The 104772-nt window shown below is 38.9% G+C and overlaps 2 protein-coding genes across 3 annotated transcripts in view; one reads left to right on the forward strand and one right to left on the reverse strand.

The window, feature by feature from the left end:
* The first annotated feature begins 37356 nt into the window (after window positions 1–37356).
* Window positions 37357–90997, forward strand: SH3GL3 (SH3-domain GRB2-like 3). Of its 2 annotated transcripts, XM_010178925.1 has the most exons (10): window positions 70205–70214; window positions 74555–74625; window positions 75882–75954; window positions 77435–77578; window positions 79193–79326; window positions 80708–80866; window positions 83540–83643; window positions 84816–84954; window positions 85654–85681; window positions 90215–90997. In XM_010178925.1, the coding sequence occupies exons 2-10, from the start codon at window positions 74617–74619 to the stop codon at window positions 90403–90405; spliced, it is 981 nt and encodes a 326-aa protein (XP_010177227.1). In that variant the 5' UTR covers window positions 70205–70214; window positions 74555–74616; the 3' UTR covers window positions 90406–90997. The 2 variants fall into 2 exon arrangements, with proteins under 2 accessions (XP_010177226.1, XP_010177227.1); XM_010178924.1 differs by lacking the exons at window positions 70205–70214; window positions 85654–85681 and adding an exon at window positions 37357–37408 and having other exon boundaries at window positions 74557–74625; window positions 84816–84943; window positions 90200–90997.
* A 5502-nt stretch (window positions 90998–96499) lies between these two features.
* Window positions 96500–104772, reverse strand: part of LOC104536345 (lamin-L(III)-like) — a 12587-nt gene continuing 4314 nt past the window's right edge. Inside the window, exons 2-11 of the mRNA XM_010178926.1 lie at window positions 104076–104238; window positions 102910–103035; window positions 101721–101891; window positions 100316–100441; window positions 99971–100191; window positions 99023–99248; window positions 98013–98120; window positions 97074–97190; window positions 96867–96974; window positions 96500–96517 (exon numbers count right to left, since the gene is read on the reverse strand). Of these exons, the coding sequence (XP_010177228.1) occupies window positions 96500–96517; window positions 96867–96974; window positions 97074–97190; window positions 98013–98120; window positions 99023–99248; window positions 99971–100191; window positions 100316–100441; window positions 101721–101891; window positions 102910–103035; window positions 104076–104238 (1384 nt within the window). The remainder of the gene's footprint in view (window positions 96518–96866; window positions 96975–97073; window positions 97191–98012; window positions 98121–99022; window positions 99249–99970; window positions 100192–100315; window positions 100442–101720; window positions 101892–102909; window positions 103036–104075; window positions 104239–104772) is intronic.

A 104772-nucleotide genomic window follows, 5' to 3' on the forward strand; every position in this document is an offset into this window, starting at 1 on the left:
GATCATGCACAAATACTAGCATACCATGGAAAATTTTCTGCTGATGTCAGTGTAGAAGATACAAACCAGGATGCACTTAACTGCATTAAAACAACACACATGATTTTAAAAGGAAACCTGGGAAATACGTTACTCGTATGTTCAAGATCAGCATTTTTCAGTTAGTAGGAGTGTTCATGTAATATCTTATTGTGCAAGAAGCTGCTCTTTTTCCTTCCAAATGTATTTAACATAGTGACCCAAGTTAATCCACCCTGATGCAGCTTTACCAGCTGCTGTACTGATTCCCTCCTGCAGAGGTGTTCTTTAATGAACACATGTTTCTTGGTCACAGGTAGTCCACGTCATGCGTGACTGCATTTCTTTACAAACTCTAAAACGCAAAGCCTTCAGGCGCCAGTGCCATATGTATACTGGATGGAAGCTTGATCCTTCGGTGGACAGCTCAAATGATTATGAATTGCTCACTTTTGAAATCCTGAAGTGATATAACCAACAGAACTGGTGGATCATATACCCACTGATTTCTGTTTTAAAAACGGTTCAGTCAATTTAATCACACACTTTTAAAGTTAACTGAAAGATTTGTAACAAATTTCCCTGTACATCTAGAGATATAGATACATATGTAAAGGTCTAACATAAATAATTGTTACTTTTTAAATAGATGTAGAGAGGTAACCATCAAAGAAACGCTTACAAACGGCAGGCCTGAAACTTTATTTTGGTAGGATTGGCAGCTAACACTGACCATTTATTCTCAGAAAGGATCTGGATTTGTCTTTTCCTAAGACTGGCTAATCCTTGCTCCCTTCTTCAGGGACTGTACCCACATCTTTTTGCATTCACTTGAACAGGTGGCTCAGATCAGGCAAACCTTAATCCTAGCAGACCTTGAACTTACTGGAACACTATTGCTCTTCCAGTGGGCTTAGAAGTTTTCTTTCTTTTTTTCCCTGCCATTACTATGATTAATAATGATCTTGACACACAGACCACAGACACAGATGCGCTCATATACACACTAATAAACACAAATAGAAAACATAATAGGTTAAGATGTTAAAACCCGAGATCAGTCAGGAAGGCAGAAACCAACAAGATTTTTTTTTTAACAGAGTAAGGCAAAAAAATAATATTTTTACTAAACAAAGGCAGAGTTGGTGTTTTGGGTAGTCTTACAAGTCAGAAACAAATGCTCTTCATTATCCACTGATTAAAGGAAAGACATTTTCCTAATCTACATTAATTTACTGAACAGCTGGACAAATCTCCACAACTTAAAAAAAATTATTACCAAATGTTTTGAAATACACTGTGCTTTGCCTGTCCTAGGCCTGAATGCTGTACAGTCTGATTGTCTGAGATAACCAATTTGTATTCAGAGTAGCCCAGAGCCTGTGACAACACATCTCTTGTGACTCTCCGTACTTAGTAACCGTTTCTAAAATCCTAAACTGCCCGCTATGAGTTTTGAGTACTGAGACCACTTACAGACACTTTTCCAAATTATGACTCATTACATTAAGCCTTCTTTTCATGAAACTCTGCTTAACTGTGCATGTGCTGATTGTTTTCTTTGTCATCTGACTTTCAGACTGGTTACTGATCTCCTTTGATATACTGTACATGACATCCTAACAAAACCAAGTCTTTAATCAAAATGATGAGGATTCAAATGTGTGCCACTGTCAGACAGCAGGGTAAGGCTAACATGCAGCAGATGTGTACTTGCAGGTCAGATGGAATGAATGGATTTAAGACATACAGTTGGTACAATCTTTAGTTTAACCCTAGGTCTGATTTTAAAACCCAGGCAGAACATTTTCACAATGGGCTGTGTTGGTTTTAACTGTCAGCTGGCAAAAGACTGGCACAAATATTTTATACATGGGATAGACCTGACAAGCCTTGAAAGTCACAATCTAGAAAGCAACAGAAATTCATTGCAAGGAAAGAGACAAATGGTCCTGTGACTATGTTTTGTGCTTTGTGACAGAAATCACCTGCATTAGTAGTTCTGTGTAAATATATTCTCTTTCATGCTGCTAATCTACAAGATGTGGAAAAGCAAAAGGCACAGCCACCGGTGACTGCTTCTAACAGATTTCATTAATGCAAGCATAAAGCACTGAGATTGCTTAAATGAAATCTGCAGCTGCAAATCACAAATAACTCTCCCTGGTTAGTCAATTAAGGATCTGGAAGTACCAAGAGCAAATATGTCAGAGTATGATCTGCTTTAATATAGTTTAGAAAAGAGCTTGCAAATTTAAACATTTACTTGTGTAAGCTGAGTATTTCTTAAGAAAACAGTTTATAAACTGTGGGATAGACTGGCATATTTTCCTCCTACACATACACAGAAGTTTTCATCTTAAAACACAGTGTCAGTCTCACTGAGCTCAGAGGGAGTTGTGGTGCTCCGTTCCTTCTAAGAGATGTTTTGTTGCAAACCAGTTCCGAAGGGGCTGATGCCACTATTGTTTAAGTTACAGCATGGTTAATTTTCTCAAATCTGAAGACATTGAAGTTGTAGTAGTAAAGACTGTTCAGGACACTGTGATTTGTTAGGGATAAGTGTTACCAGATAGTATTTTTACTTAATTGTAGGGAAGTACAATAAGTATAACTTAATGGACAATAAAAAGAAAGAGGCAGGTTAAACTTTCTGTTCTGCTCTGGAAAAATAGAGATTTTTATGCACTGTAGTGATATTTATTTAATGCTCTTGATTATGAACTAAAGACTCCTATCCCCCCATTGCTACTGGCAGACGCTGCGAATTTCTGGATTCAAGCTGTACAGTGGTTAATTGTAAATTCACTGAAAGATCCACAAGAAATGCTGATGGCAATAATAACACTCAACTGAATAAGCAGTTAAGCATGTCTTAACAAGTTCTTATGCTGATGAACCCAGTAGAAGTACTGAGAAGGATGAATTAATCAGGGCCTAATTCCTAAGTCCCACTCAAGAGCTCTGAGCAGAATGCATTGTACTGGAGATACAGAGGAACCAGAAAGCTGCTAGGTATCTCCAGATGTTGATTCCTCTTGAATGAGAACTTTTCATATACAGCATTTCCAACAGTGTCACTAGAGTGTATGTCTGTTGATCCCAGCTGAATCATCAGTTCTTTGATGATTATGGGTAGAGAGATGTAATTCACAGCAATCCTAACAGCACTCTAACATATACCAGACAATGAAATGGCTTTTGTCAGCCACGAGTTTGGGGAAATGTTACCATTTGCAGCTTAATCTTTCACCGGGCATAGTTTTTACTCTTGGACAGAGGTGAATGAGTCCAGTGAGGTTAATGAATTCATGAATGTGAGTCAGAGATGCAGATCAAAACTCTTGCCTTTGTTCTTTTACCATATACTGAAGTATTTGTACAGTCATTGCTTTCCTTTTACTTGGAGAGGATAGCAAAATGATAGCTTTTTTTAACACATCATGAGAAATGAATCCCTATTGTTTGGTCATACAGCATAATGGGTCTACCAAAGTATATTTGTGTAAAAATGTATTTCAAGAGCACTCAGAGACTACAGGGCCCAGTTTTGTACTTGAGTGTCCCACTCAAAATCAGTAGAATTATTTTCAGACTAAAGCCCGTGTGTGGTCAGTACCATTTCCTTTCTGATGGTGATGCTCCATACATTGCAGTTCATCTGCACCCTGGGATCTGTGGGCAAGGAAAGGAATGTAGTTCTTATTTAATTGGGAAAAAATTATTGAAGTTTTGTATGAGAAAGGGTAACTGCTGAAAATGTCACTTCACCTTTGTGATCTTAGCACATTTTCTTCAGTTCTGTTCAGCACACTGAAAACTAACAACTGGAGGTCCTGATGAGAATATGCACCATTACCAGAGAGTAAAGCCTAACGTACAAATGCACAGTGCTGTAGTAGCTGAGGATGGGAAATTTATTTCTGTCTTTGTGACCACTGTAGTTAAGTTATGCAACATATACCTTAATAAGTCAACATATTCACATATTGCTGAAGAGATATTATGTTCCATAGTATTTCTATATATTATCATACAGCATTATGGCATGTCACCAGGTAGTCCCATTTTATTCTATTGATATACTCTGATACATGATGTACTGTGACTTCAAATATGTGTATAACCTAAAAGGTAACTTATGCCACCTGTGTATTTGATGTCCAACAGCAGTGAATGCCAGTGAAAAATCCCTATTTTACTATCGCAAAATATTCTTGATCCAAATCCTGCTCTTGGTGACATCTATGCAATGCTACTGTTTGTAGTAGGGTTGACATAGCATGGTTAGTGTGGGATTTGCCTTTAAAGTGCACTGTGGAAACTTTCTGGTTTAGGCTGTAAATGTTATGCCGAGAATATTAGTTTCTGTATCTGAGTATAGGCCCACTGACATCTGACTGAGCATCCAACCCAGAAATCAGATTCTCAAATGTACATTCTTTTAAAAATCAAAAAGGAAGAGTTGCGTGTTATTGATAATCACCAACTACGCACCTTCCCTGTGATGAAGAATGCTGTCATAAGTCAACACCTACACTTCTGCCTTTTAATCTTACGTCTCTGTACAGCTCCACAATAGTCATATTAGCTACTTCCTCTCACATACCTTATGATTCTTCCATCTAGGACCTCGAATCTTCCACCTGCGCTTTCTTGTCCTCTCTTGCTGTCCATGCAGAGTATCCTGAGGTCTCATTGCTATATCTAATTACTAGCTGAGCAAGAGGCAGCATGTCCTGTGGCTGGTTATGAGCTGTATGTGTGTTGATTGTCCAGCTGGTAAGCCAGACAAAACAGAACTTTTGAGTTCACTTTGCAGTTTTCCACTTAATGAGGCCAGTCATCTATCTAGTCATCAGTTTTTATGTAGCCAGGTAGAACCTAATATCTTTGAGATCGCTGCTCTTGTATCAAATTTGTTTGAGATTGGCCAATAGATTCAAAAGTTAGTGGGAAAGACAAAAAAACAGTTGCATAAGCTTGGGATGATCAGGCTAGGAACACAGGAATGCTTTCTGAATCCTAGACTAGGCTTGTGTACTCCTTAGGTGTGTACTCACTAGACTAAACTAGACAAACAGATCCAGAGATCAGATAGTTTCCTAAACACTGTAAATAATGCTATCCCAGGACTGGGTCCAAGCAAACCTGCTTATGTCAGCTTACTCACATTGCCTGTCCTTCCCCATGGAAATAACTTTGAAACTAGGACAGTCTTTAAGGATAATTATACTAACATCTAGGGGAGAGTTTTGGCATTGTGGACATGTGCAGAGGAATCCCCCTCTCCCCATTTGAGAGAGGATTTTTGAAGAAACTGTAATAAATTCAGTATTTTCATTTAATTTCTTTGTTGAAAGAGAACTATCTATTGAATGCTGTTTGTTCAGATGGTACATATTTAGTCTTCAAATAGGCAGAACGTGTAACTGAATTTTATTTGAGGTTTGAATGCTCCTACCTACTTGCTCCATAAAACATCAGCATCTTGGGATGGCCTCTGCTATGCCGCAGGGAACTGGCCAATCCATTTGAACAAGGTGTGTCATATGAATTCTTGCTATAAATCCACTGCAACCAGTGCAGTTAACTGTGGTTACAGATTTGACCCACAAAATTCTTTTTTTCCTTTTTTTTTTTTTGCCATACACATTCAGTAAACAATATTTGAAAATACTCATTAAACAACTCCTTGGTATCAACACAGTAACGTAACATCCTATACTTGAGCTTACTGTGTAAATTGATTCATAGAAAGATCCTGTCTGTGAATTTCTTTACGTACCAAGTGTCTGATGCCCTGATTCACCAATGGAGGGGTCACCAGTTGATGTCTCATTGCTGTTCAGGACTATTATTTATATTTTTCCATTTCTGCTTGTCAGGTTTAAAAATAATATGATTTCTCACTAAATTATGGTGTTGTGCTAGACATGGACATATATATGTATAGATACATACGTACGTATGTATAAATTTGTGTGTATGACATACCAGTACACGTCAGTTAAGAGCAGCATCAAATCTTTATTCAGTTTTGAGAATAGCATATCATATATCCTGGTTTTTAGGAGGTCATAGCCTGAGCTTCTTTGATATAATATTTCTAATGTTTTTGTAATGGCTGTATAGATACAGTTTTTCATTCAAAAATAACAATCTTTACTTCAAAAGAAGAGCTCTTACCAGAGAGCCTCTTATGCTGAAAATTTTGTGAAGTTGCAAATTTGTTAAAGCAAATGAATGCCTGCTTGCCTTAATGAACAGCTAATTCAGTTCCTATGAATTCAGTGTTATTGAGCTGCTTCTCTCCAGTCTTATATGATTTGAGTTATGTGATTTGAAACAGCATGAATATACAGACACGTTTACAAGACTGTTCCGATAGCAGCAGGCAACTATGATTAGTTGGAACCACTGTCTTTAATGCATTGTTTTTCTAGGTTAACTTACTTATACTCTTACCTAAAAACTCAGATAGGACTTGCTGGCAAATTCTGTTGACTACATTTGTCTTTTAAATTGAAAACTTTTTGAAATTTAGGATTTATAAGGGGGTAATAAATTTATAGCAGTGGTAGACTTCTGCTTACTTTACACAGTAATTAATTAGCCTGATTATAAATAGGAAACATTTTTTAAGTCTTCTGCTATCATAAAGCAGTTTGCAAAGTCAGTATTACACAGTATAAAAATGTCAAACAGAAATCCATCTGTGTCTGATAGTTCCCTAATCACCAGATGTGCCTGTTTCTCTTTCTTTTTTAAAGAAGGGACCTTCTTTTGTGCTAAAATATTTCATTGTTCAATTCCCATTTTTTATTTTTTGAGATAATCATAGGCAGATCACAAACTTAAAGGTGCATATATTGGACTCATAAAGCCTCTGAGTCAAAATGTGTCTGTTTCTTCAGCTTAATTTAGGCAGAGCCAAAATAAGTCAAAAATGTGAAAATTAACTTCAGAGTTCACAGATTGTCCTTTGCAGAAAAAAATCCAATGAAAGTTCTCTGAATAACCTATATAATCAAACTTATTTGGTGATGATGTCCTGAATTTAGCTGAAAAAATTAGCAGTTTGCATTGGGATCTCCTTTATATCAATGCAGATAGAAGACCACCAACCTAGAAATGTCTTCCAGGATTTATTTGGGTAACCTGTGTTATGCTGGGGACCTTTATAGTAACTGGTTTCTGAGATCAACTCCACAAATATATCTACTGCAATTCTGTGTTACAGAACTAGTCCTTTAGTGTACCAGCCCTCTTGAACAACTGAGAAAAAAACCTTCACTGAAATTGGGAAACATTTACAGACACCAGCGACACTTCTTTTGCAGCAGTTTCCAGGGGGGGCATTGAGCAATGCTTGTAAATCACCACCGTATTTTTAAGATGCAGAAGTTGTGCCTCTGTTTAGTGCAACTGAGAAGTGGAGGTGATACTGCTACTGGAGTCCAGTGCAGGACCAAATTCACTGGGCCATTAATTTTGCTTTGCATCACTTCCTCAACACAGAGCTGACTTAATGCTCCATTAACTGGCAGCGCAGTGGTTCACAGTGTGCTGGAGAATCCAGGTGGTGCAGCTCTGGTGAAATGGCTTGTATAGTCCCTTCCTCACAGCTTCAGTGTAGGTGTTGAGCAATAGAGGGTGGGCCAAAGCAGGGGCAGATGAAGATTTCGGTATCATTTTTTCTTAAACTCACAGCTTCCAAAATTCTGTGGTTAGGTAAGAGTCTCAGCTTTCATTTAAAAATTAAGTCTCAGAAGCCATAAAGTAAATAAAAACAGACAGATATTAGTCCTGTGATGTTTGATCCAATTCTGTGTTTTGGGGAACTGTCTTCTGGTTTTAGAACACCTGGATTTGGCAAGGCTGCTATCATGCCTGGAACAACATACCTAAAGAGTTTTCTTACTATCGCTGTTTGCCTCCAACTCCCTTTCAGGCAAATGAACTAATTTGGACACAATATTTCAACACATTTTTTGCCTTGAAAGTGGATAATAGCCTACTATAAGCAGAAAGTCCAAATAAATAGCTGAATAATGTGCTCTTCACAAACAAGATTATCAAAATCTATAGTAAAACAAAACATTAAAAACTAATTCCTCTACTTACCTGCCTAAGCCCAAATTTAGGATTCAATGTTTCAAGAGATACAAGGATGGCATAACTGCTGTTCTAGAGGCTATCACTGCTCGTACTTAATGAGTGCCTTGATAACATGAGGGTATTTACATTATAAATGTTTTATATGGTAGTACAGACAATGTGGGCAAGAACTTACAGTTCATGATTTTGTACTGTTTATCAGCTTAAGGAGAGTAAAAAGCTGGGTGTATACATTTATTTAAATTACTTAGTCTTTAAAGACCCTGAATTCCCAGATCCATTAGAACTAAATCCTAAAATGTGTTCTGGCAATCAGCATTTAACTGAAGTAAAGCAAACATTTACAGTTTTTGCTCATCAATATCGCATTAGAGGTATCCTGCAGATTTGAGTCCTTCATGTCTAAATATCCTGAAACTTTACAACAGTTGCTTATAATCCCAAAACAGAAAATAAAATTATCGCATAAGATCTTGAAATGGGGGAAAAGATGTTTAAATCCTAATTTTTTTGAATAATGGTATCCTATTTTGATATTTGCAAATGCACTTTATTAATGACTTATTTAAAAAAAGAAATTTGTTTAAAACTTTACAGTTTATCTTAGTATGAATTAAGGAACATTTTGAAATACCTGTTCTGTTAAAACGCACTCTACGGGCTTCTATGAATCTTATTATTTGCTGAACAGACCAGAGTGACTTGCTCAGAAAAGTTAAGGACTATCAAGTGAAAAAGTATTTAGAGATTTCTTTAAATGTCTTTTATTCAACCAACAGACTGGAACTTCTCTATCATACTCAGGGACCTCTGTCAATAGTATTCAGTGATTTCGTGTAAGTTATTTGTATGCTGAGAATGCATTATCAGATTATGAATGGAAGAATTTGATGCTCTCTGAATGGCTTTTATTGCTGTGATACACCATGCATGGCTTTACTGAAATACCTGTAATACTTTCCTGATTTTTTTTTATTTTTGTGACTTGTTCTTTTAGTTCAAGACCTAAACGCAGTGGTTGGTAGGACTAGAGAGCTCAGAATGTTCATAATGAGATATGGAGCCCTTTTCTTCTAGGTCACTGGCATGAATTTGACCCTGGTTAGTAATAACGGAGAGTCATTATCAGCTGGTGACTGTTTGGTGGCCTGCAACATACAAGCTGGTGGTTTCACTTTGTGTAATGACCCATGGCTGCATACACATACACACAGTCTTCAGTTAAAACATGTGCAAATAGCTTCGAAAATACCATATATCTCATGATTGAACTTCAAAACCCAGGCTGAAAGGTCATCTGTGGTGGCAATTAAGAGTGACAGGCTTTAAACCCTGTCAGCCACAGAGAATAAGGTGTTCACCAGCATTTACACAGGTCATTTGCTTCTGCGTGGACAGTGCTACGTACACATTTAAGGCAAAATAACACACGGCAATGGAGAAGCACTAAATTCATTCTATACAGGACAAAGTTATGAAGTGGAGTCTGTAAGGGAAAAAGAGGGAAGCAGGAAATAAAGAGGAAGAAAACCTGGGGGGAAAAAAGTAGTGGAAAAGGGAGCTTTGAAATAGTAAACTAGAGAATATAGAGAAATGTAAAACAGCAAATAGACTGCTGGCCCATGCTTCCCTAAACACCTGACCTCTCCCCCTGCCTCCTTTTCAGAATTAATCTACTTCTGTGAAAAAACAGCTTGTCATATAAGAAGAAAAATCCAGTGAAGTATTTAAGTACATTTTTCTCTTTCAGTGTATGAAACATCCTGCTTGTTTCAGCAGACTGACTGTCCTCCATTACATTAGAGATCTGCTACTCTACCAAAGTGAAGTTTCATAATGAAGCCTAAGCTAAAGGGGTTGGTTCTGATGATGGATGGTGGCTTTACTATATCATCAGCAAGCAGCATGATGACCAAGAAATGAGCAAGAAATAAGAAGATCCCCACTGATGTGATATGAACTTAGAGCAGGTTGGGAAGGCAAATGCACGCTGGGTCAGGATTTTCCACAAACTGGTTCACCCATCTCTACAGTTACTGTTAAATATCGGTGACACAAGTGAGTTGATTCAATGGTGAAAGGCTTTAAGATCAGGCTGGGCTGACGTTTTTCTGGTAAGGCTCAATATCATGAAAACTTTCGAAGTGTAAAGAGCTGTAGAACTGGCTAGTTTCACATGTCATACTGATGCTGTGTGGCTTTGTAAAAGAACTGATACACTTTGACGCTCTAGGCCTGAAGCAAATACAAAGCATAGGACTTCTGAGCATGGCAAGAGACCGTGAAGCAGCAGCATAGAGCACCAGGTAAGATCAAATTCCTGGCTGTCTTCCATTTCCCTGTCACACTGCATATGCTTAATAAACTATTTTTACAATAGTGATAGGATATGACTGCCACCTGCATGCTATGTAATAGATATACTCTACAGTAAGAATATTTAGCAGCTGCAAGATATAACTAGTTCAAGCCTAGAATGCCTGGATGTTCTTAGGTGAGCTCACTTCTTTCTAAGCTGTAAAAATGCTTAATCTCTGTGTCATTTTATATTATTTTGTAGTTAATATTGTCAGTGGGTTGACAACGGCGCATAACCAGAGGCAGAATCTGGCCTATCATATTTAGTAGGATATGATTCCTGAACTAGAGACACTACAGCCTCGCAAGGGCATGTATTCTGCTTTGTTTTCACATCTGAAATGTGAGAGAGTAGATCTTCTCTTGCACAGTGATGATTGCCAACTCTGCTACAATCATATGTGAGCTCAGTGCTGATACATGATAACCCACAGATGCTAAGACCACATTTTGGTTTAAGAACTTTAAACAAAATAACTGACTGACAGCTTAGCAGTACATTCTTGTCTGATGCTTTTGACTGGCGCTTAGATGGAAAGCGCTTCAGAGCAGGAAATAATATTTTATTTTATTTTTATATGAGGCCTTGTTCCTGACCAAAGCTCTGTGGAAAAAATGTTATTAAGTTTTTTAATGATTGCTTAAACTTAGAATATTGCAAACACCAAAAGTAGCTTATATTAACCTCTGAGACGTATTAGTATTTCTTGCATAAAAGCACCTTCTTCTTTAATTCTCTTCTGGTTTGCCATTTTGAGTCTGTAGCCACTTGTCTTTCAGCCTCAGTTGTAGTAAGTACCTCATTAGCTTTGTCGTGTTCTGCAGAAGCAGTAGATTTCACTCTGCTCAAAGGCAAATCTTTATGCTGTAGTTAGCAGGGGACTGTTTGTATGTAAGTCTTCACTTCGTGCTCACTGTGACTTGTGGTACTTCTCACAATAACCTTGGCAAAGCTAAGGCTTATTAACTGTCATCAGCTATATTTTTGTCTTTTACAGTCCTCTACTGCTAAATAAGAAAGCCAAGCTTCTTTCCCAAATAGAGGAAGCATCTCGCTGCTTTCCAATAGATAACCACAGATACTTCATATGTAACCATTGATTTTCTATCCAGGGATATGTAGGAAATCTTACAAAGAGCATGAGTAAGGACGCATCTAATAACATGTCAGACTTTTCCTGTTTCCACACTTGAATGCTCAGTCCAGAATACTGATCCCTGCACCAGAGAACAACCACAGTTTACAAAGTCAATATATACTGTATGAAGTAGCTGTATAGTTATGATAGTTACCACAGGGAATGAAACCTAAAATTTTTAGATGCAAGCAGAGGGCATAGGCAGGATCTGATTTTTCTCTGAAGTAGGCTCAGCTAGAGGAAAAATATTGATTTTCACCACAGCCATCCTTCCTTCAAAAGTTATTTCATGTTTGAAAGGAATGCATGAGGCTATAGAGAAAAAGAAAAAGGGTGATATTTTATCTTAATTTATAATTTTATTTTATTTACAGGATTCAGTTATTTTATGCCTTTTTTCTTCCTTAAAAAAATAAACTAGAAGATTTTCTTTAACCGCAGTGTTTGATGCATACTGCATTGAACGTTACTAATTAGTATCAGTGGTCAGTCATGGCAGTCGTGCTTTCTTCCAATGGGTGTTACAGACATCAAACAAAACAAGTAAAAATGAAATTAAACTTGAAAGGTTTTGTTTGTTTGCATAAAGCACCCACATGGTAACCAACTGCTAAGTCTTATACCTGCAAAATCTCAAACTGACTTTTGCAAATGCAACAATGGCCAGCTTTGGTTCATGAGGTCTTCACAGGCTGAAATCAATTCCTTGGTTTCAAAAGTCTTTAGTCAGTACTGGCTCTTATAGGAGAAAGGCTGCTGGGCTTGGTGGACCACTGGTCAGATGCAGAACAAGGTTGCTATTGGGGCTGGGATTTTTTGATAGAACACATTTATGCAGAAGTGCAAGTGCTCTCCTTTCAGATGGGGCAAATGAAAAGTGGATGAGGACACTGGGGAAGTAGATATGCAGATTACATTCTGTAAACCCCCCGGAAAATCTGGTTTTGCCTGTGTTCCTACACTCAGTGTTTTCAATGTGAGCGATTGACAGCTTGGTATTCATAAGTATTATGAAAAAATGATATAAAATCAGCTCAAAAGAGTATGCAGTAGAATTCTTACGTTGTGGCATTTACTGGAGATAATTACCTGGTTTAGAAATACAGATTGAGTCATGGTGTAATAAAAGCAAAATCAGAGACCCTACCTGTATTAAAATACACCTGCATTGTTCTACATTTTGTCCATATGAATTCTAGCATTATTCCTGTCCCTTTAGAGAAAAAAAAGTAACCTTTTTTTTTTTTAAATTGAAACAGTTCCACTTGGTTTTCTTTTTGCTCATTCTTCTGAAGAATTTCTGCCTGAAGCACAGCTACAGTACACTCATAAAACATATCAAGGTATCAGCATTCTCCAGTACTCCAAACACTCCAAACACTGCTGTGTGAACAGCTGAGAATGCATTTTTTTAATATTTGCAACTAAAAATACTTCAGCACTTAAAAGTGCCCAGTTCTGCAAGCCTTCCTCGGCCAGGACACTTCTCAAAAGTTCAATGAGAGTCTAAACCTGGTAGGACTGCAGACTCAAAATCAAAATCTTGGGGATGAACTTCAGGGGGTAAAAAAGCGAAACAGCAAATGAATTGTGGGAAAAAAATCCTTATATATTTAGAAAGAAAAAAAAACATGGTAAAAAAATACTTAAAAATACTGACTATCACAACATAGCTCTGTATTTCTTAATTTCTTATGCAGGAAATACCTGTGTAATTAACATTTACTAAAGCAAAAGCCCAAACCTTCATTCTTTGCCCATTCCAAACTTGTCCTGGCTTCATGCAAACATAAGTGCTGTAAAAATGTCCTACTTTCTTATAAAAAAATAAATGTAGAGTTTATAATAATGAACCTTATTAATACAGGGCCTATGTGAAATTACTAACAATCATGGATAGCATGAAAAATGCAACAGAAGGTCTTGGATGTTAACAGAAATTAAAAAGTGGTTTCAGTGATGAACTCTGGCAGATTCTGCTAAAGGAGGCAGGCTGCAAGCCCAGAGTCCAGGAGAGGTATCAGATGAGCTAAGTGCAAGGTTATTCATTCCTCAGTTGACTCTGAAGTAAAACAATTCTGCATGAACTGAATATACCAATGTTTTCAGCCACTGATCCTTAGAACACTTAATTCTTAATATTTAAAATATTAAATATTTGCATATTAATAAGAGGGTGAATAGTTTTCTGTTTGTTAAGCTGTTAGTAGTAATTACTGATCCTTAGAAACAAACGTGCCAAACATAACACTACAGGAATATATATGCTGAGACTGCCTCACAGAGCACTGTCATGGTGGGAGGTACACAAATACTGATTCACTTCTTCAAGAGTAATTTTAGGCATAGCAGTTTGTTAACCCTAAAATAAAGTAAAACTGAATGGAACAATAAGGAGAATATCTGGACATTTAATTATCTACAAATTTGAAATGTTTTTTGTTATTATTTCTTCAATTTATAAAAATACCATGTTTCAATTAGGTGGTTTCATATGTAGTTCATCTGTACCTACTATACGGACTTACCAACACAAGAGATTTTTAGAAGATAATGAGACAAAAGTCTTCCTCTTTGTTGTCAGCAAACTTTGTTTTGTACTCACCACTGCAGTCTCATTCAAACTGAAGGATGCATAGGTTGTAGAGTGTCAGATATTGAATGAGATTTTATATTTTCTACTTCACCCAACAGCCAATTAAAGCACTAAATCAGCTTGTGAAAGAAAAGATTTCTGTTACTCTTCTCACAGTACACAAGGTAAAAAATGGGTCCAGATGTGTTTGACACTGAATGTTTTTTCAACTCTTGAGGCCAATTAGCCTAGCCAGATGAAAAAATGGCAGGGGAACAAGCCTTCAGATTGAACTCTTAATTCTTCAGAGTGGTTCATCACTAAAGCAGTGCTGCTGCGTGGCATGATAGGGCCTTAGTGTCTATTAGTGTTTGTCTACTCAGTTGTTCATTCCTCCAACAAATCCCCCTCATGTCTCTTGCTTCAGCAGCTCCTGTATTGAAGACAAACAAAGACATGTAGATGGTCAAGGGTTTACAGTTCCTTCTTGAAACTGCCTCACAAAATACCTATGACTGCACCTCATCCATCAAATAATAATGAAAAATCATGGCATGAAATTGGACTTGGTGGAAGGAAAGAACTGAACTAGGAGAGGAAACAACAGTTTCATTATTAAAACAACTGAAGTAACTAGTCTAGTCTTAAAATACTTAATCTATTCTTAAGATACTGTTTCTATTCCAACATAAAATTTAAACCCCACACTGTTCCAGGAACAAATCTGTTCTGGATTCACATGGCAAGCAATATTGTGTTCAGTTGCAGAGTGGGTTTCTGAGCCACAGTAATTTCAATGCCACAGGGAACATGGACTATTAAGTAAGTAGTAGAACCTGGCTAATTCACATCAGTGGTTCAAAGGACCAATGTCTATTACTAAAATTTGTAAATTAGGAAGTTATCAAGCAGCATGGCCCATTTTTACAATTTTCCCATGAGCATTAATGATATTTGATGTTTTCTTAAAGTCTGCTCCTGCAGGCTAGTGAGTAGATGCAAACTTCAGCTTCCATCAAAAAAAAAAAAAAGCTCTAGCCTTTATGGTTAGAGATAAAACATGAAAGCCTGAGCCAACTGAACCCTAGAATATCAAAAAGCAGAAGGCAAATAAGCAGAGCCCCAAATTTATTTATTTTTTAAAGATCTGGCAAGCATCAAGCTAATCTTTTGATATTTGATGGACCACTTTATGCTTTTTAAACACCTGTAGTTAGCAATATTGAACTGGCACAGTATGAAACAGAAGAGCACTCCAAATATCATTGTACCAGATCCTGATTTTGCAAGTCGATAAACACCATCCAGTGGGAGCTTACGGCACTGTGCAAGTTTGAACCTTTATTTAATAGATGCAGTTTAATATTAATTATTTATTAAAATATAGTGTAAAATATTCCTTTTTTCCTGTATAAAATTAAAGTAGTCCTTGTAATATGAAACCTGAGCACAGCTCTCTAATTTAGCACAGCACACAATTGTGGAGCTAAGCACGTGTGAAAATGCTGATTCAGCTTTTTTCTTCTGTGTGTGCTGAGAAATAGGGAGAAATCTCAGTGTTACTTAAAGGTTCATTTTATTATTCATTTAAGAACAAAACATGACAAAAAATGAACAGGACAGTGGGGTCTGAAAGTGTTGGAGGCACAGATCTTCAAAGCCCATGACTCATTTGATTGCATGTGAGAGATCATCAAGCTCCTCCGCGTACATCCAGGAACAAACGTATGAAATAAGTTCTGTATGTAGATTGCAATTTGTGCAAATAATGAAGCCACATTTGTAACAGTTTTGGCTTTCTGAGTCCTGTTGACCTACTAGACTATGGCTTATTTTCCTTCGGGATCATTTCAGGAATCTCAGCTAAAACCTTACCTCTGCCAGAATACAGGATTAGACAAATTGGCAGGTGGTAATAGATTCAGAAGTTAAAAGGAAACAAACTGAGCAGCAGGATAAAATCAGGGCAAGGTAATTAACATTCTGTTTATATTTTCAAAGAAGAAACAACAGGAAAAGAACAGATGCCGGTTCAGATTTGTGGACACTCCCAGGAATTTTTTGCTTTAGGTAAAACAATAAGAACTGCCCAGAAGCTGTGGGACTCAACTGGCCACTCTGGTGAAAGAGGTCAGATTGCACCAGGAAGCAAGAAGCATAGAAGACTGTCATTTAATACACATGGTTGCTTCCTGCACAAAACTGCTTCTCGGCTCCAGATGCGCTTGTGGAAAAAAAATCACCAGGGAGCAACTAGAATTTAGAAATTATAATATAAATTAAAAGTGATATTAGAGCTATTGGGAGTTTGTTTAAGGCAGATTTTAGTCTGGCATCATACTTTAACACACCCGAAGATACACATTCAGCCCGAGAGCTACAGGGAAAAGCAGAACAATCATGCAGTAATCAGTCATTTTAAAAAATACCACGTGGGGCATATGGCAGAGAATGGGGATTATTCTGTCTGCAGTCCACACTGCAATACGGTGTTCTTTTAGGGGCTGATTCAGAAATCAGTTTGGAGCGGAGAGGTGATTGGGTTGATTTCAAACTATCTAAGGTTTTGGGGTGTTTTGGGAACCTTACCAAAGGAAAGAGAAACCAGATATAAAATGCTGGCCTCAGTGAGGGCTATTGCAAAATTCCCAACTGTCTGAGAGGGACGAGATCATTAGTGATTAAGTGTCCCCGCAGCTTTGCAGAAGTCAGAGAAGCTTCAGCTTCACCCTGTTGGCCACAGGCTTGATCTAGTGACTGCTGAAATAGTAGGGTTTTTTTCAGTTATCTCAGTGAGCTTTAAAACATACTGCCATTTGGGATCTGTAGCCTTTCACCTGTAGTGAGCACAAGAACTACCTGTGCATCTCAGTTTCTTCTACACAATTAATACTAAAATAATTTTATCCGTTTGTTTGAATTATAGGAGTCATTTTATTTGGGCCTGTAAATATAAAGCAATTGTATCTGAATAACTGAGTAGAGGTGATTTCATGCAGAGAGAAAGAGAAATTCTCATTGCTTTTCTCCTGTGTAGCAATCTACTACTACAGTAGGATTGTCTTTCTAAGTAGGGAAAAGAAAAAAAGTTTAGATGTCAGTGAAAGGAAATGTTGAGGCAATATGCCTTCCAAAATTGTCTCTGCAGACTCAAAAGGTGAGAATTTAACCTCTAATTTCACATGTGTTTAGAGGGAAGCTCTGGACAAAAGAGTAGTGTGACACAGGCTTCAGTGAGGTGTCTGCTCTGAACACCGGCTAGCAGGTAAGGCTTTTGTCTGGCTAAGGCACGACTACGGAACCTGAGGGAGATGTTGAGAACCCATTTTTGATGTCATTTTCTAGGTCAAACCCCTTAACCAGTCTGCATCTCAGACCTGTCACTGGTAAAATGTGGATCATATTCCCCATTGCATGATGAATTAAATGCCACTTTTATAAATGCTTTGTAATCTTTCGCTGTGAGATCATACAGAATGCAAAGTAAAGCATCATCCAAATACAAGGTAATAAAAGTGAAAGCCTTTTATGGAGTGCTAGGAACACCCAATACAGTTCATTAGGAATAAAATTTTCATATTCATATAGACATGCAATGCTACTGTTATGCCATCTCAAGTTTCTGATGACATTTTTAATCTACTTGCAATGGATTGTAGCATGGTGCTACGAGGTCTGTTTGTCTGAAGAGGGAACCTGTTGATTTGTATTTATGTTAATCTGGTGTTAACTAATGACAAGAGTTAATTTTGTATTAACAGGTTAGGTTGTTAAGGCAGCAGTGTTTGCTTGCTGATGTCTTTCTGTATTGTTGTCTTATGTTAGGTGGTAAAATTTGTAAAATATTTCAGGACTTTCAGCTACATATTTTAATGTTTTACTGAACATGTTTTATAGTAAGCTGATTTTTCTATGAGATGTGGTGGCTTCGTTGTTCTTTAAAAGTCATCAACTTTTCATTTTATCTTTTTGATACCTAAAATGAAGGGAGATTAAAAGCAAATTTCATTTGCACAATTGATTTTTAATTTACTGTTCCTGTATGGTGCTCTTGTGGAGAGTCCAGATATGTGCATTTTGAGTATTACGATCTTCCAGAATTACCTCTGTGTGGGAATGTAGGGAGTAGAAGTGGGCATAGAGGGCAGATTTAAATTCCCGCCCCTTTATTTTGTTAAGAATTTTATCAACTTGTTTTTAGTTGCCGTGTGCATAACTCTATGTTGTATAATGTCAGAAACATGTTGCTGAAATCAAGATTTTTTTTTGTCTAGTGTACTAAGTAAGAAAGACGGTGATCATTCTTTCAGTAACTCAGTTCTTTCTAACCCAGTGACCCAGATCCCAGTGAGTTTTCTTCAGAAAAAGTATTTCTCAGAAATGCTATTTCACAGAACAGTCTGCACATTTGTGCTAGTCCTATCTTTTAGTCATTGTTTTCCTTACGAAAGGTATTTTCATCTGTTTGGTTATTCTTTCTGTTTGTTTGCTTCTGTTTTAAAGCAAAACTAAGATCATAGTAATTCCTGGTTTATCAACTTGCCTTAGTTGACTTGGCATCTTCCTTTTACTAAACTTTTCAGAGGAATTGTAAAATAAAAATGTTATTGAAAAATGAAATTTCAGGCATCGTCGTACAGGATAAGATTTTAAGGACATTTACCCAGCTTAAACATTCAACATAACAACAGACAGAAGATACTTCAGTCTGTGAATTGGAAGGTAATCAGTGGAAGCTAATTGATTTATAAAATAAATTACTATAATTATTATAAATAAATTATGTGCAAGCATACTCGGGCTTAAAAATAAACCCCATATCCCTCTAGATAGTTCCAACAGGCAAATCTTATCAGTCAACAAGAGCAAGGATGGTGTAACATTACATGGATAGAGATCACCTGATATTCTTGGCACTTAACAAATGTTTTTTTTAATTTATGGAAACTACATTTCAGTACAGAGGGGATTGCACTTCATTTGGTGACCATTCCAAAAAAGATGCATTTTTAAACATCCAGGGAAACTGCAATTAGCCTCCATCTCGCTGGAGGTCAGGAAATCCAAAGCTCATGGTAGTACTACAAAAGCAGGTTTGTACTGAATCAACCTTTCCAGAAAAGTTGAAACGGTAGGTAGAATCAGGGAGATTCACATAGCCCCCTTTAAATCAGACTCTGCTGTATTTGTTTGCTGAACAAATTTTCACCAGTTTATCCGGAATTCTATGTATTGATTTAAGTCATGCTTCAGTAAATGTTCAAATGACTTCAATGGATGAGTGAGTTTACATTTATGGTTGCTCAGTTTAGTAGCAGGCAGTGCTTCTGATCCCTGTGGAGCTGCTATTAGCCATTGGTTGACCTGAAATTCACACGAGCTGTTGGTTTTAATTCAGAGCTTGGTCTGCTCTGCATGGTTTGCTGGTTTGGGGTGTCTTTTGTTCCAGTTTTGACCAGCAGCTTAAGCCAGTTTTTCTTCTTATTCTTGAGAATATATTTTCTAAAAAAGGAGAACTGATTACTTTAAAATGACTGAGAGCTTGTAGAAAGAGTATTAAAAGAAGCTTTTCTGAAGTAAATGGAATGAACGCTTTTGCCTTCAGACTTCCATGGTCTTACTAGAACTAACCCTCCTTCTTTCTGTAGGATTTCTGTTCTGAAAATTCTAACGATTGTGAAGATGATGAACTGAGAAAAAAGCAATGGACAAAAAAGAATGATCATATATTTGAATAAAAATAGCAGGAGCTACTCATATATCACATGGATGGAGACCATGATGTCCAACTCCAGTGCTAACTTTCTCATCTATGTTCTTTTGTCATTGGACTCCAGGAGAAGCAGCCAAAACAGCCCTTCAGAAAAACACCTTTCCACATCCCTGAGCTATATTGACTTTATCTCACCTTTGAGTTTTCTCCTCTGTGAGAACATAAACAATTTCTCTGTAAGCGATCATCCTAGCTAAAAGTTTCCTAAATGGGAATCTGAGGTAACGCAAAAGTAACAATCATTTTGAACAAAAAATGAGATTAAAAGGAAAGGAATTATTTTCTTTACTTCTTGTGAGTCCTTCTTAGCTTAATTACAGGCATATCTTACATCTTTTGAAATCCTTCTCTTTTTCTTACCCTTGTAGTCAGCCTAGCTCTATGCAGGGATATCTGGGTAGCAATCCCTTTTCTGGCCTGCAGGCGTCTCTTTACCCCTTGCAGATAGGTGGGGCCACATGTCCAGGTTCATCTCCTCCAGTGGTTTTCAGTGGCTATACCCAAATTTTCAAAGCTTTTGTAATAAAAGAATATTAGGATTTGCTATTCTATCTGCAGGATTGATCACCATCTATGGACCCTTTAGTTATGATTAATAAGAGTCTTTCAAAAAGTTTAACTATTTATTTAGTTGAGTCATTACTTGTTGCAGACCATGACTTGTCATCTTTGACTCAGGCCTCTCTAAGCCATATCTAATTACTAAACCATTTTTCCATCTCAAAAGGAAATTGAATTATGCACCAGCTCTAGAGCCTACGTTTACAATCAAATAACTAACAGGAAGTGACTGACAAATGTGCTGCTGCACTGCTAACCTTACACAAAGCCCTCGCCAACCAAATGAGAACAACAGCAGAGGTGGGAGCTCGCTGCAGTGGGATGACCTTTGAAATTGAATTGAGACCATTTGAATGAGTGATGTGGAACATGTAGCCTTGCTCACAGAGTATCTTAGTTCCTATCTACACATACACACACATCTGCAGGAGCCAAGGCAGGGCTTTCTTTGCTCTACCCTGTCTCGAACCTACCAGATGTCCCTCCCAATCTTTGCTAAGATGTCCATGTCCCCAGGGCCCAGGCTGCAGTGCTCTTTTTGGCTTGTTGCTGGCTATGAAACGTGTGATATTGGTTGCCTGTTTATAACAGTACTTTCCAGCACTCCTTGAATGATCATGCTATTTCTTGTGCTTATTGTCTTCAGTGTTTGGCCAGAGTGGTAGGGAGGGTCAGGGACAAGAGGACAGGCAGAGATGGCAGCAAGAGAGTGCTTTCTGTATGGCCTCTGACATTGACGTGTTTTGTTCCTTGCCTGTCAGTGTCCAGACGGTGTCATTAACTTCCAAGTTACCAGGGGGAACATTCCACATGTTTTTAATAATGACCCTTGGAAAATTAGTATCATTTGGGGCCTAGCAGTCTAACTTTTGATTAGACCACACAAGGGTTGCGTTTTATATTAGAGTTTAAAGCCTGAGATATTTTCTGTAATAGGGAGCATTTCTGCATGCTTTTATTGCAGATTTCTTTATATTTATCTTATTGGAAACTACTAAGTGATGGGACAAAACTGTGATTTGCAAGATCTTTTAGCTGTAGAAGATTCTAGTCTGTATTCCCCATGTGTGAAAATCTCACTAGCTGGCACTACAACAGCAGAATCTTAATGCACTTCTTTGAGTTTCTTCTGTACAGCATGGGTTTGCTGTGGCCTCTGCCTTTTTACTAGCTCATCAGGGTCCACAGGGACTGAAGATGGGTAAGTAGCTCTTCCACTTATATTATCCATGTCCATATACAAAGATACATGGTTACTTACCACGGAGATGGGCAGGAAATAACAGTGAAAGGGAAGATCTTTACCTCATTAGTAACATTACATTTCCTATAGCACATATTTTTCATATATTAAAAGTTAATAAGACAGTGTTAGCTTACAAGACTTAAGAAGAGATGTGAATCATAGTAAATGTGTTTAGAGGTTTGGAAAATATTACTCAGGTATTTTAAAGCATATCCACAACTCTTTCTTTCCTATTCTTTATATGTAAACCAGTAGTATTTTTCATTCCTTGTTTGAAGTCTTAAGGGCTACAGCTACCAAAAGAAAATTAATGTTTCGCATTATATTGGTTATTACAGTTGTACAAAGCCCCAGTCTTAACTGGGGCTTTGGGATAGAAGGTGTGGTGCAATGCACTTAGCAGGATAACTTCTGCTTAAAAGACATTGAAATGTGTCTGGACAAGACTCACAGAAGTCCTGATGCATCCTTTTTATAGATAAGGAATTGATAGATTAAATTATGCACTAAGTTAGTAACTAAAATACAATAGAAGTGAATAAAATCTTTGGGGAAGGCTCTGTTTATCATTCCTATAGGTATTGTGTATGTTTTGCAGTGGGCACGCTGTCAACCAAAGCTAAGTTTAACATGCCCATAAAAGGTACTTTGTTGGCATCTTTCCCTTGCTATTATATCAAAATTACTGTAGCTCAGCTGCCATGGCTTCAAATTGCTTCTTCAATATATGAACAAAGTGCTGCTTGTAAGAACAGATAACAACTAATAATATATTTGGCACTATATAAATAATATTTTCATCCTCTTATAAATAACTCTTTTGCATTCTTCTCTCAAGTTTACACACATACCTGGATGGGGTTCTGTTTAATATATATTTTTCCTCCATTGTTTAGAGAAAATATATAGAGAGGAGAACTTTTCAATTAACTGCACATACTGCAAGAGTTATAAAGGTCAGGAAACCTTGGAAGTCTTGTAAAATGCTTCCATGTATTCATGTACCTGAAATTATGAAGAAAAAAATAGAATACCAATGATGTTGAGGAAAATGATTCCTCAGAGAGTAAAAATATAAGGAAAAACCCAATAATGACAGTAACAGTCATTGTCTCAAGTCTGGGTCTGTGTGGCAGACTCACAGCCGTAAGTGAAACATCGGCTGTGCTGCAGTCTTCCTCTGTGCCAAAGGTAATTTTTTGGGAAGTTTTCCAGGAAAGTCCAGCAAGGTCCAATGGCCTTTGTGTTGTATTCAGAGTCCGATCAGTTGATGCTGTTTATTTTTGTTAGCTCTTAGCATTAAATGCACTTCTTGAAACTAGCTGGACTATGACGGCATCTAAGTGTCCAGTAGGCAGCTGTAATTGCTGTGAGGGTGTAGAAGATGTCAATATTCTCCTGTCTCTCTTGCATAAAACATTGATTAAGGACTTAAGTTATATTTCTGTTTATGTGGGTGATTTTAGGTAGTTGGGCATAGAGGCAACAAAGCCAATAGAGCCAATTTTGCAAAACTTCAGTAGACAGATTAAGTCCTCTGATCAGATTTCTGGTGAGTTTTAAGCTATTTATTGTAGCCTGCAGTAGTGTAGCCTTCACTGTTTTGTGATAGATCTAAAAACTTATAATTATATGGTAATGTTTTTAATGCTGATAGCACTTAACTGATTTACTGAAAAAGGTTTTCTTATGCAATACCCATCAAGTATACAAAGACTGTAATTTAACCTTTTCTTCTTAGTGTTGACATTGTATCTTGCCTTATTTTTACACAGTTCAGTGGAAGTTATGCTTGCAGCAGGACGCAGACTCTTTCTGTGTGTCAGTTTTGAAACATTTTCACTTGGCTAAGCAGTTTAAGTCCTGAGAACTGGAGATATGGGCTCACTACCAGAGTAGTTTTACACAATTACAAACACTTCATTCAGTTACTTTACTTTTTTTTTTACTTTATTTGTGATGACTGTATTTTGTCTGCATAAAAGTGCAGAAGTAGTTGGAATGGTTGTCATCACCAAGTTTGTATGATAGTATTCACTATAAACCACTTTTTTCCAGGTTTCAAGAGAGTACGATTGATTAGACGCATATTTTCTGCCTTATACAACAGATCACACCCAGCTGCACAGCTTTTCTCAGGCAAGTGAACTCTTATATATTCCCCTTATTCTTCCCTTTCCCATCTCCCTTAAATAAAAAGGAAAATCAGACATCTATCTGCATGGGGCTTGTTTTAAAGTCAGTGCATATGTCCATGGAAAATACCTATCTAGTTACTAGGATTTATCCAGTAGGGCCAGACAGCATAGATAGCTCTCATAATGATTTTGAAATAGGATTTTCTTACTACACTGAAAAAAAAAATTCCTCAGACTCAAAGATAAATCAAAGGAAAGTGGCACCCTGGTGCACCAGACAGCCCATTGGCAGCCCAGTCACATGAGAGCCTCAGAGGTCACTACCTCACGATCAGCAGAGCTGTTTGAGAGCTCACTGTGGAGTTTCACATCACAGCTAAATCAGAATACTTAATAATCTGGCACCCAAATTTCGCATGTTGCCAGCCTCAGTACTTATGTGAGCCTTCCTTTCACTGCTTTGGAAGGTACCCCTCTGAGTCGTAAAACATGGATACGCATTCCTATGTTTTGAAAACTCGAAAAAATTAATATAGAAGCAACGTTAAGAGACTGTTTTAACTGTGTTGATATACAGGTAGGTGGGTTTTATTGCAAAAAAAGCATGCTGTCCTCACAACAGATACTCTGAAATGAGGAGGAAAGATTAACTGTGGTGAAATCTTTATTAGTTATGTGCTCTTTCTTCCAGTCTATGATACAACTACGACCGATAGATACAGAATTTTCCTCAGAAGCCAGCGTTTTTAGATCATTAACTGTTTTTGAGTAAAGTGTCTGCTTTGCATGAATTTTATTTTTTTTCTATGTATTTGGATTTCTTGTGGGGGAAGAGAAATGTAGGTCAAACACTTGAACCAATTCCCACACACATTCCCTTTTCTACCAGCCATAAATTTGGATTTTGAAAAGTCACAATGGTGTTTTCTGAAATTTCTGAATTTGTGTCTCATGTCCCTGTTCTAATGTAGCAAGAGTCTCCCCAGCCACTCCATATGCCCCAAGCCAAAAAGGCTGGAGTGATGGCCTGTCCTCACTGCTAAAGGAGACGTCGTGTGTTGCAGGAGATGTAGTTCGACAGGAATGTTCAATCTATACAGGAGATCAGGAGCCAAGAAATACTTGGATACAGCTCCCACGGCTAAGCAGGGCTCTGAGTACCTCACTTAATCTACAGTGTGACCACTCCCCATCTGGAAATTGGCATATACTTCCTTGTTTCACAAAGGCTTCAAGAGGATAAAAATCTGTGAAAGTTATGAGATTCTCAGATACTGTGATAAGTCCCAGGATAAACAAATGCTGAATGCAAAACAGCAGCTTACATCGTACATATTCAAGGGCATGTGGAATGAATTAGAGAGATGAAGAGAGCGAGCAGAACAATGGGATGGGAAGATGCAGAAGGGAGGAAGGACAGACAGGAACAGTGCAAGTTGGGAAGCATGACGGGAAGCCTTGGGAGAGTTATGCAGAGTCCTAGCACACTTGGAGTTCATGTTGCAAACAGTCCTGTAAGTCTATCTAAAGCAAACTGAGCCAATGGCTCACTAAACTGAGTTTTTCACAAAACTCAAATGTTGACATTTTTGTGAAGTGGCCAAGAGTAACTCCCAAAGAAGGGACCTTACTGTGTGCATTTAGAGCATAAGTGGATACATTAAACTTCGGTTTTATTTAATATCTCACAACAGTCTTTTTTTTTTTTGGGGGGGGGGATATAGACAGGTTAAAAAAAAAAATTACTTTTCTGTACTGCGCCCTATTTTCTCTGCCAGTATTGTGAGGGAAAAGAGCAGGTCTGGATAGATACACATGCACATGTGTAAACAAACAGGGAATAAGGCTGTACATCCTTCCTTAGCTGCCCTTTCCCACCCTTTTTTGGGGGGTAAGAATGCATGTTACAAAACTGTGTGCTGCATACTGGGAGCAGATTAACGAGTTATTTTTCTGACAATGAAATACAAAAAATTAAACATTCACTCATTAAAAAACAAATCCCTTTTTAGAACAGCAGGTTAAGCAACGTGGATAGATTAGATAAAGACGCTGCTGCTGTTATTCAAAGAACGAAGAGAGTGGTCAGTAAGGAAGAGGAAAAGCTATTTGGCACTGCAAAAAATAGGTGACAAAATTCAGAGGAGAAAATGTAGGATGCACGTAGAGAAGGATCTTAAGACAGTGATGTCAGGTAGATGGTTTTATCTTCCTGCTGGAATGGGTGCCAAGCCTGCTATTGGGATGAAGAGTATATGTCTTTTTTGTTCCAGAACATACTGGATGAGATATATTCCTGTGCAAAAGGAGATAACTCCGAGCTAAACTTTCCAAAAAGGATGTAGGCAATGCACAGTAATTTACACTGGCTTTCTTCATTAGAGGTTGTCAAAATTGCCACTGATCATACCAATGAAAAGAGTCCACTCTACTTCAACAGTGACTGCAGATTAGGTGTACTCATGTTGTAAGGCATCTTTCAGCAGCAAAAAGCCGAATGGCTTGGTGTTAAATGGAAGAATTGACACACATAATTTCTGATGATTTGCTGAGGAATGGCTCAACTTGGAGTCACTGTGACGTATCTAATGCTCGTGCTATTTAAAGCACACGGGCTACCTTAGAAGCAGATGAATGATTTTGTATTTTCTGGTCTTTGCAGTGATACACTTTCTACTGAAAACAGTGGATATTAGGAAATGAACTGGCTTAGGTACTGTGTCTCACTTTGCATATATGTGCATTGTAGGCATCTTTCTCCTCACAAAACCCAAAAATCTCATTGATATTTGTAACTGTCAGAAGCAAATTTAAAAATGCTGTTTAGATGCTGTTTGAAATCCTTTTAGGCACCTCATCTGCATTTGTGTGTCTAGATATCATTTAAAATCTGACATTAGAAGCCTATATGACACTTAAAGTAGAACTTCAATAATGTTGTAGTTTTTATAGTCTGATCTCCATGAAAAGATTCTTATTTTCAAATCCTATAGGCAGAATCATTAAATAAAACCCAAACCACAGCTGAAAATAGGAGAAAACGGGAAGGTTAAACTTGGTGTTATACTTTGAAAATTATTTCTGCAAGTCACCAAGCAAGGTAGATTTTGGGAGGCAAGATTCTAAGTCCACCAAAGTTAATAGAAGTACTCTCTTTGGTTTCAGTGGGCTTCAGATCCCACCCTTCATGAAAGTATACCCTTACAGCCTTACACTGTCCGTTTACTGCTTTTTATCTGAATGAGGTTGACAATTAATGCAAGTGTCGAGAGAAAAACAGCTAAAAAAATAAAGAGGTGATACAGACCAAAAAAGATGAAGGAGGTAGCCAAGTAGCCAGAGGAGTTTGGAAGGAAAAATGCAGATATTATTTGAATAAATATGTTTAAAATAATGAAATATATCAAAGGACGTACAAGATGTCCAGAATTCCAGCATAGGGTTTTGATAAATTCCAAAACACACTATTCTGGAATTTGTCATCAAAATCCTTCAATCCAGAAATTCATGGGTTCTAAATGGCATGATATATTTTCTCATTACATGAAGGAAATACAGTAAGGGGCATACCAGCCTATATTTTTAAAGTCGGTTTTAGTTTAAAAAGAAGATTGGTATATAGAATTAAGTTAACATCACGGCTTATTTTCCCCACATCTGTTTTGCATAATGGTTTTAATTTTAGGATTTCCCCACCACCTCCACCCCTTTGCTCCTGAAGCAGGCAGTGGAAGATCACTGCCATCTACAGACTGGAGACAGTATCACTAATCTTAGAGTGAATCGTTGGAACAGTTAATCTCCTGCTGCAACAATTGTCTCCTCAACTCCTCCTGTGCCCCAAGTCACCCCACACACGCTATTGTCTCTGTGACACCCTGACCATAATCACGCTCTTTAAAGGAAAAGCATAATAGTTTAAGACTTTTAGAAGCCCTGTGATGTTTTAAGACAAAGTTGAAAGGGAAAAAAAAGGACTCGTAAATATGCTTTCCATTACCTAGTACATATTTCAAAATTTAGTGTACAAAGTATACTAATACACAAGTATATTAGTCAAACCTATAAATGGCTTCTTACAAATAACTCAGATAGCGGCTGAGAAAAATGACAAGCTCTGTGGACATTTGTACAGATGAGTGGGTACCTGCTTTCCATGTTTCAGTGCCTGGGTCGTATTTGCAAGATGACCTATCAGGAAAAACAAGCAAGTATGGCACTGTATGAAGAGCAGAGCTATAATTTAAGCTCAATTTTAATCCTCATCTTCTCCAAAAAAGGGAGTAAAAAAAAAAAATCGATAGAGCTTCATGCTATTATTTATTGCAGAAGAACCGCACATTTGGAGCATATAGAAATCCATCACACTTAAATGTAACTTTAAAGAGGAAAAATAATAAAATCCATCATTTTTCTCCTTTGTCTTCCATATTCAGATAGAAAGTTTCTAATTGTAAAGAACATTTTTATCCAAAAAGTCAGACATCAGTTATTAATATACAACAGCTGTCACTTTTAAAATCTCTTCCATTGTATGCTCTTTCACTGAATCATTGAAATTAGTGCATATCTGACAACATAAAAATATTAGAATGACAGAGTAGGCAAATTAAAAGTGGTCCAGTGGCTACATTAAGGTAAAGTGATTTGTCAGCTTGCATACAATTTCTACGATGTTATAGTTGACACAGTAAAGAAATTGATAGGCAGAACCAGAAAGAGCCTAAGAAGAGATGACTGATTTCCCACTGGGCTTAATGAAATTATTTTTAACTGCGATTTGAGAATTTAAGCCTGGAAGAGGTCACACAGCTGGAATAGCTGGGTAAAACAAAAAGTTAAATGCAGTAGAGTTAAAGCAATCTGGACCTGCAGGAGGTTTCAGCTACTGTCTTCACAAATATTCTTCTTCATGCACTGTAGAAATGCTTCCTATTTGCTTTCCCAGGTAAAAGAAATTCCCTGGCTTGTTTTCCTGCTGTCTGTATATCATCCTAGCAGCCAGAGTACAATTTTGCTTTGGGAGTCCATTACGCCATGATAATACGATTGCTTCAAGGAAGATGTTCTGGTGCATATGACATGCTTTTACCTGCACTAACAACACTAAACAACTGTGAGAATATTGCTGGAGAAGTTGATGCAATAACAGCAACAGCTAATCTGGTCTGATCATAGGGAAGGAGAGGTCTCTGACCCAAAAACCTTTACCACTGTTGTTTTGCAGGACCAGCCTCCTGTTCAAAGTCCTGTGCTCACTGAATTGCAGAAGAATATATGCCTGGCTTCCTTAAAACCTTTGGAAAATCCAAACCCCAGTTCAAAAGATTAGCTTTCAAAAAATACAGGGTGTAAGTTTGGGCCTCACTGAAGTCAGTGGCAAAAGACCTGTCAGCTTCAGTAAGGTCAGAATTTCATTCACGATATTGATTCAGCTGCTACCTTTAAAAACAAGAGTTTTCAGGTTTGTTTCTACAGAAAGTCAGTCAGGTGTGTTTATTATTTTAAACTACATCATTTCTTTAGAAAAGTAAATATCTGAGTACCTTTACATTTCAACAAGCCAGCTAGGAAGTCTATCAGGAGGCTTGTCTGTATTTCACACATTTCTAACACACATTTATTTGAAATGGCTATCTGGTACCTACGGAATGAAAGCTGTGCTTTTTTCCGTATGGCTCTGGAAGGGCTTTTCTATATATAGCCAGAAGGTGGCATTCATGGTTAACAGTTAAAGAAATTAATAGCTGCTATTTCTTCACACGAGGGAGGGAAGAAAAGGGTTCCTTAGTATAGTGGCAGTTACTCAGTTAACCATGATGCTTAAACTAGTGCAATAAATTTGATTATGTGTTCTTTGTTTTACAATGAGTGGCAGAGTTTTCCAGTAATAGACATTAATCATCGTGGTGAGACAGCAGGGACTTGGCAAGTTGAATTCATCTCCCTGAAAAGTATTTGATAGTAAAAGTCCTTGTCTTCAGTTACATTATTTTATTCCTCCAAATAAGCCAGTTTCCAATAGTTCCCACTGTTATCAGAAGAATTAGGAAATTCAAGAAAAAAAAATACTGAATTTTATCGAGTCAGTGAATCTTAATCAGATTTTTCAAAGTCTGATCATTCTCATTTGTGATCCAGTCGGTCTATGGAGTGTTGCCATATTTAACATCTGTGTCACATCATGCCTTTCCTGTTGCCTCACTGATCAACAGACAACATGTGATGACTCCCAGATGTTCAAACATGGCAGATCCCAAAAGACCTATTAAATTACAGGGAAAGCAAAACAACATCCATGCTCTAAAAGTTTTCTTAAAATCAGGTATGTCTGAATATTCACAAACTTGCTACAAGATACTTACTGATATTCAAATTGCTTTTCAACATCAGTCAAATTCTTTGAAATGACCACATTGTGTATTATATAAGGACACCGTGTCACAGAGCTGATGTGACTTTCTGCCCTGTAATATTAAGCAAGTTAAAATAGAATTAGGCATATATTTATAAATGGAGAAGATAAACCACTGTATTTTTTACTACTTGTCTCATTTTATTACATACAGTCTGTGTTCTTTCAGATTTTTACTTGAATTTCTTGTGATTATGTATTTTTTCCCTGATAAAGCTGAATAAATTATTATCAAAGCAGCTTGTGCATTGCATTCTCTAAGCAAGGCAAGGCAGCACATGCTGTTCTTCAGTGTGTCCTTTTTCCACTGAAAAGGATTATTATAAATGCCAAGACTTATTCAGATGATACTTAATGTTTTGTTCTATAACTGAAGAGCAGTTACACAAAATTCTAGATTGGATTTCAGACAGTAAAAGTGATCCAGTTTACGCTAGAGTGCTACACCATTCTGCCTCAAAACAGTCCTCACCATTTGTGATGCAGTACTTTTAACATGAATATCCTTCACACCTTCCTGAAGCTGGCATTCCTCTTCTAGCAACATTTCAGTTCCACATTTTGTGCTGGCTGTGGCATTGTCAACCATGAGAATGTCCTCATTTTCTGATGGACATGGGCAGCTGTGTGCCGAAAATTAGTAGCTCTATTTTGTCACCTGTGAAATTGCAGCACTGGACTCAGGTGCAATTTTTTTAAAAACAGAGCAACATTTCTGCACATTGACTCACTTGAAGTTACAGTTTATTTTGTCTTACACTTTAATAAGAAAGAACAGAGCAACTTTAGAAAGGCCAGAAGGAAAGAGGAAAGTTCCTTATGTGGTTATTTCTGATACACCAACATTTGTTTTTGTCTTAAACTAAATACATTTTTACAATAGGTTGATTTTTCTTCGCCAGAAAAGAGGGCAAGACTTTTTGGTTCAGAAATGGCTACATATTTCTTTTTGATATTTTCCACGAGAAATGTTGTTTTTTCCTTAGCGAAAAAAAAAATAAATAATTGTGGGTCCATTTCCCAACTCAAGCTTTTTTTCATGGGTTTCTTACCTTGCTGTGCCTCCATGAAGAAGCTCCACTTGGGAACAACCTTCTCCAGTTCCCTGTCATTGGCCAGACTCCCTCCTGGTCTGGCTACATCTCCCACAGCGCAGTACGCGACTCCCCCACCCAGACACACACAGCGAGGCCCACCTTGGTATGCACATGGCCACAGATGCATTAGGAGAGATGTAGTCCCTGGAGGGAATACAGCCCAAAAGGGGGGCTCAAGCAGGCAAACCAGGTGTATGAAGTCATGCTGCTGTACTGAAAATGACAACATTTGAAGTTGAAATGAAGCTTTTTCTGATTTGGTAGAAAACTGAACTATTTCTATTTAGGACAAATAGACCTACCCAAAGGAAAGAATCTTACAGGCTTTTTTCAATGGTTTATCAAGTTAGAAATCTCAAGCATGGAGGAAATAAAAAAGCTCTGGGTATCCAGAATTAGCACTAACTAGTACTCTGTTACTTCCAGATTTGTCTCCACTGTGGAATAACTTTGGACATTTGCATCTTTATTCTAATTCACACATGTAACTCATTTTTGTTGAACAGTCAAGACTTGTCTGTCAGCACTTGGTGCCTAGATATATGTTAATAGTAAAAATGATTCTTTTTTACTCCTACCAGGAACAACATAGATACCTAAAAGTTAAAAGACCTTTAAGTAGGAGCTGTCCAGTAGTCCATCCACATCGTATAACTTGCAAGATTAGGATTGCAACGTTATCACAAACTGCAGTGTGACAGAGCTGCATGCACAAAAAGTAGGTTGCTGAGTTTTCAAAATTAGAGTAACTACTTATAGTATACACATTTGTAACTTTTAAAGAAATCTGTATCTAAACTTTGAGTTAATCTAAAGTGTTTGTTTGTCTTTTTAAAAGAAACATGTAATTAGAACTATATTTATTAAATAATAGCCTAGGACTGAACAAGCTTTTGTTTTGTTGTTGACACAGAACAACAGCCAGAGATTTAGGAAAGTAAGTGAGGAAAGAATGTATCTGCAGGATCATGGAGAAGCATGTGGAATACAAACACAGGAAGGAGACAAGAAGAGACGCAAAGATCTGGATAATGGTAAAGCAACACACATGGAAAGTCAGCTTGAGAAGAACAATCACATACGCCAAAAATAACTCACTAGCTGCATTTAGTTAGAAGATCTGGGGAGCAAACATAAGCATCCTAAACAAATGAAGTAGGTTAGCCAGAGTGTCTGCTGGCCCCAGGGTCACATATTCCTCCTCTAACTGCCAGCAGCATCCGTGTGGAATGGGGAGCTTTCCAATTTCTGGCCAGTGCTGGCTGCGTAGAGAAGACTGTTTGCTCTTTTCTCTTTCTTATGAAATGTACACTGCAATGCAAAGTTATGTCAGCAATACCTGAGCTAGTTTATCTGCACAGAGTGTGTTACGATACGCAGAATTGCTTGTTTATATTCTAGAAGCAGAACCATAGTGTTAGCCTGCCCCTGCACATGAACGTATTTTCATATCATCAACTTTTTTTTTGTTTGAATTTAAATAATTGTTTCATTTAAGTGTACAGAAAGGGTGCTGAAACAGGCTCATTACTGTCTTGGGCATTTTTTGCAGAAGGATATTCTTCTGACTTTGTTATTGGGGTATTTTGCAGTTGGCAATGTTTTCCTAGGGTCAGCTCCCAGGTTTGTCATGCAACGTCAGACCTGGGAGCTGATACCAGGAAAATAATGAAATGGATGAATTCGGGACCAATTTGTAGTCCTTTGGATTTCACTCTGGATCACTTACATTATACATTACTTCATTTACTTGGGCCAATACTCAAGTATCAGTGTCAATTCAGCTTAGTATTCCCCCTTCTTTCCTAGAATTCTGGAGCTGGATGAACTTCCAACTTTTCAGAAGAGCATACATATCTGACCTGCTTTATTTTTAAAGCTTTCTACAAGTTTGCTCTTGTAGAGCAGGGTACTGGCCAACTGTTCTTTCAAATGCATTAATTTTCCTAGGGGATCACCTTTTCAGAATGTTTACTTCCTAAGCACTAGTTTTCAAATGTATTCTTTTCCGGTAACCACAGCTTATGACCAGAGTTTTGACAACTAACATGAAAAAAATAACCAGGTAATCTGCACTGTCACTAATACGTATAATCTTTATGGACCATTAGTGGCTATAACACATACCCGCCTGGATGTGCTCCTGTGTGACCTGGTCTGGGTGATCCTGCTCTGGCAGGGGGATTGAACTGGGTGATCTTTCGAGGTCCTTTCCAACTCCTGATATTCCATGATTCTGTGATTCTGTGATATGTGCCTGAGCATCTTGCTCACTTTTGTTTGTCTAACTCTTCACCCCTTCCCTCCTGTTCAACATAGTCCCGTGGATGTGCCATTTCTGATGTAGCTTTTCTTTCTTTTCTCCTAGCTGAAAGCCACACAAGCCTGTGGAAATGTAAGGGTTTCGATTTTTTGTTTGTTTGAGTTTTTTTGCTTTTTACTCTCCTTCCCCATTGCCACTGTTTTGAAGATGAAGTTTGGGAAATCAGACTTTTTCAACATGTAGAGAATTCATGTGTGGTTTCCATTTATTTTTCTATTATGAATCCAGCATTTAGAGTTGCTAATCTCTAATTCAACTCAGATTGAAATCTCCTTTATGGGCCTCTCATAGGATTCCTCCAGTGACCATGGTCTTGGTAAGCAGCAACTTGGCTACCCAGCAGGCTGGTTTCCCCTGCAGTTATTCGTGCCCTGAAACATGTGAGTACATCCGAAGTTTTCTTCTAATGCCATGAATATAAATTGATTGCAAGATAAGCTGCTGCACAGTAACTTCTTTTGAATATGTAAACCTTAAGGAAAAAATAAGTGCTTTACTTAGGAAGTCAGTGTGGCCCAGAATCATATCCAATAGAATTTCATCACAAACTCATCTTTCCTTCCCTTTTTGATGTTTTCTTCTGTGGCAGTAACTATCAAAGTCTCAAATCACATTTTACGGACAGATTTCTCATTATTTTCAAGAGCTGTTCGAGCAAACATGGATGAGTTAGCTTCCAATACCAAGTAATTTTAACTGCTAAGATGCCTCTGGATAACTTTTAAAATATTTCTAGTTTTCATTCTGCTGAAAACCTAATATTGGATATGTTTGTTATTGCAATTTCAGCTCTTACAGGTAAGGCAATTTGTTCATTGAAAACCAAATGCCTATAATGTTGTTTGCCATATCTTCAGATTGAGTTTCTGCTGACTATATTTTTTGCATAGCACTAGCCACACTGAAATCCAAATGAATGATAAACTTACCCATTTATCCAAGTGTCTATCTTGTTAGATTTTCACAGGACCAATTTTCAAGCCCAGTTCTCCCATGTAAGTAGCCAGTACATATTTTCTAGTTACTGCCTTGATTTAAGGCCAGTGAGGAATTCTCAGTTGTACACATTGCACTGTCCTTTTTAGCACATCTGATTCAGTAACGGTAACAGGTTGGAGCCATCATCTGTTCTCATGCATGTTGAGATTTCCTGAGTAGTGGGACTGCAATTGTAGTTTAAATACCCAGACATCTAGAACTTTTGCCCTGAAGGCCCCCTCTTTCCCAGACTCTGTGAAGCATTTATCACTATGTTGTACTATCCCCTGGCCTGTCTTCTGCTTGTAACAGTTCTTTTTAATAAAGCTTTTTTTTCCATCATGTCAGCATTCATATGAGCCACTTCCCATAGTGTCTGTACTGTTTCTGATTTCCCTCATTTTACATACTGAATTAGTAACTTTTCATAAAACTTACGGAAAATCCAGCAAGTCACAATCCCTTTTTTTCCATGAGGTATAACTATGTCTGTGATTATAAAGCTCTTATATATTGCTTAGCCAGCATATATCACTGTCTACAAACTTTAGCTTTTGCTTATATCTTAAATGAATACCAGTCTCTTTTTCAGAGTTTCTCTATCAAATAATTTACACTCGGTCCATTCAGATTGGCTCACTAATTAGGTTTTCACCTTGTCTGTATCATTGAGCAATTAGGCTATAAAGTTGAATTTCCACAGGGCATTTCCCACTTGCAAATTCTTGTATCACCTCAGCAGAGATAACATGCTGCTACTGTCGGGTTAAGCAGGATAACAAAAAATAAAATAATAAAAAAAAGGAAGTTGTAGACACACAGCCTTACTGAAGTTCTTTATCTAATCCCATTTCACAGCTAACAGCTACAGTGACTCCATAATCCATTGATTCCTCTCCACAGCATCTTATTTCAAACGCCTTCCTTCTTTCCTTCTGGTCCACCCTTTCTTAATACTGAAGATTAGCCAAAGGCACCTTCTCTCCTTATTTCCATGGTACACTAAGAGATTTCTTCAATACCTTTTACAGAACTCGAAATTTCTTAGTTGAGGCCTTATTTTCTTACCTGAGATCTCTACAAACACATCACTCATTTAAACCATACCCAGTTTGGCCTGGACAGTTAACATCTTGCTGCCTGTTTCAAGTAGGAGAAGAAATCAGTGCTGAAATCAGGTATCTGTGGTATAATCATGATTTTTTAAATCACTATAAGCATGGTGATTGCAGACCTCCTTCAAACATTGCTCAGTTCAAAAAATGGAAAGGACTTCACCTTACAGTTTGTCTTCCAGAGCAAACGCTGACTGGTGCTATCCTCTTTTCTTCCTCTTTTGTCTCTTCTGCCTCTCCTGCACAGAGCCCTTAACCAAGTAACATCCAGCAGGGAGTTCCTTAACTCATGAATATGTCAGTCTTTATACTTTGTTTCATAGTGGTACGTAACTGTTTCTAACAGGTGAGACAGTGATGCCTTTCTCCCAATTTAGAACATTGCAGTTACTCTGAAAGTTCTTGTACTTTTTGCCTTTTTCTTCTTTGCTATTATAAAGAAGAAACTGTAATACACTCTGGAAGTGCCTTTCCCTGCCAACCCAATAAAAATGCAGTAAGCATGACAGTAACACCCAGAGCCCTGCTACAGCCAGCAAAGGTTATCTCTAAACCGTTTCCCAGGTCCATGCATAAGTTTTAGCTGAATCATAACTCCCAGGTGATCTTATGGCCAGGATCCAGCAATGTAACAAGCTTATCTTCTCCAGAATCTAAGCATAGCCTGGAAGTGTTTTAACAGTGTAGGCATAACCAATCTCATATTTATATCAGCACATTGCTCATACACAGTCATATTTAAGCATACAGTGAATCTGTCCTATACCAGCCAAGCAAACAACTAAACCATTCTTTCAGTGCGGCTGGTTCCAGTGCATCTGCTTCTCCAAGAGGGAGACAGGCAGGGGGAGGCTGGGCCTTCTTGAACCTTGAGCAGCACAAATGCAACTATGGAGTCAAACTGTGCAGTGGGCTTTGTTCTGACACACAGCACAAACCAGTCATGATCTGGACCACAGCAAGAGCTCTCGTGTTAAAAGCTGCAATTAAATGATGATGTATAATAATAGATCTGAGGTGAATGAGCTCAACTAAAGATGCTGCATAGAAACACGAGAAATGAGACCTATAAAGAGAAAACTGGAGCCTTATTAGAAACGGGTCTCGTTAGGTGAAATCAGAGCGCTTACAGCCCTTTTGTCGCTTACGCAGGTATCCTGTGACCCGGCAGTCTGCCCTTGCTGTGCCAGCCAGGGATCTCCCCCTGCAGCACCTTCTTTCCCCCCCTCCTTCCCCGCTGTCTCCATGCGACATCGCAGCGTGGGCGTCTTCGAGCGCTCTCATTTGCATAGCCCCCGCAATTGGCCAATGGGCACGCGAGTACGGCTCTGTCATTTGCATGGGCCCCGGCGGCGGCCAATGGGGCGGGAGCCGCCGAGCCCGCCTGGAAGGCGATGTTTCCATCCGCGCGGGGCGGCGGGGCCGTGGGCGCGGGTGACACAGCGAGAGGCCGGGTCGGTCGTGGGGACCTGCCGGCCGCTCGGCCTGGGCAGCCGCGGGGGAAAGATGTCGGTGGCGGGGCTCAAGAAGCAGTTTCACAAAGCCAGCCAGGTACGGGGGCAGTTCCAGGGCCGGAGCGGTGGCAGAGCCCCAGAGGAGGCTTTGCTGTTGATGGGTGGTTCGCCCAGCGCCCGCCGCAGGGTGCAGCGGGTTCCTGGACCCTCTCCTTCGAAAGGGTGGCATCGCTGTCCGGCACCTCGGGGAGTGTTGCCTTCAGGTTTACCTTGGATCCTCCCTTTTATTATTGCCTCTTAGCCTCTTGTGTTGATGCTTACAAGAGAGGGTTGCCTGTTTCCTTCTTCTGCTTGGGACTTTGGGTCTTTTAGTTATTTATATTTATTTACTGCTGGGGTTATGTTTGTGCTCTGAGGCCTCAGTTAAAGATACAGGCTGTAGGGTGCTAGCTTTCCCCTGAAGAGTTTATTGTGTTCTTCTTCCACAGACTGTTGGTGTATTATCCTATCTGGCATACCATGTATCATATGTTTCTAGAGTTTTCCCTCCTTTTCTGGATACTGTACTCTTACCCCTTTCTCTCCTGTTCTTTTTCCTCTTTTATAATGTCCACCTCTTTAATACTTTTGCTGGTTCCTCTTAAGAAAGAGACCCCTTTCTGTCAGTCAGGTGGACTGATTGCACTACATAGCACAATAGTGCCTATCCAAATCCCAGCATTTGTACGATAGATTCAGGAAGGGACAGCAGTGGGATCCTTCTCACTGAAGGTGTTTGGAAGCCTCAGCTGCTTTGCTTGCTTGTTCCAAGCCTGATGCGGATCTGTATTTCTGTTGGCTCATTAATGTTAAGGGTAGTACTGAAATTAGCGTCTGTAATCTATTCAGTCACATTGGACAACTGCTTTTGTCTTGGTGACAGTGGAGAAAATAAAGGTTTGTTGAGTGCTTAGCTGTCGTCTTTCTAGGTTTTCCTTCAGATATTTGACTTATCAGCAGCTCCAATGCAGAATGTTAAATATTTGTATCTAATGTTTATTTTCAGTAGTGTTCTTTCTTTCTTGTTATGTGCTGATCTTAAAAATGTCATGTATCTGTATCTTTCAGTTAACTTGCACTGCTTCTTTGAGAAAATGTAGGACTTCCAGGGTAAACAAATCCAAGGACAATTTATAAATGCTTTTGGCTTGTTTTGCAAGTAAGTTATGCTGGTGAGCGATGTAGCTTTTGCTGTGCTGAGTGATGTAGCTTTTGCTATGGTGAGCTTGTAACTCAAGAAGCAGAAGGTATTTAACTGAGGAAGTTAGAGAGGTAACCACAACAAGTGCTGTCTCATCTAGCAACTGGTAACAGGGCAAGTTGCTTAATCCTGTCTAGATGGCAGGTAAACATTAAAAAAAAACACAAGAGGGAAGAAGATCTGATAAAGGTGGTAATAATGGCAAAAAGGATCAAAAGAATATATTGAAGTTGGCTGTACATTTATTGAAAAGTTGTGGTATGGTTTCCAGTATTAATTACAGCAAGGAATTGTGATGCATAACTCAGATAATATTCTTCTTCTCAGGGTGGATCAAAGGTAAAGTTTCCACTTATTTTGAAATGTAGGACTGAGCAAGGAATTTAAAGTAAGTTGATTGAAATAGTCTCTCTTCAGGGAAAGAAATACTTTTTAGTAGGAAATCAGCATGCAGGAAAAAGGTACTGGAGTTGGATTTTTTTTTTTTTTGGTGCTTGAGGAAACACAAGATGCTTCTTAAGAGCTCATTCTGGAAGAGTTCAGGTAAGATGTTGGGCAAAGTAGCAGTGGATAAGATAACAGAAGAGATAGCGTATGTATAGTTGATCAAAACATCCAGGTCTAAATAACGGATCTATTTGTCTCTGACACGCAGACACGCAGTCATGCCCTTATGTATAAAGGTACAAAGTAAACGGTGAAACTAACGAAAATAAAGTGGAACATGCAAAATGGAAATATTTACACTTCATCTTTTAGTTAAATTCTTTTACAAGATGCTAAGACAAGCAAATGCAGAGCATGAAAGAGCTATTTCTCAACGTTTGTTTAATCTCTAAGTACTATGGGATCACTTAAGGAGACATATACCTTTGTGTATTGAATAGATGAGAGATGCCAAGGGCAACTGTTAACAGCAGAGACTGGCATTGCTTGGGGAAAGAATGAAATTAATTCCTTTAGTGTTCCCAAAGGAGAATGGGAACAGATGACAAAAACTGGCAAATTTCCCAGAGGACACTGAGGAATACTGAAGGGAATGACACTTGTGCCAGGACATATGATTAAGGAACAGGAATAATATCTGAAGGCTGATAGAACCTAAAGACAAAAAAATCTGAAGGATGAAGCAAGTGAGTTAAGGCAGTCTGTATTTAACGGTTCATTCAGAAATGTGAATAAATATCAAAGTGACAAGATGCATATATTTTCAAAAGATACTATTTCCATGCTACAACAGGCTTCTACTCAACTGGAATAAACTATAGTTTAACCTGAAATAGAGTAATATAGATATAGAGTATACAGTTATAGAATAGCTCAATTTATTTTATTTTACTCAGTCTTTCTAACTGAACTATTTGATCGACACAGAAAAGGTTTTTTGCAAAAGAAATGCATTTCAGTTTTGCTTTTGTAAAAAGCCAGCCTTTTCTGTTTATCCTTATATACAGATTTTGTGTTAACTAGCGGTTAACCTCCACGTGTAGGCTAAAAGTCTAAGTTTAGAGAGTCCAGGAAAAAAGCAAACAAGACTTATGATTTTACACATACAGTTGAGGTTTCTGGGACGTTTGTCTAATGCATGTCAGTTTGGTTTATCTGAAGTTACTGTCAAGTAGATAAGTGTTTGCTTTATAAAAGATCAGACTTATGGTTTCTAAAGTCCCCACCAAAATAAGGAATGACATGCCATTGCAGACTTGGTTGGTGTAGTAAAAAGTCACCGTATGTCTGTTTGTAATCCATTAATTCACAGTAAGTGTTCGTGATGGTTTTCTCCTAGAGTTTTTTACCCAATTGTTGCTGTTTTTTTTTCCACTGAAAATAGCACGTGTATAGGTTTTCACTTAGGAATTTGGTAGTGAGGCTCAGAAGACAGCTCTTGACTTGTGAGCATCTGTTGGAATAACTGCAGTAAATTCTGTACCCCAGAGTGAGTGATGTTTTAACTATTTTTCTATATATTCCAACATGTAAAGCTGCAGTTCTACTCTGTTTTCTGTACCCTAATAATTGTTTCCTCTGACATCACAGAACTGATAGACCCAAAGTTTATATATAACCCAAAGGTTGTATATCTGTTATTTAATAAGTAATACCTCTCAGGTACACTAGAACTTTCCTTTACTATGCTTCTTAGTTAGGTTATAAGGTTAAATTGAAATGCTCAAGTGAACTGAAATGAGGATTGCTTCCATTCTGTGCATTTAATATCAGTGATGATGCCTTGAGTATAACTCATTTGACTAATGAAATACCAAGCAGAACCCGCGTGGCATCTGACTGCCTCTCACTGGCTGATAAGGGAGTGCAGACTGTTTCTCAGAGCTGATTAACTCATGTGCAAGTCTCATGGAAGTCGGCTTTTTTCTGTTTTTAAATGTATTTTCAAATAGATTTCTTTTTTAATTAACCTTCAGGGAGTTCTGTTCGTGATGAAAATTCGTCTCCTGTCACTTTCAGCCTTCGACATACCTTATCTGTTTTCCTGTTTTCAGTTTGAAACCTTTGATGTAGGTGGGTGTATCTCTGCCTGGTGTTTTTGCAGGCCCTGTTCTCGTGGTGGTTGTGCGTGTGGGATAGCCCAGATGGTGGGAGGACTGCATCTTCTGATGCACACTGGGAGTATTTTTAGAGTGGTGTGTCTGTTTAGAGAAGCAGTAAGCCTAGAGAGTGAATAAGAAAGCCTTAATAGGCAGCAGATGGTATTACAATTTCTGCTGTGCTCTGAAACTGCAGCCAGGCTAGTATCTTGGTGTGAAGAGATGTGATTTTTCAAAGCAGTTGGATGCTGCTGAGCTGAGAACCTCCCTCCCTTAGGCTGTTTTGAAAGCTCAGCCATGATAGTGGCACAGGAAATCTGCTGTTGACCTTGAATTCACGTTTTGTGTCTCTTTATAAGAAAAATAAATTAATTGTAGCTTAAGTCTGTGTATATCAGCAGTCTCATTAGCAGCAGCTTATTCGTGGTGTATTTCTTAGACTTAGCTTCTCTGCAATAGTAGAAATTAATACTTTTTGAGGAAACACTTCACTGCCAATTATGATGAGCAGATTTTCTAATCAAAACAACTAAAATCTGTTACAACTTTTTTGCATTCTGGAAGTGATTTAAATTAGTGTAATGAAGTATATGCTTTTGCTCTCATCTCTTGCATATCCTGGATGACTTTGTCTTTTCAAGTACTGCATCTTTTTTCAGCCATGTTTTTGAAGGCCTTTTTCTATTTATTTATTTTTTATTTAAACTTTCGGCTATCGCCAGCAGTTGCAGGGATGCTGCTGCTTCTCTCCGAGATTTCTGCTTTTACTCCATTGATTTATGTGGCATTTTGATCCAATCTGTTGGAATGAAGATGAGATCAGAATCAGGACCACCTTGTTCTCCAGATAGAATAGGTCTTGTGATTGGGTTTTGTTGTTGTTCTCCTGACTATTTTTCTGTTACGTTGTAGATGAATGATACTGGCCTAGACATAATATTTAAGCCTTTTTTAAAGTCCATGTTGACATTGAGTTAATGCACAAAAGCTTTATTTACACAAGTGCTTGCTAGCAGAGGAAGTACTTTGGTCAACTCAAACTTTATACAACGAGAACCTGAACTGGCCAGTGAGACATGAAAATAAATTATTTGTTGACTGTGTGCAGATCCATGTCTTTCCTAGGCCTATAAGCTGTTATTATTCAGTCTGTTAGATATACTGTCCTTTCACATCCAAATTTTGAATCCAAAACATTAATAGAGAGAGCATTTCTATCCTGTTGCTGGTTTTTATTAGATTGACTGGATGTACTCTTTTGCAAATGTTATAGAATTGTGGGGGTAGGACAGTGGTGAAAAGGACATTAGAGTTTAGTTAATTTTCTGAGATGTTTTGAAACGGATAATTATTCTTCTTACGTGTTTCAGAAAGAAGAGTAAACCCTGAGCTAATGGCAGGGACAAAAATAACTTTTCTCTACCTTCTAGTGTTATTATGCAGTCCAGTAATTATTAAACTATAGTGTAGATGATACACTTCATCTTAAATTCTGAAGGTGATGTGGGGAGAGGCTGAGGGCTTGTGTAAATATTTGAAGATGTGTTAGTTCGTGTAGTATTTGTTGGGATATTTTTGTTTGTTTTTTTCTTTATTTGGTGGAAAACCTAGTGCTTGCAGAAGGAGAAGTTCCCATTTTAGACTTCCTTTCAAAGCAAAATTATTAACAAAAAGATGAGAAATGTGGTCCTGTGACAAAGATGAGCATGGATTTGGTGCGGGACGGTGGGGTGCAGTAAGGGGACAGTAATCAGCACTTCATCCCTCTGTCTTTGGTGTTAGTAAGGCCACTTTTTAGTTATATGGCTGGTGTTTGCTTGCGCAGCCCACCCTGCTTACACTGAAGCTTGCTTCTTGGGACTGCTGTACTGGGCTGATAGTCAGGAAATAGGAAGACAGTTCCTTCTGGCATGAAGGTGATTTTCAATATTAAAAAGGGCATCTGATGGAGTTGGGAAGAAAGGAAAACTAGCTCTCAATATTTAGGTTTACAGTTATATTTATAATTGTTTTTATCACCTGCCACGTAGCCTACCAGTAAGGCATAACTGTAGGAAAAAGAAACTTTGAGTGCTTCAGTCAGCATACAAATGAGCAGAAGACAGCAGTCATATGCCTCTGCAACCTTTAACAATGCAGCTCTCAAAGCTTGCGACAGATGAATCATAACGCTGTAAATTGGGAATCTAGCAGAGATGCGGCTACAGTTTGGAAGGAGGTTCGTTGTATTTTACACATAAAATATTTATACATAAAAATCTGAATGGCATTGCGATAGAAAATAGGATAGCATAATGGAATGGAAGCTGAACTTTCTCCTTGAACACATCTCCTTATATAGATTCTTGGCTTTGCTGAAGAGTTCAGCACAGGCATCCTGAAAGTTCGAGTGAGAGCTGGCACTCCATCCGTAACTCATGCTGTTGCCTGAGTCACTGCGGCACATGCTGGGTAATGTATTGCAGTGCAGCCTCCTGAGAATCCTGCAGTGCTGAAAAACAAATAGACAAGTGAAGCATGGCAATGGCATTGCATGAAGATTTTCTTTAGTATCATTTGCTGAGTGCTACTTGAAGTTGCTTAAATATCTTGAACAGATACATTTCTACCAAGAAGTTGCATTCCTATGAAGAATCTGGGACAGGCTTTGTAATATACATATAGGAGGACAAGTTAGTTATACTGATAGAAAACTGAGGTGACTCAATGAGAGGTCTTTTATATAGGAATGTGCAGCATAACAGTACAATAGAACAGAATCTGGCCTATAAAACCTCAGCGCAGGTGCTTGGTTCCTATTAAGATAAGAAAGTTGTATATATTCAGTGGCACATTGTAGTTACAGTTTTGGAACAAACTATTGCTGAAGAATAGAAGCGCTTTTTTATTTAACCTTTTGTTGGATCCAAACACCAACAATTTCTGTAAGCATACGTCTAATTCAAGTTACAAAATATGTCCTATTCATACCTTCCATAAAAACCCTATAAACCCCAAACTTTGTCTTAAAATGATATTATTAAGAACAAACCGCTTCCATTAGTGTTAATGCCACTTTCACCCCAATATGTTGCTATAGTCTAATTCTGTACTGTGCAGTGCTCTCTTTGTTAGTCTTCTTTCTGGTCAGGGAAAGGAAGCCACTGCTGGAGTTTTCTGACTACCTGAGGTTTTTACAATGCATTTAACAAGTTCAGTTAGAAAAGGGCTAATCAAGTGTTGGATTACATCTTAATTCCATATTATAGAGCTCTAATATCCTATCACCTTGTACGTGTTTCTATTATTAAAGTTATTGAGAGTTATATGCGTTGATGGGAGAATATACCAGATAATTTCTTGCAACATCTCAAATATCAGCAGCTGTGTATGTGAAACACAAAAATAGCTTGGCCTTACATGCTTTCTATTCAAAGGACAATGCCAAGCCTCTGATGAGAATGAATTCTGTTTCTGTACTAGCCTAATTAAATTACATTTTTGACACTGTACCTCTGTTTAATGAATTACAACAACTACAGTGAAATTAGCCTGGTTAGGAACTGAACATGATTATGAGAATCCAGGACTCAAAGGAAATCAAAGGGTTCTAAAATTCCGTTTTCTATGGTTGGCAGTGTTTTTGTTCTTGTGCAGCCAGCTTACAGGTATAACGTGAAAAACTGGGGATTTGTTTTATTGCTTTACATTTTTTTTACTGAGCAAGAAAGAAATAAAATATTAGAACCAAGTATAAATAGTCCTACATAGTAACAGCTCCTTTCTTTCCTTGTGGGTGCTTTGCAAATGCAGGAAGGTCTTGCTGTTCTCCCCCTTTTTTTTTACATACACAAATAAATCAGGTACTTGAAGGTGAGGTGACTTCGAGGTTAAGGAGGTGGTCAATGGCAGAACCAACAGTAGATTATGTGTTTCCAGACTATGGATACAATGTCCACTCATTTGAAGTTCTGCTTTCAAACTTTGTTGGGGTTTGAAAAGGTGTGTAGAGGACCCATGTCACATTTACTCTGGTTTTTTTTTTAATTTCTTTTTTATTTTGCATAAGATGTATGGATAAATATAAAATGTAGATATGAGTTTGGATTGAAGCTTCTGAACAGATGTGGTGTAATTCCACTGACTCAAGGTTCAAAATGAACATGGTATTTTCATTTAACTATGCCATTTTTAATACCCTTTTGGAGCTGGCAAGCAATGTTTCAGAAACTGGGATTTTCAGAGAATGAGATCTCCTCAGCAGAGAGTGAGTGGGGAGGAAAAAAATTTACTTAGTGCCATAAGTAAGATGTGGGATTGGAGGTCAGAAAGTCATTATTTTGATTCAAAATTGTGACTTTCCCTTTCAGGGTCTTGTTGACAGAGCTAGAAAGTGAAATCTGGTGCCTGTGCCGCCTGCAGGGTCAGAGAATGCCACAGACTTGGGAAGGCTTTCTCTTTCCTGCAGAGAACGTGGCATCTGTCAGCCTGGCTTGTGGGTCACGATAGGTGTGGGCATGGTGCGGAGGGGAAGAAACCCATTGAAGTAAATTATTAATCAAAGACTGTAACTTGTCATCAACTCAGAGCCAGCAGTTCCAGCCTGCTGTCTAGAGATCCCTTCCAAAGAAAATAAAAGATTTTTAAAGACGTCAGGATGAATTCTGCTTTTGATGTAAACTGCTTGGATGGATGCCTGGAGGCACTGGAACATAACAACTGTTACTTGCCTTTAAGATTAGCTGTTTATTGTTTTACAGCTTTAGCATCTGAACACTCCCTATTTTTTCCCCTATAAATTGTAGTAACCACCTAAAATTACTCTGTTAGTGTTGGAGGTGGGGCTTCTTTTTTTTGGGGGGGGGGGCGTTGGCTGATTTTGCTGGGAGCTGGGGAGAGCAAGCAAAACTTCTTCATTTTGGTCTTTCCTACAGCTTTCTTCATGCTTGAAGAACACTGATATTGTTCCTCAGTGGAACTTTCCTTTCCTTGTACTGCTTAACGTAAGTTTCTGCTAATGGCTGACCCAGTGTTTCAATTTAATGGGAAGGAAAACTCCTGTGGTGAAAAGTCAGAAAGAGAGGCACAAGCACAGGTGAATGGTAGGCTTAGGCAGGAAGGTAGTTACTTGCAGAAATGCTTTCATATTTGAGGAAATACGTTGCAAAAGAGGCCACAAGTTAAATATGTCTTCAGTGGATACTTCCTCTCATCAGTAGTTATGCTTTATAGGTTTTTCTCAAACTGTATGCTTCGTTACTGCTTTAATTTATTCTGAGTGGGCCGGGTACAGGAGCACTACTTGCAAAGGGACTGAAGACACTGATAAACCCGCAAGTTTTTCAACTGCCAGACTTGTAAATGGTTGATGCCAGAGTATGGTACAGATATACATATATATATATAAAATATATGTGTGTGTCTGTGTGTGTACATGTATATATAAAATATATAATATAGAATCATAGATTAATAGAATGGTTTGGGTTGGAATGGATCTTGAAGCTCATCCAGTCCAACCCCCTTGCCATGAGCAGGGACACCTCCCACCAGACCTGGCTGCTCAAAGCCCTGTCCAACCTGGCCTTGAACACTTCTAGGGAAGAGGCATCCACAGCTTCCCTGGGCAACCTGTGCCAGTGTCTCACAACCTTCACGGTAAAGAATTTCTTTCTAATATCTAGTCTACATCTCCCCTCCTCCAGTGTAAAGCCATTACCCTCATTCTACCGCTACCTGCCCTTGTAAGAAGCCCTTCCCCAGCTTTCTTGTAGGACCCCTTCAGGAACTGGAAGACCCCTGGAGCCTGCTCTTCTCCAGGCTGAACAGCCCCAACTTTCTCAGCTGGTCTTCATAAGTGAGGTGCTCCAGCCTCTGATCATCTTCATGGCCCTCCTCTGGACCTGGCCCAGCTCCAACAGCTCCATGTCCTTCTTATGTTGGGGGCCTCAGAAGTGAATGCAGCAGGGTGCTGCATTGGATGTGACTTATTTGTGGTGGAAGAATATTTTTGTTGTTTTCAGCTTCTTTCCAAAGGTGAAAAAAAGGAGATTTTTAAAATTTATTTTAGTTTTATGCAAAATCTGTTCAACAGTTTGAAGTGTGTTGTATGTATTTTTACAGTTAATATAATATTAGTAATATCCTGAAATGCACTGAAATTTAAAAATTCCTAAAGCTCAAAGGTGTGAACTGTCTAGTGGCTTTCTGCCTCTGAAACTTCTGAGCCCCAGTTTTACTGTGGATAAATGGGAATTGATGATAGTACTTCCACTGCTGTGTATAAATATAGCCTCTATATAACCTATATTTGCCTTTGGATAGAAAAACTCCTCATAGATGGCCTGTGTCCACAATATATCTGCAGGACATTCCTAGAAGGCAAAACAATCTGCCCTTCCCTTTCCAGACTTACATGTCTGAGCAAGCATCGCTTGTAGAAAAAGTTCAAATTCACTTGCCCTGAGTAGTGCTGCTCAGGATTGCTGCCTTTGTCAAACTCGAGGCTGAATTACGTGGTTTCTTTATCAGATATATTCATCGCTTCTTATGTTACATTTTTGATGTTACCTTTGTGGAAATGCTCTTTAGAGGTTCATCATTAGTTACTGCTGTACTTTTGAGTTCCAGTCAGGTTAGTGCGGGATTGCAGAAATGCAGCCTTTCTGTGTGGGATTGCACCCTGCTGCAAAGAAAGAGCAAGTTGAGACGGGAAGTCTTGTGCTATTGATAACTTGTGTAACAGATTTGTGACTTTGCACTTAACACCTCTTTGTCTACCAGTGCAGCTGGGAAGCAGCCAGAGGCCTAATACAGCTCACTCTTATCTGATGAATAAAAAGTTTGTTTATACAAGGGGAAAAGACACACGTAAATATAGCTACTTGTGCACAAATGTAGAAATGCTTCTGGGAATTGCTTTTTTTGGATTATATCGTAATTACATTCGTTAAGAAAATGGGGAAATTATTCTGTAAAACAAAAAAGAAGTGAAACTTTATGTACTCATCTTGCCAAATGCCAATTTCTGTGAGACTTTAGTCAAAATTTTGCAAATTTGGAAAAATCAGTTTTCGAAAAGCCTGGTTTCAGGTGGAAGATGTTTGTTTATGAAGGTTATATGTATTATTTTGGAACATAACATACTTATCTCATGATCCAAAATAGTAACTGCTTGCCTTGTTAATTACTTCTAGTGTATCATCTAAGCTATTCCTTCAGCAGGTGTTCAGCTGTTGCCAATGTATGTGAGACTGAGTGAATTTTATGTTTTGTTCACCACTCAGAATATGTAAAATACACAAAATTAACTATCTTTGCCTCAGTGCTTTGGCACATATGAAGCATTGACAGTAATTCTAGTGATGCATATTATTATTCTAGCAGGTGACTGAAATAAGTAATCTGTCTGGCCAGATCGAAAGGCTGGATGTGGCGCTTAGTGCCATGGTCTGGCCAATGTGGTAGTGTTAGGTCATCGGCTGGACTTGATGATCTCAGAGGTCTTTTCCAGCCTCAATAATTCTGTGATTCTGTGAAAAGAAAACTCAGTTTTTATCAGCTTGCCAGTTATTTCTAAATTTAAGTGACTTACATGTGCAGAAATTGCAAGTGTTGGTATGCCAGTTTAATTACTACTCATCAAATACTGCTGTGCAAAAGCCTGTCTGTAATTCTTTTCCTCTTCTAGTATTTCTGGAAGCTTACATCCTTCGGTGTGTTTAATGCAGTTATAAAGATGCATTCAGTGCATTCACAAGGATTGCTCAAAATGGTATTTAAATGTTATAAAAAAAAAAATTGCTGTATTTCCATAATGCAGAAAGTAACTGTAAAATTAGTTGGCTAGTGCAGACACTGTTGGAACTTCTGCTGGTCAGGGCTTTAGCTGACACACATCATTCTACATTTCCTTTTACTTAGGTTTCTAAGTGATTTCAAATTTTGGAAAACTCTGTGGTTCTGTATAGGATGCAATTTAGAGTTGTCTCACTAATAATGAAGAACAAATTCCTGTACGTATATTCTTAAATCTTGATCAAACTTAGGTGGTAATTAGAGCCACATTTGCTGCTTTGTTTGGTAGGAAGAGTGCAAGAATTGCGGTATTTTCATGGCAAATGAGTTTGTTAGCGATTGAGATTTGCCCTTCAGTGATCTTTTCAGCTGTGGTCCAAGGTTCCTGTCTCCTGGGACTTGACATGTTTTGCTGCTGATGAGTGCGCTGCTTTTTTGTAGGAATTCCTTGCTGCAAAGCCATGTGCCAGAGCAGAAGAGGGCAGTGCCTTTTGATCTCATTTTGCTTCAGAGCTCCTTGAGGACTTCTGCAGAGCTCTTTGTTGTTCTGTGTGTACATCACACTTGGAAAAAGTTTCCAATTTTTTCTGACTTTTGTTTAAAGGTGGCGTTTGGTAAAGTCTGGTAACAATGAAATCCAGACAATTCTGGGTGAATGCTGGGGAAGTTCTTTTCTGTCCCCATGGATGAAGTCATTGGTGCATTTCTGCAGTGCTGCTGTTACCACTAGGAAGAGTTGTGCCTCATGGAGCTTTAGGACAGTGCCTGTCTTTTAGAAGAGTGGCTGGGAAGCCCTGTTACCCCCAACCGCAATTTAGTTTGTGGTATGGCACGTAACAGTGTGTTGCTGCCTAAAACCACTGCTATGTTTTGAAATGGAATTACGAAAACACGGCAAAACTGCGCAGTGACTTCCTCTCCAGCAGACTAGTCACAGTGAACACAGTGATGGAAAGCATCAAATAATTTTTATTTCATTTTATTTTTACTTTGATACTTACAGAGGTTTTCATTTTCTGTTAAGTGAATGAAAGGAGCATGGATTACGAAAATACAGATGCACAAGAGTGTTTGAGACTTGTTTGTTCCATTTAGGTTTTCCAGCTCACGATGACCACAGGTTGTGTTAGCAAAGACAGTAAAGTGTCTTAAGTCCTTTCTTTTTTTCCCCATGGGTATCGTTGCTAAGGGCCTCACAGGAAGCTGAGTGAAGTCAGTGATGCTGCAGAGCTGCTGGGAGCACATTGTTGGATTTTTCAAAATGTTTGAGTAATGAAACTGTAACACCATTAAAAACTTGGTTGCGTTTGTAGGGGACCCAGGAACAGGAAGCACATTACTTCAATTCTTCTTCAGCATTAGCTGAACGTCAACTTCAGGGAGCGCGAAAACTGTCAACTAAAATGGCTTAAAAAAAAGAATCAAACAAGAAACTCTCAAGCAGAGGAGACTAAAAAGTCTTGCTGATTTCAAGAGAAAGTGCAATGTACAGCAGGAACAGGTGGGTTGCCTTGAGTAGCAACTAACAGGGCCTGACGGTGTGGCAGAAGAATGTGGGTGTTTCACAATGTACTAAAAGCAGTGGAAACTACAGGACTGACTGAGCAAAAAAGTAGGAAAGATGCCACTTAAATCAAAATAATGTGCAGTAAAAAATAAGGGTAAGAGAAGAAGTTGTCAATCCATTTTACAGTGACTTAATAAACTCCACAAGGCTAGTGTAAGTGCTAGAAATAAGCAATAGTTCAGTAACATTGAAGGACGAATCTCTAACTTGATTATATGGGAGTAGAGTTCCATAAGAATTGCTGCCTGATGGAAATTAGTTTCTGAAAGAGCAATAAAGAGGTTATTTGTCACACTGCGTGCATACATGGCAGAGCTGCTGATAGACATTATGGTGACGTAGTGATGAGCAGTAGTATGCTAATGTGGGAAGAAGTTAATTCTAAACCAAATAAAGCAAAAGTTGATTTTGACTGTCAGTGTGTCTGGCCATATACAACGTCTGTTGACAGTCGTTTTGTTCTGCTTCCTCCGTGCAGCTCACTTGGGGTTCTGCCATGGATGACCTTGACTCCATTTTTTACTGATAATGGATTCACTAATAGTGTCACTTTAAACTGTGGCACTGTCAAGGAAGTTTTTACATTAGATAAATATGTAGTTGTATAGTAACTTTTAAAAATTAAAATGGTACTTCTAACTATTGTCAGCATATCTTTTAGTGTTAGCAGCTCTTGAGCTTAGACAAATTCAAGAATATTTAACCCAAATACATAAGAGTTGAGCTTAAAGCTGGAAATCACTATTAATATTGCCCACATCTTGTCTATGTTTTTCTCCTGTAGTTGGTCTGTATTGGCACTTAAAAGTATTTGCCTGGTAATTTCTAAGACACAAATTTACTGCTTGTGGTGTTGAATGTTTAGCAAGGTAGGCCGGTCTTCAGTGAAGATGTATGTGTATTCTGACTTTATAGAAATCAGAATTGAGTTAGCCCTCTGACTTTTCTAGCCCTTGCTTTGACAGGGCTCTCCAACATCAGTTGTAAATAAGTGATCTTTTTAGTCTTCCATATGGCCATTGAGGATGTGCTTAAGGCATAAAGTCAGGAAGAGGTGGTAGGTACTCAGTGCTCTGATAAGGAGGCCCAATGTAGTCACTCTTAATTAAAAAAAATAAAATAATAAAAATTTGAACCACAGTTTTAGACCACAGCTGACTTTTATTTACATGGATTCTCAATAAAGCCATCTAATAAGCAGGTCATGGAAAATGCAAGAGGGCAACTGGATAGTCATGAATTATGCAGTGTTATCAAGAAGAGAAAATTATTTAAATGTTTTAAGGATTTTAATTGCCTATTCTGCACATACAAGCTATGATTTTGAGTTTTTCAGTCTGGTGAAGAGAAGGCTCCTGGGAGACCTCATAGCAGCCTTACAGTACATGAAGGGGGGCTACAAGAAAGCTGGGGAGGGATTTTTTACAAGGTCATGGAGTGATAGGACAGTGGGCAATGGCTTTAAACTGGAAGAGGGTAGATTTAGATTAGGTGTAAGGAAGAAATTCTTTACTGTGAGTGTGATGAGACACACAACAACACAGGTTGCCCAGGGAAGCTGTGGATGACTCCTCCCTGGAAGTGTTCAAGGCCAGGTTGGACAGGGTTTAGGCAACCTGATCCAGTGGGAGGTGTCCCTGCCCATGGCAGGGGTTGGACTGGATGAGCTTTAAGGTCTCTTCCAACCCAAACCATTCTGTGATTTCTGGGGGGATTGGTCTCTTATTGGAAGAGCTAGGATTCAATTTTTTTGTTTCAAATTATGTATGCTAGTGTTGTTATTTCTTTTATGTTACTTTAACATAAAAATGTTGCACTTGGCTATTCTGTACCAACTCCAACCAAGTGAGACTTTACATGGGACTCAGCTACAGTGTAATATCCTGGGCTTTGGTTCCATGAAGCCTGGAATTGTTTGCACAGCGTTATCCATGGATGGCTCTGGGACTGTTCATTGCTGAAAGCTGGCTAGGGCCTGTCCTGAGTTCAGGCTTGTGCTATAATCGGTGGCATATTTAATGTTAGCTTTCTTGAGAGCCAGTGGGAGCCATCATGCCTGAATAAGCTAGGGTAGTTTAACCTGAGAGAAGAGTGAAGAATCCATTTTTGGGGTTAATTCCAGGGCATTGTGCTGGAAGCGGTCATGTTCTGGGAACATGAAGTGCAATAGATTCCTCTTAGAAGCCATGAATCACAGCCGTGCACTCTTCCAGAACTATAACTGACAATATGCCAACATTTCCTAGAATAAGGCAAAGCATAGATTTTTCTCTAGACCAAGTGACAATTGCTTGATGTCATGTGAAGAGGACAGAAATGAAGAGGCATTGAATGGACAAGGTAATGTAAAACTTACTTAGTTTAGGACAGAGAAGTCATTAAATCAGACTACCTCAGTGGATCATTAGGTTGGTTTTTGTATGCATACCTTTCCACTGCATATGCCAGTACTATCTTTAAGAAATCTGCTTTAACAGCTGGATGCCATCAGACTGAGAATGCAGTTGCATGGCAACTTGCATCAACCTAAATGTAGGCCTTCACAGCCTCACTCTACCCTCAGCGTAAGGTCCTGCCCACTTCCTTGAGTCAGCCCTGAGTGCTTGTGATCACACTCTAAGCTCGTAGAGGGATTTTATCCGTCTGAAAATTAACCCAGCTGAAATGTGTGATTAGCCTTCAGGTGGATTAACTCACTGAAGCAGCTCACAGTGTAGTTGTCCAAGAGTGCAAGGGAAGTGGTGGGAATGTCTCGACAGGGATGAAGGGATTTAGAGAAGGTTAAGTAGCTGTGGAAAAATACCTTAATGAATATTAGAATGTTTTGTTCACATTCAGAGCAGAATACTCTGTGCTTTGCAAGAGATTTGTATCTCATTGATGTTTTGGATGATTTGCCAAGGAGAGATTTCTGCTACCAGTTCCCCCTGAGTTTAATGGTGACAGTCGTGATTATGATAATAATCAAGCGAGGGCAAACAAAGAAGACAGAAAGATCTATCCATATTCCTGTAAGCCTGTAGTCCAAACAGGACAAAGGAGTGGTTTAAGTAAAATGATGGTCAACCTGGATGTAGGTAAAAGCAACATTCCTGGTGAAAGCAGCACCTCAAGCCGTGTAACCTGCAAATCCTTTGAGTGATAGGGCTCACACAGTGAGATCTGAGAGCCTTCAGTCCGACTTCAGCGGAAAACTGAGATCATTGTTGAAGAAGGGTAGAGGGGAAACATATTTTCTGAGTGGAGGAAAAAGTGCTCTTATTTAAGCTGTGAAGAGTATCAGGGGAAGGAAGTTCTGCTCAATTAGAGTAAAGGACTGGTGTGACAAACAATGTAGAACAGAGATACAAGTTAGGGTAAAGTAGTAAAAGGATGTTAGAGGTAGCAAGAGGCAAGCTAACCAGTAAAATATAAATGCAGTATAACTTTTCATGTTCTCCCAATACTCTTTGGGCAAAACAGAATGTCGTAAGGGACCACTTTGACAATTACTTGCTAGCATCTGTAAAAGCAATCTTTAAATTCAGTCATGAGAGAAGTCTAATGTAGAAACGTCTTAAATCACAGAGGAGTTGGAATAAGTAAGAAGATGATCTGAAAGGTCCTCATATTACTTGGAAAGGAAGCATGTAAAGGGGGTTATTTAAATCTGTAATTTTAAGAGTTTTGTTTTATAGCATAATCACCCTTTCTCATCTTCACAGTGGGCATATATGAGTATGTGAAAAGGAAACCACACCTTCCTTACAAGCACAGAGAACAACTTTAGAAAGAGGGATTGTTTTAAGGCCAAATCAGGATTGTATTGCTGCCAAGTGAATTTTTGCACCCGTAGCTTGTGGAGGGGGGAAGAAGTGTTAATGTGACAACAGCCACTGGAACTCGCTCTCCGTGTGACTTGTCATTCACAGCTCTAGCTCTTATCCATGCAGAGAGAGGGGACGGAATATTGCCCAGTTGCTATACCTGAAGCAAGACACCTAAACAGAGGCAGGAAATGGTGCTGGCAGGGTAGGCACCCAGCACTGAGTCTCGCTGCTTGTCCTTTGTCATGCTGCAGAAGGACTGGCTCTGTGTGATGCACCCACTGCCACCACTTGTCTGCAGTGCTCATGCAATGCACATATTGTCTGGGGGTATTCTGGCTGGATAAGCAAGTGCCAAACAGATCACAGTTTGGAGCGAAAATGCCCAGATCTTACTTTTCAAAGAAATTAAAAATCTTATCTTTAACAAAAGTTTGGAACTGAGTGAGGAGTCAGTGAAATTGGAAAAGTGAGGGATTATATTAACTAAAGATTTTTTGTTATGGCCCTTTGATGGCTTTACACTTCTGTTTTTAGGATATGCTCACTTCCACAAACAGCAAGATCTTACACAGATTAGGGACCAGTGTTTTAGATTTGCAAAATGCAATACTGATGTAAAAGTGATTCTGTCTGTGTAGAGCTGTATGGTTTCAGGTACGTCATTGTTCTTGGCGATGTGAAATCTCTCAAAAATGAATGTGGATTTTTGTCAGAGACTTCAGTGTAATCAGGTTTTCTAATTAAAGCACTTGTATCTTCTCTTCTGAAAAGTGGATGGGTTTGTGTCTCACACTTTATTACATAGTCTTTTAAGTAGCCTTGCAGAGCAAATAATGTGTCTGTCTAAAAATTTAGATAGGTTAACTTATTACATTTGAATTCTTACAAAGACATTTTCATTTTGAGATGTGTACAATAATGATTACTTTCAGTTTACTGATTTATAAATGCATGTGTAGGCATCAGTGTTGAGTTCTTTAGGAAACAGTGGAGTTTTGTCAGGAAAGTGTTCAAGATTTTGCAGTACAAAATAGTTTTTGTTGTACAATGCGTGTTCTAAAGAATAGCTTTAGCAAACAAGTTTGACTAAAATGCTCAGTAATACTGTGACGTGTCACCGCCTGGTGTGAAATGAGTCACTCTATAGAAATGCAAAATCGCATTATAGAGTCCGGAGACTTGGACTTTATTCATATATAGACAAGAATGTCCTTTGTCCATGATTCTGTTTTTCTTCAATATCTGTATGCATTTAATTTAAGCTCATAGACACTGTGCTGAGTTATTAGTGTATACCCCATCTCAGGCTAATGGTCTGCTTGATTTGTGTCATTTACCTCCATTTTCTATGGGTTCAGTATCTTATTGTCCTTTTTTCACTGCTCTTTTAGATGTGATTGAAGACAAGATACGGGTGTCAAACTGGAATGGCTGTTGTGTAATACCTAGAAACACTTGCCCTGGAGCTGTATCTATTTGCGCTTGTCCAGAACGATCACTTATGTTCTGTCTGAACAGTTGCAATGAGTAGGAAATGTCATTAAGTGCAACTTGGAAGGACCATGGCTTGAAGTCATCAAAGGGCAGTCTGAAGCCTTTCTGAGCTGAAATCTGGAGCAAGTTTGGAGAAGGCACGAGTGATAGTTGCTGGAGCTCTGTGATTTATACAATGACGTGGAGATGAAGGTTTTATGTAGGAATAGGATTTTGCTCTCTGGAAGGGGGCTGGATTTTGCCACAAGTAAGTTGGATTTATTGGCAAGGAGGAGTAGGAGACATGTAGAAATCTTGAAAAAACTATGAGTTTGCAATGGGATAGACTCAGTTTCTAGACTGTACTTCTCAGTGTGTTTGCTGCCTCCAAAGGTTTGTAGCTGCCAAGGGCACTGTGGTTTAGTGAAGCTAAACTACTTCACCTATGTGAAGCCTGCGTTGCTTGATTTTTTTTTAATTTTTTTTTTTCATCCCATTGACATGATCAAGCAGTTAAAGTGAAAATGGCAGTGTTAGTGGAGTGCACTGAGAAAGCCTATCTAGATACCTGGGAAGGATGTCGAGTCTGACATGGGGTTCAAGTTTAAAGCATTTGAGATGGTGAATCACCATGTCCAAAGGAAAGACTTCAGATCACAAAATGTCTCAGAACTGTAGCGCTAGAAGCAGTGGCTATGCCCAAGTTCAGCTGGTTTAGGAGCCTATGGGACCCAAAGGCAAAAGTCCATCTTCAGGATAATGGTATTACCACAGCAGATTTTCTGGGTAAGTTAATGACAAGCTCAATTAATCTCTGTGTGGTCCAGTTCATTTGTGGGAGACTGTGGGGGAAGAACTGCGTTTGAAATATTCTTTATTGGAGTTTAACTCCTTTGGCCAGGATGGCTCGGAGCAGCAAACACCAGGCCTCTCTCCAGCTGAGATGCTGGGGTAGTGCTCTGTTGCTGGAATCAAGGCTCTGCTTTGTGACAGCTGCTTTTTTCCTTTAAATGTGTCACAGATTTCTTTTCATGTTATTCAGTGGCTAGTGCTTAAGCTCTATGCTAGTGGTTAAAAAGAATAAAGAATGTGTGTAATTAGGAAGCTGAGAAAGCTGCTGTGTGTTATGGGAAAGAAGTAAAAGACAGTGCTTTTACAGCTACAGTTAAGGGTCTTGCCAAAATTGCCTACATATGGTTACTGATTGCTTAATATTGTCTGTCAAAGAAGTTTAATAAAGAAAATAATCTTAAACAAGTACTGTATGCATTATAAGAGAAAGGACTTAAGCTTTTAGATTTAGAAGTGGTGTAATACATTCCCTTAAACATTTCCTGCTAGAATAACATTAAACATTCTGTATGCTTCTAGTTCGTGTATTTGTATGGTAATCTTACCTCGGAGAGCTGCAGGGTCTCACCTCGAGCTTAAATCAAGAAGTGTTTTGCTGTTGGCAGATCCAAAGGCAAGAGGAGACTTGAGTCCCATTTAAAAATGGAAGAATTTAAAGGATTTAATACACACAGATGACATTTTGTCTTAAGTGACAGACTTCTAATCAGGGACCTTTACTGTTGCAGAAGATTTAGAACTCGCAGTGTATGGCATTTTCTGAGGCTGGCATTGCAGTACTTTATAAGCTGTTTGGCAAGTAGCTGTTCAGTTAATGTAACTGGTGACGCTTATCTTTTGTGTTCTGAAGTTCAAGTGTCCACGCATCTGTGGGAAAGTGCTTTTGCAATTTAAAGGCAGAAGGTCAAATGTAATGAAACAGAGACTCATAAACAGTGCACACAGAAAGCAAAGCTGATAGAAAGTAGCTTTTCAAGCAAGGGTTTATTGCAGCTCTCCTTGAAAGCAAAGGTAGTTGTATCTCTTTCTAGCTGCTTTTCCCCCTTTTCCATTATTATCTGTTTCTAAGGAAGCACATGATCTTCTCTGGGATGTTCCCTACAGTATTTCTGTCCTAAGACTTCATTCTTTCAACCTTGAGTTAGAGACTATATACATTAACAGGATAAATGCATCTTGTATTTTGCTAAAGGAACATGAGGGCTTACCAAGAAATGACTCCTGAGCAGAGTACTGAGAAGAACAAAAGCATATGCAGTCTTGTTGGGAACAGAAAACTGAGACTAGCAAGGAAAAAGAAGGCAGGTGGAGGGGGTTGGTTTGTGAAACGGAATATTTAGGATGGAAGGCACAAAATAACTTGTCATTCTAAAATGTTTCATTTCCTGCCTAAGTATAAATTCTCTGAACGATTTAACGCAGCAAAATGGAACCATTGCTGGACAGTTCTTTGGTTCTCTGAGTTGGGCTTAACATTGAGACTAACATAATGACCAGACCTTCTTCTGGCAAATTTTGTCTTTACGTAGTTTAATGATGGATTGTTTCATAGGACCAATCAATATATACTGATGACAAGGCCAGGGGGGCCACAAGTGCATCTGGAACAGCTCCATGAGGCTCCCATTCATAAAAGTTTCTAGATGAGAAACTTGGCGATGGTCCTGTCAATAGACTTCCCTCTTGCAAGCAGTCAGCTTGTCTCTAAATGGTGAAGAAACTCTGTTCCTCAATGCAAAGCACAACGGGCTCTCACTGGGTGACTGTAAATCTTAAGATATGAAACTAGTGATGTCAGTAAATGTACAGTTTACAAACTGTCAAATGAATCTCCGGAGCTAACCTGTCTGATGGACATGGCATACATCACTGGCTGCCTTTATTTCAGTTTGACAAGGCTGTATTGATCTATATCAAACTCCAAGGTGGGAGAGAGCTTAGAGATAAAAGTGAAGTTACTTTATATTGTCTGCTCTTTGAATTTGAGTTGGCTAACTCAAACAGAGTGAACTTATTAGAAATAGATTTAAATGATTTAAAGTATGCTCTAAGTGAGTTTAGTTTGTGTCAGTATACATAAATATAAAAAAGCTATTAAAAAAATCCATATATTACAGATTCCTGCACTTTCTGTACCACATTTGTTGCTGTTACTGACTGTGGCCTGTGTGCAGCCCTAGGAAATGGTATTGCTGGATTTGCAATGGTAATATTCTGTGTAGGAAGAACATACAGAAAAAAGAACTTTAAATGAAGTTTAGAAATAGTAATTGACCTGTTTTGCTGATAGTAGCTGAGCCATACTTGGTTTGCTTTCAGTTCACTGTGAATGCATGTGCATCCCAAAATGAAATGGAACCAGTTAGGAAAAATAAAAACATACCTCGCTGCACTGGCTTCGATCTCTGGTTGTTTTTGGAAGGTTAATGGAAAATATAAACCATACAAAAACATAAGCCGTATGCAGAAGCAGTGAGTAGGTGAGTAGACTTTCCTCATTTGTCTACAAGGGGGAAAACCAGCTTTGTTTATTTAGGCTTGGTTTGGAGCCTTGGTCTGAAGCTGTAATGAAGTTCTTTGCCCCACATCCAGACTTTAACACTGGAGAAAGGCTTTTAACTGACACCTGAAGCCTCAAGTCGTGCAGCAGGGTGTATTATTGGAGTGCTGTGATGGGTATTTTGGCCTTAGCTATGCTGATAGTTTTATTTTTGCACAATATAAGATGGAGATGATAAATATATGGTAATAAGACCAAATGCCTTGCTGTGATCAGAGCCAGCATTTGTATTTTACACCACTGCCTCTTTATTCCGTCCCTGTGCCACTGACTTTGGTAGAAAAAACATTTTTCTTTTGAAATTTTCATGATTCAGCATGAAGCAGTGTCAATATTTTGCGTGTGAAGGGTGCTTTAACATCAATAGAAAATGGACTCTAGATGAATTTAAATCTAAAACCACAGTATCCTGAAACCTGTTTCATGAAACCACCTATTTGAAGAGCCATTCACAGAAGAAAATTAATAGGGAAGTTTGATGAAAGAAAACTGAAGAAATTGCTCCTCTTTTCTTTCTCTCTGAGGAGCTCTAAGCTACTTGCTGGCAGCTGCTGGAGACTGCAAGCTCAAATGATGCTGCTCTTTTTTTTCTGTTTTTAGGCATGTGGGATTTGCTCAGGTTTTGAGCAGGGTCTTACATACAGCATAGATGGTGCAAAGTGTGTGTCAGAAGAAACTAAAGGAAACAAAAAACCCATGAGGCAAAGAGATAAGTGATAAAGAGGGGTTAGGCAAGAGGAAAACAAACTAAATGGAAGCAGTGGTAGTGAAAAGAGACTAAATTGAATTGGCTGAATTGAAAAGAAGTACAGAGGTACCAGTGCTTAGTGCATGAGTACAATGTGTGTCTTGGGATGCAAGGCTGGCTTGATGTTTCTGTCAGAGAGAAAAATCTACAAAGCTTAGTAGAAATACAAAGGAGGTGGGAAGAAGTGACAGCTCTGCACTTCTGTGCTGTAGTGAGAGGTAAGGATGTGACTAGGACTGCCAGGAAAACCTGACACAGGCGTTCAGTGCCTTAACAGAACCAACCAGCACGGAGCTGGGTGTGATACAGTGGTTGTCAGTGGTGAAGCAATTTTTCTTGCTCCCCTCGTCCCTGCTTCTTGTTTCAGTTCTTGAGCACTGAACCAAATTCTTATTTTTCTCAATTTCATGAAGATGATGATACTCAAAGATCAGATTTTTGTCCCTGGTGTTTGAACTTGTGGCTTTGATTTGACCTTGATGGTACAGAGAGGCATCAATGTTACTGTCTCTTTTCAAGGGAGGCAAGCCCTGTTTGTACTGAGAGCTTCAGCAAGCTTTTAATTGTCACTAGGGCTCTGGATCCCAGCTGGTAGTGGCTGCCTAGGGAAAACACTGGATTGCTGCATCCCTTCTTGCCAGGGATGTGTTTCAGCCCTGTGCCTCTTTTCCTGGATCAGAACCCTGTTGGCTGACAGAGGATGATTGGTACAGCTCTGGGCCACTTCACAACAAAGGCTCTGAAACTGAGATCCTCAGGCTGAAAGGAGAATTTGCAGCAAACCTCTACTGAAAGCAGAGCTAAATTCTCACAGATTCCCAAATGAAATACATAAATGTTAAGTGCTGGTGTTTAAAGTAGGATTTAATATACAACTATTATGAAGCATTAACTGTGCTACTCTTTCAAAAGGAAAAACTGCTGCCATGGGTTCCTTTAAAAGGTCAATTTTGCAAACTCTGGCACTAGTTACACAGGTGAGAGAAGTGGGGCAACTTGAGCTAATTTTACCAGCACAAAGGTCTGGGAGGTAATGAAAAGGGAGGGGGGGAAATGGGAGCATAGAGGACTACTGGAGGAAAACACTGAATCATTGCAGAAAAAGAATGCTATAAACAGAACAGGACTTGTGTTTATAATTTAATATTACTACATGTGCCTTTTGGGTAGGTAGGATTGCCATTGCTTTACAAATTATCATACAGTATTCCTTTGCAAAAGTGTGCCTGTTCATTCGCACTGGCAGAGTGCTTCCGAGCCAGGAGCCATTGATCTGAGCTCAGCTGTGCAAGTCCTTTCTGTAACATTCAACTTTTTGTGTAATTTTTAAACACATTTTTGTGTTTGGAAATACCTTGGAGACGTATTTGCTGACTTTCAGAATTCTTAATGTCATTTGAAATATATTAGGCAACAGTGCTACGAATCTTTCTATACACGTGGTAGTTTGCAGGTAAGTGTTGGGTCCAGACGTGTACAGGTAACTCTGTAGTCAAGCCATAGTTTAAATATTGGTAATTTCTGAAGGGTTTCCTATGGGATAACTGTAGACCATATACATACATATAGTTAAGGACATCTTCTCTATGCTTTGAGGCACACTGATGGTTCTACATTGTGGATCTTTAAGAAAATACCCACCACCTGTCCAGCCATTCTTTATGAATGTAAAGAAGAGGAGCATTTGCTATGGTGTGCTAGAAGAAACATGAGCACAAAATATTGCTTGAAAAGAAGGCATTAAGTAACAATAATGTAGTAGTAGTGACTTGAGCTGCGGTCAGCTGTTTATGGCTAGAATCTGAAATTAAACAGAACTCGTATTTTGGCAGTGTTGAGTCCTGTGTGCTTCTCTGATGAGTCTCTTGGGCTAGACTCTTAACAAGTATTTACATGCCTAGAGATTTAGATAAGCACTTGGTGGGGTTTTCAAAAGCATCTTGGTCTCTAATACCTCTTGGGTTTTTGAGGGGATGTGGGGGGTGCGTGTGTGCGTGTACGTGCATGTGCATACATACAAAAGATGCTGATTAATTCTGCTCTTTTGAAACTAAAGCATATTCATTTTAATAGGAAATAGCCTTCCATCCCAGTCTGCTCAGCCACAGAGTTATTTGACAAATACTGTTCTGCGTGCATCTTCCTTTCCTATAATTTTTTGTTTTATTCCTGTTTTCCCTCGCATGCCTGTATTTGTGAGGCAAAGGGGAAACTTGTTAATCCATGTGCCTTCTGACTTGCATGGAAGAGAGCATCCTTTGACACATCAGCAGGTTTAATGGTGTGATGTGGTTATGTGTCATATTTATTGCAAAGACATCAATTCTGCAAGTTCCAGCCTAGCATGGTAAAAGTGGCTGAACTAGGGAATCTTTTGTAAAATATCACCCTTATGGTTCTACTAATTGTCCATTCATCTCCCAGGCAGCACAAGAGAGCAAGTCTTTTATATTTACTTGCATGATCAGTATTTAACTTTTTGGTAACTGATGTATTTTGAAATGTTGCCTCACTGTAACTGTATGTGATGTGATTTATGATCCCAATGGAGATTCTCAGCTTTGTTAATAATACCCCTGTGGAAAGCTACTTCTGCTGAATTAGGGCTGTAACTGGATATTGTAGTATCCTGTCTTTTTCTTTAAGTTTACTTCTAGCAGAATTTATTCAGTTAGTTCAGGATCTATTCTTTGGGGGGGAAAAAGTGAATATTGTGGTTACAGAGTCAGTTAAACCTCCATTAGTGTAAAATGAGTGATCACATGTTCCTTGCTTTGTATAAAATTTCAGATACCTTTGGTACGATGTTTTCTGAAGTGTGGTTTGGAGACAAAGGTGTTCAGCTGGACAGCATGGAGTTTATTCAATTCGTAATTGGGGTCAGAGTGTCTCATATAATCTTGAGCAAACTGTTAAACTTCTTGCTAACCAAATAATTGCATATTTGAACCGTATGCAGATTTCTGTATGCATTTTCTCTTCGGCAAGGTTGCAGTTATGTAGGGACTAGAACAATCCATGATTGTGTAGATCAGCAGGATACTAACATAATTTTGCCGTTTTAAAAGTGTTATCACTCAAAATTTGAGAATTTGAAACATCTAGTCATATCAGATTGAACATGGAAAACAGGTTTAAACAGCATTCATTTCAGTATTCGAAGAGATAAGAATACGATAAAAATATCTTTCTTGCACAGATTGTACACTCATTTTTTAAATTTTGCTCTCTGACAAAATCTGGAATTGCATTCTTATAATAAAGTTTAATGATTGTGCAGTACTTGACACCTCACAAGTTGTGGCCTATAAGCATAACTGTCACTTGCTTTGCCTGTTGAGAAATACATACAGAATATTTAATGTAAGACAGCATTCCTCAGGGCAAAGAGTGGAGATCTGGGACTCAGAGTTACCTCTGGTTTACTGTGTGGCCAAGGACAAGTCATTTAACCCAAATTCAGTCAAATATTTAGGCTTCCAGTTCCCCCACCCCAATTACTGGCATAATGGGAGCTGGATATGTGTTCAGTCAGTACCAATTTGTTCCTCATTTTTCCTGTAGCATGAGAAGCTCTAGCAGCGGCCAATCAGCAGCTCTTGCTGAGAGCAGAAAGTCGGGAATCCAGACCAGTGAACAAGCAATAGCAGCAGCACAAGTGCCGTGGGCTTTCTTTTAATGAGAGGCTCGAGACCTTTGGAGCGTCACAGGAGTCGAACTGGCCATGACACAGTGAAGATATAATACTCTGAAATATGTTAAGAATTTTAAAAGAGCGTGCTTTCCTAGAGGAAGAGACGGCATCCTTCTCAATGTGCAGACTTTCTAAGTCTAGATTACACAGTCTATATTTACACATACTTTGGCAGGATTTTGTTAATGAGGTTAATTTAAAAGGCTGCCTGATTGTGTACTGACTGGATCAGCTGGCTTCAGGATTTTGAGTGTTGACCAAGTAACAGCAAGCGCCCGGCACTCCTGACCCTGCTTAGAGTTCACTTGCTGGCACAGACTTCTTTCAGAACAACTTTAAGGAGTATCAGAGCTATAATGTAATATCTGATATTTTGTTTACTAAATTAATAAAAAATGTAACAAAACCCTAAATTCTGACAAAAAATGATATATAAGAAATATATTGGAAAGAGCATAGGAGTTGTATGGGGTAGGTTCCGAGTATTGCTGTCACAGAAAGAAGATTTTTTTTTCACATGCATAGCAAATAAATTGAGTCGTACAAATTATTTCACAGAATATGATTTTTGACTTTCATGAACTGCAGGACCCTGACTGACACGTTGTCCTGTTTTCACAAATGACTCCTTTAATGCCAGACACTTCATCTTACCTTACCAGCTGTAGATCTTTTCTTAGTGCATAACACGTTAACACATTGTTTTCTGCTTACTTTAGAATGAGTTTCTGAAGCATACACACAGAATCTTACAGGTCTGTCAAGACCTTTGCTATACTTGTGCCTGTTTCCATTTCTTTTTCCTTGAAATAAAAAAGAAAAAAATAATTAATGCCTTCCAGAGCTACGTCAGCAGAAAGAATTACCAAGCTGCTAAGAACTTATAGAGATGGTCAAACACCCACCCACGTTGTCTACATTGTAGGGCAGATCTTTATGTAAAGCACTCATTAGTTTTGTCAAAATGCTGTGCCCTTCCCTCTTGTAAAATTTCAGATGTGATAATACTCTCAACTGGTAGACAATTTTGTTTAGACTACACAAAACCGTAATCATGCTCTTCATGGTTTTTCTCTTTCTATCTTTTTTGATTGTGTAAGTCCTTCCTGAAGGAAAGAAGGCACTCATCAACCAGTAACCTCATTTATCTTTGGGTTCTGTGCCTTTTCCTTTTTCTTTGATGTGGTTTCCCAGCAAAGGCTGTTAGATTGATTAAATAAATTTTGAAATGTACCTAGGTGTCTTTAGCAGTCCTTATTCATACAAATTAAGTTAGGAGTGATCACAATAAGTGGTACAGAAGAACTGTACGTAAAAGAGTTGAAGTCAGCAGAAATTCCTTGGTGCACAGTGATGAGTCTCTAACACCATCCGTCTGAAAGAAGCAGCTCCAGTTGATCAGCTGGGGAGATTTTTTGCTGAAAGGCAGACGTATTGGATTGCCTCTCAGATGTGTTGAGATTGCCTGCTGAAACTCTTACATCAGTGGGGAGTTCTGTCATTGCTCAAATGTTCCTGCATGTACCAGCACTTGTAAGGGCTTTCTTGATCCCAGAATATGTGGCTTGCACTATTTGAGCTTCCTTTCTAAATAAAACTTAGCTGTCACTTTTGAACCATTGCCAGAGCTGTGCCATTGCAGCTCAACAGCTGTGGCAGTTCATTGATTCAGTGGTAGCTGCAGACCTTGCGTTCTAGTATGTGAATGGGCTGGGTTTTTGTTTTCTTTATGGGCATTTGGGGAGTTTTGATGGACTGAGTCCATTTGTGTTGATACTGGCAGAATGGACTGCAGTGGTCTCAGCTGATTGCCTGCCTGGACTTCTCTACACTTTGGGTCATGCTCAGCTGTGAAAGACTTGTTCCACATTAGAAGGTAGGCTTGACAATAATGCTCTCGGTAGATCTGCATGGCACCCATTAACAGTGCCATGCTTGGAGCTCGCTTAATATCACACCAGCAGCTCATGGAACATCACCTTGCAGGACGTACGCATATGGGGACACCCTCAGATCCCTACTTCCCAGGCAAGTCACACTGCAGACGTATTTCTCTTCTATGCCTCTTTATCTGGTGTATCCTTTTATAACTCAGTTCATCTGTCTTCCTAAAAATAATCTGCTGTGATCTTGTTGCTCCTGTTTGTCTGAGAAGTTACAAGTAATGAAATAAGAGGTTCATAAATATTAGTGAGATAGGAATGTTCTTCATGAATATAAACACTCTGGCAGTACTTTAATGCATTTCTTGGACTTTGTTTGTGTGATTCGGAGAGTCTTTGCTGGAAGAAGAATGTTTTTCTTCTTGGGAAACAGGCCCTTGAGATTCCTGGTGTCCTTTAGATGGCCTGGGTTTTTTTTTTGTTATGCAAATGGAATTTCCTACCTAAATCTGTGCTCTGAAAATGAGATGGGGCTCAGTTTTTATTTTCCATGTTTATAAGTTGTCTGAAATTTTTGAAATTAGAAAATATTTTAGATATATTTTTTAAAAATAAAGCTCTTTTTGGTATTTTGATTTTGTTGGCTGCTGGGAAAAGATTTGCTATTGGGTTCATCAGAACTCCCCAAAGGAAGTTTAGATGTAGGGCATGCCCTTTCTTTGCTCAGGACAGTGTGAGCATAGTCATGAGCTGTCTTTGAAGTACAGGCCCATCCTGCAGTTCATATTTTATATTTCTACTTTAAATACCTCTGCGTAGAGATCTTGGGTGAAACATTAGGATGTGAATTCCTATAGCTATGGATGGGGTGTTCTGGAGTTCTGGCTCAGCTTTTTTTCGTGGGTAATGAATTAGAAGAGAATCATCCAATTGTATGCAACACTTCTTTGTCTCCCTGCATTTAAATAAAAATGTGCTCTGCCGTAAGTACTGCCAGAATGCGGTTTTATTTTCTTTTCTGCAATGTGATTATAATTTTTGATCAGTGTTAATGTCTCACATAGATTCCAAAACATTATATTACATTTTCTAAGTATGCATAACCCGTTTGCAGTAAAGCTTCACTTTCTTAAATGTATACATGTTATTGAAATCAGAGATATTTATATACCACTCATATAGACATGAAAGCAATAACAAGTACATGATTTTTAGGGCGCAGCTTCTTGCACTCCATAATTTTGATTAAATAGCAGGAAGACCCAATTCAGCTGCTTGATTATTATTATTATTGTTATTTATTTTTTCTTCAGAAAACCCCCGTTCTCTCTGTTGCTGTCAGCAGTCTTTTTTTGAATGTTTCCCCAAGTGCTTTGGAGAAATCTGTGCTACTGCTAACTGAATGCTTAGTAGAAAAAATAGTTATAAAATACTCCATGTAAAGGTGATGACCCTTTGAGCGTGATACTGCGAGGTGCTGAGCGCTCCGGGTTTGATCCAGCAAAGCATTTAAGCACCTTCTGAAGTATGAACTTCAGCAATTTGATGGATCTAAGCCAGAGCGTTCTGTGTTTGCAAGACTGAAACGTATGCACTTTGTAGTAGGCCCCCTTATTTGTTTTGGGGGGCAGAATAAATCTTTTCTTTCAAGTACATCAGAGCAAGCATATTTCTATTTTCTTTGAAAACTCAGCGTACTGAGGCAACCAAAGGGTTCTTGCCATCGTTTAGTGCTTAACCTCTAAAATAAGTGGTTTGGATTTTCTCCAAAGCATTAGGATAGTATGAGCTATGTCAATACAATTAAAAGAACAGCTTCAAATACTAGTACACTTCTGTAATTTGACTTTTTACCTCATTATATTTTTTCAAGGAATCTGAGAAAAATCTCTTTTTAGGTATATATTACACATTTTCATTTGCAGCTGATTCCATTTTTAGTGGCTCTGACTTTTCTCTGTGTGACTCAGGGCCCTGTCCTGGGACATTCTTGGTGCAGGAGAGACCCGAAGAGGCTGCTGTTCTCATACCTGGTTGGATTCAGCATCCTCTGCAGCTGATCCAGGGGCCAAGTGTCATCTTTCTTCAGTCTTTTGTTTAGATTTGTGTTTGAAAATGTGCATCTCAGTTTAGTTTCTCAGTCTGGGGCATTTCTTTTCTTCTGAGCACTCAGACATTCAGTAGGTTTCTAGACGTCAGTCACAGGGGTGTAGATAAGCTGCCCATTTGTTTTGGATGCTCACCCAGTCAATAAAGCAGAATATTTCACTATTTTTATAAAGAATAATTTTCTATCACAGTGGCAGTCTTGTGCAGATGGCTCTGCCAGTGTGTACTCCTTTATGTTATTAAAGATGTGCTAAGATGCAAGCCATTAAGTAAACTGTGCCGTAGGTTCAAGTTCTTGGTAGTCTGCACTACATGAACCAGTAGTAACCTTCCTTTTGAGTGTGGCAATTAGTCAAGAAAGAGAAAAAGCGGGTAATGTGCATAGTATTGTAGTAGAACATGGAAGCACAAAACAAGGACTTACAAAGACTTGATTGCAATCTTACTTTTGATCTAGAGGACAGGCTGGCATCTTGGTTCCCTACTTTGAGAGAGCATTCTGGAAAAGGGCAAAAAAGAAAATCTCCAACACCTCAGGAGGCTGAACACTGCAAAGACAGCTTGCCATTGTTTGTGGTAGGCTTTAATCAGATTCTTCAGAAAGCTTTTAGTATTGTCGCATTGAATTAAATTCTCTGTGCATAATAACTTAGCACCAAACTCCAAACTAAACAATTGTGTGGCTGCAGGGCAATAACTGGAAGTTTTAATGATTTATTAGGAGAAGTGCAACTGGTATGCATTGACCATACTGGAGTGTAGTATTTTGTACTAAGTACTGTATTTAAAGGTATATCTTAACGTATTTGTGCAGTTTGGCTCAGTTACGAGTTTCTGTGGGAAATGTAGCCATATAGTTATATTATTTCCTGGCTTTCTATGTTTTAACTTTGGGATGAATCTATTAGTTTTCCCAGTTGATTGCTTATTTCCTTTTTAGAGAGAGAGAAATAAAGTATTTTCATAGCCTTGGCTTTTTTGTTAGATTTTTTCCTAAAATCTAGGCTTTGCCTCATGGGTCTGACAGTGTGCATATTTATGACAAATGGAGGAATTTTCCATCCCATTAAAGTTTCAACAGATAATTTCAGCAGATACTCCTTCAGAACAAAATCAATGCTGTTACTTGGTGAAGAGTCATTAAAAGCTCTTCAGTCTTTAATAGAATACGATACCTTTCATTCAGTCATTAAATAGTATTTGATGGCTTTGTGGCCAGGTATGTACAGGAGCGTGTTGCTGGCCAGTTAAGGACCTCTTCAGCTCTGCTGGTTTCAACAGTAGCTGAACAACAACAAAAACCGGTGATGGTTCAATCCCAGTTAATGCCTGTTGCAAAAGCAAGGCAAAACAAGTGAAACAGAAGGTCAGAGCATGTGTGCAAGTATTGGCTGGCAAGAATCCTATTGACTTGTATTATAAAATACCCAGGGGATATATAAAAAAATAGGGTAATTGTTTTGAGAGTTTTATCAGCTCTCTGTTGATCTGGGATATTTTTGGCAGTTTCTCATGCTCAGTAACCTTCCTTAGTGAAATATGAAAAAGTACTGTGATTTAGTGGATACGATGTACAAAACATTAGTAAAACACTGTATTTCTGAAGCTCGTTTTTATAATCCATATGAGAATGGAGAAATGTACTATTCCTGTGCAATAGGAAGGATAAATCTTAACATGCTTAAAATAAAAGTACTGAAAAATTACATGAAAGCTTGAGGCTTCAGTTTAGAGTTTTGGTGAGCTGTGGATTTCAGTTTAAACTGTAGACAGTTCGTGTGCTGTGTTAATGCTTCATTACGACAGAACAAATCAAAAGAAAAGTGCATTATCTCAAAGAAATTAGAGTGACAAAGAACTAGTGTGAGAAAAAAAACCCCCAATATTTGGTTTATGGAAAAAAAAATTTCTCAGAGAATTTCTTGAAATAGAAATTCCTTAGCAGGTAAATACTTTTAGTCTTCTAAGGCTGTAAAACAAAATTGCAATTTGCATTTTGAACAGTAGCTGGGTATACAGAACTTAAATAGAAATCATAGAATCTGGAGGGGTTTCTTTCAAAACCTGTTTGTTTTGATCCAGGTTTGTCTTCCTAGAAGAATCCACATAAGCCCACCAGAGACACTTAGGTTGTCTATTTGATTTTTCAATATTAAAAAGAACAGTAGGATCCAGGAAGAAGTTACAAACAAGGAGGGTTTGTGTCCAAACTGGAGTATTTCTTCAGGCAAGAAGATCTTCTATTATACAGAGTGTGCCAGTTGTACAATTAAAGGTACTTTGCTATTGAAGATAACTACAAATGAGACGTGATAATACAATGGCTGATTTGAAAGTGTTTTCAAGATCATATTTAGGGGTTATTTTTTTTCTCCCTGCTAACTCTAATGTGTCAAGTGTGATGAGGGAGTTGCATGGATACCTGAGAGGAAGAAATATTTCTCATTTCACAACTATTCTTTGGGTGTAAATTTTGATCCAGAGGACACCTAATTAGCTTCACCAGAAATATGACTGATGAATGGCTCTAGCTTCTGACCTAGCAGTGCAATAGTAGTAGTGTATATGCTACTATAGGGTAATAGTAGTCGTGGTGGTCCTCATGGTGGGATCTGTTGGTTTTGGGGCTTTTTTTCAGAGCCTCACATTCTGGCTGTGGTCCTGTGTAGTGAAAAGATGCTGAATCTATGGCACCCAGCTTCCAAATTTGGAGATGAAGGATTCCTCCTGTGCAAGTAATTCCAAGCTCCAAGGAGTACATGCCTTAGGTGATGGTAGCAGTTTCACTTTTGATTAGCTGAGTCGTAAAATCTGATAGATACTGCCATATAATTACAGATCCCCACAGTTGGGCATGCTTCTATTTGAGTCCAAAGCCTTTTGCAGCTTAATATAATGCATGTAAATGATGCTCAGCAAATAGTCAGAGAACTAAAACTCAGCAGCTGTCTCCTTTGTGCATTCATCTTCAATAATTAATTGGGTATTCTGTGACTTTTAATTGGGAGAGTGGTGATGGTAGTTTTACAACCCCTAAACTCAGTATGATCAGAACAAAAGCTTTTGTATTCCTAAATGTGAGAATAGTTAAGTTGATCCCGATTATACCAGTATGAAATAAGCTGTAGTGGTGTAAAATTTAATAACTGTTAGAATTTTATACCAATTTTTACTGCCTGGAGTGCAGCAGATAGCTTATAGACTTTATGGAATCATTCTTTACAATATCTGTGAGTACCAGAGTGGTCTCCTTTTTCAATAGAACTTAGAGTAAATATAATTGAAGAAGTGTCTACTTGCGCTAGAAATGGCAGTATCATTCATGCTTGCGTAGAAACAGGAAAGTGTGTAAATAAACTTTTCCTTATGGCCGGTGTTTTTGCTCCTAGATGTAGGTGGGTGTTAGGTGTTTTCGGTGTCTGTATGCAACCGTGTCTGCAGATCCTGTGGCTGACTGCAGAGTTGCATTCACAAGTTGGTACAGAATTAGAATTGGAGTCAGGGAGGTCAGAAGGGCCCTCCAGAGAGCATCTACTCCAGCCTCCCACTTGAAGCAGGTCCTGTTAGAGCAGATGCTTAGGGCCTTATCCAGGCAAGGCTTGAATGTCTTCAAGTATGGGAGCTCCCCAGCTTCTCTGGACAACCTGTTCCAGTGTTTGACTAATCTCTTGGTGTTTTTTTCTTTTTCTTTCTTCTTTCCTTTGTAACAGGTCTGAATTTCTTGTTTCTTGACGTCCATCACTTCTTGTACTTGCACAAAATTCAGGCTTCATCTTTTGATATGCTCCCACTAGGTAGATACCCACTTAACCTCTTTGAAAGACTGAACGTGTGTTCCAGTCCCCTGCTCATGTCAGTACCTTTCCATCAGACTCACATCAGTGCCTTGTACTGGGGAGCCCAAACTGGGCATGTACTGCAGACCTGGTCTCACAACTGCTGAATAGAGGGAAATTATCACTTCCCTGGACCGACTGATCTTGCTAATAAAGCCCAGTATGGGGTTGGCTTTCTTCACCTCAAGGGCAAACTTCTGACTTATGTTCAACTTGTTTTCCAGCGAACCACAGGTGTTATTCTGCAGAGCTGTTCTGTAGCCAGTTGGCCTCCAGCCTCTACTGCTGCATGGGGATATTCCATTGCAGGCGCAGGACTTTGCATTTGTGTTTGAGCTTCGTGAAGCTCCTGTCAGCCTGTTTTTTCCAGCCTGCAAAGACCCTTGAGGAGCAGCCCCACCATCTGGTGTATCGACTGCTGCCCCCAAGCTGGTGTCTTCCAGAATCTCGGGGAGTGTACTTTATCCTATCATCCAAGTTGTTAATTAAATTACTCCATTATTCTCTGCAAATTGTATGTGCAGAATCTCTTTGTCTGTCTCTGAAAGCTCATGCATAGAAATCTCAGTTATTCTGTGACCTTCTGGATCTAACTTAGATGCTTTCCTTACTCCCTGCTGCTTCAGCAAGTCCAGTGATCCCCTTGCAAGGAGTGGCTCAGTGCTGCTGCAAATAGTTTATCCATCTGTGAGTGGCATCAAATTTTATCCATTCAAAACACAGTGAAGAGTTTTGCAACACTTCAGAAGAGAAACCAAAACTAAATCTGGGTGGCAGCATTTGAGCAGATGTACAAGATGTGAGCGGGCTGCAGCCCGGTGCTGAAGCGCGCGTCTGTCATCAATGGGAGCGCAGCCTCGCCAGCCAAGTGCAAATGCCTGGATCAGCAGCTGCATTCCTGGCAAAACCAGCGACAACACAGTAAGCCTGAGCTTCAGGCTGTCATCTGAGGGAGATGCAAGTGACTCTGTACGGCCGTCAGTAAGCCAGGAAGAGCCTTAGGGGTGCCAGTGGATAAATTGTGTATACCCTAAGACATTTACTGAAAATGTATCAACTTCCAGTGTATCTGATGAGAAACTGCATTTTTCAGACTCTGTCAGCCTTCCAATGGGGTAGTGCAGTTTGGGGTTGCTTTTTTTTTTCTCTCTGGCATTATTGCTAGTGTGCAAATTTTCTACTCATCCAATTGTGCTTCTTGTTGTAACATTCAGATCTATTCTCTCTAAGTGTGGGGCATTTTGTTGTTTTCAGTCATTTGGTGCAGTAATTTATTATTAATTATGCTTTCACAGTCAAGCAATCATGTTAGTTCATTCCATTTATTCTTTGCCAACACATAAATGGATTATTTGTAATGAGACAGCAATGGGTAGCTACTGAATGTGGATTTTACAACTTCAGCCTGAGAAGGATAATTCCCCCACTGCACTCAGCCTTTGAAAAGGTTTGAGAGGCTTCAGGGAACCACATGTCTCTTCATTCCCTGCTGGAGAAAGAAAACATGCGTGAGGCCGTGGAAAATGGCATTGATTATTTTAGGAATTAACATTGCACAGAAAGGAGACAGGAATTGCCAGTGTAAAGAAGCTTCAGAATTTCTGATAAGCTGCTTTTCATGCAGCCTTTTCACGCTCCTTTCTCCATCTGTGCTGAAGGACTCCTCAGAGGTACCTGCACAGACCCGGGCAGTGTCCTCTCCGTGTGTGGCCTCAGGTTCCTTCTCTGCTGTGATGCCTTACAGCAGCAAGATGATGACCCACAGGAGCTCACTGGTACTTGGGCTTCTCTGGCTTTGCTTTATCTGCTTTTGTGCTTGTTCTGTCAGTGCTCTGAAAGAGAAAAAACCTTGACAAGTCTGTGGGCTGCTCGGCATATTAAGCACAAAGATTGTGAGTCTTATTGCAAAGTCAACAGAAATAATTAGCAGTACAGCTCTCTGAACTCACTTTTTCCCTTAAGCAGGTCTGTTCTTTTGGCTGTGTGTTAGCAGTGATATTGATACAAGGTCACCTGCCACTGGGTTCCCAGCTCTGCTTTATCAGCTCATTGTTGTTTTTTGGCAAGGCAGTGTTCTCCTTCCGCACCTGTGCGGTGCAGGCTGTGACCGAGAAGAGGGAACCACTGCACTACAGAGAGCCGTGACCCATTTTCAGATTATGCAAGTCTCCAGGGCCCTTTCAATTCAGTGACGTGAGTTCCCTTTTAGAAAGTACTGAGGATGAACAAGACAGTTTATTGGGGGCAGGTTTGGGGAACGCCAGCAGTCAGTGAGCTAGGCCTGGATTTTACATTATGCCGTTACATATTCACTTATAAAAGTCAATTAAAATGGAGAGAAGCATAGTATTTTTGCAGGAGTTATCCTAGGAATTTATGTTTAAAATTTGTTTCATATGTGTTCAACCACTTCTCTCATACTGGAGCGATGCTTTCAAAGGCTTGCTCTCCATGCTGTTGCAGTGCAGGTATCATACCCTGCAACAAGCAGACAGCTGAGTTCTGCTCAAGTGCTTATTCCTTGTCATGACTTACTCAGTGAGGACCAAACTCAGGTCTGACAGCCTGGAGTTTTTACACGAAAGTTGGATAATATTTCAGCCATCTTAAGAAGATGTAGCTTTTTTGCTACATGCAAATGTATGGCATTTTTGTTTTCAGTATCATAAAGATGCTCAGTCACACAGGTGGGTCACAGTGCAGCATTTTTCAGGAGTCTGTTCCTTCCACAGAACTGCACACAAGTCCCAGCAGCAGGAGTGGGAGTTGTGGCCCTGAGCCTAATGGCATCCAGGACCTCAGGAGTACAGAGCTGGAGAGACATCCTTGAAAGGGTATTCTGGATTTACCTGCTGTCCAACGCTGGTCCCTGTGCCTGGAGTCTGCACTGTAGGTCTTGCCTTCAGGGTACAAACTGTTTAAGCACAATAAATTGATTTTTGTTTGCCAGTTGTAAATTCATATCAGGTATCTTTGTCTCTCCTGAAATGACTGCTTCACTTGCAAGGCTAAGGTTACTCTTCTCTTGCACAGTTGCCTCAAGTGGTTGCTGCATATTTAATCCGGAGTGAGTTCCTGTGACTCTAACAGATGTTTACTCTGCAATCAAATAATAATAATGTAATTTCTTTGTTAAATTTGTCTTGTTACAGTTGTTCAGTGAAAAAATAAGTGGAGCAGAAGGAACAAAGTTAGATGAAGAATTTCAAGAGATGGAAAGGGTAAGGAAAGCAACATTATGTTTTTCAATATTAAGGTACTGCAGAATCAGAAACGTTTCGTGTTTCAAGTGATAGGATGGTATTGTAGATTTACACCCACGTGCTTCCAATCAGAATTGTGTAAGGATAAGTGCAAATTTATGCTTAAGCCCTGTCAGCTCAAGCAAGGGAGAAGAGCCAACCACAAAGGCTGTCTGAACAGAGGAAGCAGGATCCACTGACACCTCTCAACAGTGAAGAGAAACTCCTCCTGGAATGATGCAGAGCATCAGAAGGGGCCTCTGTGTAGGAGATGAGAGACAGAGAAGTCTTCAGGATTTAGTGAGCCTTTGTAAATATCACGAAACCTTCCCATCTGATGTTACTCAAAAAATCTAACTACTAGGGTGAAAAATTCTCTTGATACAGAATTGTATTTCTTAGTTTAGATCCATATTCAGAAATTCACACAAATTATTACAAAAGTGGAGATGTTTACTATCCACTTACTAACTGTTGTGTTGCAGATTAAAAGACATTACTGCCAGTTTCTGCTTTTTCAGCCTTCATGTGCTTTTTTAACTTCCCTTGTCTTTCTGTGTATTTTTTAATGTTCATAGTAGACCTCGGTCACAGCTTTGATTGTTGGCAGATTGAGGAAAAAAAGCCTTGTGTGAGTTGTTTTTGCCAACATGCATTTTTTAATTTATGATCTAAATGGGTTTCTAGGTTTCAGTTTCTCTGGCTATAGAATAATTATTTCCTTTCTCAGCATTATAGGAGGAAAAGTAACGTGCAGGCCCAAAGGGAGGAAAAGGGAAACAAACCAGAAATGTGATTTTTATGGCATTTTAGAAACTATTAAATGGGAAGATAGTGCAAAGTACTGCTTTAAATGGACCTGACCTCAAGATTGTGAGGGATATGTTCAGTCTTTTTCACCTGTGGAGAAAAGTATTCCTAGTAACAACTGTTGGGCTGGGTGGAAAATTGTAGTCTAGAATGTGTAAGCAGTAGTCAGGACTGATGGGCTGGAAAGGCAAGCCCACATTTTAATATAAACCTTCTCTCCTTCCCAGTACTACCTGCCGGTGAATTTGTTTTTTGTAAAATCCTGTCATAACTATGACATGGCTATTTATTTTAAGCCACAATATTTGTTTTATTTTAAATAAACTTTCGTAATCAGCTAGAATCGTATATTATATCTAATAAAATCATGAACATTCTAGTAATTGATTTGGTTTTTTGCTAATTGTGTTACATTTCTTTTTCAGAAAATTGATGTTACTAATAAAGCTGTAGCAGAGCTTCTATCCAAATCCACAGAGTATCTTCAGCCAAATCCAGGTAGGATAGGAACAAAAGGTGTTGGATTTTTCTGAACCTTGTCTTCTTACTTGGAAATTAATCCTAGGTACATAAAAGCTAATGAGGTAATCACTGTGAGGCTCATGGGTGCCCTGCAGGACTTTACTTGTGTGTGCAATGAACAACTGTAAAGTTGATGTGCGGTAAGTCTGAGCTGGGATGCATGTAACCTGCAGCACACCATTCATCTGGCTTACTGGGAATGTGTAGGTTGTGCATCCATGACACGTCTTGGCTGGCTTGGTCCTGCGGTACAGCATGTGCGTTCATATTTGTGCTGGATTTCCTGGAGTGGGATACAGATCCCTAAAGTGAAGAAAACGCCAACATGTTTTTTAGCAGAGATATTAAAAATCATTGAATTTAACTCAGATGCTGCTGCTGTCAGAGGTACTGGTGGTTATGTAGCCATAGGGAGGAGGGCTGTTGCTTCCTTACCTGGTATTTGAATGAGGTTTTGCATTTTCTGGACACTGCTAGGTCACAGTGGGCTTTGGATCATCAGTGAATAGAGGTTTTTCAAATGTTCTTTTAAGAAACAAGAAAGGAAACACGTTTACATTTGCAGGCAGCCACAAAGTTTATCTGTTATGACCTCAATTCACTGTCCAAACCAGCTGTTGGAAGAATCTTCTGACTGACGGAGTTCTTATTTGGTCAGTTACACCAGTGACTTCAGAGATAGCTGTCTCTTGTGGGAACCTTAAGAGATACAAGTCTCTGAGGAAGTTTAGTGGGTTATGTCTACATAAAGATGATAGGATTCAGTGCTTTATCAAGGCCCAGCTGGGATATTCAAGATGAAGGTAGTCACCATGGTCCACATTCCTCATTCCTTGCCCTTGGCCATTACTGTGTTGAAGAAGCTGTTGAGGCATAATAATAAGGAGTAGGTTGGAAAAACTCTGCAAGAATGAATGCGTAATTTTGTCACAGTACATGCAGGATAACAATAAATTAATCTGTATGTACCAGGCCGTTCTGCAGAATAAAGTTCTGCTGTCTTGATTGCCGGAACCAAAAAAAAAATGGGACGGGGGAAGTTCTGAGGAGGTCTCACAAGCAAGAGAGAAAACGAGCATGAAACTGGCTTTGGCTGTGCTTGTATCTGTTCTGTGTTTGCTTTCTGCAGTACTTCTAATCAAAGAGTTCACAAACAGGAATATTCAAAGGAGTGTGACTGTTGGTGAATATCTACAGAAGGTGACAAGCACTAGATACCTGCATAGAGAAATGATGCTCATTCGAGGATAAAAAACAGTTTCATATGATCCTTGTTGAGTGAAATCTAATTTCAGCTTTTGACTATGAAGTATTGACAACAAAAAACCCTTGAATCCACAGACCAGCATAGTGGCTTGCTTCGTGATGTTGCTTGTTAAGTGATTTATTGCTTTAAATATATTAATATTAGAAGTTTTTTATAACTTTTGGGGGTTGTTTTTTGTGTCCTTCTTAGCATACAGAGCCAAGCTGGGAATGCTGAACACTATGTCAAAGATCAGAGGACAAGTTAAAACCACAGGCTATCCCCAGACAGAGGGACTCCTAGGAGACTGCATGATACGGTATGGCAGAGAGCTTGGCGATGATTCTATGTTTGGTGAGTTTGTGTATCTCCTCTGTGAATATTTCAGCATAAATTTCTTTGCCGAATATTGCCTGGTGACATAACCTATGTAAATAGCTACTGCAGGTAAGAGGGAAAGTAAAGCACAGTGATCAGGGGGTGGGTGAGATAATTAACAAAACACGATGCTTCTGCGTATTTGTCCACCTCTACTGCAGGTGGATTTGGTAACACTGCTTCTGATGCTGTCTGATGTTTCATATTATTACCATAACTATTTTAGCTTCTAAGCTGCCAAACCTAAATAATTTAGAGTTATTCTTAGATTCACTGTATTTCTTTTAACCTTTAATAAAAATGGTAACCTTGTGTTTGAGAAGTAAAGTAAGGGAAAAAAAATCTCATGAAAAATAATGAACAGTAAGTTTGTGTGGTGTATTTTTTTTTAGTGGCCTGGTATTTCTGTGCTTTGGAGCAGTGCATCTTAAATATGCACTTAAATATCTTAAATTTAATATCTTAAATATCTTAAAATGAAGTCTAGTTCGGCTGTGCACAGTCCTTTGGTAAACCAAATCTCACCTATTGGCTCGCAAAACATGCTGGTACTTCACAGCCAAAATCTTGACAGAGACCTTGCTTGCTGAGCATGCACAGTGTGTGGGCTTGACTGCAATGTATTTGAAGCCTTGTCACAGAGCTACTCCGTGGGTGCATTTTGAGCTGGCTAGGATTAAGAGAGAACCAGGGAGAAATACCTGAGAAAAGGAGAATCCTGGTTTGGAGAAAGAGAGAGGACTAGGGCTAGGAAGGAGTGGTGTGTGCTGGGACTGCATGCCGAAGCCAATACACAACTAGCTGGCTTTGTTATGCGCTGTTGTTAATATATGCAGTATTATGCACAGTGGTGTCTTCAAATAGTAACAGCTATGTAGGCGTGGGGACCTCACGCTCAAGCCCAAATAGGTGCTGCTTAGGGAAAAATGCTCCTCATAGCCAAAGACTCATTTATTCTCCTCACGAAGAGTGAAGTGGCACAACTCATCTGTGAGCTCGATGCATTTGTGTTTTTGCAAAAGTGATGGGCATGAGACAGACTAGGAAAGGGCAGAGGGCATTTCAAACACTGTTCTGCCTATTGATGCTTATGCTCATTAAAGTATACATCTATGTTAAATAGGTGGTTTTAAAGAAGCAGCAACAGTTTTAACCAAAAGAAGTTTGGGGAAAAACCACACTGTGTGTGAGGAAACTGTGAAACATGATTTTCTGGTTGAAAAGTTGCTCACTTTTCATAATCGTAATATTATTTAATAATATCACTAAGGTTGTACAAATTAATCAGCTTGGTTTGCAGCTCTCAAAGTGGCGGAGTCTTTTGTAACCTATGCAACTACAGTAGGGAAAATAGTATTATATTTTTTTCCTAGGGTATCAGGGGAAAAAAAACCAAAATATACTTCAGAACAAAAATTTTCCAGTTCTGGTTTTCTGTAGAGGACAAGAAAATGCATAGCTTACGTGATTTTTTTACTCTTCAAGGGCCTGCAGCAGACACAAAGTTACCTATTTGAAACAACTGTTTCATAAGACAAATTTTCTGGTTTTACATATATTGAGATATAAGTAGCCTATTCTTTACCATAGGCCTTGCACTACTGGACGCTGGTGAGAGCATGAAGCAAATGGCAGAGGTGAAGGACTCACTTGATATTAATGTCAAACAAAATTTTATTGATCCTCTACAGTTATTGCAGGACAAAGATTTAAAAGAGATTGGGGTAAGTTTTCCAGAGTAAAGCTTCACTTATCAATAATCAGAATCAATGGAACTCTAGTTCCCGGAGATATTTTTCTTGAAAGCAATAAGGTAAATAAATTTCACTGCATTTAAGTTTCTCTCTCTGGCAAAATAGTGATGAAATCGGCTGAAAATCAATGCCTGGCTATTTCTCACATGTCTACCTTACTCAGTTTGTCATATTGCTTGTGCACTCAGAACAAGAAGGATAGTGAAGATAATTATACTCTTTATTTTTCTGCTGTTTTATTGTAACTGACATTTTTATTAATTCTTATGAACATGTGAGTGGGCTGTGATTTACTGCAACTGATTATCCTATCTTACTGTCTCTGTCAGCCTAAAGTATGGAGGATGAATATAACTGTTGAAAAAGGCTATTCGGGGCAATCACAGAATGATCTGAAAGGTGCCATAAAATGTTGAAGTGCTGTATGCCATTATAGGAAAAATAGAGGAAGCTGAGGAACACATTTTTAACCTTTAAAGTCAAGTTTTTCAGTGCTTTTCTTTACAATGTGACAATTCAAAGAAAGCCAGGCCGCCTCTGTCTGAGTCTGTTGATTCCAGTAGACTTGGGTAATAAGCAAGTTAAAACCCTGACGAAGTGCAGAAATGAAAGTTACTTTATTTGTTTACATGTAAGTGGATGAGGAAAGCATAACAAAAAGCTAGTAATAATGTCTCCATGTCTGTAGCTGTCTCCTATGATACATAACTGTTTTCAGTTGTGATTCTTCTGAACTGATGAAAAGTAAGTGTTTGACATCAGCTTTAGTGAGCATTTTGTACTGTCACTTTGAGTCCATTCTGTAAGTCTGTCAGTCCCATGATTTTTGGCAAGAGAAAAGCTTGTGTAGCTCTATCAGACAGAAGTGTCAAGTTGACATCTAACAAAGAAAGCAAGAATACAAAAATTTGTTGGAACGCTGCTTATGGAATGAGAGGGGAAAATAACCCTTTAACTTTTAGCTGTCATTTGGCAAATATTTCAAGAGGTAAAATTGCATTAAATGTAGAATATGGGACATATACGTATTTAGATTAGATCCTCCTTCTCATTTAGACAATCTGAAATGTTGCACATCTAGTGAAGTCCATGAGTTGAATGTCCAGTTTAGCAAATCAAGATAGCCCGTTCCCCAAGTGTTAAAAAATGGCTGTTTATTTAAACTCTAGACAGTTTAAAATTTCACAGTCCTAGACTTAACTGATGCTGCCACAAAGGGATGGACTGGATAATCTCTGAGCCTTGTATTTCTTTGATTCTGCATATCTTTATGTTTGTTTCCATAACTAAAATTTTCTTAAATCACAATGTGTTCGTTTGGACCTCCTCATAAATGCTCTATCTTATTTAGCATCATCTGAAGAAACTAGAAGGACGCCGTTTGGATTATGATTATAAAAAGAAGCGTCTTGGAAAGATACCAGATGAAGAAGTTAAACAAGCAGTAGAAAAATTTGAAGAGTCAAAGGAACTGGCTGAAAGAAGCATGTTCAATTTCTTAGAAAATGATGTAAGTCAGTGCTGCATTTTTGTTTGCTGCAGTACATCCAGGAGGGCAATGTGTGTGGGACTGGATAAAGCCTGTCCCATCCTTCACAGGAGGTAAGGTCTGAAAGCAGGAAGTGTGCCTCTTCTGTCTTTTCATCTGCTGTGAGAGAGGAACATAAAGCACAGCAGTAAATGGGAGAACTCAAGAATTCAGGAATTTCTTCTGGACATATGGTGGCTCAGACAAAATTGTCACACAGTTCTTAAATAGTTTTATAATCTGTGGGTAATGAACTCTCTGAGATAGAATGCAGTCTGATCAGCGTGAGGGAGAAGGTTGGGAGATTAACAGAGTTACAGACCAGCTGCTGGAACTATGAGCAAGGGCGTGTACCCTGTGCTTTCTGAATTGTAGCTCACTTATAGTTAAAATTTTGCTGCTGATTTGAAGTCTCTGGATGATTTTACCTCTGAAAATTATTACTATCACTATTTGGCTCTGAAAATTACTCCATAGTTTGTTCGTGGCTTGCTCCAGGTATGTGGACTTTGGCTCAGAGTCCCAAGTCCATCATGAAATTATGTCTAAATAAGGAGCAGCTGTGGTCATTCAGAATAATCCTCTTTTCTGTCCATACACAGAGGAATAGCAGGATGTGCTTTCTCCCATATAATCAAGGAACTGCAGGAAAAGAGAACTGGACCTGTTTGGGACTATTCCAAAGCTTTCTCTTCTCCTGTAGATATAGCATCACAGAAAACACATGTAGAAAGGAAGAAGTGTACAGCCTTCTGTGAGCACACTGCAACAAGGAGGAGCTGTTCAGTGGGAATATTTAACTGCAAGCAACTTCTCCCTCTATGCACACCCGTGTAATGACCCATTATAAACTCATCTGTAGCTCCTAAACTGTTTGTGAGTGTTTGATGGCACCAAGAAGTGTAACATCCTCTATCAGCAGTTTCAGCACACTGTTCCGCTGCAGGCTTTACAGTTGCCTGGTTGCAGTGTATATTAAAATGATTTAGCTGAGCCACTAGAGAACTGATGAGTTATACTTTCTAGTATAACTAATTTTGCCTTTGGGAGGGGGTGTACTGAATGTCCCTTGGAGGTTTTTTCCATATCCACTTTCTATTGTTTCAATTAAAGGATAACTTTTTTCTCCTTCCCTTCTATTTTCCATGCTGACCCAGTCTGTCTGTCCTCAAACTTCTCATTACCGCCTTGTTGTCTAACGCCAGACTGTCTTGCTGGGTTTGCAGATATCTTAACTGCAATCGCTTCCTTCCCATCCATTCCAGTTCCCAAATCTTTCCCTCTCATTGTCTTCTTGCCCTGCTGTCTCTGTTCTCCAAGCTCTGGTTCCAAGCCATCTTGCCAGGTGCCTTTCCCAGGCTCAGTCCTCATGCACATCTCTTTCCCAGGTTTTTGCACAACTACTTCCAGACCTCCCACACAGACACTGGTGTGTGCACTTCTTATCAGATCCATCTTCCTGCCTTTCCCACTCAGCCAGTCCCAGGCCCCTCTTGCTAAGTGGTTTTTAGTCCCTCAAGTTTCTCTGGCTCTTTCCCAGCCTTTCTCTCTCTTCTCCCAGTCCTCAATTCCATATTCATCCTGACTCAGTTGTCTTGTTTGGACAGTCCTTGTCTATCCATTTTCTCTGACCACCCCATCCAAACCCCAGGCACTTTGTGTGTTGTTCTCAGCTGGTTTCCATTACTCTCTTTTGACTGTGATGGAATTGTACCAGCTGTTGATTTGGTTCTGTGCATTTAATTTCTGTATGCTATGTGACAATGTTTGGCTCTCTTGGAGTCCCGGCAGAATTTCTACTAATCTTTTTAACCGAGTAAAAGCAGACAAAGTATAGTCATGGGTCCATAAAACACTCGCAGAAAGTTTACTTGGATACCTTCTTGTGATCCAATGTCTGAAGACATCATGATGGAATGGAAACATGTCAGACTTCTTGGGGTCCGTCCTCTTAATGCTGTCTTGAAGAAAGAGGACAAATAAATATCTTCATTCTCAGTACAACTTGAACTCTTCAGTTTGTGTTAGGGGACTGAGATTATTTGTTACCTCATGAACAAGAATATTTTTATTTTCCTTTCTCCTTCACATTCTCCCTTTTCTCAACATTCATATTTTTTGAGTGGCTGATACTTTTAAAACCCAAGTAGATAAATCATGTTTCATTTATTGGTTTATAAATGCTGCCATCTAGTGAGGTAAGTCCAGATCATTTCAGAACTGCAGTTTGTAAACATAGCTAATAAACACTAATGGGTCTGAGTCATAAGAGCTGTCACAGTGCAATTTCTTCCAAAGTTGCTGATCAGAAAAGCCCCACTTTCACCTGCTAAGGGGTCATGTCCTTTTTAACTGTTTCAGGCTTGGGTGTTGACAGACAGCTGGCTTGGAAGTTGAAAGCAGAAGGGATTTGCACATTGTGAAAGGAAATGACTCAAGGACCCAGCCCTGAGTTAGTGAACTAGAAGTTACACCTCAGTTTTGTTCAGTTTCCAACTGGCAATCTTTGATAGAATCACATACGCTCTTTTTCAATAGCCTCCACAAGGTATCATGGTCTTTTGAAATATCAGGTCTGTTTTGAATGATGTTTGCTTATCCTTTTGCTGAATGTAATGTAAGCTCCTTACAACTATTTTCCTCTCCATATTTCAGGTAGAACAAGTTAGCCAGCTGGCTGTGTTTGTAGAAGCAGCACTAGATTACCATAAACAATCCACAGAAATTTTGGAGGATCTGCAGAGCAAGCTGCAAAACCGGTAAGACTGAACCCATTAGAAAACTTTGAACCTCTTTTGCAGCTGAGGTTCATAAATGTTAAAAGTCACTGAAGCAACAGATCTTGTAGCACCATCTCACAGATGCATGTTTGCTGTGCTCTGTGCCTTACCGGACTTCACTGCTTTAAACCATTGCCACCTGGCAACTTCTTGCTTCACTGTGAGCCTTTCATGTAACTCAAGGTCTGCCCAGAAAGCTCTGAGTGTGTGCAGAATCTCACACTCACATCTGTGGAGGTTAACTGGGACAGCCTCCATTTGTTTGTAGGTTTATTTAAACTTGCGTGCTTTGAGTTGTGTTTTGGAGGCTTTGCTGAGAAGTTGGTCTATTTTCATTGAGATTAAGGGGTATAACAAAATTCTGTGGCAGAGTAAGGAAATAGCTGGTAATAAACTTACACAGCCCAGATACTTTGATAATAGAATTAAAAAAATGCTGCTGTTGTTCATGCTATATGTCACTCAGAGAGCCAGCAGAGAACAAAGGACCTAAATGACTTGAGTGTCACCATAGCGTAGGCCAACATTACAGTCCCAGAGTCGAGGTAACTGGGGCTTTCCTGAGATCAGGGTAGATGTGGTGGCTCTGAGTATTAGCATAGGGGTAGCTGTGTCTGTTGACAACCTGCCCCATCCCAGCTGGAGGGGTTGGTGAGACAAAGAGGTCTCAGCTGGGCCACATGCATATACAGGGAGACAGTTGTGCTGACCAAATGATTGTTTCCCATTTTCTCTAATAAAAAGGCAATATGTGAGATGCAGTCCCTGGGCCTCTGTCTTGGCTGGGTTTCTGTGTATGTCACTTGGAGTTGAGCTTTCCAGAGACCTCATTCCTGGAACTTCTGCTGAACTCAGTGGCAGCTGTGGATGCTCAGCACTTCTCAGACTCAGGGTGTTAAGCTTTATGCCTCTGTCAACAGGACCAAAACATTAAATAAAATAGGGACTTGCTAAAATTCAAATACTGCATGAGAATTGAGCAGCTTCTAGTGAATAAACCCACCCACTCCTCCTGAAAAGAGACTAAAAGCAAAACCAGCAGCAGGGGCTTTTTGCCACCTTTCAAGTACCAAAGCACTGAAACTGAGATGAAGCTCTGTAAGTATTTATTCCTTCAAGTAAATCTTTTGCCACTCTTCTCTGTGTTCCAGAATAAACGTAGCATCTAGTCGGCCTAAACGTGAATTTAAGCCAAAGCCCGTAATAACTACAACTCTGGAAGTTGGTGATAATCAGCAGCATAATGGGATTGCCTATAGTTCTTCCCTAAAATCATCAGGTAAGTCTATGGCCACAGAATTAGCATCTTGATAGATGTTTTGCCAGGTTGTTGCTTGATGTGTTCCTTGTACCGTGAGAACAGTGGATCCATGAAGCATCAGTATCCATCCATCTGACTCGGGTTTGTTTCCCAGATTTGGAAATGGAATTGTGAAGCAGGATTCTCAAATTTAGGTGTGGCATTCTGCTTGGTTTTCAGGTTCTCTGTATTGTCACTGAGGGTAGGATGAGAGAGAGGGAGAGGCATTTGCAGAAAACAGTTCATTTCTTGCAAAGACAAATGCCTAAGGTGGGTGTGTTAGATCCCTGTCTGAACTATCTCTAGATGCTAATTTCTCTCCACAGAGACCATAAGTGATCAGTAAAGGATCTTAATTATTACCAATGAAAAATTCAAAGAGGTGACTCCCACTCTTACTGATTTTATTAATATATTTTCCTTTAGTAAAGTACCCTAAGTATGCACCAAAGTGTTTGTGTTTATGAACTGAAGTACTTGGGTACCTGTTGGTGTAGGAGTAGGATCCCTTCCTTTGATTAGGCCCTGATTCCACTAAAAAAAAATCAACTGTTGAAAGCCCTTGAAAGCTGTGTGAATGATAATAACCTCATTATAATAAGGTTACATTATTCATTAAAATAGCTTTTTCTCATCTCATGAATAAAATGGTTTTGCCCTATCTCCTTAATTGCTACAGTGGTAATGAGAGAAAACCAATTAAAAAAAAACCTCCATGAAAGACATCAATATGTAAAGAAAAGAGAACAAAAAAAGCCAATTTTTCCATAAACATTATGTGTAAGGAAAATGGAGGTGAAGCAGTGAGCCAAATGTTCTTGTCTCTACTTGGCATGGTATCTAGGTTCTTTTTCTGAAGCTTTTTCCTTTTTATTTTTTTTTCCTTGCTCTCCAATTTCCTCTTCCCTCCAGTCTTGTTCCATTTTAAAGGTTGTTTGGAGAGAAATGAGAGAACTAAAGGTGAAAGAATAAAGCTTGGAGCTGTAACTTTGTGCTCCTTCTAATGTCTCTTTAATTTTCTTGCACTCTGCTACAAGATGAAGCTATTATACAATCCATACTGAAGGGGATTTGCAGCACTTTGGCAGCATAAATCCACCCGGCAAGATCTCATTCCTCAATTTGTTTCTTACGTGCTTCAAGCTACTTGAGGGTGTATTCATGAAGCCCCCCACGCTGCCTGAATGCCAAGAGCAGTTTTGTGTTTCTGTCAGAGGTGGGGTTGAGGGAGACAAGCCCCTCTTTGCACACTCCTCTCAGTCCCTGAGACACGGGATGCGAGGACACATTTCATTCAGAGCACTGGGGACGTTTGCAGCAGTCAGTAACTTGCTAGTTATTTTCACAGCCTCTCTGGATGGAAGTAACAAAAACATAGCAACCTTTATTAAGAATTCAGCATAAAATTTCTAGGCCTCTATCAATTACTTGTCAAGTTATACAGGCTTTATTTTTTCTGTTTTTAATGTGCAGTGGAGAAAGGAGATTCAGATTCAGCATTTGTGTATTAACTACTGTGTCAAACCAGAGATAAAACAGCACACATATTACAGTGGTTTATCATCGCCATGGGTAATCAGTCCTGCCTTTGGGAGACAGACAGACCAGATGACTTCTCAAGGTTTCTTTTGGCCCATCTAATTAAAGAAAAATGAGCTAAAATTCAGTGAATGAACTAGAAAAAAAAGTGACCATTGATCACTAAGATAAGAAAGGAGTGAGATGCTTCCATTCATGGACTATTGCATCAGCTGCTTGCACATCACTAAACAGTGGGTTTTCACCTACTGCTTGGCTTAGCCAGTGCTGTCAGAATGAAAAAGAAATAAAACAACCATGAAAGATGAAAAGGAGAAATGGGATATTTCTAATAATTGTTGCTATGCTTAGTGTTGCTAATATTATCAGAAAGACCATGTCTTATGTTTCTTCCTCCTGAAGAAGCTGTGGATGCTGTACTTACCCTCCCCAGCAGGTACAGTCATAGGTGACGTCTTTGTTCATTCTCTTCTTTCTCTTCCTGTTCCATACATCAAAGTTATCCATACATGTTTCTGTGGAGCTGCAGTGAGGTCAATATGCCCTGCTTGTAAGTGGGGAAACCTTCCTGTTCCTGTTTAAAATCAGAATCATGAAACAGATTAAATTTATGGTCTGTGATTTAGAAATGTGAACCAGGCAGCTTTAAGCAAAACTGCTAAATGTTTTAAGGTCCCCATGTGATAAAGGGGATAGCATCATGATCATCCTCTTTTTCATTTAGAAAACTGACCTCTTCATCCTATACAAACAAGCACTTTCATGCATAATTTCTCCTGTTTGCACATTGACCCTATCAAAATGTAGACCTTTAATTTCTCTGCTACTGTCAGTCAAGGTAAGTAGTACGTTAGTACTCGGTGAACTCATGGGAATGCACAGGGCAGTTCAAAGTAGGCTGCGGTATGTTCAGCACAACTACCACAATCCAGTTCTGAGTGTTGAGATGGCTTTTCCTGTGTCTCACCATAGCTTTTCAAGTTAAATATCAGCTTTTTGGAGCAGAAGTAGTATTTTCCTTTGTATACTCCCTAACACATGGGGATTATTTACTGCAAATGACTTGCACACATTTGCAGGGCTAGATTCACAGTAACATCTTTTTAATGTCGTGAATTATTGAGCTGCTTTGGTTAAGCACAGATAACAAGTCTGTGTTTTTGTTCTAAGTCATTGTTATCCTCATTAATCAGCTGAGGCTGTGAGCATCATCTGGCTCATTTTAGACCTCGCTTTAAATGCTGTGTTACGTCATGCCGTTCCTTCTTTTTGTTTGTCAGGTTTGACTGTGATATGAACTAAATGGATCTGGTTGCCATGTGCTGGAATTTAACATAAGCATCTGAATGTTTACTAGTTCAGCTGTGGAGGAGGCTTGGATTAATTATTTTAGCAAGCTTCCAGCTTGTGGTTATTAAAGTATAATTTTGCTACCATATGTGTACAACATGGTATAGAAGACAGAGTAGATGCAGGTACAGGCAGTAACTCTCTTTGAGGAAAACTAACAAACAAAAAATCAAACCAGCATTGAATGGCATTCTGGTTTCATCCTGTAACACTCCAGAAATCACAGGCAGGTTCTTGCTTAACCTGTTTTTGTGGTGGCTTTTTCCATTTGTGCTGTCCAGGTTTGAGCGGTCGGAGATTAATGACAAGTCATCTTTGGATGAGAGTGAAGTGTGGCAGTTTAGCTCCACACGTTTCTCACAACTGGAGAAATTAAGGAGGCGTGCATGGTGGTGCAAATGAACATAAACCCTGTTAGCAGAAAAAGAGTGTGATTGCTTTAGCTTAAATCTGCAACAGGAAAGGATGTGTGAGTGTTTAATAGACAGGAAAAGGCTGGAATCATGTCACCAGTTCTGTGATGTTAAGCAGTGCGTGTTGCAGACTGTCAGGCAGTGCTGCCCCCCATTACCTTTGTCAGGGAAGCTTTGTCTCATTGGATTATACAGTAGCAGCAGCTGCCTGACTCTAATGAAGACTTTGACTGATCCTACAGCCTGGAGTGAAACCGGTTGTGCTGGCTGTGACCATTATTTAAAAATCTTTCCAGGCTGCCAGACATTTCTTTTCAGTTCTCTGGAGCTTAAAATGAACCAAATGTGATCCATCTCATATCAGGTACCTTACTGTCAGAAATTAACTGGCTTGCAATAATAAATTAGTCCCGTCGGAGCAGCTGGCGAAAGCGAGGAACTTGGTCAGTTATTCAGAGCGCTGCCTTCTGCTGCTGACAGTTCCAGTGAGCTGGTACCACTTCTACCTTGGCAGAGACTGAAAATAACTCACTTGGTTTTGAACACAATCAGTCCATTTTTGTTAGGAAACTGTGGCTCATCTTCTTTTCTGCTTGGACTGTTTCAGCAAAAATACGTCCAGAACCAAGCTTTCAGCTGTGCCATTTTATTAGATTAGATGTAATTTATTTTGTTCTTGTAGAGCTTTGTCGCTAACCCTGCCTTCCACAGGCAGAGGACTCGTCCAGCAATGTTACAGCCATGTTCTGGGGAGGTTTGGGTTAGGGTTTCTCTGTGCTGGCAGCTCTCTTCCACTGTGATAAATAAAAGCTCTCTGCTATTGTTATAAAGGATAAACCATATCCACAAAATAGAACAGTATTTCCTACTTCCCAGTTTTAACTTCAAATATTACTCTGATTGTATTACTGTCATTTAAAAAGATGCTTTCACCTTTTCTCATTTACTGATCACCAGAATAATTACCAGCTGGTTTCCTTAAGAGACCTCTTCTAATTCTTTTTACTAGAAAATGCCTTTTCCTACACATTACCATGATCAGCAGATTAAAATATGTTTTTGCATGCATTTTTAACATCTTGGCTATTATATCTATATTGCTTTAGCAATTGTGTGTGGATTTACCTGGACAAAAAGAATTCTACAAGGTGATGACATGATTAGCATGTGTAACAGATGGGAGACTCAGGACTACAGTATTTGATAATTGTTGTCATGTTGCAAATAAGAGAACCTGAATAAGTTAGTATTTAAGAGGTTTAATGGTTTAATGTTAAGTATTTGAATGTTCTAGAGTTGTCAAGCTATAATGTGTTTTACTACTTTTTACATACAGAAGTATGAAATCTTTTCTCCTGTTCTTCCTTTATAAATATATTAAAAAGTTACCAAACTTTTTATTAAAGTTACCAAACTTTTACTTGGATATGCTGTATATGTCTTTAAAAATCTGTTATGGCTGAACTTCAGTTGACCCTCTGGCTAGTCCTTGGGCTGAGATTTACAATTTGAACATTAGATTACATTTTATAAGTTGTTATTCGTAAATATGAATGAGTGAATAGATCCATACCACAAATCCAAGCCAATTAACACCTTCATGAGAATATCTATAGAAAAGGTGACTGCATTTACAAGGTTAACTCTTGGGCTAACAATGATTCTTTTTTGTACTTTATGCTTATATTTACTTGTTTTCCTGTAATTATATGTACTTATATGTTTGCATATGGTACCATGAATATTTTAAAAGAGTAATTTGGAATTAAAATCTTTATAGCAGAGCAAACAGCGTAAGTCACAAGGCATTTCAAACAATGGAAAGCCTGTTGCAGGGAGGGAGGGAAGAGTTCAGGGATACTTTTTTTCATTGTTTTTTCATTGGGATGCTGTGAAACTCTATTAACATGGGTTTTTTCTGTCACTGGGGCAGGTTCCTCAATGCACATGGATCAGCCTTGCTGCCAAGCTCTCTATGACTTTGAGCCAGAAAATGAAGGCGAGCTTGGGTTTAAGGAAGGGGACATCATAACTTTGACCAATCAGATTGATGAGAATTGGTATGAGGGGATGTTACATGGAGAGTCTGGCTTCTTCCCCATTAATTATGTTGAAGTGATGGTTCCCTTGCCTCAGTGATTGTGTCATTCAAGCTGTGAATGTGATTTCATGACTGAAACGGATTCACAAATGTTCTGTCAGTGTGGCATTCTGTGAAAGCCTTGCTATTTGACTGACTTACTGACTTTTGTATGCGTCTTTTTAAAATGTATTTATTTTATATTTGAAAAAAATTTACCTTCCCTGATTCCATCAACCTGCAAAAAAACCCATACCCAGTTTTTTTGCTTTGTGCCTTGAAGATCACTGTATGAAGTGTTTACTGGTAGCTCACTGTTGTTCCAAAAATGCATTTCCTTGCTCTTACTGTATGTGGATTTTTTTTATCTTTGGCTGCAATGATTTTCCTATTGAGAAACATTTTTAAAAATACTGTAATTGAAGCTAACTGTAACCAGCTCCTAAGTTACCAGTGTCATTGAGCTCTTCTCACCTATCACACTGTAATTTATTGTGAGCAAGTTAATCCATGTTTCACATTGTGCGTTGACAAAAGGCAAAGTGGTTGTTGTCAATATTATGATGTTGTTGTACTAAGTACAAGTTCTCAGCATTGAAGATTCCTATGATTTACTGACCAAACTGAATAAATATTTCTGTGGGATAAGAACAGTGGTTGCTGCTTCTCTTCCTATAGTTCTGGCATTTGTTTTTTAGTTGGAGGTCACTTGTGCTAAATATATCAGCCTTTGGTGAAGAAAACAATGCTACATTAAAAACACATGAGTAAAGCCAAAGTATTAATTGTGTGACACCTCAACCATTGGAATTGTAATAATCTTGCTCTCTCCCTACTGACTGTATCGCACTTTCAGTGTCTGTTAACATTTTCTTCTAGCAGGAGAATAAGAGAAAAATTCCCTTGAACTACGTACAAACTGATCCTAGCTCCACAGGATCTGTAGAGAATTCCAATGAGAGAAATAGGCAAGTACCGCTGGTGACTACTGCAAACAAATGAAAAATGAATACACTTATGCTTTTTCTATTTATTTGAAGGGGATAGAGAAGGAGAAAGAAGACTAGGTAGAGAGTGTAAGACATGCTATAACTAAAAACATTAAAAAAACACCACCTCAAAACGAAGGACAGACTCAGACATTTTAAGTACTATCTAAACAAAGACAGAATTAATCTGGTTTTCCGTTATCTTCCTTCTGCTTTACATCATCTGCATTTATTAAGCAATGACCAAAAAAAATTCAGCAGCCAGTTCCTCTGTACAACAGAGGGATGAAAAAGGAGCTGAACTCTTTATGGGCAAACTGGCTTGAATCCAGCTTCAGAGCTTCAAGCTCTACTTGGTTCTGTAGTCCAGTAGAAACAGGATTCCCTGGAGAGGAAAGAATTCAGTGCATATCACAGTTACAGTAACTTTTCCATTTAAGAAGCATAAATAGCCCCTAACTGACTATCAAAACCAAGACTTTCAAACTTCTCTCATCTCTGGCCTTGGTTGGCATAATGGCCATAAGAGAAGCAGAGAGTTACTTGCAGCTTTGGCTACAGCTTGCTACTTAGGGTAAATAAACTCAGAATTTAGACTTGCTTATGTAAAGGAGAAAATTCTTCAGACCTCTTCTAAACTCATGGGCAAGTACCTAATAGTGATTAGAGCAGCAATGTGAAAAGGGTTTGAATGAAAGTAGCTATGATGTTGTGAATACAAAATTGTATGGGGCAACTTCCAAAGGTTTAAGAGTTTGGGGTTCACAGCTGCTTTTGCTTTTTCCCCCCTTTATCAGAGATGTTTTACTAGTTATACCTTTCCATAGCAGGCAAGAAGAGAGGCATTGAACTATCTATTCTGCCTTACCAGAAGTTCCCTAAAGGAAAGAATTACATCTGCACATTCTATAAATAGATAAAGGTTTGAACTCTCCACATACTTTGCCATTATAGTATAGGGCTCTTGGTCAGCTGCAATAGGTGTCTCATCTAACAGAAACAGTATGCAAAAGTACAGAGTGTTATACTGTTACTGATTAGTATAAAATATATAGGAAACCAACTATCTTTAGGGTCTGCTACCAGGAAGACAACAGGATTTGCACAACAGGATCCATTGCCAATCAGAAAACTGATTCTTTACTGTCTTTAAGACTATGTTACACACAAGTTTCATAAACTGTCTAATACATTGTATAGTTGGATCAATACAAGTAGGTCTTGTTTCCTAGACCACTGATGATGCTACCAAACAACATCCTGTACCACTGCTATTTCCTATCAAGGCTTGTACACTAGGTTAAATCTTTCATGGTTGATGCTTATTACCATCCTTCACTTGTTCTATGAAAAGGTTTCATTCAAAATACTGAAGATTCCTCTTAAGTTTATAGCAGGTCAACTTTATTTGAAGAACAGTGATAAACAGAGCAGCACAGTATATTTATGAAGGTTTCTTCCATTTGCATGGAATCTTCCCTAAACTCACCACTTTTATTGTTTCAATGTCTTCTGAGTCACTCTGATAAGATCAATGGACAAACAGAACTTTATTTTTAACCTGCAAATATTAAACTCCAATACTTCTTTTACATACATGAAAAAATATCTTTAATAGTTAAAAAAGTTTGAGGAATCAAGATAAACATAGCAAGGTTATAGCAGCATCTATTTCTATGTAGGCCATAATGTATAACAAGAACTCAGATCTGCTAAAATGCAAGTATTAAACCAGCATCTTGTCTTGATGTCTCAAAACCTGATTTTTTAAATAACTTAAGAGTTTAATCTAGTATAAGGAAAGCTTCACCTTAACTGCATTCTAACACAGAACAGGTCTTTAATTCAGAACTGAATACTTTGGCAAGGCAAGAGGCAGTCAAAAAACTATTCCAGCATTTGGAGAAATCTGCAGTCTCAGCTACTCCTCTCTTCAGCTGCTCCCCTTGTGCTCTTAAAGTACACTTCTGTACTCATCAAGTACAGTGTGGCTCATCAAGGCCCTTTCTTTACCATAGAGCCAGCAGGTAAGCATTATAGTAAAGAGACAAATAACTGAATGCAGTGACCCCAGAGGCTGACTGCCTGGTTTATGGGTTATAGATCCAGCTTTACAGAGACTACAGATCTATAAAGTCACAGTAAGTTACATACTGGCCAATAGGCAGTACTCCCCCAACTGCCCCATGAGACATACAGAGTAGTGTTGCAGACTGCAGAGTTTAGTACATAAGGATTCTAAGAGCAGATATTTTTGATGCACCTTTTACTACAGTTGGTGCTTTCTAGTTTTGATTTTTGTTTCAGCATGGTTTTTTTTCTTACGCCCTTAGAAAGCTGGCTTGTTGAGACCATTCAGAGTGCTGATATGGTTTAGTTACAGTACCTTCTGTTGGAATGAGAGACTTTTTCACATTTACAGGTTACATCTGTCCAAGGTAAGGCTGACAGAGCTACGCTGCAATATACTACATCTAGGAACATACAATACTGAAACTGGTGGATTTCCAGGTGCTAGAGTACAGAAACAGTACATTTAATAACAGACAAGAATATTTTTACAACTTGCTCTTAATTTCAAAGTGTTTCACTCTAGGAAGTTCTCTAGCAATTAATCTACACCAGTTTCATATATTTTACCATCAGAATCTCAGCAGGAAATATTTCAGACATAGCACAGTGTTTTACTTCAGCCAAGTTCAGACTTGTACAAAGTGCAAGCTAGGTTGTGATCTGGCCTATGTAGTTTCCCCACTCAGGCTTGAAATAAATTACTTTTGGAAAAACACCATATCAGAATACTGAGAAAGCTAAGGCAACACTCATTGTCAAGTATTTATCATCATTCTAGGGTCTATATTTAGAATTATTGTAAACTGTGTACCCTCCTCTGTTTCAGCAGGTCATAGAAACCAGATCCTTGTCTTAAAGTAAAAATAACTTCACATGGAGCTTGCATTCTACTGCTCTTTATCAGTGAATCCAAGGACAGGGTCCAGTATCAGAAGGTAGGATATGTCATCATGTTATGGACAGTATTTCTTACAAAGAGGTCAGACAGAAGATGTGAATTTGAAGTTTCAGATATTGCAGAAGATACCAAACACATGCAGTCGTATGTCACCTGGGATTGAGAAGTAGTTTCAGATGATCATCTCCTTGTCCACATTACATGACAGAACAGCTAGAATCCTTATTTTGCTGCAGAAATAAAACACCAAGACATTAGGCTAATTAGCATGTGTACAAACAGTTATTGCTGGTTACCTACTTGATCCTCATGTAGGTATGGAGGGCTTTAGTGTTTTGTAGATTTAATTACTTAAAGCAAAGCAGGTTTTCAAGAGAGGCAGTACTTCAACTATACTAGATTGTTTGGGGGGCATGGGGGAAAGAAAACAAGGCTTTAAGAATCCGAGTTCATGCAATGGATGAGCCTATGCCTTCCTTAATGAAAGGCTACAAAGCTATCAGTACCTCAGTTCTGAAGCATCAAAACTTAACTGGCATGCAGATTCATGCTACCTTAGTTAGGATGGTAAAAGCAGAGGAAAAAGCCGTGGAAACCCTGCCTGCCTTTAAAGCACAGCATGCTTTCTTTGCATCATTCTACTGCATGCAAGAATTAACTGGTTTTCACTAAGCTGCTGCCGCTGCAGTACTACCAAAGAAACAAACCAGAAGTATATAGGTACTAATGACAAGTTTGGTAGGACTTCAGACAGGAATGACATTAACATTTGAGTAGGAATATTTTAGAATTGATTCTTACCATACGTGACACAACTGGATTGTAAAGTTGCTGATAAAATAGATTAAAGGAGTAAGAAAAAGTTTACTTTTGCTTTCCATTGTTGACTGCTGAGCAAGCCATATTATTAGTTAATTCAGATTAGGAAGGTTAAAAAAAAAAGCTTGGAGAAGCCCTACTCCAAACATGAATATGATCTTGCATCCTTAAGTCTCTTTATAAGCCTAAAGCTTCCACTAGTGTTACTTCAATTATTTTTATGTATGCTTTGCCTTAAGAGCCCAAGGCCAGAATAGCATTATAGAACCTTCCTCTCAATAGCCTATTGAACAAGGTCTCACCCACCTCTGTTTGAAAGGAGACAAAGAACCAAGCAGTGGGCAGCAAGTACCTGTTCTTAGGTGCGTTTTCTTCAGAAAGGCAGCACTAAGGTACCTATAAGTTTTCAAACAGTTATTTTATAAAAATATCTAGGAAATTATGGCGACTTGAAGACCTTGTGCAGCAAGATACAAGTCCTCCTCATAACTGCGTATGATCAGTTTTAGCAAGAGCTGTGATAGCTCAACATGCTGTGTCAGCAGGAGGGAAAGAATGAATTTTTAGCTAGGTATCCCCGTGTGCTTAGGGCCTTGGCATTTGTACTAGCAAAGGAGACTTGGTGCTTTCAAGTCAAGAAACAAATTAACTCAAGAGTCAAGTACAGTCCATAATTGTTCAGTCATGACCAATTTAAAGCCCTCATATTAGCTGGTTTAGACTACTTCAGCAGTTAAAGATACCCGACTACTAGTTTATCAGAGTACACTAGGAACATCTGATATGCACAAGTTCAGACTTGTAATGTGGTCAGTCAAAAGCCATTTGGAGGCTCCAAAGAGTCTTTCACTGGGCATTACAATATGCAAGTTGTAGCCAATGGGTTATAAGCATATTGAAGACAAAACATGCTTATTCTGTTTGACTGAGTTAATTCTATTAGCGTGACCTGCATCTTTGCTGGAGTTCCACTTGGAAAGTGTTAAAGGAAATATTTGTGACTGAAGGCTAAGATTATTTATTTTGCACAGCAAATATAAATTCTTGGAAGTGACCTGGAACTGAAGTACCTCAAACTCCTGCAATTTAAGAGGTGCTTAAGCAATCAATGTACCAAGAACTTTGATGTCAGCCTTTTAAGATTTCTGAATGGAAATACTTGGTTTCTTCAGTGTGATTTTAATTTATCTTAAGAGCAAGTCAGGTAACACTGTTTGGAATGTCAGACAAATCATCTCACAGAAATAAAACATTTCGAGTTAATGTTTTCAGAGTAACAACTCAAGTTTATTAATAGTCAGACATTTAGATGGAGCAGACATTAAAGCTAGTATTTTTCAGTGTCAGTACTAAGAGACCAAACAATTAATGCTACTATTTGATCATACTCAACTAAAGAATAAGCAAAACATCAACGTCATGTCTGATGCAAAGCCATGCAAACCACACACTATGTGGGATGAGAGGCTGCAGCACTATTAATGAAGCAAGTTTGCTGAGATGACAAGCATGATTCTCACCATCTCACCTGCTTACAGATGCTCACAGGAATCACAGGAATCACTATCATGAAACCAAACAACATTTCTTTTTTCTTCTTCTTTTAGTCTGACATCAAGAAAAATGTTTAGAGTTGAAGGATATGGATAGTACTTGTAGAGGTATTTTCATACAGAAATGGAAAGAAATGGCTGTTGAATGATTCTGTTGATAACACGTACTCAAACTTCAGGCAGCTTACCCGAGATGGAAACTCCATTTCACTTTCTGTTCTTTCATCATAATCATCATCTTGCTCACCACTTGCTTCTCCTCTGGGTATATGCACTATCTTCCTCTCTGCGAGTTCCTAGAATACAAATGAATTGTCACCAAGAACCCTCAAGAATTAAGCATATCAAACAAGTTTAGCATTAGGACAGTAGAAGCTATTTTCTATCTCACTTACCTCACCATCATCTGTGATGAGTGTAACATCAATACTGTCCCCAGATCCCCAAGACTTCTGAGACTTCCAGACCAGATCACTAGGACCTGGGCTTATACCAGCAGCTGCACCCCAGATCTGCAACAGATTTAGTGTCAGTTTCTAATCTATCTAGAAATAAGATTCTTCAGGATTCAGCCTAACATATGTAAATTCAAGTACTCCAATATCAGTGTCTAGTAACAAACTGAACTACTCTAATCCTTGGCAGGTTAGTTCTTCTCAGCTCTAGGAAGAACAGCTGTTTGATTTTTTTTTTTCCCTCTTAACTGAAGAATGTAAAACAGTTAGTGCAGAAAAGGGCTGTTAACAGTTTCTATCTGATGTAGAGGTAGCCTTGCTTGGACATGAATACTACTTGAGTCACAGACATACTCATGGCAGCAATTTGTGTACAGAAGATAGCCTCTAGCCTGGGGTCACTCACAGATCTCTTGAGCAAGCTTGTACAGAGTTTAGAGTACAGAGTGTAGAATTATGCTCTTTGATCACTAAATGTACTTGGAGTATGACTTTAGAGCTAATGTTTAGCTTAGTAATATAAACCATGAGCTCAGCATTGCTGAACTGTAGTGGATTACAGCTTTCAGCAACAGCGAATGTCTTTGCACAAATTGTATCAAATCACAGGAGTATAGGGAACCCTAAAAATAAACTAGAATATATTGATTCTGTTCAGAACAGCACATCTCAATCTGATGATCCAAATTCAGTTTAAGTCTTCAATCCAGGATCTAGCTTTAAAGAAAATTTAATTGGAATTTTAGATCAAGTTGTTGCAAGAATTTTTTTCTATCTCCCTTTCCACATAAAGATTTAGTTTTCCTTACTACACGAATGTCTGTTGCTATCTAACATAAGAACAGAGCTCTGAGTAAGTTTTACAAAACCACTACTTACTGTAACTACTTGCCCTGCCTGAAGAACGAACCGTGAAGGAAATTTGTATGCTACATCTGACACACTTCCAAGATGTCTTTTTAACACCCATCCATGCAGTGGTTGATCCTGTGGGACAAGAAATTTCTCTCAGCATTACAGACCAACATCATAGCATACAAGTACCAGGTTCTTTCCTGACTCAAGGATCAGTTTTAGTCCTACTCCTGTAGCATGCAAGAATCTGATCAATTTGAGAAAGCCTTCAAGTTTCCATTAAAGCCTCCCTACAACTTCTCCCAGTACTTCCTTAGGACTAATCTTAATCCCACGGGTTTAAGCACATCTATTCTTGCCTCCTGTTGAAAGGGGGGGGTCATGATGCTCTTTACCAGAGATAAACCAAGTTGGTCATGGTCATTGACCAACTTGGGCCATATCTGACACACACAGTGGCCTATGAAGGTTTAAAGCATCTCAGGTTGAAGTGGCTAAGATAGCATCCACAAGTTTTGAAGCTCCGAGGATTAATTCTAATAAATCTGGATTTGCAGACTGAACTAGTCAAAGAATTATCTAATTGGTCAGAAAAAGCCTTTACATGGATTAGATACCACCAGCTATATTCACCCTTTCAGCTTTTTTAAGCATTTCTAAGTAATGAGAAGCTGTCATTATCCAATTTACTAAGCACCTTATTTAGTTCACAGATAAGTAGTACTTCTGATAGCGCTAGCCTGAATCTGATGAGGAACAACCGGAGCTGTTAGATTTCTGTATCTTAGAACCCAGGGCACCTCCCTTCAAAAGCATTCCCCAGACATCCCTGAAAACAGTAAAAGAAAATCAGTCTTCTTTTGCCAGCAGCCAGATTAGCTGAGAAGTCCCCAGCAGTTTGTATTTAGTTTGGCAGTACTCTTCCTTCATCTCTTCATCCTTCCCTATTGTCATCTCTCACTCAGCTACAAGTCCATTCACGAGCAGTCAGACTTTGCAGTGAAGGCCATGCAGACTTGAACAAACAGAAGTACCTCATCAGAGTTGTTTTTAAGCCTGACAAATTTCCCATCTGCATCAATTTCTTCAATAGATATATTTCCAGAAAATGAAGCATGCTCAACAGTCTTAAATGCAGCACTATGCCCTCTTTTTTTGGCTTCTTTCATTTTCCTCTTCTTCCCGTGCAGGAACCGTCGCCCTTGACTTGTTTCTTGAGGTGCAGTGCTGTGTGAAGGTGGACTGGGTGACAGCTTTAGCCTAGAAGGAAGTCAGATAACATATACTTAAATATCTGATGTGCTTCTTTCTCCTCACTCCTATCCTTCCAGTGTAGCCAAGCCTAACAGCTTCTTATATTCAAGCTTTCCATGAGGTCTTGAATATAAGATTTTGTTTTTACTGGCAAGGGTAACCAAGTAGCTTGTTAAGTTTGGAAGACAGCCCCAGCCCTAGAGTTCAGAGCAAGCTTATGTTGATAGGAAGAGATTCCCAACTGCAATAAGTATTCCTTTCAAGTCTCTGCAGGCACAACCTTTAATGGAAGCAGTTTTAAGTTTTTGACCTTTCTTAGCATGTACTGAGTTCATGTTGTTCTCACCAGGCAGTGTCTGGATAGTTGGGAGTTGATACAATTTCCCAGTTTCATTCATGAAATTTGAGCAACATCTTTGATATATCTCTAGAATGTAGCACAAAGCTTTGACAAACTGTGATTCTAGGGAGGGATATCTAATAAACCTTTGAACTTTCAGTTGTGTTTACTAAGTTACTTCATCTTACTACATCATGTGGTATATGTGGAATATGAACAACATCTACTGAAGATTATGCTTCAAGAACTAAATTGTGGCACTAATCACATACTTAATATTTATTTCTTGCCTCCTCCACATTCTGAAAAATATAAAGTTAATCTCTACAGTTAGTGTAGATATCTTGGATGAAGCAAGTTCTCATATGAGGATCTTGTCATAGCCTACCTCTGTTCCTCTCCTTCCAGCATCTTTCTGTAGGCGTTTATTTCCAGGTCTAGAGCCAGTTTCACATCTAAGAGCTGCTCATATTCTTCTAACTGTGCTCGTGTCTTCTCCTGGGCTTGTGCCATTTCTTTGTCTTTTTCAGCCATACGCCTTCGATTGAGATCACGATCATAATCTAGTGTCTCCTGTAGCTCCCTTACTCTGTTCTCTAAAGCAGCATTCTAAAATTAAGGGGAGTGAAAAAATCAATTAAACCATAGCCAAAAATTAGAGAGGAGAGACCAGTATTTTGAATCAAGTATACAAATTCAAATACTTCTAAGGATACACAAATAAAGATAGTACCTGGCTTTTATACTGATTAACTTGAGATGTCAGAGTATCAACTCTTAACTTTGTTTCCATCAGCTCCTCCCGAGCAGCATTGGCAAAGTCACTATGTCTTGCTGCAGATAGCCGGGCATTCTCCACCTGTGGATAAGTCACCATTACTAATGAGTTGCTTATGACCATGTATTTTAAATAAGGAAGGAAAACCAAGTGATTTCCAGCTGTTGCATCTGGAAATAGTTATGTTATAAGTGTGCAGATACCAATAAAGTCCAGGTCAGAAAGTTTTTCATTGCTTTTCAGGGAGGTTTACACGAGTTTGACGTTCATGTCAGAAAAAGTAAGCAATAATCAGGTAGTGAAAATTGCTGGATTAGGATATTTCAGTTACAGATGTATGAAGACTTTGTTTAGATACTAAGTAAATTGATTCTCCAGAAGAACAATGGAGAATGTTTAGAAGCTCCTTGTCAAAGCACAGGATATTAGCCGTGCTTATCAAACTATTGCTCTTCCCAAAAAGTTCTATTACTAAACAGTTCCTGCATTGCTATAAGCAGCACTGAACTAATGCTAGAGCAATTCAATCTTGAGATGTTCCAAAAAAATGATAGAGTAGAGCCATGCTCCTACATGAGGCACTCACATAATTTCCTGTGGAAACCTGGACAGAAGCATCCAAAGGAATTCACTGAGTTGGTATATAGAGAAAGCCAGAAGAACCAGGAAGAAATGAACACACGTACTTCTTGAGAGAAGTAGCATATAATGCTATTCTGCACTAAGTATTACAGAAGGCTTAAGATATCAATAACCCTAACCCCAAGATCTTACCTACCCAGAGCATAAGCCCTAAAGTATTACTTTTTTTTGCATATGTGGGAAGATGTGACAGATCAGTTCTGGAAAACAAACTGTCCAACTACTTCCATAGCCACCCTCCCCTCCTTATCCAGTAATAGCAACTGGAAAAAGTTAGTAAGTTAAATTGGTCCCTTGTAGAAGTGCAGGAATACCTTAATTCATGCATTTTAGTAACACTACCTCAGTAGACCAAGTTTTATTCAATGACACTGCAATTGCACAATACAAACATAGCACATTGGTCCTGAATTTGTCAGACAAGCTCTGAGATTTGTCAAAAGTCTGAATTATGATCAACTTTATTACATTAGCCATTCCTAATCACTCCCCAAAGGGACAGTGTTTATGCCTGAAGCAGTTTTGTTTGGAACAAAGTGTTCATTGAAGTTCTACTGTCAAATTGGACACTGCTTCAAAACTCCCTAACAACTTATTCCAAGAAGCTCTGCACTGAATGCAAGGGCTCCATCAGTCAGCTATTTCTGCCAGTGTGACTTTAATCACATCAAGGTGCAGAGAACTTAAGCTGTTTTATCGGCATCTTTTACATACTCACTTTTGCATTGAATGTTCGCTCCAGCTCTTCTTTGTATCCTTGAATTTGTTCTTCATGTTGTTTTCTTAGCCCCTGCAGAACATCTGCGAGCTTACTCTCAAATTCTCTCTGATGGCCAGATTCCATTTCTGCTATCCTGCTCTCATGGACTCTTTTCGTCTCCTTCAGCTTCTAGGAGAAGAAATTTCCCAGAGAATAAGCAAGCCAATTCAGTTTGACTTGAGACTGGACTTACTGTACCAGCTCAACAAGTCATTCAAGATTGAAGCAGATTTATCATTGAGTACATGGTAATTCACCTTTATTCAGGTCTTGGATATTCATCCATTAGGTCAGGCACTTCCACCTTGCTAGCTGCGCTGGGTTGTTTTGCTTTCTCACTTGGTAGTGAGACCAACATTGCTTCAAACTAATAGGTAGAGTAGTTTGTATTTAATTTTAAGACTAGTTCTTTGAACTGGACGGATTTCTCTGCTTTACTTCACTTAGCACATATGCACTTCAGTTTCTTTAGGCACTGTTACTTCACTTATTGTTTTATTCAAAAAGTAATAGCAGTTGATTAGAGGAATTGGAATCCTGTCACTTAAACCACACAGTTTCAGATTCCTTCCAGTCAGAAGGCACTATTGTTTTATTCAAAAAATAGTAGCAGTTGATTAGAGGAATTGGAATCCTCTGTCACTTAAACCACAGTTTCAGATTCCTTCCAGTCAGAAGGCAGTCGTTTTACATTCACATTTGTTAATTCTGTGTACTGACTTCTCACACAAAGGTTGCCAGACACCTTTGATAAGTGTTAAGGAAGCAGGAAACGAGTTGCTTATTAAAAGATATTTAACTTCTTTGATTATTTTAGGTTTCTAGCAAACATCTGGAATTATTTAACTTTAACTGTAATATATGCACTTTCAGTTACACAAAGTAGTATACTGGGATTGTAGATACCTTCAGAAGTGCAGCCTGATAAAATTCTCTCATGTTCCTGATACCTATTGATACTATGCCAGTTAACAGGAGATTGTGTACTTTCTTGAAGTTTCCCTAGTTAAGTGGATTTTCTTGGCTGGTGGACTGCCACAGGTTGACTCAGCTAGTTACCTTTTGAAGGATAAAGCACATCTTAACATTGCTTTTAAGTGCATCCAGGGATCATGGACACCTAAAATAATCCGTAAAATAAACATACATCTTCATGAAGGCGCTTCTGGAATGTCATTTCTTCCTGCAGAGTTTTCACATTATTTTCCAGGTCCACTCTCCTCAACATTTCACCATGGAGATGCTTTTTGGTATCTTCCAGTGACAGTGTCAGCTACAAGAGACAGATATCAGGGCAATCAAAATTAAGAGGTCATTTTTCCAAACTAAGACAGTCAACTTATTACAGGTCATTCAACTTCATTCCCATAGTAATCAACACACTGCTTAAGTGAAGTCGGTTACTGTTTAAGTTCGTATCTTCAGTGGGATCCAGCATGTTAGCAACAGAAAGAGTACTATTTAATTATGTAGATCAGATTTCCCACAAGGCATATAGGGCAGCCCTTAATCCCACCAACTAATTTTGATTCCTCAAAGTAGTTTTCTGATGAATCAATTGTATCATCCATCTACATTCCTCCCCTCCACAATACTAAGTATTCCAAACTTCTCCCTAACTTCAGTATAATTTTTTTGATGCTTAACAAGTGAAATCCTCCAAATACAGCCTAACTATGTTGACAAACTATTTTACACTTCCAGTGTTGGAGCATGATACTTTAATGATGCAAATTTTGTGTTTTGTTTTGTGGGTTTTTTGTTTCTTTGGTTTGGTTTGTTTGTTTTTGTGTGGATTTTTTTTTAGTTTTCATCCTAAAGATTTAAAATTAGCTTACTCAATGATCACAAAGCATGAAGACAGAAAAGCTATGCTCTTACAAATACACTGATAGAGTAGCAACTCGAGATCATTTTAGCAACATGAGAGCCTTAAAAATTACTCTGAAATGATTTATTCTACCTAGATTTAAGCACAGTGAATCAGGGTCCTTCAAATGCTCTTTGCTGACACATTAGAGAATGCTATAAAGACTATACAGTACAACACATTTCAACTTACTTTGTCCTTAGAATAAGAAACATACTGTGTTCATAGAACAGAATTAAAGGTACTACAACAGGTGGAAGTTTAAGTGGATCAACTCTCAGTAGCATTTGCTTTCAGCAAGATTGCAGAAATCATTTTGCCCACCTGTCATTGCCATAGACAACAGTCTTTCCCTGCTTTTAAATCTCAGTAACCAGTCAAGGAAAAACAGGCAAAACCTTCAGGAACAAAAGCAAAGTTGAAATTCCAGGAACAAGTCTTACAGTGACTACTTCATCCTTTAATTCATGAAGGTCATTCTCCAAACTTCGGTTCTCACTCAAAGCTGTTGCCAAGTCGGCTTCCCTTGCATTCAGCTGAGCGTCAAGGTCTCTCATACGAGCCTGTGCCAGGTTTAAATCAGCTTCTTTTTTCGAATTCCTACAAGTGAAAGTTTTACACTGGTAAGTTGCAGCTGGGGAGAGAGAAAGTTTGTTTTTAGTGTGTTTACCTTCACAGGGTCTGTGGCAGAACTGAAACAGAAGAGGGAAGACTTGCAGTGAGAGCACAGGGTAGGCAGTAAAAGAAACCAGACAGGCCTCTCAGACAAGCATCATTTGTTGAACCAGAAAGATTTCTGACCCAGTTCCCAGCTTTTGTGTGAATCCTACGCAGAAGCCAGCATTCCACGGCCATGACAATTACCAAGCAGTGCAGGAAGGGACAGCGTCTCCACAGGGAGGGCCTGGTCACACTCAAAGCCAATGCGCACCAGACCACGGTGACCTGCTACCACTGAACGAGCTGATCTCACAGACACCTCCTTTCAGCAGCAAAGGCTGCCACCAGCCTGCTGGCAAAGAGCCTGCCGGCCATTAAAACGCCCCGCACCCTCCCAGCCAGGCGGGGGCCACCATGGAGGCCGCGTCCAGGCACGGGCAGCCTCGCAGCGCCCCCAGGCGGGATAGCGGCGGGGGCGGG

This window comes from Mesitornis unicolor, unplaced genomic scaffold (assembly GCF_000695765.1).
Source record: "Mesitornis unicolor isolate BGI_N332 unplaced genomic scaffold, ASM69576v1 scaffold672, whole genome shotgun sequence".
In the NCBI taxonomy this organism is placed as follows: domain Eukaryota; kingdom Metazoa; phylum Chordata; class Aves; order Mesitornithiformes; family Mesitornithidae; genus Mesitornis; species Mesitornis unicolor.

What these genes read in the sequence shown, in the direction of transcription:
- SH3GL3 (XM_010178924.1), top strand. Translation starts at nt 37,364, where the DNA reads ATGTCGGTGGCGGGGCTCAAGAAGCAGTTTCACAAAGCCAGCCAG. An exon ending in AGTTTCACAAAGCCAGCCAG is followed by an intron (nt 37,409 to 74,556) that starts GTACGGGGGCAG and finishes GTCTTGTTACAG; the next exon opens with TTGTTCAGTGAAAAAATAAG. An exon ending in AAGATTTAAAAGAGATTGGG is followed by an intron (nt 79,327 to 80,707) that starts GTAAGTTTTCCA and finishes TATCTTATTTAG; the next exon opens with CATCATCTGAAGAAACTAGA.